Source organism: Heptranchias perlo, chromosome 8 (assembly GCF_035084215.1).
Source record: "Heptranchias perlo isolate sHepPer1 chromosome 8, sHepPer1.hap1, whole genome shotgun sequence".
Classification (NCBI taxonomy): Eukaryota; Metazoa; Chordata; class Chondrichthyes; order Hexanchiformes; family Hexanchidae; genus Heptranchias; species Heptranchias perlo.
In genome coordinates this window covers 85,468,943-85,613,121 of record NC_090332.1, presented here as the reverse complement: position 1 = coordinate 85,613,121, position 144,179 = coordinate 85,468,943, and the positions used below count along the sequence as shown (strand labels likewise).

Genomic DNA, 144,179 nt, shown 5'->3' with positions numbered 1-144,179 from the left:
AGCATCTGAAGGGATTCGCAAAATTTCACATGTTCCCCCCCACCCCGAAGATTTATTGGAGTTATTAAAGAAACCCTGGTGTGACTGTTTTAAAAAAATCCAAGGTCTCTCAAAATGGCTGCAGTCAGACACATGGCCGAGGACCGGCAGATTTGAAATTGCATTCTCAACAACTCGGCAGGCTTCGTGTTTCAGACAGGTTTCTTTAAACAATGCAGCTGCATTCTAGTCCTGAGGCAAGCTATCAACATGGCCGGCCAACACATCAAAATTCGAGCAGGAAGTGATCGCAGGACAAAAGGTGAACCATCAAGGTACATTCGGAACAATGGTAAAGCAGTTAGCGAACAGATCGATACAGTAACCGTCCATTAATGTAAATGGGCCAGAAATTAGGTCCTTTGTCTTAAAGCAGTTATGGAACTCAGAAATACAGGAATTGGCCATTAATGTAAATGGGCCAGAGATGGGGTCCTTTGTCTTACGTTTCGTGCTTAAATCAAACAATGAAGCAAGCTGATGAGGTTTGAAAAAAACCTGTTACCAAGAGGGTATAACTGGGGCTGCCCAGTATCTCTCTCTCTCTTCTCTCTTCGCCTGGTGGCCGGGGTCCTGCTGCTCACTAGCTCAGACTTGAGAAGGAAGGCCATCCAGAAAAACCCCGCAAACGCAGCAGGAGGCCAGGCCTTTTCATCTGTTTTCACCGGTGAGCATTAATTTTCTGGCCGCCACAAGACAGCTTAGCATAAGTGTAAGGGTGGGGGTTAAAGGGGATATTGCTAAACTTGTGATTTTAGAATTTTCCCTCTGTGTCCGTTTCTTCCAACCCGTTAAGCGTAAGACTGTATTGTATCTATAGCGATTTCTTTTATCTTCTGTATTATACTGTTTACCTTGTAGTTTTAGTTTTCTTATTAATAAACATTGGTTTTCCTTGTACCAATCCACTGGTCTGTTTGTCTGTCTTTGTTACCACTCGATAAGTCCTCAGCTCAGAATCAGGAAGGGGTAAGCGATTCGCAACCGCACTGCGGGCAGGGCAGCTCAGGAAAACATAACTGGCTGACCTATTATAAGCCCGAGAAACAACAATAAAAAAAGAAACCCCTTACACATCAGCTACCGTTTGCAGAAGAGCGTTCCTAACTTCTCCTACCCTTTGCATGTAGAAGCATTTCCTAACTTCAACCTTGCACGTCCTGGCTCTAAATGTTAGGTTATGTCCTCACGTCCTAGTATTCAATATAGGAGACCTCAAAAAACAGTTACAAATGTCTTGGCAGCCAGAAGTAATGATAGGACCAAAGGAGCTTTCAGCAAAGAAAGAGGCCCTTTGGCCCATCGTGCCAGGGTCGACTCTTTGCTGGAGCAATCCAGAACGAATCCCACCGATATAGTATGAGCATTTATTAGATGTTCCTTTATTTCAGTGTCAAATGTTTCACATCAGTAACCTATGTGGAGAGAAAAAGTGTTGGTAACTTAGAAATATCTGGGCCGACTTTTGCCCCTGTTTTTAGGCAGACATGGGGTGGTAGCACTGTGAAAATCAAAGTGCGGAACGTACGGTCTGGTGCCCACTGCTGATCTACCCACCCGCTTTCCCATTGGGACCCAGACATAGACGCCCACAGTGGCTGCCCGAAACAGGCGGGAGCTTCATTAAAGTATGTGAATTGCCATTTTCATGAATTTTAGTGCGTTGAGTGCTCAGTGCTGGATCTGCCCAGTGCAGGTCAGAATCGGACATTTCTGGTGGGTATTTAAAGGGGCACTCACCTACAAATAGATTATTGATATCTACCTAGGATATAAAGGCACTGGAGAAGGTTGAAAAAAAGATTTACAAGGATGATACCAGAACTGAGAGGTTATACCTATCAGGAAAGATTGAGCAGGCTGGGGCTTTTTTCTCTAGAAAAGAGAAGACTGAGGGGGGAACTGATAGAGGTCTTTAAGATTATGAAAGGGTTTGATAGGGTAGATGTAGAGAAGATGTACCCCTTGCTGGAGAGACCAGAACTAGGGGCCATAAATATAAAACAGTTACTAATAAATCCAATAGGGAATTCGGGAGAAACTTCTTTGCCCAGAGAGTGGCTGGAATGTGGAACTCGCTAACACAAGGAGTAGTTGAGGCGAATAGTGTAGATGCATTTAAGGGGAAGCTAGATAAACACATGAGGGAGAAAGGAATAGAAGGATATGCTGATCGGGTTAGATGAAGTAAGGAGGGAGGAGGCTTGTGTGGAGCATAAACACCGGCATGGACCCGTTGGGCCGAATGGCCTGTTTCTGTGCTGTACATTCTTTGTAATGCTATGTAATTTGTAGAGTTGAAGGAGGTTTTAGTGCGAGTGATTCCTGGCTGAAATGGTGCTCTTTTGTCTTGTTGCATTTTTTGCCATTTCAGCCAGTCTCTTATCACTGAGGGGTGCTGGCACTACTGGAGAACTGGCCATCCCTTACTGGCTGCAGGAACAGGAGGAACAGGAGCAGCAGCAACAGGTGCGGGGGCTTCAGGGAGTCCCGGATGGAGGAAGGCTGCTCACAGGTGGCCCCACCCTCCTTATAAGGTCCTCAGGGCCCAGACTGAGCTACCTGCACCTCAGTGAGCAGCAGTGTAGAAGGAAATCACGTTGCTCACTAATCGTAGAAAGCTGCAGAATGCTAAAGCAGGAGCTGCGGCCCGCTACCACAGCAGGCACTGCATTGCCTGGGGCAGTTAATGTCACTGCAGCGCTGCATTTCCATGCATTGGGGTCACTTCAGGCCACAGCTGGAGACATCTGTAACATCAGTTACAGATGTTTGCACTTTACTGAAGATATGAGGTTTACCACTCCAATACATGGTTGCCTACTCCAATGTAATGGTCCTAACCCCATACAGCCAGCATGTTTCTGTGCTGAAATATATGCCAGTGATCCTTGAAGCTATATATGAGGTTCCTGGCTGTGCACACTCAGATTTGCGGCTGCCACCGCCTGTAATGGTGATGCAGGAATGTACGTGCTTTCCTCTTGCACGGCAAGGAGCAAACATTTGGATGAGATGTCCCATAATAGCTGTTGAAGCTGGGGGATCAATTGAAAATTTCAAAACTGGGATTGATAGACTTTTGTAAGGCAAGGGTATTAAGGGATATGGAACCAAGGCGGGTAGATGGAGTTAAGATACAGATCAGCCATGATCTAATTGAATGGCGGAACAAGCTCGAGGGGCTGAATGGCCTCCTCCTGTTCCTATGTTCCTATCTTCCTAGTTCAAGGTTTTATTCAGAAAACTGCAGTAGCTGATGCGCACCTCAGTCTCAGACAGACGAGGGCATATTTCATACTTGATTTACCCAATTACAATATTCACAGTAAATTCCTTCCAGATCTATTCATTATTCATACGCTTTTGTTATTATGTAACTAGCTCCTTTACTAAATCGGAGAACCATTTGGCCAATTAGCATATTGATTCTGCCTTATTTTCCTCTCTGGCTTGTTATTACTGATTTGATGAAACTATTATTTAATCTTTTAGAGAAAATAGTACCTAATATATTTTTGACCTTCAGGAGAATTCCTCAGCGTTGCCAATGCCCGTTACAGTATAATGGGCTTCTCATACTATTTTCTTTCTTGCAAAAGGCAAAAGGATAAAAGAAACTTTGCTATAAGCTAAAGGGTTTCCCCCTCCTTTCCACAAAATGGCTCATCCCTCATTGAGGTTCAAGTCGCTGAGCCCTCAACAATTGCTGGACTACATGGATTGGTGGGAACCAAGCCTACAGTTAGGACCTGTGATCGTAAATGTACCATTGTCAAATTCACCGAGCTAAACCTTTACAAATCAATTAATCGTATCTTCAAGAAACATCCCATAGATTCAATAAAGCTAAGTTTGGTCCACCACAGCAACTGCCCACACGAAATGAAAATAACACTGGAAGCATTCCATACTCAAAAGCAATAGACTTAACTGAATCCACAGTTAGTTAATTATTTGTTTATCCATTGATCGAGGGGCCAATGATAGTTGGTGCTGTACCCCCAATGTTTCCTCCACTGAAAATGATGCTAATAGACAGTGGGGTAGATTTTCCAATCTACACTCATCAGGCATTAGTTGAGCGATACATTATTAGCACCCGCCCGGCTGTTAGTATGCTAACTCCTCCCAGCTTTTCAGGGTCATCTTCATTTATGTAGTGGGGACAAGCTTCTTCTTGGGCCTGGCGTTGGACGTTTGACCTTAAAGGACTGCTTACAAGGTATGAAAGGAAAATTTAAAGGGTACATGACTACTTAAAAGTAAGTGCTGCATAAGGAGATAAAAATATTGGTCGTCTTTTCAAGAGCTGCTAATTATTTTGATGTTTATATTTCAGCCTTTCCAAAGGTTGCCTGGGTAACAAAAATGACTGTCAAAACCCAGTGGTTAGCATGTTAACTGTGGAGGCAGGAGGCTGAGTCTGTGGCCAGTGATGGAGTAGTGCAGGACACCCTAACCCTCTGTTTGATGGCTGGCAAAGTGGAGGTGGTGCAGAATGCAGTTGTAGTGAGGAGGTTGGCCTACTTGCTACTCCAGGAAGAGTTTCCTATAGGACAGCAGGGCAGCATACCTGGAAGAAGATGGAAGAAGACAATTTGGGTGGCACAACAGCAGACTTGTGCCACTGGCAATGCCAAACCTCTGGTGTACGGTGGCCTTTTTTTTCACACTGGCTTCACACCCATTCATCGGGCGTGACTGATTGGAAAATCAACCCTCGGAAGCAAAATACAGCCTTTTGGTAATTGATAAATTGAGCATGGTTGATGATGCTATATACATGTAAGGAAGTACAGGTTAGCCAACATAAAAAGTGCATTCCTGAAGGAAGATGCTCCATAACATTGTTCAAATTATCATATTACATTCAATTTTGGCATGAAACTTATATTAAATTGTAAATGTTATATAATGATGTATTAGGATTAAAACAGAATTTACATGGAACTAGACTTGCATATAACAGGAATGGCTCTACATTTACAGTCATTGGCTAAAACAAATTTAGTCATGGTAAAGATTTGCTTATAGCAGGGATTGTCAGGTTGTGATTCGCTGAAAGCTGAGGCGTATCTGTCAATATTGAGAACTTGAAGTGATTCAAAACGTTTATAATTTGGGTTTTTAGAATGATTTCTACTGTTCTTTGTGGTGGCACCGTGTGTGAAATAATCTCTCAACATTCACTTTAAACTGAAAAGTCCTTTCACGTACAACTGGAGCAGGTCAATTCATTTTCCTTGAAGTGATTGAGATGGCTTCGGAGTCTTAGTCGCTAATGAATGGATGCTGGAGAGCTCTTGCTTTCCTTTAATATTGCATGAGGTAAATTTACATTATTGATGGTCGGTTCAGTTGGTTTCAGCTGTGTTTGGTGTAATTAAAGCAATATAACTAGGAGCTGGTGAGTCAGGAGGAGATCTGATGCATGTAACTATTATGCTGCATGATTTTATTGTATGGGTTTAGCACATATATTTTGGAGGCTAACAATAAGACCACATTTGCCCTGTGAGTTCGATATTGTTCAATTGTGGAATTCTTTGTGCACTGTAGTTTTTTGGTGACAATGGAAGAATGATAAATAATTTATCAATTATTTAAGTATAATATTTGAGACTAGAGTTCACATTTTGATTCTTTTTTTCAGATGGCAAGTGTGAAAATGTACTATTTTTAAAGGAATGATGTTATCCTGTGTTATTATGCTTTCAAAGTGAAATTTGACAGGGTAGACACCATGTGGCATTAGGTTGTAAGTTCTTTTGAATTTTGGTTTGGTCAGGTGAGTACTGTAGGAAATCAGTATCATATACCTGTGAATATGTCCAAATGTTGTTCCTCAGCAATCGACAAAGCAATAGGGTTGCCAGTACTGGTTGGACATATTCCTGGAGGTTTCATCACATGACCTCCCACCCCCAAGCTCCCACCATTTGTCGCTCAACATCGTCCATCCTCACAGTGCACCACCTTCCCACACCAATTGGAAAGGGAATAGTCTCTTCGTTACCCGAGTGGATGATTCTTGACTGTCATACAAAACAGCCTTCCCCCCCCATCCTCCAATATTTTTATAACTAATAAACAATTAGTTTAAAGAAAATGAAAAAAAAACACACTTTTTTTTTAAGTGTCCTATGATTTTTCTCCCGGGTGTTGCTCGCAGTAGTGTCTTGGAGATTAACCTTCAATTCCTGGAGACTCCAGGACAATCCTGGAGGGTTGGCAATTGGAATACTGAACTCTATAACCAAAACAGTACAGTGCAAGTTGGAGGAAGTTGTGCTTTGGTCAAACCACATCTTGAGTAGTGTGGACAGCTCTGGTTACCAATACACAAAGAAGACATCCAGGCCCTGGAAAGGGTACAGTGACGAGCCATGAGACCGGTTCTTAAAGACAGGGGACTGAGATAGAAGGGAACTCAAGAAGAACTTCAGTTCTTCATCCTCGAAAGGAGGCATCTAAAAGGGGACTTTGTGGAAGTTTATGAGAGTTAACGTATAAAATTCTTAGAGGGCTTGACAGAGTAGATGCTCAGAGGCTGTTTCCTGTTGCAGGAGAGTCTAGAACTAGGGGTTTTAGTCTCAAGATAAGGGATCGGCCATTTAGGACCGAGATGAGGAAAAAATTCTTCACTCAGAGGGTGGTGAATCTTTGGAATTCTCTGCCCCAGAGGGCTGTGGATGCGCAGTCGTTGAGTATATTCAAGACTGAGATTGATAGATTTTTGGACACTAAGGGAATCAAGGGATATGGGGATCGGGCAGGAAAGTGGAGTTGAGGTAGAAGATCAGCCATGATCTTATCGAATGGCGGAGCAGGCTCGAGGGGCCGTATGGCCTACTCCTGCTCCTAGTTCATATGTTCGTAACGAGTAAACAACATCAAGAAAGTAAATCCACAACACTATTTCAAATTAAACCGTGACAGTAGGAAAAAGGGGTAAACCAGCAAAAGGCAAATTTAGGAATGATGTCAGTTCTTCACACAAAGAGCGATCAATACGTGGAACAGAAATCTGCTCAGGTAAAGGAAGTAAATGGGGGAGAGGCTAGAGACTCTGGATGGATAAAATACGACGATCAAATGGCTTTCATCATCCTTTATGGCTCTTGTGATTCTATTAGAAAATTGGAAAACTTCTGATTGACTAAAATAATTTCAGTTGTGGGAAATTGGTGGTTACTGTTTATATTTTTTAAAGAGATAAAAATTAAAAGATTGTAGAAACGGTGCTAATTGGTTTAAGTGATCAGAAAACAACAGGTTATGTATCAGTTTTCCTTTTGTTTGTTCGAACGCCATGCGAGGCTTGAATTTAATTGCTAAATGTCTGTAGCTACTTTTCTGCACTCATCAGCAGTACCCCTACAGAGAATTCCTCAGCTAGGACATGAGATATCACAGATGTGTAGGCTACAGAACATCTGTCTGGTCAAATGGCTCACCGGTTAATATGCTGTGCAGTGGATTATGGATAATGCTTCGTCCGGGATACGGCCCTATCACTCGCACAATCTGTCAAAAAAGCAGAGGACGGTTTCACCCTTCCGTTGTCTGTGCAGAAAACATGCGCAGACTGTTACTTATCTGGCATGAGAAAGAGTTCTTTAGCGTGTGATTGATTTACATGGCTATGTATTAACCTCGGGTGAAGCTAATTAACAGAAAATTCGATTGCAGCCCCTTTTCTCTGTCAGAAATCAATGCCAGAAAACACTTAATGCCTCAAAACTGTTGTACAATTGAAGGCAAAAAACTTTGCAAATTCACCACAAGGCTTGTAAGTCACTGGGAGCCTGATGATTGCTATTTTCTTTTTATTATAATCCCATTTATCCGTCTATTCCAATATAGTTAACGTTACAGAGTGCATCTTTTTTTGTTGTTGATGCTGGCTCGACTTGCAGCCTTGTAAAGGTCCCTGACTGTGAGGCAATACTCTTGCACAGATGCTTAAGGAATTGCTTTTTTTCTCCCCCGCCATGTAGAAGAATCGTAAGGGACTAAAGGCCAGATTTTAAAAATTGTCTTCCAAAAATTCAGCTCACACTTGAATATGGTGAAAAAAGGCCAAATGTGCTATTTGCAGCAATGTAAAGTACCTGCATTCCCCATTTAAATGAGATACAACAGTGCCAATGTTGTAAATATACATTTGTAAGGAATCTTACAACACCAGGTTATAGTCAAACTGCAAAACAGTTGGACTATAACCTGGTGTTGTAAGATTCCTTACATTTGTCAACCCCAGTCCATCACCGGCATCTCCACATCGTAAATATACGTTGTATGTGCTGTTCCCAGCTCCACCATAGGCAAGAAGAAACAGTTGACAAGTGAACTATGGAACTGTGACCAATACATACATTCCCAAAAATGGGCATCTCTAACTGCAGCACGCTGACTTTGAGGAATCCCATTACCTTGATCATTCTCCGTTCCCCAGCCCTCTCTTCTCGTCCAACCAGAAACAGACGACACCTGGGACAGACCACTGGGGAAGTAAAAGCGCATGTTTGGGGAAAAAAAAATATTTTTAAGAGAATTAGATAAAAGTGCAGTCTTGAAATATCTCTTTACATCAGAATGAAGCTATGGTAAGGAAATTCCAACTGATCTCAAAGCTGTGGAGCCGCAGTGGGAGGTTGAAAATGATGAGCTTTTCCTCACTTGGTCTTTGGCTGGTGTAAAATTCTCAGCTCTCGTGCAGCCTTGAAGCTTCCAGTGTTGAAACCAGCTCAGAATAACAAGGACCACGAAAGGGCTCGTTTACTGAACAAATATATTCTACAAATGGCCTTGTGGGAGATCTGCAGCGATATCTATGTTGGAAAAGTGGCATATATATTACAAACTATGCTAAAAACCTTACATTATGTCTGTTGTGAGATTACATGTGTATGTAAAAACATGTAAGAAATGCACCACAGAATGATACAACTTGACTTTGCCCCAATTTTCTACATGGTGAGTTTCCACTCTTAGGGTGAAACACTGAATGTAGCCAAAAATAATCAATCAGTAAAAACACCTAGCCTATTCTACTATTGAGATGCTATCTGTCCTCAGACCCACATCTATTCTAATAATATGACTTTAATTCAACTGTTTGTTATTCTTGGAGTGGCTAATCTTACTGCTTTTTGTGTTTAGCATCTTCTGAATCAAAAATATATCAAGCTTTTTTTGTTCTCTACCAGCTGACCACATTGGTGAAACATTAATAATTTGCCCGGTCATCCACTTGTGCAAGGATTTGGGTGTGCGACATAATCCAATGGTTGTGGTCTCGGGAGCAATGTGACTTCTCTAATGCTACATGTTCTGTGTGAAACTAGGGGGTTCTGAATAAAATTCTAGAAACATTGCTAACTACAAGCATATAAACTTTAATCTATTCAATCGACGAGTTATCTAATGCTGTTAACTTGTCAGCCCTCTAAGGAGTCTAATCATATATTAATTTCACCAATTTAAATCAATCTCAGACTCTGATTTCAACTATAAATTTATAATCAGCAAGCAGTTAATACTGAATTACAGTGACATAACTGAACTGCCTTTGTAACCTTTGTTATGTATTTCATCAATTGAACCTATCCACTAATAATTTGCATGTTCAATATTTAGATTTATGTGCTACTAGCTATGATTCTAAGGTTAATAAACTATTAGTTCATTACTTTGTTGTCTGACTGCTTTTTTTTAATAATTGGCAGAAAAGGGTTAATTCATTACTTAGTAGTTTGTGTGGATCCTGATGGGAGGTTGCTTGTGTAAATGCTAATATAATCCAAACTGGTTGAGATGAGACAGTTTGGTGAGCAAAACTTTAAGCATCATTAATTCCTAGGCGCGAACAAGGTGGTAAACGGCAGATGGTTCTTTGATGAGGAGTTAAGGTGAAAGGTTAAGGATTCATCTGGTGCTCTTGATGAATATTCTTGACAGGGTATCAATCCCAGTGTTCTTATGTTTGGGAAAAAAAGCAAACAAACTCACAAATCCTTACATGGTGTGGGGACATTAAGTGATGCTGATGCACAGATTGCAGGCTGGGAGATTCTTCAAACTGCACAAACGCAGAATGCATAGATGTGGTTGTAAGCTCTGTCCAAATGGTATGAAGTAAAAATATCCAGTTAAAACACTTAGGCTTTTGGTGATGGGAAAGTGTTTCCATGTTAAATAGTGACCTGCCATTATAAATGTTTAGCTATAGATTTTCAATGTCAAATGTTGAAATGGGACACAGGAAGTAAGGTTGAAGATAGGAATTGCAAGAAATACTCAAGATTTATATGTATATGTACAATGATGAAAATATCAAAAGTAGGTTGACCCCATCTATAGTGTGTTTCTCGCAGTTAGAAAGTTTTCATTTATGGTAATCTAGTGTTCCTGTTTTCGGTTATCTTTCTAGGTGACTCCTTACCTTAGCCATTAATTTCTGATATGGAATCTTGTCAGAGGATCTCTGTTAATCCAAGTGTGTAATGTTAACTGCATTTCCCTTCACCATATCAGTAAAGTCTCTGAAAAGCACTGTCCAAGTCTCACCTCCCTTTTCTGAATCCATGCAGTCTGTCCTTTAATGAGTTCCACTTTTCCATGAGTTGACTAAGTTGATTCACTAAAATCATTTCAAAGATTTTCCCCCAACATCTAATGTTAAAGTTACTGGTGCATGATTTCCAGGTCGTGCCTCTGACTTTGTTGCTGGGAGTCCGAACACAGATGGCGGCCGTTCACTTGCTGCATGGGAAGACAGGAAGAGGAGGAGGCCGTTCAGCCCCTTGAGCCTGTTCTGCCATTCATTGAGATCCCGGCTGATCCGATCACCCACCATGAGGGTGAGAGCCTATTGCAAGAATGATGCGCAGTGGTGACCTGCATCTTACCGCTGTATGGCTTGCTGCTAATGCACTGCACTATTGGGCTGCTAGCGGGATTTGTTTCCAGACATAATCAAATGAAAAATCGAGCAACAGCTGGTCTTTCTTTATTTTGATAATAACAACCTAGCAAGCTAATGTTCTGTGTTATGGATAACAGAAAGAGAGGCAGATGTTTATCTAATGTGTGTATAATTAGAGTGAACAACTTGTTAAAATGTGAAGTGTCACTTTGACTCGTAGGAAGCGTTTCTTCCTTTTATGTCTAGATTTCAGATTACACGAACAAATTAAGCAGTATGAAAAAACACCTCAGTTAGGCTTCAGAAAATTAAAACAGAGTGGATTGCATGGGACTAGCCTTCTGTTTGTGCTCTGCCCGTAGAATTTACCATAGCGGTTGTACTGACAATAGCAAACTTCATTGTTCAAAATGGAATGCTGCTCTTTTATAGCACGTAGGCCATTCAGCCCCTCGAGCCTATAATGCAATACTGTCACAGCAATGGAAATTTGTGAATACTCATTCAATTTGATTTTATTTTATTACAGGAAACCGGAGTGTGTTTAAATTTAATATACTGTAATTTAAAGTTGATCTTTTCCTTTCCAATTTTCTCATTTCCTGAAGGATTAACACTTTGTCGGGATACATTTCCCAGTGCACCAGTTTTAGTGACCATTTTTCATGTGTAAACCTTGACAGTGATAGTTGACGGGGAAGATATCACACCCAAGTGTGATTTGTCCATATTGAAATCCACACATCCAGGGGGAGCGGGGATCACCTCATAGCACACGTGTAAGAAGCTTGGTTGATTTTCCACTCTCTAACCCAGTGGCATGGGGGTGAATAGTTTTGTCCCTACCACGACTCTAGCTGGGGTCAGTTAAATCAATGCACACTGTGAATCAGGCCTGGGACCTTCCCGGTTCGTATGGCTCAGCTACTTATTGTGTAAACCTACTGATTTTAATAACTAACTTACTTTCTTTATGTGCCTTTGATAAAATACATTAAAATTAAAGTACTTCAACAGTAATCTACAACAACTTGCATTTATACAGCGCCTTTCACATAGTAAAACGACCCAAGGCGCTTCACAGGAGCCGTTTATCAAACAAAATTTGACACCGAGCCACGTAAGGAGATATTAGGACAGGTGACTAAAAGCTTGGTCAAAGAGGTAGGTTTTAAGGAGCATCTTAAAGGAGGAGAGAGAGGTTTCCGGAGGGAATTCCAGAGCTTAAGGCCTAGGCAGCTGAAGGCACGGCTGCCAATGGCGGTGCGATGTAAATCGTGGACGCGAAAGAGGCCAGAATTGGAGGAACGCAGAGATCTCGGAGGGTTGTAAGGCCGGAAGAGGTTACAGAGATGCACATCTACACAAAAACAGTTCAATCCTTGAAACAAAGCTAATAAAATAGCTTGTTGAATGATGATCATTCGTAATAATGTGATGCAATTACATATGTAAACAATTGTCTTGTGTCTTAAGCACACCCAATGATATGGAACTTGGATTTGAGATGTCTTTATTTGCCCGGGTAAATGTACTCATTGCCCAGTTATAAATGTGAAACAGTTCTTTGAGGTAACAAACTGTCCATGGTCTTGAGAAACAAATGTTTTACTATTTGTCTGTGCTTAATCCATGTTAATCTACATTAATGAAGTGAAAGATTTAGAAATAAAGGACACAGACTTCGAAGATGATATATTAATGGATTTAAAAGGGGTGAAATTGTTCTTGGTCAGTAGCGGAAAACGGGCTCTCAGGATACGGGGTAGGACCGAGATGAGGAGAAATTTCTTCACTCAGAGGGTGGTAAACCTATGGAATTCTCTACCACGGAAGGCTGTGGAGGCTAAGTCACTGAATATATTTAAGAAGGAGCTAGATAGACAAAAGGCATCAAGGGGTATGGGGAGAGAGCGGGAATATGGTATTGAGATAGAGGATCAGCCATGATCATATTGAATGGCGGAGCAGGCTCGAAGGGCCGAATGGCCTACTCCTGCTCCTATTTTCTATGTTTCATAGAGAATCAGAATCCCATTATACACTGCGTCTGGACGGGGTATAAAACAAGTTGCTGATTCACTATTGCCCGTTTTTCTCTTATCGCCCAAAGACCAATTTCACCCCAAGATGCCTTATGCAGCAAATAGCAAATAACCCTACATCGTTAACAGGTTCAGCTGTAAAGTGTCTGATTGAAAATGGTTTGAATATTTCAAAATGATCTCTGTGGAGTGGTAATGTAGCAGAACATTATCATTCCACGGTGGCCTGGCTCCGTCAATGGGCTAATTTATAGCAGGGGGGCCTATTCCAATGTATGACTACAGCAGGAAAAAAAAAGTATATTGATCAAAGGCAGTAAAAGAATGACCCTAATATTTGTTGTGCTGATTTTAAAAAAAGATTTGAAACCTAACTGAAAGACCAATGCCCCTTTTTGCAGGACCAAAGTTGTAAAGAGTTATAAACAGGATGAGATATATCAAGGAGTTGTGATTAGGTTATTTAAACACCTCAACAGTTTAGGAGTAGGGAAACTGAGGGATAAAAGGAGTTCCACAGTTTTGAGAACTTGGGAAAAGGACGAGTCATTTAATTTAAAGGATAGTCGTGTGTGATTTCATTCTGTTCAATTTCTTCAATAATCTGCTCTTGTATAAAGTCCATCACACAAGAATATGAATTATACATTTTGGTTTGTACAAAATTCAGCAAAGAAAGATATCTCATATCTTTATGTCTCTCAGTGATATAGATTTCCTTGTAATGGTCTGACCTTAGCACAGTTCTCCCATCCCACTGTAAACAAGCCCTTGGGCTGAGCCAAGTTGTCTTGGGGTGATGTGTTTTTGCTCAATTACTACCCCTGTGGAAGCAATTTTATAATAAATATATGTTCTAAATATATTTCTGCCTTTTTTTTAAATATGTTTTCCAACCTATTTTCAATCAAGAGATCTGCAGCCAAATCTTGAACAACTGAAAGTTTGTTGTCGGCTAGCAATTGATTAACACATAAAACTGGAAAACAAGTGCAGAGTCATGTGCTTTGATCAGTTGTCACAGCACTGCACTCGGATAAATCATACAATTTTTGAGAACTTAATGATTAACAGTTCCCAGAATGTAGCTGACGTTGGTTGAAATATTTAGCATCAATGAATGTTCTGTTAGAATTCCATCGAGCATGCCTTCCTTCAGGACTGATCATTCTCTTGTACAATTTACTAGATTCATCTATAAATATCAATAAAAAGAAATTCCAGATACAAATGACTATTAAGTCCTATACAAATACAACGTACTCTTAATAATTTGAAGTTTTTTATTGCATGAAAATATAATTTTGTAATTTGAATTAACCAACGTAATTAAAATGACAATTGTTAAAAAAATTGGATCCCACAAAAGTGAATTCTCCCAATAATTTGAATTAACCGACTTTAAATTAAGAGTAGGCTGTAAATCATTTTTCCTATTCGTTCCTCTTTTCTCGTCTCTGTATGGTTCCATGCCTGAATACTTTTACCCAAATGGCCCATTGGAGGAGATGTTTGTAGTACTTTTATCATTGAGTCACATTTACTGAACGCAGTAGTCGTAGAATCTTGTACATGAAGTAAAAACATTCATTCAACAAAATGGGGCACAGCTGATAAGCTAAAATTGCTATTTCCCATTTGTTTAAACCCTGGACACCATTTGAAGTCAGTACGGCCGATTTTAACTCGGTTTGCCGGGTGGGGGCAGGGAGGGTAGTTGCCCTAAAATCAGAGTGCTGCACTTCCTGCCCCGTTCCCACTCACCGCTATTTTTCCCAGGGCCTTTACAAAGATGGCCCAGGCACCCACCTGAATCGGGCAGTAGCCTCATTAAATTGTGCAAATCGGCGTCCCATGACATACAAGGGATCCCGATTGCAATTTCGAGGTACAAATTGGATTGTACCAGGTGGAGAGCAGCCGAGCCAGTTGGTGGTCCTTAAAGGGACCGCTGGAGGCTGTTCATAAAGCGGGCCGGGAAATATTTAATCGTCTTTTTCAGTGGGGCCAGGAGGAGGGGAGTGCTCCTCCTGGGCCTGCAAAGAAAATCTGGGTTGCTGCCTCCCCCCCAGGTTCAATCAAAACAATTCCCATTGCCTTTGCCTCAGTGCCCTACATTAATTGGTGCAAATGCTGATGATGTACAGCAGGATCTGAACCTTTGGATAGGAAGGAAAGTGAAGACCAGAATCCTCGCCATGCAGTATAAACAATATAGATAATCTATTCTGGATTTGTACGCAGCACTCTTAAGGGTACTGGCTTACCCAGGGAGGTAATAATTGCAACATCTTTGCTTTAGACTTATGCAGGAAATTATTTCTACACCGCAAAGATTGCTGGCATTCCCTGATTGTTGAAAATGGTTGGCCATACCCACATAAGGTACTGGCACCATCAATCAATCTAACAACTTACATCAACAGAAGGGGTCTTTCATTCCTTCAACATACAGGAGCATGGGTGGTATGCAATGGCCAAAAATATTCTTGGTCAGTCTGTTGCACTTTGGCATTTGAAAGGAACAACCAAGTGCAGGATTGGCTTTTGCGGGATAATGGGCAATGGGCTATAACATTGGCTTATGACCCCTATCTATCACTCCCAAACAGCAGCTGAACACCAGACACACAAAGGCATGCAATCTATTACAGGGCACACCGTCAAATTGCTCAAGCGGAGGTTCCAATGACGAGTTACTATGGAGATGGTATGCAGTGTACAGGGTTCAAAGTGTGTCAGATCATTTTGGCACCACGTCTAAAGGGACTTCCAGCTTGATATCTCAAAAGAATGGCTGGAGGACCTGGCTGGGGAGAAGAAGGAGCTACACAGCTTGCACAAGCAGAAGGTGCACTCTCAATGGTCATAACTATTTATGCCAATTTAAATTGAATCCAATTTCAATTAATAGAAAAACTCTGCCACATCAGGTCACGGAATCTGCTTGCTAGCAAAATGAATCATTTATGATCACACACCAAATCCTGTGGTAAATCTGATTGGAAACAACTTCCAGAATAATATTATTTGAGGCAGTCAAGATGACTTTTGACTAATTGCTTTGAAACTGTAATCATTTACACATAGGCCGAAGTTATTAAGAAATAGTTTTTTGTTAGACATGCTTGACACACATTATGTCAAAAATATACACTATAATGGAAACTAAACATTTGAAAATAATTGTTATAATAAAAATTATTTGATAAACGAACTTGTGCATGATGTTGTCCAACTGTCATATTTTGTGGCCTCACCTCATGAGATGCCTGTACTGTACTGCTAATAGTTTTATTTATGTATCCCTTCCGTATTCCAGTCCAAATCCATTTGGACAGATTGTATGTTGATGTTTCTGCCTCAGGAAACTCAAGGCCCTCGGCCATCTCAGTGGAGGGCAGAATGGCTTCCATTGTCAGTTCAAAGGATGTGTTGGATGCACTTGGCAACACCATAACCAATATGCCAACTGGAGAGTCTTCTTCTGGCCTATGATGTTGCAACCTTAAATCAAATATGGCCTGCGGCCTCCAGATGGCCTTCTGCCTGGCTGAGGCCAATCTGAATAAGATCATGAATTTCTGATAAATCCCATTTGGATCACAAACTGCACGTTATTTCTAATGTCAGTTGTAGCTACGCACAAAGCTGCTTGTATTAAAAGCTCCATGTCACTCAGAGCACATTGTTTAGCAAGGATTTCCCTATGTGGGCTAAACCCACTGTCAATCCACATTGTAATCTGACTCTTTCATCAGTAGTACTAGGCGAGTGCAGTGGATTGAATTCCTACCTAGTGGGAGTACATTGTGCTAGATGGAGTTGTTTTTTGTTTGCTGAGTGCATTTACCATACCTGTGTGCATTGCGCTGGTTCCAAAGCATGATGTAGACGTCTCATAGTTTCACAGAGGGTAAATGCAGCTGGTGACGTGTTATCTGTAAAGGCCAGGCAGGTTCCATGTTTGATTGCAGGCTTATACTGAGTTCGCTCGGTGTTTGCTGAAGTTGGCCTCAGTGGTCCCAGGGTTAGGGACGGGCAATATCATCAATGGTTCCCACCCCACTTGTTGTGTAGTACATGGCAAGGTTGGGTGAGGACGAAAATTGGAACCTCAAGGTTGAATAGCCTGTTTGAGCTCTGAATTTCACCTAATACGCCCGGTGAGAACGGGATGGGTTCAGGTCGGACTCCCGTTTTACACCCCGTCCAATTTTACTCTCCACTGACTTCAATGGAGAGTAACTTCGAGCGGAGTGTAAAACGGGAGTCCGGCCTAAACCCGCCCCGTGGGTGAGGTTAAAATCGGGGCTTCATTGTCCAGGAGACCACATTGGCCGATTCCACTATCCCTGCTAGCCACCTACCTTTCCAGCACTCGAAATGCCCTCCACTCGCAGGAGCTGGTCCAGCTTCTGTTTGAACTCTTGCAGCAAATCCACACTCACCGCACGTACTGGTAACATATTCCAGACGATGATGACTCTCTATCACTTTCAGCATAATTAACACACTCAAAAACAGTCCCCTGTGCGACTCGCTTCCTTCTGCAGCCAGTTAGAAAAAAGACTTTCATGAAATTTATTGAATTTACTTGTTGCTGTTCATTCATTTGGTTTAACATCCATAACCAAAACTTCAAAACTCAATTCCCTGAATATATCCTCAGGGATGCTCAAAATGATACCAATATATTTTTCATTAATTGCATAAGGTAAGAAAAGAGAATCTCCATTGGCTTCACTTGCTCAAATGCATTATTTTCTCTCCCATGGGCAATGCCTAGCTACCTACTTAATCAAAGTCACACAAGCAGCACGGACACAATTAAACATTTAATGCATTGCCCTGTAAGATGTGGGGTTGTTGGAGATGTTGGCATATGTGCAATGCTATGAACTAAATTGATCACTTGCACAACGTTGGGTGGTTACATCGAGTCTACAGCACAGAAACAGGCCATTCGGCCCAACTGGTCTACGCCGGCGTTTATGCTCCTCCCTACTTTATCTAACCCTATCAGCACACCCTTCTATTCCTTTCTCCCTCGAGTGTTTATCTAGCAAAAAAGAATACAGACGATTTTTAAAACTTGAAAACCAACATGTTCCAGACCGCAAAGTCAGTTTTTTTTACAGAACCTCCTGCTGGAAATTATTACGGTAAAAAGTTTTAAAAAAGAAACAGATGTCCCGACAAGGATATTTCCCAATGTTCTAAAAGGCCTTAAGTTTGACAATCATATCGATTTCAGTATGGGTTTGGTGTTGAGGTTATTATAGTTGCACCATTTCATCAATGTAATAAATTAAATAAATCTTTGGACCTATCGTTGCTTTATGAACATTCACAAAAAGAAAATACAATAAATATATCATTAAAATAGTAAACACTGAGATACACTAGCTTCCAAGTTGAAGGCACTGAAGAAGCCTATTTGATCTTCCAATAATAACCTAGATTTTAGGCTAAAACACAGAATCTTAATTAACCCCTTATAGCAGGGAAGGTTAGGGGGAGATTTGATACAGGTTTTGATAGAGTAGATAAGGAGAAACTGTTTCCACTGGTCGGTAACCAGAGGACACAGGTTTAAGGTAATTGGCAAAAGAACCAGAGGGGGAGATGAGGAGACATTTTTTTACGCAGCGAGTTGTTATGATCTGGAATACACTGCCTGAAAGGGCGGTGGAAGCAGATTCGATAGTAACATTCAAAATGGAATTGGACAAATACTTGAAGGGGAAACATTTGCAGGGCTATGGGGAAAGAGCAGGGGAGCGGGACTAATTGGATAGCTCTTTCAAAGAGCCGGCACAGGCACGATGGGCCGAACGGCCTCCTACTGTGCTGAATCATTCTATGATTCTGCGACCTACAACTCGTGTCTTTTTCTTAGAGTTGAAGAGCAGCTGTGACACTACCCCAGTGACTACAATTATTCTACAAATCTCCTCATCAGGAAACAATATGGAGTTTCACAGTACAGTTGTGGTCTCTAGAGTTGTGTTGCAAGAATATTCCAAGGGACTACTTTCAAACCAACTGAAAATAACACTTCGCCAAAAAAAACAATATAATGAGGAAAACGTGTGTTTCTTAGGTGAATATTTTCTCAATGAATGAGTTAAAAAAGAAAAAAATCTCAAAAATCTTGGAGAACTCAGACTGAATGAATGTTACAGCAACAGTTTGCGCCCCCTTGGCTATCAGTCCATGCCTCCAATGTCCAAGAGCCTACACCCTCTTCTCTGGCATTAATCAGACCACCCTGAGGTAGGGGGATAGCAACCACACTGACCCTCGAAGCCCCAAACCTTTCTTCCATACACCATTGACATGACACAATAGAAACGTGCCAAACACAGGAGGGAGAAAGGAATAGAAGGTTATGCTGCTAGGGTAAGATGAAGTAGGGTGGGAGGAGGTTTGTGTGGAGCATAAACACTGGCATAGACTAAATGGGCCAAATGGCCTGTTTCTGTGCAGTACATTCTATGTAATTCTATGTAAAATCTCTCCTTGCACAACTTCTATGACCACAAATAGAACTGAATGAGCTCCAAACGATTCACCCATCACCCACTGAGCTCGCTGACCTACATTGGCTCCTGGTCCGGCAACATCTCGATTTTAAATCTCTCACCCTTGTTTTCAAATCCCTCCATGGCCTCGCCCCCCTCCCTATCTCTGTAACCTCCTCCAGCCCTACAACCCTCCGAGAATTCTGCGCTCCTCCAATTCTGACATCTTGCGCATCCCCGTTTTTAATCGCTCCACCATTGGCGGCCGTGCCTTCAGCTGCCTAGCACCTAAGCTCTGGAATTCCCTCCCTAAACCTCTCCGTCTCTCTACCTCTCTCTCCTCCTTTAAGACGCTCCATAAAACCTACCTCTTTGACCAAGCTTTTGGTCACCTGTCCTAATATCTCCTTTTGTGGCTCGGTGTCGAATTTTGTTTGATAATCGCTCCTGTGAAGCGCCTTGGGAAGTTTTACTACGTTAAAGGCGCTATATAAATGCAAATTGTTGTTGTTGAACCATGATGGTATTGTATCAAGCCTCCATATCTGTATACTCAATATTTTAAATAAAAAGTTACACAGTTCTGCTTTATCCCCAATGCAAAAACATGGCAGCAATTGAGAAAAAATCAAATGAGGAATACATTCAAATTAGCTACCTAGAATTCCCACAACACTCCATCATTGAAGGATGCTTAAATCCTTTACAAATCAATGATACGACAAAGGAATCAAAGCACAGACAGGCAACTGCATTGCAACAATAGAACTGCCCTCCAGAGCCACATTCCATGGTCTACAAATTCACACTTCCCAGTGATTTAGTTCACTTGTTGCAGCTCTGGTCCTCATGCCTGACTCAGTTGATCTACGCCAAATAAAATCATTTTACACTAATTTTGTGAAAATGTCATAAAAAATTCACATTTGAAGCAGAGAAAAGTTAAAACCACATAATAAAACATACAGGAGCGGCAGGCCGGCTGCGGCCTGTAACCAGGCAGCAACACATTTCTGGATTCAGAACATCATCTGAACTCTGAGACTTTGAGGTATACTCCAAGTTATGTTAAGATGCAGAATGCACAAGTTGTTTGGACACTGTGTTCATGTTTTTATGCATGCTTTTAGGGCTTTGTTCAATAATTAAACATATTATAAGCCACACTTGCTAAGCCTCCTTATGAATAAGATAGTACAACAGCAAAAGTATGACCCAGAAAAAAAACAGTTCATTAGTTTTATGAAATTCATAAATTCAACTGAAGCAGTTCTCTTATCAGCTGGCTAATTTCCCCAGCCAATGGAAAGACATCACCCCTGATGAAAGCAATTGATGTTCCTCTTCCTGTGTTTCAAGGCATACATAGATTCTTTGTGAAGTTCCAATTGCCATAGTCTTTGTACTATGAGGCCATGCAGCATTGAGCAAGCTGCAAAAATTTGAGACAGCTCTATGTATTACATTGTACAATAAGGCACTGCCAGAATAATCAAGACATCTCCATCCTCATGAGCATTCTCAAGTATTTTCATAGTCTCATAGTAGGTATAGCACAGGAGGAAGCTGTTCAGCCCATCGTGATTGTGCCGACCCTTTGAAAAAGTCAAGTGATCTTGTGAGTTTTATGTTCATGGATAGAATTTTCCGTGGCAGTTCTCCCAGTTGTCCACCGTAAGTTCAGCAGAGGATCTGTGGAAACCCCGGAGAGACGCCAACGTCGCAGTTTCTCCAGCGTTTCCGCGGACCTTCTGCTGACATTACAGCGGACGATCGCGGGAGCCCCCAAGGAAAATTCAGACCCAATTCAAGATTCATTTTGTGGGTCCGTACAGATATCATAAGCCATTATTTTTAATTCTCTTGGTGAACCTTTGCAGTTAGTTATGCTCAAATAATGGTGTAGTGAATTGTTTAGACAGAAAGAATCATAAAAGGGATGAACAGCAATATTAATCCGAGTATCACAGATTACTGCACTTCAAGGGAGTGGATGCTTTTAAATTGATGTCACCACTGTATTTTCAGAATGGCTGATTTCTCAATAAATGGCACAATTGAGAACATGAAGTCAATGGAAAGACAGATCAAGTGGGGTGCATAATGGACGGCCAATCGCCTACCGTCCATTTTACATCCCGCCAGAGTTGAAAGTTCAACTTCTAGTCTTTCTACTGAGCAAAATTCTTCATCAGTCTTGCAGTGCATGTATAGATCTATGGTGTATACATGGCCAATGTATAACGGGCAAGACTTTGCTGTGAGCGGTGAACGAACGCTGCCAGCTGATCATGAGACTTGCTCTTGCCCATAGACTTTCTCTGGGGTTTTGCACAGCAAAATTCGAGATCCAGCCAGCACCGTGCCCCCTACAGGGCATCTGGGACCTGTGTGAACAGGGCAAGCAGCTGCGTATCTCCTTAACCAATCAGACTGAAGCATCGTTAATGAGCAGCGCAGAGTTTGAACCAGGAAGTGTAAGTTAGAATAGTGAATTCAATGTCAAATCAGGTACAGAAAGAGAAATAAAGAGAGGGAAAGAAAGATTGGATTAAGAGAGAGAGAAAAAAGACTCAGACAGAAAAAGTTTCTAAAAATGTATTTAAATTTTTTTAAAAATCTCCAACAATAATTAAAAGCTGAAGGGATGAGACTCCACACTTGTAAAAGTTAATTTTCAGTGCCAGAAAGGTTGTTTGGCAGTAATTAAGACTTATCACACTGCTAAAAGGATAGTTAGACTGAAATGGACACGCCCTAACTGTTCGTGGCGAGTTTAATCCGTATCTACGATGTCAGTACAGGAACTTCACGTCATTCAATGTATTTGAACGGTGAGTCAGACAGCGAGATGCCATTTTCGTGGAGCTTACGGAGGGGCTGCCTATCTCGGACAGCAACTTTCAGATTTCCGCCTTTAACTGCGAATGTGAGCTCGCTGGAAGTTACTGTCCGATTTGTGCATAAATAACAGTGAGGGCTGTTAGCCTCAGCATTATTTTCACTGCAAAATCCAGCCCAACATCCTATACAGCTGCTCATTAACACATTTGGCAGGAGATTCCTTCGGAGCATTGGTGCCTTTGGGCTTGAAGGTTTCTAGCAACAGCAAAGTACTAATTGCCTAGCAACCATTATTTTCCACTTTTCATTAACCATAATCCATGTACCACTTAAGTTTTTACCATCATCCCTGTTTGGGATTTCTGTGACAAAAATTATTTCTCGATAAAATTTAGCTTGGTATTGTTTTTAAAAAAAATCCTATCACTGCATATAATGGATCTAAAACCAACTTCACATGACTTAAGTTTATTTTGATGCGAATGTGATAGATTTTTATTGTTTTGCCTCAAACAGGTATCTGAGGGAGGGGCTGAGGCACTCAATTCAAATGTTGTGGGATTTGTTCAACTATACCGAATGGCTTCCTTCTGTCATGTATGATTTTTTAAAATATTCGTTCATGGGATGTGGGCGTCGCTGGCGATGCCGGCATTTATTGCCCATCACTAATTGCCCTTGAGAAGGTGGTGGTGAGCCGCCTTCTTGAACCACTGCAGTCCGTGTGGTGAAGGTTCTCCCACAGTGCTGTTAGGTAGGGAGTTCCAGGATTTTGACCCAGTGACGATGAAGGAACGGTGATATATTTCCAAGTCGGGGTGGTCTGTGACTTGGAGGGGAACGTGCAGGTGGTGTTGTTCCCATGTGCCTGCTGCTCTTGTCCTTCTAGGTGGTAGAGGTCGCAGGTTTGGGAGGTGCTGTCAAAGAAGCCTTGGCGAGTTGCTGCAGTGCATCCTGTGGATGGTACACACTGCAGCCACAGTGCGCCGGTGGTGAAGGGAGTGAATGTTTAGGGTGGTGGATGGGGTGCCAATCAAACGGGCTGCTTGGTCCTGGATGGTGTCGAGCTTCTTGAGTGTTGTTGGAGCTGCACTCATCCAGGCAAGTGGAGAGTATTCCATCACACTCCTGACTTGTGCCTTGTGCCTCAGGAACATAGATTCTATGAATCTATATTCCTGAGTGGCAACCTTTAAAAAGCAATTATTTAAATTTGTTTGTTCCCAGTTGTTTTTGGGAAAGTATTTCTTAGGCTAGATGGTTAAAATTGGAGACTCTGTCTGAAGCCTTGGAAAGTGAGGGGCAGGTAGCTTATGTTGACATAGAGAGAAGCAAAAGAACAGTAATGTAAAAATACATAGTTTAGCACGGCAGGTGTTTTCTACTTTACTCAAGGAGATAATTAAGTTTAATAACTACTGTAACATCTATGCTGTGACATTGCTATTGTTCATTTATTCTTTTACTGTTCAATAGATTTGTTTGACAGTGAAAACCTGCGTCACAGCTTAGCGTCGTGTTATTCTACTGTCCCCAAAGTCGAGGGAGATCAGGGAGGTGATTTTAAACCCCAAGGACGGATGGGTTGGGGGCGGGTGGGAATTGAAAACAGTTGTTCTTTGGGTCGCGACCTCAACCCGGCTTTATTTCTGGGTTTAACATCGACGCGTAAAAGTACAGGCTTCCCACTGGCAAAATCGAAAATTTTGCAGTTGCGACCCAAAAAAGCAACCAATTTAAACTCCCACCCGTTCCCAACCCACCCGTTCTTGGGGTTTAAAATCACCCCCAATGTGAGGGGACATGATGAAACCAATAAGCCGAAACAAAATGAAGAGGGTTCGCAAACCCTAAAAATATTTTCATTGTTTACGATTTCATCTTCTCAAAATTTTATTTCTTTTTTATACATTTTTTTCCCAAAGTTTTATACTGGTCTGTATATTTGTGCAGTTGTATGATAATCCCGAGGAAAGGAAACTGTAGTGCTGAGGAGAGGCATCAGTTTCTGGGACTATTTTCACCCGAGCTGAGAAAGCTGAGAGAAGATTTAATAGAGACTTTTCGAATAATGAAGAGTTTTGATAGGGTGAATAGGAAGACACTACTTCCTCCAACTGGGGAGTCAGTGATCAGGAGTCACCGAGTTAAATTTGTCACCAAGAGAGTAAGCAGAGATGTTAGGAGAAATTTCTTTATGCAGACAGTTGATAGAGCATGGAATGCTTTACCCAAAGGCTGTAGTTGTGGCAGAGACTATTTCATCTTTTAAGAGAAGACTATCTAACCATTTGAAGCAGAGTGAGATACAGGGCTTTTGGTAGAGAGAGGGGCGGTGGGATTCATTTTGATTGCTTTAGCAAAGAGCTAGCACAGGTCTGATGGGCCAAACGTCTTCCTTCTGTGCAAGAGCATAAATTGATACAGTGTTGACGTAGCTGAATACGGTACAGTAATGTTACAGTCCCTGAGGATGAGGTGGTTTATTGGCAAAGGCCAAGGAGAGGGCTTGGAGTAGTTGGGTGGGATATTAAAGGGCAACTTATCTTGACAGGGTGGAATTGGGTTATTGTCCTTGTGGTGGGGTGGGAACAGGGGGATATAGTGAGAAGATACAGTCCAGGATAAATGGAGGGAGAGCAAAGACATCTCTCTTATGTCAGCCTACTCCTTCCTCGGTGGACTGAGTTTTAGCTCAATGATTTAAATTCTTAGCTCCTCTCATATTTCCATTGAGTCGTGATTACTTTGCCACAGTTTGCAACTAGAACACAATTATCTCTCTTTCTTTCCCCCCTTTCATTTAATTGAATATTGCCTGCAGTGCCCATTTAGTTTTTTCGATATATTTTAAACCACACTCCCAATTAATGCCATGCACTCTAACCTTATCACCTTGGGAACTGGATCTTTGGAATGATTGAACCTGTATTGCATCTCAATTGAACCTGTCAAATGAACACCTATGCGGCCCTGCATTTAATAGGCTAGCTGTCAGAAATAAGAGGATTTTGTTCTATTTGGCTTAAAAGAGTTTTGTACTGAAAGGGGAACAATGTGTTCTAAACCAGTTTCTTGATCGATGTGGCATGAGGCAGTTTTGCTCTGAAATTCTGAATATAATTCTATTAATTAGACTAAGTGGGTTTTTAATCCTCTGCAGGGCTTCCCTGACATTTCTTAAAATGTAATTGTCTGCTCAGTTCTTTTGCAATTCACATGTAATCATCTTGTTTTGACACCCCAGCTAGCATTGGTTATGTGCTGCACAGGCGTTTAATCAGTTCGAAAACCCTACTTGCCTACTTCATGGAACTACGACTACTTCAGGGAGAACCCCAAGAGTCCAATTTCTGCCAAACACGTTATCAGCCAGTGAGACGAACCTAGCAACAAGGACATCAACAGCATGGTTGCCTGATATACTCAAAGGGAGAAAAGTATCCCAGGGACTGTGACGAAAAATTGAGAGATTCATTAATTACCTCACCAGAGTATTAGCGAGAGATGTGGGTCCTACATTCTGAGAGTTCATGGAATGCATTCTGCTTTCTATTTTTGGACCCATCACAGCAAACCAATTAAAGTAAATGACTATTCATTTCATTATCTGTGTCTCTGGGTTTTTAATGGTCAAATGGGCTGATACATTGAACGGAGATTGAAAGGAAAATTAATTTGTGGCATTTCATCTCAAATGCCTTGGATACTAAAATAAAACAATAATAAATGTAAATGCAGATGGTAATAGTCAAAAAGCGCCGAGAACAAGATGTTATATTTATAAGCTATGTCAGTGTTATGGCCAATATTTAGTGCCACACAGCCAAACACCTGTTTTATTCACTCTGCAAACTGGATCTAATACTGACATCTAATTAGGTAAATTCAAATTTCAGTTTTCCTTTGACATATTATAGGGTTGCTGGCCTATCAGAGATGGTGGAATGGTTACACGTGTGTGGGAAGAGTCAAAATGCCCGTTCCCTCGGATGTGATGAACAGGACACAATAACATAAGAATGTAAGAAATTGTGGAATGAGAAAAGGCCATTTGTTTCGTTGAGCCTGTCCTTACAGAAATGGTGTACAATCCTTCCATAATGAACTGCACCCCATCCAGTTAACCCTTGAAGGAAAGTTCAGGGTAAAACATAAATACTCCCTGATACCCAGAGGTAATCAAGCAAACATCTGGAATTCTCCGTCACACTCCCACTCATGTCTCTCTGTCCTCGGCCTCTTACACTGTTCCATTGAAGCTTAACGGAAGCTCGAGGAACAGCACCTCATCTTTCGTTTAGGCACTTTACAATCTTCTGGACTCAACATTAATTTCAATAACTTCAGATCATAACCACTGCTCCCATTTTTTCAGACAGCAGGTGCTGGTTATGGTTCTGCTCTTGCCATTTACAGCTCCTCTAGACCCATCTTTTGTTTCTTTACTTGTCCCATTACCGCCCCCTTTTGCCTCGCACCATCATCCCTTTTGTCATTTAATCACTCCTGCCCTCCACCCTATCACAGACCTTCCCTTTGTTCTTTCCTCCCTCCTCTTTCCCTGGCTCTGTACTTGCTTAAAAACTGTTAAAGCTTTAACTTCTTCCAATTCTGACGAAAGGACATCGACCTGAAACGTTAACTCTGATCCTCTCTCCACAGATGCTGCCTGACCTGCTGAGTACTTTCCAGCATTTTCTGTTTTTATTTCAGATTTCCAACATCCGCAGTATCGTGCTTTTGTTGATCTGGAATGTTCATCTATCCGAACATCTCTTGCCCGCCACAGACAAGATTCCCTCCCAACCACCACACCATCTCCTCCTCCTGGTCATCTACTCCTGGACAGCACAGGGGCAAATCATGTCTCCTGGTATGTTTGGCCAACTTACTGTCTGCATACATGTCCCTTCAGGGAAATACATCTGTAATTTTTTCAATGTAGTAAAAGAGAAAAAGAACTGCCACATCACGTTGACTATTTTTCCATCGAAAGTATTTGGAAAAAGTGATCCTTTAAATGTGCTTTAAAGCATAGTGCATTCATGCAAGTTTAAAAACACGGGCCTGGGACAATAGGTAATTAAGTTAATAATGAGTTGGCTTTGATGTTTCCAAATATATTGTAAATAAACAATTCATTAGCCTGTTCGGATCATTGAAATACACCTCACACCCATTGCATTGAAAAGTCTTTGATCTTGTTTTCCAGCTGTGAACAGCAAAAGCTAAGGCACAGAGACAGATACGGGTAAGGAGGCTTTTTGAAACAGAGAGGCTGCAAAGGCAGTCAGGTTTTGTTCGATAAAAAGGTGTGAGGGCTTTCACTGAGGTGAAGAGGTTGGAAATATTGGAAGATAGGTAGACCCCATCTTGTTTAAGTCAAATAAGATGGCCCACTGATGTGGGATAGGGTGGCGTGTTCTTTATTTTGTAATTTTATGTGAAGATAAGTTGTATGGATTGAATTAAGTGAGTTTGATCGTTACAACTATACTTAATGATTCATGTCTAGCTTCATCCCATGAGGTGTTTATTCAGTTCACCTTTGGAAAGATTGAAGAAGGATTTGTGTAAAACGTGAATATGCAATCCAGATTACAAGAGGATGCTGTTGTTACGTACCTGGGTTATATTATCATACAAGTAGATGTGGGGCAGTGTGAGTCAACTCCCATAAAGGTAAGATGCTCAAACTACTTATGGGAGTGACTGATGCCACTGAACCTGAGAAGGAATTTACGGCAGACCCGAATTTATAAGGCTGCTATATGGGGAGATCAAAATATACGCTTTTATTTGTGTGTCAGTAAACAATGCTAGCTAGCTGTACACATCGTGGCACTAAAGTTATTTAGAAATAGCACAATTGTAATAAAATATTACTCTAAGTACTTAGAAATTACTAAGTACTTTAACGTGGAGATGCACCGCGGTGATGGACTGGGGTGGACAAATGTAAGGAATCTTACAACACCAGGTTATAGTCCAACAGTTTTATTTTAAAACTGTTGGACTATAACCTGGTGTTGTGCAAGTCCTTACATAAGTACTTTAAGTACTAAGTATTTAAAATTAGAAGCAATAACAGAAAAAACATTTTTTTTAAAGATTGTGAGGGAAAATACTTGCTGTTCCAAAATGTAGGCTCATTTTTTATAAGGATCACACCTACAATACTAACCTAATTTTCTCTTTGGATACTGATTGACCTGTTGTGTATTTCTAGCATTTTCTGTCATTGTTTCAGAATTTTAATTTTCCTGGCATATTAAAATCTGTGCTGAATATCTTGAACCCAGTTGTCAAATGCTGGCTCTGTCAGTGAAATTTCTTCGTGCCATCCTGGTGAATGTTTGTTTATTTTTCTTCAGAAACCTGTGCCGATTTGTGAAGCCACCCGACCGCTTGCCTGCTTTATATATAAATCACGGCACAGTGCAAAGTCTGCGTCCTTGCCATTATGACTCAAGGGGGTGGAAATTCGTCTGGGCCAAATTCCAGGCCCAGAATCGGCGCTGCGCTGGCCAGCGCATGCCCCAAACGGGAGGCCCAAGGCCAGCCCGAAATTAGGTCTCGGGCCTCATTGAAAGTGTTTGTGCGAGCTGCTGGCGCCTGTCCCCTTCCACAATACCGCCATATAGATCAGAACAAAACATGCGCAGATAATATCAATATTTACCAAACAATATTAATATGAATAAACACTGATGCTTAGACATGACATAAGCTTGGAATGGAATAGGCACTACCTGGGTTCAAATCCAGCTCAGAGTGATGGGATAAATGTCTCCTCGGTTTGCTGGCTGTAAGGTTCGCTATGTCCATTGAGTTTGGACAGTCTGAATCCATCCTCCCCGCAGCAAAGACACATGGCAATAATTGGCCATGTCACTGTCGACAGGCCAAAGGATGGTTTGTGTGGGAGGGAGTGAAAAATGCGCCACACTGGAGCAGTAGGGAGTGCTTTAATCACCAACTAGCCGTGCTATACCCGATCTGGGAGCACTTGATGCTGACGGTGAGGGAGGGGTTCTGATCGAGAGCGGGCTTGATGCGGCTGGGACGGGGGGGTGGGGTGGGTGGTCGAGATGGACGGGAGGCCGTGCCGCCCTCTCGCAGCACGATTGCTTCCTGGCGGAATCTGGTGGGCAGGTGGAGACGGGCTTTCAGGCGGCGGGAGGACGCCGCTGGGGGGCCCAAAGGAATAATCTTCAACACTAAGGTAAGTGTTGGTTGTGGGGGGGGGGGGGAGGGGGGGTTGGACTTTCGGAGCGGGAGGAAAGCCCGGGGCAGGGGGAGGTCCACGGTTTCCTTGTGGGGCCCAGATGAATATTCCTATTCCTCGATGACATCACCAGAGCTAATCTACATATTTAAAGGACCCCACCGTTTTCCAAATATGCGAAAATGCCGGGCAAGCTGGTCCATCAAGCCTGCCCCACAAACATGGCCGGGGCATCATGACTAAACACTTCTTCCCTTCCTCCCCCCACCCCCCCGGCAGTCATGTAATCTCCTGGGAGATGCAAAAAAAAACCCAGGGCAAATAAGGGGGGAAAATACTCTCTGGAAAATTCCTCTCCGATCCCTTCAGGCGATCGAAACCAGTCGAGGAGATCACACTGGCCAGGCATACGTCAACTGTGAATTGAGAAAAGAAAATAAGTAACAGCAGAAAGGATAGAAAGAAATGAAAATAGAATGAAAGAAACAGGCATACAAAAATGGATATATTGGGAAGGTTCAGTACAGGATGTATGGAGAGAGAACAAAGACAAATAAGTCCAAGACAGCAGGAAACAAAGTGAAGGACACGTAAGGGAGTAGGAAATCAAATTAAAAACTAAAGGAAAGTAGGAACATAGGAACAGGAGTAGGCCATTCAGCCCCTCGTCCCTGCTCCACCATTTGATAAGATCATGGCTGATCTGTGATCTAACTCCATATACCCGCCTTTGGCCCATATCCCTTCATACCTTTGGTTGCCAAAAAGCTATCTATCTCAGATTTAAATTGAGCAATTGAGCTAGGATCAATTGCCGTTTGCGGAAGAGAGTTCCAAACTTCTACCACCCTTTGTGTGTAGAAATGTTTTCTAATCTCGCTCCTGAAAGGCCTGGCTCTAATTTTTAGACTGTGCCCCCTACTCCTAGAATCCCCAACCAGCGGAAATAGTTTCTCTCTATCCACCCTATCCGTTCCCCTTAATATCTTATAAACTTCGATCAGATCACCCCTTAACCTTCGAAACTCCAGAGAACACGACCCCAGTAATAAATGAAAAAGAAAGGATAACAAACAAGCAAATAAACCAAAATGTGAGTAACACGTTTTCGCAACAGAAAAACAAAAGCGAGAGGGAATTGAAGAGAAACTGAAAGGTCAATTAAAAGGTTAAACAGCACGGGTGTCCTCCATCGCCTGCTTAAAAAAAGCAGGTCAACATCGGAAACTGTGGAAAGGTGACGGCACCGGAGATGGTGGGGGGGGTGGGGGGTTGGGGGGTGGGGGTAAGTCATCCATTAGGCGAGGGAGGGGGAGATGAGGGGGTGTAGAGATTAAAACTCCCCCCCCCACACTCCGAGTTCCTGAAATGAAAAGCGTTTATTCCTCAGCACTAACATTTTACATCGTGAGGAGCATAAATATTTTTTTTTAAAAATCTTGCATTACTTAATATTCTAAATAACCCAACATTTGCATGCAGTGAATCAGCACCGGGGGAGTCGTACTGAGTTGTACCAGCTTTGGTTGTAGATAGGTCGAATGAGCAGGTACGACTGGCTGGCTTGCAGCTGACTGGGCAAATACTGCAAGTGAAGGCACTGAGTGAGCCAAGGGTCCGAGTGCCACACAGAATTGGATGCAAATCGGGCAGCGCACGTGAAGATTGGGATTTCGCTGTCCGGTTTGTGTTTTTTTTCTCTTGGAAAAAATTGATAGCCTGCCTTTTAAACGAAGCCCCCCCCCCAAAAAAAAACCCCAAATTTGCGGCAATCCTACTGGCAGCTCGCTGCATCATCTGAGAGAGAGTCAATACTACCTATAGCTTATGTCGGAGGCCAGAAGCAGCCCTGCAGTTGTGTCCAGCTCGCCCAGCTACAGATTCCACCTCTTTTTCAATGTGATTTCGTAGAATCACAGAGTGATACAGCACAGAAGGAGGCCATTTGGCCCATCGTGCCTGTGCCGGCTCTTTGAAAGAGCTATCCAATTAGTCCTACTCCTTCCCCCATTCTTTCCCCATAGCCCTGCAAAGTTTTCCCCTTCAAGTATTTATCCGATTCCCTTTTGAAATACTGAATCTGTTTCCTCCACCTTTTCAGGCAGTGCTTTGCAGATCACAACCACTCGCTGTGTAAAAAAATGTTTCCTCGTCTCCTGTCTGATTCTTTTGCCAATTACCTTAAATCTGTATCCTCTGGTTACCGACCCTCCCGCCACTGGAAACAGTTTCTCCTTATTTACTTAATGAAAACCCTTCATGATTTTGAACACCTCTATTAAATCTCCCCTTAACCTTCTCTGCTCTAAGGAGAACAACCCCAGCTTCTCCAGTCTCTCTACGTGACTGTATTATATCTGTTGTGTGGGGCACAATCATGTCCCTTCATTCACCTGCTTCTCTTGATGGCCGTATCTTGCAAGACCTTGTATTATGGCAACTTTATCCCTTTAAGAATTTTCGTGACCAGTTGCAGTTGCCTGGTAGCTGCATCAATAAAGTGCTGGATTCTGAACTAGGAACTTGAATCATACTGATGATTTCCCTAAAGGACATGCAGCCTCACCTGACCCCTTTCTAGATGAAACAGATGGAACAGATCAGAAGATTTTCCTCTCTTTCATGTAAGCAACTGTATTCATATGTTTAAACTAGATTGATCTAACGGGGGTTCCATAAATTACTCTCGCAGTATTAAACACACTCGATTTTGAAGAATGTGCAGTTTTAGTGAAGAACTAATCTTATCCCCTTCTGGCCTCCGACATAAGCTATAGGTAGTATTGACTCTCTCTCAGATGATGCAGCAGAAATTTGTCCTTTAGGGAAATCTGAAGCATGAATGTCAGTCATGAGCGTACGATTTACGTTCCCAGTTAAGAATCCAGCTTTGGACAGGAAGTACACTCAGTAATGGAATGCTTGTTAATATGCCATAACAGGATTGTAATCCCATCTACAATGAGGAGTGTGATTCTTGACAGAATCCACGAGGGACATCAAGGGATTGACCAGATGCTGGGACCGGGTCATCCATAGTTACGAGGTGGCCAGACAAGTGTCTTCATGAGAGTTTTTCCAGGTTGGTAAACCAACTTAGAGGAAAGAACCTTTGATGGCAACAGCACTCCAGGTGACACTGCTACACCAATACAAACAAGGCTTGAAGTGAGAACATCCAGTGATGGGATTGTGTGAAAACCATTTTGCTTTGGTTTATTTGTTAACAGCAAACTACTGCAGACGCCCCTTGTTTGTTGTCAAACCTCAAGTGACCTGCCCTGAGACCCAGTTGGGAAATATTAGTTTCATTAGCTACAAAGAAGGAAGGCATGATTGCAAGTACAAATACTGGCATTTCCACTTTAAGAGAATGAACTAAGAGGGGAATGACTAAGACGGGAATGTTTGTTGCTCGATATATCTGGAGTGTGTTGTAAGAAGCAAAGTCAAAAGGATGTTAATTTCTTCTTGCAAATAAACCTGGTTTTATGACGAATGCTAACCTATTGATCTGAAACACAGGCCTGGATATTAATTCAGAGCCGGGAAAAGAGTCGGGGGGAAGGGGAGGATTTGCGGACGGGAAACCCGGGTTTCCTGCATGTCATGACGATTTTGACGTTAAGTCGTCTTCAAAATTTTTTCAATAGGATTCGCGCCCAGCAGCCAGCCAGATTGATAGGCGGGAAAGCAGCGGGGGAGAGATCAAAGTCATCGGGATTTGTACGAGGGGCGTGATCGCGGGGGGAGGGGGAGTAGTCGGGCATCATGGGGGCGTGGATGAAGTCGGACATCGTTGGGGGGGTGGGGGAAGTCAGACATCGTGGTGGGGTGGGGGGGGTCGGACGATCGCGGGGTCTTTAAAAGGTAAGTTTGGTGAGCCGCAGGGAAGCACTCCTGCTATTCCTGGCCCACAAACAGTGCAATAAAGGCACTTACCTCATGGAACCGACCTTTCTCGCCCCCGTTTTCACTGGTGAGATTCACGAGCCCCAGGAAACCCGCGCTGGAGGCGTTAAATGCAAAGGTCTCTTAAATTCAATTTAACGTTTCATAATGAGGTAAGTTGCTCCCAAAAATACCTGTCCGCCTGCACTAATTATGGAGTTGCGTCTGGCATCCAAAGGCACCTCCATTAACCCTACTGCGGTCAGGCTGGAAAAATCTATTATTTTAATTTCCCACCGGCCCACAACCCACCCATTCTTGGGGGTTAAAACTCCTCCGAGGGTCTACACAAGATGTACATACCGGCACTCCAACAAACTGCTGTGGACTGGTTAAATGTTAAGTGCCTTAAAATTAAAGAGGGGCGAGAGATCGTCTTAATTCTGACATTTACTTAAATAGCAGGTCAGGTCTGTTGAAAGCTGCTGACAAGGAGAAAATGCTTCGTTGTAAAAGCAGAATGTGAGCCAAGAGTTCTTTAGCCTTTAGATTTTAACGGCTCCCTGAACCAGGCAGCTCAGGTTGTGATTTGGAAAGAGAAAGGCGTCTAACAACATGAATTGCCGATTATTTTAGTGAATCCTGCCAACTGTGATAACTTGCCTAGGAGTGCCAATCACATCGAAATGACAAAGGGGAGTTTGTCATGAACTAAAATATAGCAGACTTCCTTTTCTTCAGCTCCAATTCTTTACATTACCATTTGTAAAAAATCTGATCATGTCAACTCTATTGCCATTTCTCAACGCATGCACTTTTATCCTCTTTCAGTGCTGCTGTCCAATTATGTTTTTGCACAGTTGATATATTTCTGTGCTCATCAAGGTGATGGTCGTCAGTGCTGGGCAATGAATTACTTCCTTACTATATGAACCTAGTGACATGCGCTCCCAGGATAAGTACAGCGTAGCTCGATCGGGAGTAAAACTCTCTCTTCTCTGCCCCAACAACGTGATTTAAGTGCCCCTTACTCCAATCAGGTGAACTCCAGAGCTACCACAATTTGGGGCAAATATATTTATCAAGGGTGCTGGATTGTTTGGAGTGAGCCAATGTTGGTATGGGGAAAGTACTTGCTCTCTTCCCATGATTGCATCAAGAAACAATCCAAATGTTCAAACTCCCAATTTTCCATGCCCTTGGTTCTCATCTTCAGTTGCGCATTGAGACTCAGTCTCTGTGTGTGGTCGTCACTACAGTACAGTGAAGAATAGAGTCAGTGAGAGACAAAGGCTCAGGTGAATGTTGAGTTTATCTTATCGTCCTGGATGTACCAGAGTCAGAGCTCTATGGTTTCTATATTGCTGGCCTTTGAACATTCCCCGGCCAATGGGGAAAGTCCACTCCCAGAAAATGGACATCAGGATTTACACAAGCAGTTGTTCATCTATTAGGAAGGAACATAGGATCAGGAGTAGGCCATTCAGCCCCTTGAACCTGTTCCGCCATTCAATTGGATCATGGCTGATCTGTATCTTAACTCCTTTTGCCCACAGGTTCGGTAACCCTTAATACACTGGCCTAACAAAAATCTATCAATCTCAGTTTTGAAATTTTCAATTGACCCCCAGCCTCAACAGCTTTTTGGGGGAGAGAGTTCCAGATTTCCACCACCCTTTGTGTGAAGAAGTGCTTTCTGACGCCACCCCTGAATGGCCTAGCTCTAATTTTAAGGCTGTGCCCCCTTGTTCTGGACTCTCCCCACCAGAGGAAATAGTTTCTCTCTATCTACCCTATCAAGTCCATTAATCACCTATCGCTGCCAGTGATATACAATTTGCCCCACGAAGTAAATGGGACAGATTTTGAAAACTGGTTAACAAGAGAAATAAGACAGCTTGTATTTGAAATGTAGACTGCACATTGAGGATTCATGTACCAGCCCACGACACAGACTAGAACTGAGAAGTTGTTAAAACAAAATAAAATGAAGAAACAGAACATAAAATGCACCATTTTGGAGTAAAATTAATGAAATAAAAAAGGAAAAACAACAGGAATTGAGAAAAGAAAATAAGTAACAGAAAAAAGGACAGAAAGTCATAGAATGAAATGAAGAAGAATGAAAGGTACAGAAATGGATATATTGAGAAGATACTGTACAGAATAAATAAATCCCAAACAGCAGGAAATAAAGTGAGGCACATGTTATGGTCAGAGGGCAGGAGGGCAAACCAAAGACTAAAGGGAAGCAATAAATAAAAAGAAAGGATAACAAAAAAAGCAAATAAATCAAATGTCAGTAAGACATTGATACAGAAAAATAATGAAAGAGACAGAAAGCAGGAGGGAATTGAAGTGAAACTAAAAGGTTAATTAAAAGGTTAAATGGAAACAGTAAAATTGTAGAAGGGTCCATCCCTTGATTTTTATGCTAGACTGTTTTTTGATCATACTGGCTGCACTCATTGGAGCTAAAGGTGTTACATTTGTTGGTGGTTTAATGAGGGTTTTACACAGGGCTCTGTACAGTTGAGACTGACACTATAAACCTCCGGATAAATTCTTTAATATCCTTAATTTTGTTTATTTGCCCTGATTATTATGGTCTATGTCTTTAGTGCAAAGGCCGAAAGGGTCTGCGAACAAATTTAAAAAGAAAACTGCACTTGGCTTTTACTCACCATCTGAGATGTGATTACGTGGGAACACAGCCAACGGCAAATTATAATTTTAAAACTCAACGCAGGCTGGAACATGGTTGGAGCTTTCTCCTGGATTATTTCAACAGGCAGAAAAACCTTAAATCAACCTAACATAAAATTCTCCCCGTTACCACCGATTATTCCCTCCATTAACAGCAGTTGTACGGCCCCCGTCAGTAATGCTGGCCTCAGGAGAATTCAAGTTGTCGCGTGTTTCTGATGTTAGGCCTCAGAGGATGCAGAACAATACCGTGAGAGTGAACAAGTCTGCTGCAGTCTCCGTCCATGTGGGTTGGTACCTTGGTTCAGCTTTTGGCCCTTTGTCAATACATCGTAAGACAATTTAGTCCTTTGAAGCACAGTTGAACTTATGATGTGAAGCATTTAATGAGGAAACAAACAAGTTGTGTCGCATTGTAACCTTCACCTGTTGGAGAACTAGCTTTATCTCATTTATTCATTTTCCATTTGAATTCAAGTCAGTAAGCAGCCAGAAATTAGTACTTTTGACTAAAGTTGTATGGTATTACAGGCTATTTATTCAGATTGGAGATATTTGGCATTTTGTTATAGGTCAGATTTCGGTTGGCGGGGAAATCTCCATTGAGGCCGAATGTCATGTTGGGGGCCAGATTTCCATAAAGCTAGACACTCTTTTAACCCATCAGAAGCAATTTGAAAGCAAAAATTCCTTGGTAACATTGCTTAAGGGCACATTATGACATCAATTTAAAGACATCAGCACCGGGGCCTTTGAAAAATTGATGCAGCAGATAGCACGTAAGAGTTTTTCATTGGCACTTTCAGTTAACAGGCTTATTGGAACAAACTGTGGTCTGGTTGAATGTGACCTCCTGAGGGATGTTTGAATTTAGACAGGGTGGGTAAAACAGGAGGACGGAAAAGGAATGCGATTTGCAAACCGTAGGAACCATTAGACAGAACAACTAACAGTCTGCACTGTACTGACTTTCTTTCCAGTTTACACCTTACGCAGGTAGTTTATTTCCAGAAGATTCCTGCTGGGATCTCCAAAGAAGTGCTTCCTGCAGCTTTCCTAATGGCCTTGCAATCATCACACTCTCCTTGCCGATAGATCCCGACAAAAGAAAGATTTGACTTCTGTTACATGAACCAAGCTGTGCGGAAGAAACTAGAAATTGCTGTGCCTGCTGTTGCAATCGGTGCGGGGGCCTCACATAAGTGCGGTCAATTTGTCAAATCATAGCGACGACCATGGCTGTCTGACGTGACATTGAAAGAGTGTCGATGACCTTTCAATTTTTAATGGTGTATAAGTGGGTTTGTGGAATTAGTTAGACAGGAGGTTCGTTAAATGATTCCGAGTCTCTTCAGTTAGTAGGAAAGGCTCATCTCATGTGTTAGAATCATCATGAAAGATAGGAGGTGATAAATAAGCTGCTGTGTGTGGAGCTGTGGAAGACAGAATTTATTCTTTGATTGAGTGTGTCTGATAATGGGTGGAATAAATGGCAGCAGTGCAACTCTCAGCTGCAGTTTACTCTCCCTGTTTATATCCAAGTATGTACCATGAATGAAATCAGCTGCACACCCAATGACCAGCAGAATGGCAGTATCGTGTGTTTTATTTATTGGGATAAAGGGGCAAACAGTATTTTTGTAAATAAAATCTGGTCAAGGAAGGGCTGCGATCAGAGGGTATAGTTTCAACTGGACGGCTTTAAGCACGTAAGACTTGGAACCTCTGCTGTTCACAATGTTTAGAAATAATTTGATGACGTTTTTAAAAGAATATAAGCATCCGATTCCAAGAAATGAGGGAAAGAGGGAAAAGAGATGCATGTAGGTGCATTTTGTAAAGTTTATAAGAAATCCTCCCAGAGACAATTTCATTGGTTCCTGTAAAATTAGTAATTAATGTTTTTCTTATCCGCTGTACAGAAATAAATGTATTCTCCTCACATACCACACTTACATAAATAAATAAGTCTTTGCATAAAATGCGGGGAAGCAGGGTTTTATCATTCCTGTTCATCTGCTTAGACTATGGTTTTTTATAGCAAAGACCCAAGCATAAGACCCAACTTAAGAAAAGATTACATTAATTTGCATATTTCCTTCATAAGAAATATTTCGGCAATGGTATTTAGCATTGCAAATGATTCTGTTTAAATATACATGTTTACCGCTTAGGGTTATTACTTGGAACCTCCCTCTAAACTTGAATAATCGTTCAGTTCTTCAAGAAATTGCCATTGTTCATGTGACTCATTGTTTCTCAGCTCGGAACTCAAGAGGCAATGCAGCTGGTGTAAGCATTTCGGATACATTACTAAATATAAAGGCCCACTTTGAGTCATCCTTCACCTGTCCTCCCTTATTTGTTGCTTTTCTGCTGGGCTGTATTTGTGTTTGGTTCTCATACTGTACTTGCCAACTGTAGCTGTGGGAAATCAGTTATTATATCGTATACATAGTTTTTGCTTACAAAGTCACCTCAGAAATAGGCGAAGAGTTCATAATTTAACTTATTCTGATGTCCTACACAAAAAAAAGTTATTTTTACTGCTCCTAATAATGATTGATATGGGTTTCCTCATCTCCAAAATTTTACATGGATAAACCAATCAGAATGGAGTACTCTGTTAATAGCCAGTCTTGCTGTCAATCATGGGAATGCAATTCTGGGAACCTTGCTCACAAATACATGCTAAGTGTTGCATTTACCTCTTTGTTGAGTGCATTCAGCTAAGAATGATATCTCTGGGAACTCTCTTGAGGTCAAGATTCAGGCTTCTCATATAGCCATGGACCTCTGGAGGAAAATATTGTTGGAGGCATTTTGAGCTCAGGTAAGTATTACCATTTTCTTGTCAGTCATTTTTTTTTATGTTACAAACTCTATTGGTGAGTCCTTAATCTAGTGGAGAAATAAAGATGTTGGCTGGAAATATTTTCAAAAAATATTTAGAATGATTTTATTGGTTCATATTGATAGACTTTGCTGACTGCTAATTCTTCATTTGTTGTTTTCATATGCCTTAGTAGTAATTTGGCAGATTGCTAATCGGTACTGTTGTAATTTGTTGCTATTTTATGTATATAAAATTTGAGTCAATCAAGTACAAGCCTGACATATCTGCATATATACAGATGTGATGCCTTAAGAGCAACATTCAAATTGTAATGGAACATAGGAGCATAGGAATGGGAGTTGGCCATTCAGCCCCTCGAGCCTGTTCCGCTATTCAATTAGATCATGGCTGATCTGTATCTTAACTCCATCTACCCGCCTTGGTTCCGTAACCCTTAATATCCTTACCTAACAAAAATCTATCAATCTCAGTTTTGAAATTTTCAATTGACCCCCAGTCTCAACAGCTTTTTGGGAGAGAGAGTTCCAGATTTCCACTCCCCTTTGTGTGAAGAAGTGCTTCCTGACATCACCCCTGAATGGTCTAACTCTAATTTTAAGGTTATGACCCCTTGTTCTGGACTCCCCCACCAGAGGAAATAGTTTCTCCCTATCTACCCTATCAAATCCTTTAATCATCTTAAGCACAAGGACAAAATGCTTACTAGATGCAACATTTTATGTTCGTGGTTGTCCCATGGTGAATATACTGCTTTATAACATCAGGGGAGTTAGACATTGTAACGCATGATGTATTATTACAATCAGAGCCATTGATCTACGATGACTGAATCAGTTAAAATGCATTTTTACTGCTTGATGTTCTTAGTATAAACAAAAGAATAAGTTGCTCGATAGATCCCCATCAGCCTCTTTCCTTCTGTCTGTCTTGCTTAGTCAGTCTCTATCTCCGAAGATTTAAGAAAAAAAGCATTTGAAAATAGTTAAATAGTCCTGTTAAAGGAAGGTTCTAAAGTTCATGCTCCAGTTTATTTTGACATCATTTGGAAAAAACAACTACACGATCCAAATATCACCAGAGGAAACACATGGGGCCTGATTTCAGCAGGGCTGCGGGTTCTCGGCGGATGGGCTAGCGGGCGCGTGGGTAACGTGCCCGGTGAAATTAGTGGGTTTCCCGCACGATCGTAGCAGGCAATCCAGTAATTGGATCCACTTACCTGCTCCTCCGGGTTCCCCGCTGCTGATCTGCGCGTCGGGCGGGCTGCGCATGCGCAGTAAGATCTGTCAGCTCGAGGCGCTCTATTTAAAGGGGCAGTCCTCCACTGACAGATGCTGCAACCAATAGCAAAGATGACTGCATGGAGCAGCCCAGGGGGAAGGCTGCTCCCAGTTTAATGATGCCTCACCACAGGTATCAATACATGGGGTGAGGAGGAGGGGGAGGACAGAGATCTTCCACCCGGCGGGCGGGAGGAAGCGGCCTGCCTCTGCCACCAGGAAGGCCTGGCTCGAGGTGGCAGAGGGGGTCACCTGCGCCACCAACATATCGCCCACCTGCATACAGTGCAGGAGGCGGTCCAATGACCTCAGTAGGTCAGCCACAGTGAGTACACGTAGTCTTTGCCCTACACTCCGTCTGCCACATCACCGCCCCCACCCCACATCTCCTTCGGCAGTGCCAACACTACTCTGTCACATCACCCCTCATACCCACTCAAACCCCATCCTCATCTTACCTGCACCTACTCACCTCGCCAGTACTCACCCCGCCACTACCACTCAACCCAATCCTCATACAATCCCATGGCTCTATCTCATACTCACTCTCTCGTGCATCTCTCTCACGGCCAGCCTCACTCAACCTGCCACCACCTGTGCTGCAGCCACAGGGCATGCATCACATATGTGCAGTAGACAGCGTAAGGCAAACGTCTAGTCAGCATGAAGGGGGTGCACAAGGGTGTCTGAGGGTTCGTCATGGTTGTTACTTATATTGAATTTCAGAACAACTCACATCACACATTATATTGGCACCACTACTGCCATGTCTTTGCGAATCCTGTCCGGTTTGTGCAATAATGCCCGCTCCTGGGTATCACTATGAGGACCCACCACTGATGCCACCCATTGTGTCACTGCAGAGTGGGTGTAGGTGTATTTGCAGGGCTCTTCTGCGCTGACGACTGAGAGACATCGGCGATGTCCCCGGTTGCACCCTGGAAGGCTGCGGAGGAGAAGTTCGGGAAGGCAGTGGTGACTTTGACAGCGACAGGTAGGAAGATGGTGCATGGGCCAGCCAGGAGCAGCTCGGCATGAAAGAGGCTGCAGATGTCCACGGCTACATGTAGAGTGACTCTGAGCCTCCGCGTGCACTGCTGCTCAGAGAGGTCCGGGAGGCTGAGCCTCGGTCTGTGGACCCTGTGGCGAGGGTAGTGCCCTCTGCGACGCATCTCTCTCTGCGGTAGCCCTCCCTCCTGCTGTACAGGTGGATGTAGCACAGCACTCTGTTGTGGAGCTCCACGTGTCAGAGGTGGACGGCGTGGATGGCGAGGCTGGTGAGGCTGTTCGCCCTCCGAGGGGGTCATGACTGCAGCTACGGCGGCCCCCATCCGGAAGATGTACATCTGAGGGGGTCCGCAACGTGGGTAAATGTCTCCGGACCCCGGGGTAAGTGTGCAGGTTGGTGACTTTGACCGTCAGGAGGAGGGTGGTGGAGGCCAAACTTTGTCCCAAGTGACAGAGTGGCCTCCTGCAATGGGTGAGGGTCTCCCCCCAACACCTGTCAAATGGACCTTTGCAGCTGCCACAGGCTGACAGCTGCAACACGTCCATTCGAGCTGGGAGTGTTTTCCCCCAGTGTGGGAAACAGTCCCATGTTGTTCAAAAATCCCACATAGTCCCTTAATCAGGTCAAATAATGACCTGAAATACCTAACTAAATATTGTCAAGTGGAACCCCGCTGGCTTTAATTGCCTGCGGGATTCCTACCAGCGGGGGCTGCGCGCGCACGCCGGCGCGTCAGCGGGGAACCCGGAAGTGGGCGGTATCGAGGCGGGATCCGGTCCTGCTCCTGGATTTCCCGATTTTCGGGGCCCCCCCGCCGAGAACGCACCCGATAGCGGGTGCTAAAATCGAGCCCATGCTTACAGTGCTTCACTGAGTGAACCATACTGGTACATAGTGCACACAATGTCCCTAACAGTACACAAGCTAAGACTGTGACATCCTGAGAATTGTGGGTGCGGATGTAGTTTTTAATGTTCTTCAGCTGACAGGATGATAGATCCAGGCAGAATAATAACTTAACCCCTGGGTTTCTAAGAGAACTTGAGCAAGAGCCTAGTTGAAGGTCCTCATGGATACAAAAAAAAACCCTTTATTGTTGTGAAATATGTAATTTTCACGTCTTTGTAGGATATGGATAGCTCTTTTTCAGCCGGCACGGACACGATGGGCCGAATAGCCTCCTTCTGTGCTATAACTTTCTATGATTCAATGATTATTGTCTTATCAATCTTATTTTCAACATTTTATTTGCCCATAATAAAATGGCAGATGAAAGGAATTTTGAATTTTTCTTTTGAAGTAATTTAATTCCAGTCAATGGAAAAGGAATTGGATGCAGTGTAAAACAGACTGCCCTTTCGCACCACTGGTGTCGACCGATTTCACCCCCACTATATTCAAATGACCCTAGACTGGAAACGGGGGAATGCCCAGGGAATGTCTGGGCAGAATACACTTCTGGTATGGTCTGCTTGCTGTGCATTTGGGTGCAAGTCCGAGAGGGAAATTGGCCATCCGTACTCAATTTTTTTTTGTCTCTTATACCTTTTGGAAACCTGGGATACACTGTAAGACAGTAGGCAAGGTGTTCCAGGCTGGAGGTAGGTAACTCCAGCATTCAGCAATACTGGGGTATGGTGGTTCATGGATTTCCTGGTTTCGGGTGTCCTGGGGGTGATCAAAGGGTTTGGCAGCACTCCGGTCGAGGTCCTACGGCTTAACAGCACAGAATGGGGATCCCGAGGTTCGGCAGCACTGACGGGATGGTTTTGGGGTTTGACAAAAATGGGTTGGCAGCCCTGGATTTTGGTAGAAATAGGGTGGGCGTCCTGGATTTTGGTAGCACTGCATTGGAGGGTCTTGAGCTTTTTGCAGCACTGGTAGCTGGGAGTCCTGGGGCTTAGCAGATTGACAGGAGAGCTGTCCATCTGAGGTTTGGCAGTATTGAGTGGGTGGTCCTGGAAATTGGCTACCCAGTGATGGCGGTCCTGGGTTTGGCAGCTTTGGGAAAGGTGTTCTTGGGATTTAGAATCACTCTGAGGTCTTGCAGTTTGGCAGGACCGTGGAGGGAAAATTGGGGTTTGACAGAACTGGGTGAATGTGGGGATCTGGCAGCAGTCTGAGACGAAAGAATTTGGAAAAATGTTTGTGAGAGATCGGAGACAGTGAAGTAAATCTTTTTTGATTGTTTCTTAGAAATAAATTAATGTTTTCAGACAGCGAATAAAGACATGACAGCTTTAATAAACATAATTTGCATTCAAAGGTTTATGGGTTGATTATCCTGCCAGCTCTGCTCCAGTGTGTGGTGGGCAGTGTATTGCTTTATTGCATCTGACTAGGGTGAAGCTGAACCAGGATGAATTTTCAAGTTCAGAGCTTTCCCTCGGGCACACAAAACCACCACCCCCCCCCACCGCGAGTGGCCGTGTGTCCCAGATTGCACCTAAGAAGCCTGCAACTGCACTACTGGGTGCCAGCTTTGAGGCCTTTTGGCTGTGGTCCAAAATCTGAATGCCCTTGCTGGCCCTTCAAAACAAACTATTCACCTGTTTGGAGGTTGCTGGGAGCCCCTTCTCAGCTCCAATCTGAAGGGGGCTGGCTGCAACTTCTAAGGCCCATTTTCAGTAGGCACAGTACCATCTGGGCCTCCCCTGGAAGTTTTGTGATCAGGTTAAAAGGGTGGCTGAACAGTTGTCGTCATGGGGGATTTTAACAATCCAATCATTAAGTGGTCTGTTAGTGGGCAATCAAGCTCCCTAGAGGGAGGGGAGTTTATTTTATTTGTCATCTTAATGGATTTATCACTTAGCCGTGATCCTTAGACCAAATCTGATCTCCATTTGGGGAAACATCTGGGCTAGAGTGATCATCGTATCATTTGATTTCAGTTGGTGAGGTAAATTAACCCTGCTGATAATTTAATGGTAGCATTCTATTTCAGAAGGGATAAATTTCCACTTACGGGGAAAGATGTGGCGATGGTACATTTGGGTATACAGTTGGGTAAAAATAACTGCAAACAGAAGAAAAATGGAGTTTATTTAATTCTATGCTGATGAAGAAGAAAATCTGGTATGTCCCTCAGATAAAATGAAAGGTCCAGGTAGCCCAGGTGGCTAAACATTCATTAGATTATAAAAGGAGCAATTGTCAAGAGAGTATAAAAACAGCTGAAGATAATAAAAGCCCGTATTAGAAATTCTAAAAAGGCATTCGAAGAAAGGATAATCGACATTTGTAGTTGGGAGGGTAAGACTCATCAGTTATGTTTAAAGTCAGAAAACAATTAAAAACAGCACTGATCCTTTGAGGGATTTAACAGGGCAGGTTAGGTCTGAAGATCACATATGGATAATGAGCTAAATAGATATTTTGCAGAGGTTTTCACTTCTGAGGATGATGTCCAGGTCCCAGTCGTACAGGGATGTGCAGCTAAAATTGCATCAATGGAAGTAACTGCAGAAATGGTCTCAGCTAAGATTAAGGCACTTAATTCTGATTGCTGGAGGAACTGATTCTATTTACCCTAAAGTGCTTAAGGAAATGAGGGATGTCATATGTGTAACCACTGGCTCATATATCCAGTAATTCATTGAGATTTGGGCTCATTCCAATGGATTGGCGGGAGGCTCATGTGATTTCATTATTTAAGAAGAGGAAGTATAGGCTCATAAGTTTGATGTCAGTTGTAGGAAAGCAATACAACCTAAAACCCTATTTGCCTTTTCTAAATCCACCTCACACTGCTTGTGCATCTTTAATGAGTTATCAACCTTTCCCCCCTGGTCTCTTTCTTAATCTGTGATTTATAATCATTTGAAGTTGTTTGGAATTCTCCCCATGCCTTCAAGAAACTTAGGTCCTGCCTCATTAACCCGATTTTGAATTATTTGAGTCGGTGACCAGAATAATGGACGGTTGCAGTCTTGTTGAGGTTTATATACCTTGATTTCCAAAATGCCTTCAAGAAAGTGCCTTATACAAAGCGATTGAGAAACATTAAATCATATTGGATTATAGGACTGATATGAGGCTGGGTAGATAATTGATTAAAATCTCGTAAGCAGAGGATTGTCATTGGTGGGAGTGGATCTAAGTGGGCTTGTTCATGAGTTGAGTCCCACAAGGCTCCGTCTTAAGAACATGGCTGTTCACTATCTTCATTGATAATTTGGATGAGAGCTTTAATAGATCTATTTGTAAATTCACAGAAGGCACAAAAATTTCGCTAGTGTGAATAATTCATACCAAATCAATAGGTTTCCGGCTGATTTAGATAAGTTAGATGAATGGGTCAGTATGTGCCAGGTGTCCTTCAATGTGGACATGTGAAGTCTATTACAATGGGAGTTGGGAAACTCCAGACGTGTCTATACCACGCAGAGGTACCCGTAACGGGTAACACAGCAAGAGAGACCTGAGCGGTGTAATAGTCGCTAAGTCATTAAAAGTGCACAAAGCAGTGTGAGGTGGCGGTAGGGAAGGCAAATAGGCCTAGAAATTAGTCATAGTTTTCAGGCCCAGACTTGACGTTGCGTGGCCCGTGGGCACCCGAACCGAGAGGCCCGAGTATCGATGGAGATCAGTCCTCAGGCCTCATCAACATACTCACTGTGAGTTGCTGGTGGCGATCGCACCTCCAGAGGCAGCTCGCGCCCGAGCGAAGACATTAATGCTGGGCCACCTGCTTCACCGGCAGCGACCCCTCAGATAAGTCCCGGGAGGGGGATTGGAGTGGGCTACTTGGAGGGTGGTTCATTGTGACCCCTGTGCAGGTCAGGGAGCACTCCTGCTCCTCCTGGTTCCACAGGTTTCTGTTAAAACATTTTTTTTCAAACTTACCTGGAATTGGCCTGACACCAACCCCACTCATCACTGACTCATTCCTTGATGGGGGCCTTCAACAGGCTTTAGGCCCCTAATTTACATATTTAAGGGGCCTAATACCTGTTTTAAGCATCCGCCCAGGTGCCTATTGGCCAGATTATATGCAGGCCGGCCCTAGAGTTTCCAACCCTCCAGGATTGTCCTGGAGTCTCCAGCAATTGAAGATTAATCTCCAGGATACTGCGGTAAGTAACCCAGGAGAGAAATCAGAGGGGTATTTTCATTGAACTCTTCCATTTGTCGACCATAAAAATATTGGCAACGGGAAAAATGGCTGTTTGACTGACCATCAAGATTCATCCAATCGACTAATGAAGAGTTTGTTCACTTCCCAATTGGCGCGGGAAGGTGGTGCGTCGTGAGGATGGACATGTTGGGTGACCAATGACAGGAGTGCGCTGGGGGGGGGGGAGGGGCGATTGGAGGTCGAAGGCCAAGTGATGAAACCTCCAGTAATACGTCCAACCAGAGTTGGCAACCCCAGCCGCCCCACTGCTAAGTTGGTATGCTTTGTGCTGGTGTAAAACAGGTGCAGTACATACCAATTTCTAGCCCATAGGGTTTTAAGTTGTATTGCTAGGACCATGGAGTAGAAAATGAAGAACACCATAATTGGGGTATATAATGCTTTGGTATGTATGTACTTGGGGTATTGTGTCTGGTTTTGGTTCCCATTCATGCTGAACAATAGTGAGGCTCTGATGAAAGGCAACCGTAATGATACTTAGTCTTAAGAGTCAGGATAAGCTTCAAAAGCTTTACAGGACATAGGCTTAGAGGGGACATGATTGAGGTTTTAAACTGAAGGGATTAAATACAGTCTGGTTAAATAGGCTATTTGAGAAGGATCATGATGGTGCAATTAGAGACCGTGCATATAAAATCCTTAGGCAAAGAGTTAGGTTAGACGCTAGGAAGTATTTCTTTTCACTTCCGCTGTCTGGAACATGTGATGGGTATGGACTCTCTGCAGTCCTTTAAAAGAGAACTCAACAAGTTCCTGAGATGAGGACATTCCCAGTTATAGAAGGTAAATTGCCAGTTGGCTGGGATTACGAGGAGTTTATGCGCTCCTCCAACTCTGACCACTTGCGCATCCTCGATTTTCATTGCTGTACCATTGGCGGTCGTGCCTTCAGCTGCCTGGGCCCTAAGCTCTGGAATTCCCTCCCTAAACCTCTCTACCTCTCTCTCCTCCTTTTAAGACACCCCTTAAAAGCTACCTCTTTGACCAAACTTTTAGTCACCTGTCCTAATATCTCGTTACGTGGTTCGGTGTCAAATTTTGTTTGATAACGCTCCTGTGAAACGCCTTTGGACGTTTTACTACATTAAAGGCGCTGTATAAATGCAAGTTGTTGTTGCACTACCTTCTCCTGGAGACTTGTTTGATTGCCTTAAGGAGTCAAAGAGGAATTTCTCCAGAATCTTTCTTGAACTGGCCACAGGTATTTGCTTTTCCTCCCCCTCTCCCAGGAGGTTTCATGGTTAGGGGGCATGTCGCTAGTGTGTGTGGTTCACTGTACATGGACGGGGCGCGATCTTTATGTATGTATGATTGGTTTCTGGCAAATGAATAACAAAAAAAAAATTCTTACCCACTGCAACTGCATAGAAAAAAATTCTTTCATATAAACAATGGAGTGAAAAGCAACAAAAAGAGCAAGTTTTTTCATTTGTAAATAACAGGAGAAATAAGAACCAAGTAAAAAAAACATTAAAAATTCATAGTTAGGCAACAAAGAACCAGCTCTCTTTATTTCATTTCAAGTTTTAATATACCATACACATTCATTTGTCTAATATCATTCAAACTGCTTCATCAAAGCATCTGAAGGTACAATGACTTCAAGCATGAAGTACTCAATCTCTTTCACAAAAAAAATTCAGTTACCAAGCACAATTTATGAAACTATATATCAGTGCCAAATATGTACTTTTGGAAACAGTATTAGTTATAGATATGTATAGATTTCACTGAAACATACAGTGCCAGACTGATGCACAACTAAGTTTGTTACTTCACGATTTTCACAGGAGCAATTTACAACGCAGTAACAAATGACTACAACATTCCTCTTTATCAACGGGTTTTTAAAAAAAAAAAATCTCAGTCCATTTCAGCTGGTAGGTTTGCAGACACTGCAATCCCTTCCCTTGGATGAAACAGCAATGGTCTAGCCAGATGGTCATTCAAGTAATAAATAACTCCGTTATGGTTTGCAAATCAAACAAAAATGTAGAGCTGCAATAAGCAGCAAATTTGTGATAAAGTAATAAAAACACTCCCACAAGCAGCCTGTATCATTTACAGCAAAGCTTCAAAGCATCTATTACAAGGGGCTGTTGTATAAAGTTGGCAGCTTATCTGAGTAACTTGTAGTAAGTCCATTTCAGATTTGCTCTTCGGAATTAAAACTTGTAGAAACATTGAGCCATTTAGATAAGGTATTAAATTTTAAAATATAAATTGGGAGAACAATTAACCAAGCCAAAAAATAAAAAGGCATGATGGCGTATTATCATCATTCCTGGGAACGGCTTTTGTTTCTATTTAAATGGTTGCATTAAGTGACACCACTGTTCCTGGCCAGAATGGAGATGATTGGATAATTCCCCCGTCAATCACGTCTGGAGGCCGCACTGCTATAAGTGACTAGAATTGATTTTACCCACATAATTTGTATTATATAACTATCCTCCACTCACTGCATTTTGCTGGAGAAATATTCAATTTGTATTATGTAATTATCCTCCACTCACTGCATTTTACTGGAGAAATCACCCTGCTTTTATTGGGAGAAGTTGCTGTAGTTTCGGTCATGAGCTCTGTTTGCTGCAGTTCGTAGAAACTCTGTTGACTGTTTGCTTTAACGTGCTGTTTAAATAGACTCTGTAGACTGTTTGCTGTAGTGTGCTGTTTAAATGAACTCTGTTTGCTGAGTAAATAGACTTTGCTGTAAAATAGACTGTTTGCCATAAGTCCCACCCCACCTCCAACTCACTGGCTGACACAGTGGTGCCAATAGACACTCCACATTTAAACCGATCATTTCTTTCATTGCTCCGGCAGTTTAATGGAGGCAACATGGAAGTCAAATGGTTAATTTTCCATTAAGTGGTTACAGAGGTCAAAGTCTTTTTCCGATGACTGCCCTTCCCTGTTTCGAGCCAGGTTCTTACTCAAAATGAAAAAATGTTCTAGCAGCTGCAAAGAAACTGTACAAAAAGTACCCATTATCCCACTTAACAAACCAATAAGCCAGCAGTTGCACACACCCCTGAGTGCTGTGTGTCCAGTAAGGTGGCACTGATAGCAGCCGCTTTAAAATGCACGGGTATTATTCAGTGCTTTGTTCAGGAGGAGTTTAATGATGGATGCTGGACGTGTTGAGATTTCGGCTAGGTTACAGGATTCACATGATACTTTTGGATGCGAGGACTCTTAATGGCCCATCTGACCTCAACCTCTCCAACCTTTTACGCAGCGAGTTATGACGACCAGGAACGCACTGGCTGAAAGGGCGGTGGAAGCAGATTCAATAGTAACTTTCAAAGGGGAATTGGATAAATACTTGAAGGGGAAAAATTAGCAGGGCTATGGGGAAAGAGCGGAGGGAGTGGGACTAATTGGATAGCTCTTTCAAAGAGCTGGCACAGGCACAATGGGCCGAACGGCCTCCTCCTGGGGGGTATCATTCTATGATTTGAATACTGACTCCACCTGCTTCCCATTAGGGCAGGTTTAGAATGTTTTCTTTTTCTAGCCTAAGAAGTTCACAATTATCTCTTCAAGTTTTAAGTATAATCGGACTGCGGAGCTTTTCAGTATAAAACGGGCAGTGTGCAGTTTTTGAGACGAGTTCATCATGATCCTTCCAAATAACTTCAGGAGTGTCCGTCCCAATCTCATAAATTCTGGCAGCTGAGCACATAATGTCCATTAGACTTTTAAGCGGTTATTTATAACTGCTCCAAATGAGCTGGTTCAGTCGTCATTGTCTGTTCTCATTAATTACTGCTAACGTTTTAGTTTACTTCCTGGCTCTAAAAGGGCCATTGGTACTGAAATTGCACCCAACATTCTGCTGAAATTCCCACCAGAAGCTGATAAGTTCCAAATATTCCCATTTCATTTTAATTAAAAAAAAATAAACTTGTTTTCAGAATTTGGAGGAGAAATTCTTCTACAGGCAATCCTGGTGGAGCAGCTTGCTGTTTGGAACATGGGAACAGGAGTAGGCCATTCAGCCCCTCGAGCCTGTTCCGCCATTCAATTAGATCATGGCTGATCTGTATCTTAACTCCGCCCACCCACCTTGGTTCCGGGACCCTTAATACCCTTGCCCAACAAAAATCTATCAATCTCAGTTTTGACATTTTCAATTGACCCCCAGCCTCAACAGCTTTTCAGGGAAGAAAGTTCCAGATTTCCACCATCCTTTTTTGTGAAGAAGTCCTTCCCGACATCACCTCTGAACGGCCTAGCTCTAATTTTATCGTTATGTCCTCTTGTTCTGGACATAGTTTCTCCCTATCTATCCTATCGAATCCTTTAATCATCTTCAACACCTCAATTAGATCATCCCTTAACTTAGCAAGATTCCTCCATTATCCGGACTGGGCACCACATGCTACGCCCTTGCCAAATTGCTACTTAGAAACATAGAAAATAGGAGCAAGAGTAGGCCTTCGGGCCTGCTCCGCCATTCAAAATGATCATGGCTGACCGTCTAACTCAGTACCCTGTTCCTGCTTTTTCCCCATATCCCTTGATCCCTTTAGCATTAAGAAATATATCTATCTCCTTCCTGAATACATCTAATGACTTGGCCTCCACTGCCTTCTGTGGTAGAGAATTCCACAGGTTCACCACCCTCTGAGTGAAGAGATCTCTCCTCATCTCTGTTCTAAATGGCCTACCCCGTACTCCCTTCGCTGCCAATGTAGAGTCTAAAAGCAGCCACTAGCAAGCAGGTGAAAGTGCCCTGAGTTAACTCGCTGTCTTCAGTTGCCTTCTCTCTGAGAGAACCAGTTGAACCGATCGGCCTCTTACGATGATTTCCCTTTCTCCGGTACGTTGCTATGTGAACAACTATGTATTGCAAGTGGGGCAGCCAACAACAACAACCACAAAAAATCAAAAACCTTGAAAACTCTTAATTATCAAACTGTAAAAGCTGTGGCCAAACGCAGTTTCTATTTACAAGGTTCATTTGCTTTGTATGAAGGACTCTTTTCGAAGATGATTACAGTCGTCTCCAGTTCATCAGCCCTCCATTGATTTCTGCTGTCTTTTCATCCTCCCACACAATTTAATAACCCTACGACTGGCAAATTCTGATTAGCTGAACTGTTCTGGTGAGGAGATGCAGTTTACTGCAATTCAAAACATTTTCTCTCAAAATTGATTTCCAGTTTTTCTTAAAAAAATAATAAAAGCCAGGGGGTCATCTGTGCTGTACGTTCTATTTGGGGTGAACTGTAGCCTGACCAAAGTAAACTACCAGCCCAGAGGGAGATAGTTTTGTATCTGTAGTCTTTTTTTAAATTTTGGCAAGGGTGCAGGGTTGGGCCAGAAAGAGTGCAGAGAAAGACAACATTTCCCGCTCCCCAACACCATGACGTCAAAACATGTAGAGCTTTGCACAAAATTACAGGCAAAATTGAGAGGCCCCTCACGGGAGTTCAGTGCTCCCAGCAACAGGGGACTGTGTTAAAATCTAGCAAGTCTGATCTGGCCGCTCCTGCAATCACACAGAAGAGAATCGGAATTTTTAGGAGGGAGCAAAAAGACTTGCATTTATATAGCGCCTTTCACAATCTCAGGACGTTCCAAAGCGCTTTACAGCCAATTAAGTACTTCTGAAGAAGCCAATTTTGTGCACAGCAAGCTCCCACAAACAGCAATGTGATAATGAGCAGATAATCTGTTTTTCTAAGTGGTGTTGGTTGAGGGATAAATATTGGCCAGGACTCCAGGGGCGAGCTCCCCTGCTCTTCTTCGAAGTAGCACCATGGGATCTTTTACATCCACCTGAGAGGGCAGACATGGTCTCTGGTTTAACCTCTCATCTTGAAAGTCGGCACCTCTGACAGTGCAGCGGTACTGCACTGGGAGTGTCAGCCTGAATAGTGTGGTCAAGTCTCTGGAGTGGGACTTGAACTCACAACCTTCATAACTCAGAAGGCAAGAGTGCTACCCAATGAGCCACGGCTGAACAGGGAGAAAGCAAATAGTATAATTACCCCTCCTCCTCCTTCCTGTTTCCTAGAGATACTTGTGCTCATTTACACTCACTCATTCAGCTAGTGGGCTTCCTTCCCAATGTGTGTATACATAGATTTAAGAACTCTGTTTAACTGCTTCTATCAATATTACACGACACCACCGTCATATCTGTGCTGGCAGAGGATGAGTTGAATTTATTTGCTAGGATATTTCTGCAGGCGGCCATTTCAGTTGCGAGGCCGTGTTGGAAGCCATTTTAGATTCAACTTAACCAGGCATGTGCAAATAGAGAGATGCAGAGGAATTAGCAGCGGTAGTGTCTGTGCTGGTTTACTGGTGTTGATGAAGGCGAAGCAAAAGCAAGCTAGACCATACTTAGAGGGAGAGTGAGCAAACAAAGTCATTCTGATACCATTACCCCGACAGCTAGGGCAATTCATTACTAACTGAATATCCCCCAGCGGCATCAAAGAGTTTAATTTCTTTTGGTGGTGAATTGGTTAATGGATTCAGGTTAATGACCGCATTAAAACAGTGTGCAAAGGAATTTTACATGGTTGTGCTAACCAGAGGAAATTAAACCCCCGTTTGAAAAAAAGAGAAACCACTCGACTCAGTTTTGGAATTGAATTTGGCCGCAGATCCATAAAAATAAAACTGTAGATTGTGAGAATAGTAGCTTCTAATATAGGGCTAGATTGTGTTGCTCTTTGAAATGTGTGCAGACCACTCTGGACAGAATGAAGGACAGATTGAGGAGGTGGGGTGGGATTTCCAAAGCATTAATGTCTTTCAGGCGTAGAATATTAGCTCTGGAAGTTGTCCTCCTTGCACTCCTGTGCCATTGGTGCTGTCTGAAGAGCACTGGAATTGGAAGGTGACTTTTCCACACTGCACTTCGGTCATGCCTTCCTGCCCAAAGTAGCTCAGTTCATTGCCGTCCAGCACCGCACTGGCGGTGTAGAAAGTGTCCGGCTCGATCTGCACTGGGTGCTCGAACCACACCGGGAAAGTGTTGCTGGAGCCGTCCGAGAAGAACTTGCTGAAGTTCTGTCCCAGGAGGACGCCTTGTCGCTTCAGCTCGATCGTCGCGCTGTATTCAGCGGAGCCGCAGCTGGACCCATACAGGCCAAAGCCGGCGATGAACACCCGCTTGTCCACGGCGAACTGGATGCTGTCGCACCGGCCTCGGTACCGCCACTGGTTGCTGCGGTAGGCACACGACTGGAAGCGGTGGCACCGCTGGGGGGCCAAGCCTTTCCGGGGCTTGCACACAAACTCCAAGTCCGGTTTCTTGGCCGCCGTGTACCACAGGAAGATGTCGTTGGTCTCGTTGAGCGTCAGCACCCCTGACTGAGCTGCGCCATTGGCAAAATCATCCAGGGTCATCGCCGGGACGCGGATCAGGTACAGCGCTTTCCCCAGAACCTTGCGCTTGTTCTCGATGTTGGCGGAAAGGTCCTGCCTCTGGCATTCCACCTCTGCCCAGCTCAGCACTGCCTCAAACAGAATTATTTCCTTTGCATTGAGGGTCTCCCTGTTCAGGATGCTTTGCAGGGTCTGGTAATCGATGTCGCAGAAGCCCTCCGACTTTAAAGCCAGCTCGGCCTGGGCGTCAATCACCTCCCAGCAGCGTTGGGTCAAGTCTGGCTCTTCGAAGAGGCAGCTCTGCGACAGCAGCACGCAGGCATTCTTAGCGCTCAGACTGGTCTCTAGGAAGTTGACGCAGGCTCGGGCCAGGTGAGGGACGATGTATTTCTTGGCAGCGTAGAGGGTGGCTAAAACCGTGTCCGCGGCCAGGTCAATTTCGTCACAGTAGATGTACCTGCAAAAAAAAAACATGGTGTCAACAACAAGGAGCTGAATGGCCATTCACTATAGCAGGCAGTCGGCATCCATCAGAATCACAGAGTGCCCCTCAGCTCTCCTTGCCAGTGCTATCCTGGAATGAACAACTGTTATGAATTTGTTTACCTCAGAATAATGGGCCTGGTTCTGGGAATATAGTTGGCTATAAAAGAAACCGTTTCCAGCCTGTCCAACTGTGGTTTGTTCTTTCTAGAAGAAATCTCTTCCAGTAGAGGAGGGGTTAATGTTTGCTGCGATGTTCTTAGCAGCTCTTCTGTTAATTGATATCCACACTGAGATTGTGAGCGCAATTTAAATATCTTTTAAAGGGGAGGGGTAAATGGAAGTCAATGGAGATAAAAAAAACTATCGAGATAGGTGCAACACAGGCCGCCGACTCACCCGTTTTACGCTACGTACAAAGTCAAGATCTACCCCTCTGTTTTTCAACGTCACAGAATATAAGCTGATAACTTAGAAAGGTAGCCGTTGAAGAGGGTCAGAAGTTTCTCCGTTCATTCACTTCTAATCAAGTCCCGTTCCCGTACGAATTGACACAAGGCCACGCAGACAACTGATTCTTTATGGACTTTCGAGAGGACACGTCAAGTTATTTCTTATCCCCCCTCGCTCCAAGCAATTCTAAAACCATAAACTTCAACAGATAAAAAAACTCTACAAGGCTTAACTATACCTGGGTATTCAGAAAGAAGAAATTAGACCGTGCGTGTGCAGTTGTTTATCTGTTGTTGCAGATACGCAGTAATCTGCCTTGCAATGCAAGGGGGACAAATTCCACAGCACAGAAGCCAAGGAGGATGGCCACCTTTTGCACAGCCTAAAATGAAACTAGATGATCAGGATCTATGTCAGCTTGGCTCAGCGGTGGCACTCTTATCTCTGAGTCAGAAGTTGTGGGTTCAAGTTTTTTTTTAAGGACATTTTTTAAATTGATCCCGCCTCCGTGAAGCACATTGGGAGGTTTTTCTACTTCAAAGGTGCTGTATAAATGCAAGTTGTTGTTGTTGTTGTTGTTGTTGTGCACATAATGATGATTTTTAAATAAAATTCATTCTCGGTATGTGGGCCATCGGCTGACAAGGCCGACATTTATTGCCCATCTTTAGTTGCCCTGAGAAGATGGCGGTGGACATTCTTCTGTAGATGCTTGATTCAGCGGAGTGGTTCGCTAGGCCACTTCAGAGGGGCAGTTAAGTGTGAACCACATTGGTGTGCGACAGAAGTCACATGTAGGCCCAGACCGGGTAAGGACGGCAGGTTTTTTTTTTGCCCTAAAGGACACTGTTTTTTTTTAACGACAATCCGACAGCTTTTACCGATGGCAACTTTTTATTTCCAGATTTGGATAGAGTCTGAGCATTTGTCAGAAAGTTTTGCTGTAATGTATATGATTAGATTATATATATATATTGTGCACGTACCGAGAGTTCGTCAAAAAAAAATAGCAGTAAAAAGTTGGTCCTTTTCTTTCCAGTGTTTAATTATCAAAATTGCTGTGCGGTAACCCTCAAAACCAGACTGGTTCAAAAAATCGGCAGCCATGCCAAACAGAGTCATTCCTACTTGGTTTTGCACAAGATAAAAGGTGGAATAATTTACATGGGGAAAAGTCTAACCAAATATTGTAGTCTTTATGGGGTGCAGTTTATGAGAAGCTATGATCTCTAATCAGTCTCTTTCCAGACTGCAGGTTGGGACTTTATTTCAGTCCCACTCACTTTCATAAAACCTAACTAGTGCCTGGTGAATTCAGATAGGATCACTGAGACTAAACAGTCAGTCACACTGCTCTCAATTAAATAGCAACTCTATTGCTAGCAATCAAATGGGTCTCTGAATCACACCCGTTTCGAAATCGCACTCACAATTAAAGGAGTGTGCAGTCTTGATATGATTAGGTTGTACGCTTGATTGCTCTGCAATTCACAGGCTTGGCGGTGACTGTAGGTTTAAAACAGATTTTTGTTTTCGGAGCTGGAAAAAAGGTTTAAATTCTTATAGTCCACAGAATTCTCACATAGCCCTAAACGTTAGTGAAAGTCACCCCATTATTCCTGTTTTATGCTTTAAAGCTGCTCGTTGCACAGGACCTGAGAGAGATCATGTGGAACCCCACCCCTCCCCCCGATGTGACATCATGAAGATTTGCAACATTACGAATGGGGGAGTGCTGCCCACATCCACCAATCACACTCACTGCAAGTGAACTTTACAAAATGTTCGAGTTGCCAATGTTTCTTTGTTGCACTAACCTTCCCAGAATAAAACAAAGGTAGTGTTTTTACCAGAGTTGAAACCATGCCATACAATAGAACATCATCAAGGTGAGCGAGGCTGTACTTTTAACACATTCAAAGCTGAATTGATGTGCAAAAGGAAGAAGCCAGTTAAGACTGTTGCTGTCAAAGTGAATAGTGTCTGAAAAAAATAATCAAGTATCTGCGCGTGCACACACACACACACACATATACACACACATATACACACACACACGCACACATACACACACATACACACACACATACACACATATACACATACACGCACACACACATACACACACACACGCACACATACACACACACACGCACACATACACACACACACACAAACACAATTGTTCTCAAATGTGTTAGTTATAGAGCCCTTTAAAGCAAATAGTTGCTCCTGGTGATATTTTTGCTGCATGTACACAGCTCCATTTTGCACACAGTAAATGCTTGTCTAAAGTTAGATCCATTTTAGAATTATCTCATCACATAAAAAGGGGCATTCCAGCAATGCTGCCTTGCCATTCACTGTGTGAATAAAAAACTGGACTATATTGGGTTTGGGAGCTGAATGCAGGTTGCTTAAGACAGAGAGAAACTAGATACTTCCTTGACCTACCTTCAAGTTCCAAAACATTGGAAGTCATTATCAGAATATTCCATGTTTAGATGCTGTATGCCATTTTGTTTGAAATTAATGTACAGCTTTGTAAGGATCTGTTGTTTTGTTTAGGATGTGTGGGGATAGTGGAAGGACAGTAAGTTTTTGCCTTCAATACAAACTATGGAAGCTCAGTTGTGTAAGAGAAAGTCATTTTGCTCTCAGTAAGATTGGTAGCGCTGCTCCCCACCCCTACCCCCATGTCTGCAATGTTTTGCCTTGGTAAGATGCCTTCAGTTGCCTCGGCCCTAAATTCTGGAATTCTCTTCCTAAACCTCTCCACCCCTCTATCTCTCTCTCTTCCTTTAAGATGCTCCTTAAAACCTATCTCTTTGACCAAGCTTTTGGTCACCTGTCCTAATATCTCCTTATGTGGCTCGGTGTCAAATTTTGTTTGATAATCGCTCCTGCGAAGCACCTTGGGACGTTTTGCTACGTTAAAAGAGCGATATAAATGCAAGTTTTTGTTGATGTGTCCAGACAATATATGCAATATGAATTCTTAGTCAGTAGTTTGTGGTGCGAAAGATTGGGACTGAACTACCACTTTCACCAGCGACATAAACAAGGTCTCCTGAGAGTTCAAAGCCAAATTACTAATTCTTCTAGTGTTTTGTCAGACACAACAAAATGAAACAAGTTTATGCCAAAACAAGTATTCACAGAATAACCCATCGCCAAACTTTCTTGGACATTTTAACAGAGTATAACTGGTTAGGTCTAACACAACAGAAGTCACTCTTTAATCATCACTACCAACGCATATATACATGATTTTTTTTTGAAAAACCTTCCTTACTTGAAGGGGCTTGAGGATAGTTAATGAAAGAGGGAACAATACTTACTTCAGCATTGCGAGAAAGGCAGCAGGCTCAACATCGGGGATTCGAATTTCCTCCTTATCTTCAGCAAGTTCCCCATAAAACATTGCATGAAATACCGAGCTCCCGACAGCTAAAACATACTTTAGGGATGGAGGAAAGAAGACCAGATACAATCTGATCAGATTTAAAAAGAAAACACCAGCAACAACTTTCACTACGACACAAAGACTCACTCACAAATCTGCAAAAGACACTGCCCGCATATCCTAAACAAAAAAAAAACTCCTTCCGGTGCTCCAAGCTTGAGCAGGGAAAGTCATTGCAGATGGGAGTGAGGTTTCATAGAGCACTATGTCATTTTCCTGAAAATGTACTGAAATTCTACCATTAACCATGATCCCACAGAACGGACCATTTTGATGATGACCCCGATTCTGCTGTAAAAGGACTCCCTTAATTCAGCATTGGCTACGGAGGTGCCATACAGATCACATTATTATGAGAGGCAGACCAGTGGGTGGAACACTGAATAAGGCACTTACATGCTATTAAAATGATTTAACAGCTAACCCTCCTCCACCAGCAAATGAAAAAAAAAATCCATTTTTGCCCAAATTAAAACACACCTTTGGCATAAACAAAACACTTAATGGGATGGAGGAAATGTCGGCATTTCCACTTGAAGAAAATGGACTCATTTATTTTTTTAAATGCTACCGTTAAATAGGAAAGACTTTATGTGTGGGGTAAGACCAGTGCTTTATGTAACAATGCATTAAAACATAAGTGTATTTGTGGGATACTGTGCTCTTGTATCTGACTGAAGTTATGACAGGTACAGAGATTTTAGTCTTTATTTAAATGTCAGTGGTTAAGGTAGAAGCAAGCCCATGATGGAGAATGGGACATCGGGACACTTACTGCACTAAAGGTCAGCATCAAGTAATCCCAGGCCAGGTTTAGAATAAACGCTGACCTTTATACTAAGTGTATATTTGACCCCTCACTTCAATCATTAGTGCTGTAATGTTTAACACCGTCACGTCACCTTAAGGACATAGTTTGTGCAAAATTTTAAAACTGCTTCCGCTCAAATACCAGATTTAGCCGCTGAAAACAGAGAGACTTGGGTGTCCTCGTACAAGAAACACAAAAGGTTAGCATGCAGGTACAGCAAACAATTAGGAAAGCAAATGGCATGTTGCCTTTATTGCAAGGGGGTTGGAGTACAAGAGTAAGGAAGTCTTACTACAATTGTACAGGGCTTTGGTGAGACCTCATCTGGAGTACTGCGTACAGTTTTGGTCTCCTTATCTAAGGAAGGATATACTTGCCTTAGAGGGGATGCAGCAAAGGTTCACTAGATTAATTACTGGGATGAGAGGGTTGTCCTATGAAGAGAGATTGAGTAGAATGGACCTATACTCTCTGGAATTTAGAAGAATGGGAGGTAATCTCATTGAAACATATAAGATTAGGAGGGGGCTTGACAGGATAGATGCTGAGAGGTTGCTTCCTATGGCTGGAGAATCTAGAACTAGGGGTCATAGTCTCAGGATAAGGGGTCGGCCATTTAGGACTGAGATGAGGAGGAATTTCTTCACTTAGAGTGTTGTGAATCTTTGGAATTCTCTACCCCAGAGGGCTGTGGATGCTGAGTTGTTGAATATATTCAAGGCTGTGATCGACAGATTTCTGGACTCTAGGGGAATCAAGGGATATGGGGATCGGGCAGGAAAGTGGAGTTGAGGTCGAAGATCAGCCATGATCAGATTGAATGGCGGAGCAGACTCCGCCATAGGGGTCATGTGGCCTACTCCTGCTCCTATTTCTTATGTTCTTAAAAAGAATTAGCTTTACAACTAATTATCATATCACTTGGTTTCAATATACTATTCCAAACACTTTTGAATAACATTTGCAGCACTTTATACTACAAAGTTTTACAAAAGGATTGATTTTAAAAGCACATCTGTAGTTTAATGGATAACTGATCGATAGTTTGCTAAAACATGAAATGGCCCCTTTGAGAGTGTAGGTTGTTGATGCACTTTATCATTTGTTGAATAATCATTTAACTTCCATTACCACTGCTGCTTACTTTGTGTCCCGGCAACCGCTGTGTCCCCCCTTGTGGGCCGACCACAAAATGAACATCTGCCATCAAATCGTTGTTAAACATCACTGCATTTCTAGGGGAGGAGAAAAATCACACAAACATTCAGTCAGAAAATGTTATATGAATAAATGCAACGTTCCTCCCACTAAATGCACTATCCAGGCCAGCAATTAATCTAATTCAATCTAAAATGTCTTATGAAGTCTCCCCCCACCTCTCCTTTACTCACAACTTCAAATCCTCTCTCCAAAAGGTTTGTTCAACAGAAACTCCCTCCCCTGACTTTGATAATGTTGCTTTGTTTATTTTGCCTAGCCTTATGTTTGGACTGTTGCCCCCATCACACGGTTTTAATTATTGCTGTGATGACTTTATTCGATTTAAAAGCACAGCACTTTTTTTTTGACACAGAACCAGACCAGTTTTGAAAATACATTTTTGCACATTCTCTGTTATTTCTGTTTTCGGAGTTCAGTTGCTCTCTCTAGTGCTGCGTGAGTAGCTTTATGCCAATTAAAGAAATTTCATACTTTAAAAAAAAACAGAAATAACGTCCAGTTTTTTTTTCTCGCAATTTGCTTTAAATAAAAGCTTCCTCCCTGGGCTTCCATGACAACTACTGCTAATTATATCGCTCTAAAAAGGTCTCCTTTTTAACACAAAAACCCCATTTCAGACTGAATACTTTATCAAATAGAAGCGATCATTGTACTTTGTTATCGATTTCCAAGTGTCAATTACTTAGGTTTTAGACATGTTCCAAAACCCGCTACTGTTAATGAAACTGAGCAGTTTTTTTTAAAAAAAACATTACCACCAAATAAATGGAGAAAATTAACAAGACTGACTGACCAGATAAGTTTACAAATTGTCCCCCATTTAAACCATCCATAAAATTCGATCCAACCCGGAATGTTATTAAAAACAAAAGTTGGACGCTACGATTAGTTTGCATTCTATAGTTGGGAGCTGCAGTTTGATGGGGAGGCAAGGCAGGTTAAGCACTCTGGTACCCCCTTACCTCTCTCGGATGGTGGGGTACAGCCCCTGCCAGTTGACACCCTGGATGATGGTGTTGTTGTTGAGGTTTTGCTGGTAGCTCTGGACACTCGAGCTGGGGCTGGGGACTTTCGTGCTGCTGTAGATCTCCGCAGCCATCTTCTTCTTTAAGGTGAGAATTTCGTAGCACACGGGCAGCCGGTTCGCCTTCGACGCCTTCTTGGATTTCTTCACCGCCTCTGGAAGCATCAAGAGGAAAGTCAGACACTTCATGTTCCTGCTCTTGGCATCGACCATGGGTGCATCTGATCGGCAGCCGCGGAGCGGGCAAACAGAGGGGTTAATATTTATGGGGTTAAATTCTTCCCCCCCCCTCCTCCTCCTCCTCCTTCCCCCCCCCCCCCTTGAGGTTTTCTACGGGTAAAACCTTCCCACTTTTGCCCCCTTTTCAAGTGTGATCCGAGGTCAGGAACTGCGCTCTTAACTCCATCATCATCATCATCCACTTTCCAGATGTTGTCCTTTATTGTCCTTCCAGCTGTGGAGAGAGATGGGAATCTTTCCGATTGATGATTTTTTAAATTATTATTATTATTATTGTGAATTGGCTTCTGCCGCAGATCGGGTTAAAAATAAACAAGATCCCTTCTCTCTCTCTCTCTCTTGCTTTTTGTTGCATGCACAGAAAACACTTGGCGGAGTTTGCAGTTCCTGCTCCCAAAGCGGCTGTTGAAATGATGGAAGTTGCTGAAGGGATTTTTAAACAGCGACCAAAGTCCTCCTCCTCCTCCCTCCCTCCCTCCTCCTCCTCCTCCTCCTGTCAGCGAACACTTCGAGCCCCGGCTGCAAAGACACTACACTGACACCTACAGTAAATTCCCAGAGTCAGTGCACAGCGCCAGCACTTAAAGGGACTTCGCCCGCACGCCCAGCCACAATTAAAAGAGGCATCACTCACTCACCACCAGTCTCAGTACCAACTCCAAACACAGCACAGGAGGCCATTCGCCCCATCGTGTCTGTGCTGGCCTCTTTGAGAGAGCACAGATGTTCTCATGGCATCCCCCCCTCACAAATTTGGCTTTTAACCCTTTCATTTTTTCAGTCCCTCTCCTCCTGCTCCACTTCCCTAGAGAAAGACTTGATACTGGGCACCGGTGTGAATCACTCGCAACGATTTCAAGAAATATCAACTCGCAAGTTTATCACTGGGAGTTTCAAAGGCCCCAATAGCTCATGGGCTGGAGAATCCGTGTCAGCTTGGCTCGGTTGGTAGCACTCGCTCTTGCCTCTGGCTTAGGGTTTTTACGGTGGAGACAGGCGAGGAGCAGCTTACTCGACACAACAGCAAGTATTAAAACGTTTCATGATTTTAAACACTGCTGTTAAAGTTAAATTAAAATTAAAATGGGGAGAGGCGAGTGGGTAAAATCAGTGAACCCTTTGTGTGTACTTCAACCTACTTAAAATACTTTGCCTTGCCCATAATAATCATTTTCTAAAGACTCCTTTGTGGAGCATTCATTGAGCCAGATGGGAAGATGAGTACACCCACTAACTACAAAGGTTAGCCTATTCTCTTTTATACCAGTATTAATAAGTTTTACTTATGTTTTCAATCATCCAACAAAAATCAATTAGCAGAGGCTGGGGTTTAAGAACAATGGCGAGCAGTGGAATCACTTTAAGATGATCTGACAGACAGAAGAAACTATTTACTTCAAAAGATTATCCTGGCACATTCAAAGCATTTCAGTTAAGTCCCTTGTAAAATAACACGTTGCTAGGTTCACTTGCTGTGCATGGGTACGTCTGAGACTTGATCGTGCTGATAAGTCCAAAAGATAACAGTGGCCATAAAGGGGAACTGAACTTTATATATGTTAGTGCAATAAATGTCATTCGTGTTTTCCACACTGAAAGCAGCTGCCTTCTCCCCACTGAAAGATTCCTAATATACAGATTTTTTTTGGTTAGCGTGCTTCAGAGTCGAGAAAACTGCAAAGGCAGTGAAGAGAGAGCAGGCAAGCCACTCCATTAGTGAGCCTCCTGACTGACACTTCCTTTGGGCAGTTCAGCTTCCTGCTCGTAGTAAACACCGTATAAGATCCAGAACTGGAGCTTGCCAAGTTGGTTGAAGTCTAAGGCTGAAGTGGGGCACGTAACTAGTCTTTTATACAGCTGCTCGCTCCTTTAAAATATATATAAAAAATAAATCCTACCTATTATAGAAAGAGAATATTGGGGACAGCACAATACCCAAGTTATTGCATTTGCGATTATGACTTTCAGAATTCGTTCTTGCCTTCTCTAATAAAACAGGTGTGTCCTGCTGATCAGTATCCTATACATGCTCCTCCTAGGAAAGTTCACCAGGAGATCCATTGTATTTTACAACAACACAGACACAACCTATAAAATCTGCTTTTATTGGTGAAGCAGCATTAAAGCTCCAGGAACAGATTTGTTTTTTAAACAAGCGCATTATTAAAAAAAAAAGTAGCAATCACAGCAGAAAATGTCACTATCTGTTAGAGTCCTAGTTTCACCAGAAGCTGCAGTACGAGTTTCAATGATTTATATGTATTGTACACCCAAGGCGTTCGGTAATCTCAGCTCTAATTGGATGTTCTATAGGTTTTCAGCGGCGCACAAATTGGCTGCCTAATTCCCCCCACTGTCCCAACTGTGCAAACGCTGGAGATTGTTCTGGGTCAGACTCATTTCTAATATCAATGTGGGATTCCACAGTAGGTTTCCGCATGCAAGTTTTTTTTTTGGTAAATTGTGTTTTTTTTCTAACGGGTACAGCTGACAGCAGCTAAGGGAACTCGTGCCAGGTTTGATATTAGCACCAGGTTAGTGCTAGCAGTGCCGGCCCAAAAGAAAAAGGCTCTAAAACAATACATTTAGATGTTATCAGATTCATATTTGCCAAAACAAACATCAGGACTGTTGATATTTAAATGTACACTGTGTATGTCCACTGCAGCCTACATGCTGACATGAGATATGACTTTCCTGTCACACAAAGAAACCTATGACATCAATTAGTGCAGGAGGAGATTTTGACTTTTACAAGTCTGTTCTACCCAGCATAATTACTGTAATTGGAATATAACGTGAAAAGGGTTACAAGGAACACTCTTGAGCTGATGCAACAGGTATAAACAGATCTTTTTTTTGGGGGGCGGGGGGAGAGAGGAAAGCAGAAAGGAGTGTGGTGTTGCTCCGTTTTACATAGAATAAGGGAGAGACAGGGAGGATATTTCTGTTTGTAATAATTATGCTGGCAGTTAATCTACTCCCAATTAGAGGAGAAGAAGCAGAGTAAAATGGACATCTACAGCACAGGAAAATAAAAAAAGAACAGGCTTACTTTATCGGAAGATTAAATGAGGGGGTGGCAAAGCACGAAATTACTGTTGTACAAACACAGGTTAGAAAACAAATAATGGGATTAATGACTCAACAGAGAGCTAAAACATTGGTGCATCTCAGATACTGTGCACATTCAGAAAGGACAGCTTATAATGGAGGAAATGCAGACACTTTCAAGTTGATAAGCGGGGAATTTTTTTTGCAACATCTATAGTTCCAAGAAGGTTGAGAGGTTGTAATCTTAATAGAGATAAACCTACCAATAACATCCATGATAAACAGTGACCCACAAGGTTTGACAATGGCTAGAATCATGCCAGCTAAGGAGGCCCACTAAACTTAAAAAGTCCCACTTTCCCAGCTGCATTCACTATTTCTGCAACGTCTTCCAAATCAGACCTGAAAGGTTGCTCATGGATGGGGCTCTAAGAGGCAGTCAGGTGTACGTACATCTGTAGACGCCCAATAATATCAGGACCCAATGGATGCAAGCTGTGATAAAGGGGCAAAAGGAAATTCCAAGGCCTCTTTGTAGCTATGTTACCATAGTGGTTACGGTACTGAACTAGCAACCTAGAGTTCATGAGTTCAAATCCCGCCATGGCAAGTTGTGAAATTGAATTAAATAAATCTGGCAACAGAAAAATGATCACAAAAGCTGCAAGATTGTCGTAAGAACCCAATTGGTTCACTAATGTCCTCCAGGGAAGGGAGCCAGCTACCCTTACCCAATCTGGCCTACACGGGACTTCAGTCTCACACTGCATGATTGACTCTTAATGCCCTCTGAAAAAGCCTAGCAAACCACCCAGTTGTAAACAATTGATACATAAGAACATAAGAACATAAGAAATTGGAGCAGGAGTAGGCCAATCGGCCCCTCGAGCCTGCTCCGCCATTCAATAAGATCATGGCTGATCTGATCCCAACCACAAATCTAAAGAACACAAGAAGTCGGAGCAGGACCCGGCCACATAGCCCCTGGGCCCTCTCCGCCACCCACAGGGCATTGACCGATCCGAACTCAGCTTCATGTCCAATTTCCTGCCCGCTCCCCATAACCCCTAATTCCCTTTACTTCTAGGAAACTGTCTATTTCTGTTTTAAATTTATCTAATGATGTAGCTTCCACAGCTTCCTGGGGCAGCAAATTCCACAGACCTACCACCCTCTGAGTGAAGAAGTTTCTCCTCATCTCAGTTTTGAAAGAGCAGCCCCTTATTCTAAGATTATGCCCCCTAGTTCTAGTTTCACCCATCTTTGGGAACATCCTTACTGCATCCACCCGATCAAGACCCTTCACAATCTTATATGTTTCAATAAGATCGCCTCTCATTCTTCTGAACTCCAATGAGTAGAGTCCCAATCTACTCAACCTCTCCTCATATGTCCGCCCCCTCATCCCCGGGATTAACTGAGTGAACCTTCTTTGTACTGCCTCGAGAGCAAGTATGTCTTTTCTTAAGTATGGAGACCAAAACTGTATGCAAAGTTCAATAAGGAAAAAAAATCAGATAGACTTATTGGCACTGAGCCAAGCATCATATCAGGGCAAAATTTAGGCATCTCATCCCAGTTGACCCTGCAAAGTCCTTCTCACTAACATTTGGGGATTGGTGCCCAAACTGGGAGAGCTGTCCCACAGTGGACTTGGTCAAGCAACAGGCCGACACAACAACAACTTGCATTTATATGTTGTGACACGGTGGTAGTCACAGGGTCATGCCTATCAGCCAACATCATAGACTCCTCCATCAACATCCCTGGGTATGGCCTGTCCCACCAGGAATGGTAGCCCCGCCACAGATGGAGGAACAGTGGTAGACAGTTGGGTGGGAATGGTCTTGGAAGTTCTTAACATTGACTCTGGACCCCCATGAAGGCTCATGGGTTCAGGTCAAACAGAGTCATGGAAACCTCCTGCTGATACTGGCCATTTCCCTCAACTGATGAATGAGTACTCCTCCATGTTGAACCTCACTTCGAAAGAAGTAAAGGCACAGAATTTTACTCTGAGTGGGGGATTTCAATGTCCAACACTAAAAGTGGCTTGATTGTACCACCACCGACTGAGTTCTGAAGGACACGACTGCCAGACCCCATCATATTAGGTGGTGAGGGAACCAACATGAGGGAGTAACAAGCTTAACCAAGTCCTCACCAACCTACCTATCATAGATACACCTGTCCATGATAGTAGTAGTAGGAGTGACCACCAACTGGTCTTTGTGAAGACAATGGCCTAGAAATTCGGTGACACTGTGTCAGTTTCACAGGCATAAAATGGACGCCTAAGCGTCCAATATGGTGGGCATCGTGCGCACACACATTCTGTGCCAGAAATGCGTCGCCCGTATTAGTAAGGGCTGAGGTACAGGCGTCCAGGGCCCGCGCTGTAGAAAAGGCATTAAGCCCTTTGCATATGCAAACAAGCAGCTAACGCCTGTTTGAGGACCACTTCCCAGGATTGAGCCGCCCTGAACGCAGCCAGCGCTGGACCTGCTACGATCAGGATAACCAAACCTACATGCGGCCTACGCAGCAGTCCTTAAAGGGACCACTGGAGGCCACCACCAAAAAGATAAGTTTAAAAAAATACTTACCTGAATGTGTAGCGACCCCAGTGGTTTCAGAAGTTAGCCCACCACATGTGACGACGAAAGTTCTTTTAGCTGCTGTAAAAAGGGGGTGGACGAGTTCATTGGCAAACTGCTTTTTTTAAAAGAGTATTTTAGGTATTTATTATGTCACACATTTTATTTGCAGAGGTGTATACAAGTGCAAGTGAGGAACTAAGATGAATAGACTTGGTAAAGATTTTGTGAGAAATATTCTCCAAGAGTGAAATAAACATTTCAATGTTTTGAGTGGTTCCTGGAAATTTGAGCCGACCGCATTACTTTGCATCCTTCTGATGCAAAAACATTTCCCTACATATATCTTTTGCTGTATGGGCACCTTGCATAAATGTAATCTAGCAGATCTTCTCTGGCATTGCTCATGCTAAGCCAGGCGATAGGTTATTTTCTAAGGATCACATTATACCACCTAATGCAGGATGTACTATTCCGCTGCTAAGGTGAAGCTGTGTCCCTTTCAGGCCACAAAGTCCAACTGCAGTATGGGGTGGGAGAAGTTCAATCATACTTGGAGTGCATTCTGCCGACACATTCTGCATTTATATAGCGCCTTTCACAACCTCAGGACATCCCAAAGCCCTTTACAGCCAATGATGTACTTTTGAAGTGTAGTCACTGTTGTAATGTAGGAAATGCAGCAGCCAGTTTGTGCACAGCAAGGTCCCACAAACAGCAGTGTGATAATGACCAGATAATCTGTCTTTTAGTGATGTTGGTTGAGGGATAAACATTGGCCAGGACACCGGGACGAACTCCGCTGCTCTTCTTCAAGATAGTGACATGGGATCTTTTATATCGGCAGACGGGGCCTCAGTTTTACGTCTCATCCAAAAGGCAGCACCTCTGTCAGTGCAGCATTAGAGCATCAGCCTAGATTTTGTGCTCAAGTCTTATGGAGTGGGGCTTGAACCCACAACTTTCTGACTCACAAGCAAGAACGCTACCCACTGCGCCACAAGCAAGCACACACACTAGCCCCCATTGCTTGAAATGTTGACACTTGCAAGTAGGCTCACATATGGCGAATGGCCATTTGGGAGAGGTATTGCAGGCAGCTATCACCTGTAGAACTGTATCCCGATGCCTTGAGGGGAGGAGGAGAAGGAAACTGGAGGTAATTTTTTTTAATATGCTAAAAAGGTCCTGCTGCTACTTGACGTCTAAAGTGCATGTGTTTCTGTCAGAATATAAAAATCAGAAGGACCAGATCATGTCATTCCTATCTTTAGAGCCTATTTCTACTTTTCCTTTCAGATGAGGAAAATAAAGCATAAAAATCTGGACATCATTACCCCAGATTTTTGTAATATTCTACAAACTATTTGAGACCATCTATCAATCAAGGTTAATGACGGAATATCCTTAGTCTATCTGGGCACTGGTTGAATTAATAATGCATGTCTTGCCAAAAAAAATTGGGTGCTAAATTGGACCGTGTAGCGCCCGTTGTTTCGGCGCTACGCGGCCTCTCCAACATCCAAGATGGCGTCTTGGCTTCGCACACACGTTTCCAGCGTGACGTGCGCCGGAGGCCATCTTGGTATAGGAGTTAGCGCATGTGCAAATACCAAATGCCGGAAGCATGTAAAGTAAGGAGAAAATGGATACAATCAGTGTGCTTCTCTGATTTAAAGTGAAAGACACAATTTTGGGACTTAACGCTCAACTCAATGCACAGTTTTAACCCTGACCATCTGAAAATGTCTTACAGTGCCTGGAGGACCCCACCAGCGCTATTTAAAGGGACCATGCAGGATTTACAGGTTAGTGGCTGGATTATAGCTTCTGGCTGCCGAGACATTTTTACCTATACTTGACTACTTGGACTAGGGGAAATAACCTAACACTTAGAGCCAGGACATGCAGGGGTGAAGTTAGGAAATGCTTCTACATGCAAAGGGTGGGAGAAGTTTGGAATACCCTTCTGCAAACGGCAGCTGATGCTAGCTCAATTGTGAATTCTAAATCTGAGTTTGATAGATTTCTGTGAACCAAGGGTATTAAGGGATATGGGGCTAAGACAGGTATATGGAGTTAGCTCACAGGTCCACCATGATCTCATTGAATGGCGGAACAGGCTCGAGGGGCTAAATGCCACTGCCACCTGCTGCCTCCTGATATGCGCCACCTTCTCCTGCAAGAAAGCAGGATGTGTGTCTGGTTAATGTGTCATGGTTGAATAGCTGCCAGTGTGTGTGGCCTGTGAGTTGTGGGTGGGTGGCTTGCAACAATGGTAATGTGTGAGGGTGAGAGGAAGCATCTGATTGGAAGAGTTGAGTACTGATGGAAAGAGTTTGTTGGTATGTGGGTGATGGGGGGGTGTAGTGTGTGGAGCAGTGGATGCAGGTAGTGGTGCAGTTGGTAGGAGATGCCACTTGACAGTTGACCTCACTCACCTTGACCACTCATGTCAAAGCATTGAACTTCTTCCTGCACTGCACCCATGTTCATGATGCTGTGCGCCTGGCATTGACTTCGTCCCCCGCTGCCTCCCATTGCCGTTTGGGTATATGTCTGGAGGGCCTCTTGCACCCCCCCCCCTCTGCGGATATGGGATGTCCCTGCTTCTGTCCACCTCTTGCAACAAGGCCACTAGTGCATCAGCAGAGAACCTTTGTGCATGCACGCTCGCAGGCCTGGTACAAACTCAGATCAGCAGATTGGTGAGGTCTGGCATGCAGATTGGAGGATGGGGGATTTAGTAGTGTGAAACCTTTATTCAATGTTTTACCATAACTCATCAGTGTGTAAACATAGGGATGGGAGCCGCATCTGTGTTTTACATGTGCGATGTCTGATCTCCATTCAGACTCCGTGCAGACAGCAGACTGTTACTTCTAGCAAATAACAGGTACCGGTTACCTTTAAGAGATTTTTAAGAGACAGCCTGCCTTTAAGAGACTGGAGCTCCCCCAGCTGGTGGAAAGTGCGAATTGCACTGATTCCTCGTTCAACGCTGATTCAGAACGCTGATTGCAGGTAAGTCCTCAGGCCTGTCGAAAGTCTCCTCCTGCCTACGCCGGGGCCAATGGCCATGGGGTAATAGTGGATCGTGCTACCCCCGCCCAATAATAGGCACGATCCAATTTTTTTTCCCCCCCATTTTGTTTTGTTAGCACTCCCAACTTGGACACATAGACTGGCTCTTTTCAAAATTATACAACGTGAGGTGCAGCTCAAATCTGAAGAAAGAAAATGTTGCCAGGACTGGAGAATAGACACAGACATCAAGTTTTTACAGAGCTGCAAGAAAGCAGACAAGATCCCGAAAGGACTACAGATCACGAACCCACTCAAGTCCACATACAACTCGGATTACGCTGAGAGCCACATCATCTGTTTTTTTAGTTCTGGCCGTTTGTATATTCGGTGGGCCTGTAGGTAACACCTATCTGTCTGAACACTTTGGTTGCCTTGGCAACGGGCAGTTGAAAAGACTCTCTGTAATCACCAGGCATTGTTCTGTGATTTATAAATGCGATAGGTTCGGGGATTTCAGTTCCACATTCACCTGAGGAAGAAGGAAGCCTCCGAAAGCTTGTGGATTTTAAAATAAAATTGTTGGACTATAACTTGGTGTTGTAAAATTGTTTACAATTGGAGAATTCTAGCTATTATGGGAGATTGGATAGGCTGGGGTTGCTTTCCTTGGAACAGAGGAGGCTGAGGGGCGATTTGATTAAGGTGTACAAAATTATGAGGGGCCTGGATAAAGTGGATAGGAAGGACCTATTTCCCTTAGCGGAGGGGTCAATAACCAGGGGGCATAGATTTAAAGTAATCGGTAGAAGGATTAGAGCGGAAATTAGGAAAACATTTTTCACCCAGAGGGTGGTGGGGGTCTGGAAGTCACTGCCTGAGAGGGCAGTAGAGGCAGAAACCCTCAACTCATTTAAAAAGTACCTGGATGTGCACCTGAAGAGCAGCGACCTGCAGGGCTACGAACCAAATGCGGGAAAGTGGGATTAGGCCGGGTGGCTCGTTTCTCAGCCGGCGCGGACACGATGGGCCGAACGGCCTCCTTCTGTGCCTGTAAATTTTCTATGATTCTAAAATAAATAATAGTGATCGGCTGAGTAATCTCATTCCAAAATTATACCACGAGACATTTCAAGAGCACTTGGCCACTTAACATCTGAAGACTCTTCGGGCTGTAGGTTATTGAGTGACATTTTGCAGGGTACCAATAGACCGTAAAGTGATGAGGTGCAGCACTCCATAATCCCTTAGTACCGTGACTACAATAATTCTTGAAATAATATCCATATATTTGGAGAGGAGGAGAAAGCAGATATAAGGCAACATTTAATGTACGCTAAGGGGCGATCAGAAGGAAACTAGGGGCTTTTATTAAAACAACTTTGATTTTAGAATTTTCAATCAAGATATAAAATTCAAAAAGAGACATTGAAAGCAAATTATGATTTCTTCCCTCAATTCAATGCGTAAATAATTTAAAATTTAAAATCAGCCAATGCAGCCAACTCAATGCTGGTGCGGAAATCTCCCACAGTTAACTAAGTTGTGTTGCAAGGAGGTACCCAAATGTCAATGAAATTCCCCCTCCCCCCTTCACTAGGGAAACAGTGGGAATGATTTTAATCTTCTTGTATAGTTTAGTGATAAATGTCTCATCACAAATAGAAATGACCGCTGGAATAGGTTAAAAAGTAACTCCAATTGTTTGCCTTATGGTTTTAATAAGGGTTAGCCCTGGTCATTGCTCAGCATTTAAGATGGGAATAAAAAGAAATGAATATTTAGAGAGGAAAGGGCACTGTCGGCACCCTAATGAGGCTTTACTGAGAATGTGCTGACTTTCTTGGTCCTGGAAGAAGACTATTAATTGCAGCTTCGCAGTTGTGACAATCCCTTGAGACCTTAGAGCAGCACATTTAGGGCGACCAATCAAGGGTGTTGACGAGTTCCGAAATTAAAAATAAAAGTGGCTTAAGATGTTTGATTGGTAGAAAGGTTAATGTTGCATATCTGGAAATGTCATGATAAACCGCCATTAATTAGCCTCGGTAGACAAACTTGACCAGATGCTTTGGAAAAGAAAACTTTATTCCCCTCAATTTTTTTTTCCAATACAGAGATGGTAGGCACTCCCTTTATGAATTACACTGTTTTCTAAGATCTTCTAAGATTATGATCCAAAAATGTGTGTGCTGCTGGCTTCTCAAGGGGTATTCTTGGATTTCCATTTGTTTTATACCCCTTTAACTATGAAATATATAAATCTGACTGCCTATGTATTCAGGAAAGAACCTGGCATGTGTCAGATACATATCTTAAAGATGCATTTTCATAAGAACGTAAGAAATAGGAGCAGGAGTAGGCCATATGGCCCCTCGAGCCTGCTCCGCCATTCAATAAGATCATGGCTGATCTTTGACCTCAACTCCTCAACTATTAGAGTTGGGCAATAAATGCTGGCCTCGCTAGCGACGCCCACATCGAATAAAAAAAAACTCCACTTTCCAGCCCGATCCCCTTATCCCTTCATTCCCTTAGAGTCCAAAAATCTATCTATCTCAGTCTTGAATATACTCAATGCCTTAGCATCCACAGCCCTCTGGGGTAGAGAATTCCAAAGATTCACAACCCTCTGAGTGAAGAAATTTCTCCTCATCTCAGTCCTAAATGGCTGACCCTTTATCCTGAGACTATGCCCCCTAGTTCTAGACTCTCCAGCCAGAGGAAACAGCTTCTCGGCATCTACCCTGTCAAACCCTCTCAGGATCTTATATGTTTCAACGAGATCGTCTCTCATTCTAAACTCCAGAGAGTATAAGCCCATTCTATTCAATCTCTCCTCAAAGGACAATCCTCTAATCCCAGGAATTAATCCAGTGAACCTTCGCTGCACTGCCTCTAAGGCAAGTATATCCTTCCTTAGATAAGGAGACCAGAACTGTACACAGTACTCAAGTGAGGTCTCACCAAAGCCCTGTACAATTGCAGCAAGACTTCCTTACTCTTGTACTCCAACCCCCTTGCAATAAAGGCCAACATTCCATTTGCCTTCCTAATTGCTTGCTGTACCTACGTGTTAACTTTCTGGGGGTTTCGTGTACAAGGACACCCAAATCCCTCTGAACACCAACATTTAATAGTTTCTCACCATTTAAAAAATATTCTGTTTTTCTATTCTTCCTACCAAAGTGAATAACCTCACATTTTCCCACATTATACTCCATCTGCCACCATCTTGCCCACTCACTTAACCTGTCTATATCCCTTTGCAGACTCTTTGTGTCCTCCACACAGCTTACTTTCTTACCTAGCTTTGTATCGTCAACAAACTTGGATACATTACACTCGGTCCCTTCATCTAAGTCATTAATATAGATTGTAAATAGCTGAGGCCCAATCACTGATCCTTGAGGAACCCCACTAGTTACAGCCTGCCACCCTGAAAATGACCCTTTTATCCCTACTCTCTGTTTTCTGTCCGTTAACCAATCCCCTATCCATGCTAATAAATCACCCACAACCCCATGAGCCCTTATCTTGTGTAACAACCTTTGATCTGGCACCTTATCGAATATCTTTTGAAAATCCAAATATACTACATCCACTGGTCCCTCTTTATCTACCCTGCTAGTTACATCCTCAAAAAACTCTAATAGATTTGTCAAACACGATTTCCCTTTCATTAAAACAATATTATGATTTTCTAAGTGCCCTGTTACCACGTCCTTAATAATGGATTCCGGCATTTTCACGGAGACTGATGTCAGACTAATTGGCCTGTAGTTCCCTGCTTTCTCCCTCTTTTCTTGAATAGCATTGTTACATTTGCTACCTTCCAAACCACTGGGACCGTTCTAGAATCTAGGGAATTTTGGAAGATCACAACCAATGCATCCACTATCTCTGCAGCCACCTTTTTTAGAACCCTGAGATGTAAGCCATCAGGTCCAGGGGATTTGTCGGCTTTTAATCCCATTAATTTCTCCAGTACTTTTTCTTTACTAATATTAATTACCTTAAGTTCCTTACTCTCATTAGACCCTTGGTTCCCTGCTATTTCTGGTATGTTTTTTGTGTCTTCTACTGTGAAGACAGATACAAAATATTTGTTTAACGTCTCTGCCATTTCCTTATTCCCCATTCTAATTTCTCCTGTCTCAGCCCCTAAGGGACCCATGTTTACTTTTGCTACTCTCTTCCTTTTTACATACTTGTATTTCTCTATGTCAAATTAAACGACTACTCCAGGATAAGGCTCACAATGGATGAAGAAATTATCCAGGATAGGGCCTAAAAGGGATTTACCCTTTAATGTTTTGTAAGATACGGTCCCATCTAAAAATAAAACTGAAACATTTTTGAACCTCACCATGAGACGGCTGGTATCCTGATTTGATTTCACAAAAGGGCCCTACAACAAGTGTAGGTACGGCTGCATTTTCTGAGTCGAGGTGTGGAAACATGAGCCTAGTAATTTGATGGCGCAAAATGGGCGCCTAAGGGTCCCACATGGCGGGCGACGCTCAGTCCAGGCCGGAAGTGCGCCGCCCCCCATATTGGATTAGGCTCCTCGGTGGGCGTCTAGGTTGCGCGCTGCAAGCATTTAAAACGCTCATAATGGTATTTAAATACCGCCGTACCTACACTTGTTGTAGGGCCCTTTTGTGAAATTGGTCCGCCCCAGCGCCTGACGTTTGGTGCAAATTGGCAGCAAGGACCCTGCAGCTGTGCTATTTGACGGGCTCATCCACTCCATCCGGGTTAGTCGCTGGTTTGTCCTAAGCTGCGGGTTAACTTCTAGGCTTTTTTTTTTTGGCTGCTTTCTGCATTGCACAACTGATTTCTGACAACTTTTCGCTGATGCTGGACTGCCTTTTGTCCGCCTTCAAAACAGTCTTATTCCAGTCATGGGTGGCCTGGTAGGTCCGCCTTTGGGGCTGGTGGAGGAGGGGGAGCAGCGATGAAGACAGGAGAGAGCAGGAGGAGGAGGGGGGCACTGCGTAGGATACCATACCCACAGCGGATCTTCAGGGAGTACTTTTAAATGTGTGAGGCGTCTGCACTTCACCAAGGAGGCTGTCACTGAGCTATGTCACCTGCTCCAGCTACAGCTGGAGCCCCAAACCAGGGCAGCACTGACTGTCAAGGTCACCATGGCTCTTAAATTTTATGCTTCAGGCTCCTTCCAGGCTGCAGCAGGTGACATCAGCGACATCTCCTAGCTTGCCTTCCACCGTTGTATCAGGGAGGCGACTCAGGCTCCCTACACTGGGAGGAACAGCTACATCTTTTTCCCAATGGACAGAGCAAAGCAGGGCGAGAGAGCACTAGGCTTCCTCCATATCGCAGGCTTTCCCAGGGTCCAAGGTGCCATTGACTGCACCCACGTTGCCTTGCGTGCTCCCCATCACCTCCTGGCATCTTTCTCAATGGAAAGGGTTTCCACTCTCTGAATGTCCAGCTTGATGGCGACCACAGGCAGCATATTGTACAGGTCTCTGCCCGGTTCCCTGGCAGCAGTCGTGATTCATTCATCCTACGCCAGGCCTCTGTGCCACCTTTATTCCCAGCCAGGCCGTCGGGTCACAGGCTTGCTACAAAGCGACAAGGGGCATCCCCTTCAGACATGGCTCGTGACTCCTGTCAGGAACCCGGACATGGCTGTACAGCAGGCCCACAGTGAGAGCCACACTGCCACCAGAAACATCAACGAGCAGACAGTCGGCGTGTTCAAGCAACGCTTCCGCTGCCTGGACCATTCCGGAGGAGCTTTGCAGTACAGTCCTCCAGATTTGTGGTCGTGCGCTGCGTAACTTTACCATACTGAGGGACCAGCTCTTACCACCACCTGGGCAGCAAGAAGTGCTGGAGGAGGATGAGGAGGAGCGGCACAAAGAGGAGGAAGAGCAGGAGCAGCATCGACCACCAGTGCCCCTCGCTGCCGGAGCTTTTAGAGAGCAACTCATCCAAGAGCGTTTCAAGTGAACCATCTCTCCCATCCCCAATACGCCATCAATCCCGCAATCCTTATCACCACCGTCCTTACTACCACCATCCGATTACCTTCCTTCAGTCCAGCCTTGTGGGTCTTGTAATAAATTGGATAGCCAGGTGGTGAAGAATAGAATACTAGAGCCTGGTCTTCAGTTGCTTCCAAGCCTTTATTCAGAGAGATTAACATTACACCCACCCCACCCCCTAGATGAGTAAATTGATACAAGAGAGTCCCCACCACCTGAATACAATTAACACTAATTGATATAAATCCTATGGATACAATTAACAGGTCTTGCCCTCACTTCACTACAAATAGTAACGCCAACACCAAATCCAGAAAAAATAATTATTCCAACAACTCTATTCCATCTGTCTATACTAGTTAACAGGAATAATTAAGAATCACCAATGTGCAACCCTCAGTGCCTGCCTTGTGTGCTCATTTCCCTATCCTGGTGCTCCGATGAGGTGCATTCCCAGTGGCTACAGCTCGGGAAGTGGGAGGCTGCTGAGCTACCATTGAGGACACTTCAAGTGGCTGCGGTTGCCTTGAGGGCTCGGCTACAGCCTGTAGTCTCTCGGCCTGGAGCCGGGGCAGTCTGGCCCAGCTGGCTGTGTGGCACTAAGAAGGGCACTGGCAGAGTGGGTGCTGGGGGAGCAGGCATGCTTTCATCCCGAGAGAGGACAGCAGATGCCCCTCCCATGGAGTCTAGGTCACTTTCCTGGGACAGCACTCTTAATGGCTCTACGTGAGAGCAGAGTGCAGGGGTGATGTGATGCTCTGGAAACCCCGTCAACGCTGACCCTCAGAGCCAAGATGGCAGCCATCTGAGCTTCCATGGCAGCAGTATGAAATTCCATGGAAGCTGTGAGAGCTGTCAACAGAGGCTCCATCGAGGTGGGTGCCACTGCATTGCTCATGAAGCTGACCACTTGCTCTGAGTGGGACAGAATGGTCTCCAGGCTCTGCGCTGAGGCCCGACACAAGGTGGAGCTGGACTCCTCCATGCTCCGATCCATTGTGCAGAAGCTCGCCAGCAGGCTGCCCAGTGCACCTCGCATTTCCTGGTGTACGCTCACCAGCCTTCTTTGGTAAACTGTGCCCTCGAAGTCGGCGGCTGAGTCCTCTGCACCGGAGCTGGTACATGACCTCACCCTCTGGCGGGCTGGCACCTGTGGTGCCCTATCCCTCTGCCCTAGTGTCTGCACACTCGTGGCTGGTGATTCACCACGTGAAGACTCCTTCTCTAACCTAGTCACTAAAGTATGGGTGGTGCTTGCCAGCACCAGCTCAGATACTTGGCACCACCCATACTTTAGTGACTCAATCAGATCGAGTGACGTTGCATCTTCAGGTAGGCTGCCCTCCTCTTCCTGAAGTGGCCCAGGGGCCTCGATATTTTCAGAGGGACAAGGGTTAGCTTTTAGTGTGAAGGGAGAGCAGAGAGAGAGAGGGAGATGGGAGGCTGGTGAAAGCAGCTGCAGTTTGTCATGGAGGGAGTAGGGAGAGATGGAGGTAAGAAGGGAAAAAGAGGATAAGATGTGATGTTCTCGGTGGTGTTATCACGTTTCACGGCCATGACTCATCCCCCCGCCCCCCCCACCCCACCTGTGATGGCCAGCACGTCTACCTCCAGAGGGGAAAGGGTGTGTAGGAGGGCCCGGCCTCCTCTGCTCGCCATCTGCTGCCTCAACAACAACATACAAGCATTTATATAGCGCCTTTAACGTAGTAAAAGGTCCCAAGGCACTTCACAGGAGCGATTATCAAACAAAATTTGACACCGAGCCGCATAAGGAGATATTAGAACAGGTGACCAAAAGCTTGGTCAAAGAGGTAGGTTTTAAGGAGCGTCTTAAAGGAGGAGAGAGAGGTAGAGAGGTTTAGTGAGGGAATTCCGGAGCTTAGGGTCTAGGCAGTGGAAAGCACGGCTGCCAATGGTGGAACGATTAAATCGGGGATATGCAAGAGGCAAGAATTGGAGGAGTGCAGAGATCTCAGAGGGTTGTAGGGCTGGAGAGGTTATAGAGCAAGGATGAGAATTTTAAAATCGAGGCGTTGCTGGACCGGGAGCCAATGTAGGTCAGTGAGCACAGGGGGTGATGGGAGAACAGGACTTGGTGCGAGTTAGGATACAGGCAGCAGAGTTTTGGAAGAGCTCAAGTTTATGGAAGGTGGAAGATGGGAGGCCGGCCAGGAGAGCATTGGAAGTTGTGGGCGACCTTCTCCTGCAAGAAAGAAGGGAATGTGTTTGTTAGTGACAGTCTTGTGAGGTGTTTTGAGAAAGTGCCTGCCATGGTGCAATAGTTGCAATGGAGATGTGAGGGTTGCAATAGTGGTGAGAGTGGCAAGTGCAGAGCGTGTGAGTAGGAGGTGCAGTGAAGTGTGGTGCAGTGATTGTAAGAGAGTGAAGGGAAGTGGAGGAGGGGAGTATTGTCAGTAGTGAGGCTGCAGGTGGTGGAGGTGTGAGGAGAGAGTAGTTGAGGTGAGAGGTACGATTCTTACCTTGACAACTCTGGCGAGGTCACTGAACTTTTTTCTACATTGCAGCCATATCCTGGGAGCTAAACTTCTGGGAGTAACCTCCTCAATGACCTCTTCCCGCTGGCGGCAGAGGCGTTGCTTGGGGACTTACTGCGGACAGGATATCCCTCCTGGACCAGGGCCTCCAACACTGCATCAGAGAACCTGGGTGCCCTCTCTCCGTACCTCTTGCAGCCATTTCTCCACTCGTGAAGTTTCCCTGCGGTCTGCAGCCAGAGTGCACCAGCCACTTTACGAGGGGCTGGCTGCCTTTAAGCAGTACAGTCTGATTTCCCGCCCCCAAACAGGCTAACGGCCAACATGCAGCATGGGTAGCACTGGCTGCACGCCCGATTCATTATAACGAGCTGCCTGCACGAACTTCATGTTGCCCTCGCGAGCAGGCCCGTGCCGCGCGCACCCCGCGCGACCGCCTTTCAGCCGCGATCGAACTTTTCGGCTGTTCTGTGGCGTTTCATCAGCTCGCCTCAAGATCTCGCTTTGGAAAGGACGGAGACCACAGCAATGCAGATTAAGTCGTCTCACAGCAAAAGTTGAACGCAGACAAGGCTCTATTTAAATTCAAATATTAAATTCAAGGGCCACAGCCATGAAAGGATGGTATCCTGGAATATGCTTTTCAAAAACTTGATAGTTCATGCGACATATGGTGCGGGTGAGAATGCAATCAGATTAGATGCTATCGCAGGCAGGTAGTTTTAGCCTCTACAGATGGACTCGTGTCCCTGTAGTTTACTTAGCTCGCGTATCAGGTCAGGACTCTTTTTTAAAAATGTAAAATTTATAACCGACAACATGTTTACATTGCAGACAATGTATCACAAAGCCCTACGCCCAGACAGTCCACAGTACCTGAGCACACAATGCAATTCACATTGACCCTTTATATTTCCATTGTAAAATTCTATTACAATCCACACTGAAAAGGACTTGGATTCAGCAGCAAAAGAAAAAAAAAATCTGGAGAATTGGCTGCCACCCATTTTACTGCAAGCTACCAGCCGGGCAAACAGCCCAAAATACTTGTTGTCTCATCAAAGGTAAGATTTTTTTTTTTGCAGCCTCGCACAATCCGAGAACTTAGAACAAATGTCTTACGTTTTTCACAGATAAATTACAAAGAGCCAATGTGACAAAAATTACCCATGATTTCTCAAAGTTTCCGTTTAGTTTTTAAATGGCGGTCTAAAACAGTAGTTCTAAACAATGAAACAAAAAGCAAAATGCTGCGGGTGCTGGAGATCTGAAATAAGAGCAGAAAATGCAGGAAAATACTAAGCGGGTCAGGCAGCATCTGCGGAGAGAGAAACAGGGTCGACGTTTCAGGTCGATGACCTTTCTGTCAGAACAAGAAGGCTAATGGAATGCTGGCCTTTATATCTAGAGGACTAGAGTACAAGGGGGCAGAAGTTATGCTGCAGCTATACAAAACCCTGGTTAGACCGCACCTGGAGTACTGTGAGCAGTTCTGGGCACCGCACCTTCGGAAGGACATATTGGCCTTGGAGGGAGTGCAGCATAGGTTTACTAGAATGATACCCAGACTTCAAGGGTTAAGTTACGAGGAGAGATTACACAAATTGGGGTTGTATTCTCTAGAGTTTAGAAGGTTAAAGGGTGATTTGATCGAAGTTTATAAGATATTAAGGGGAACAGATAGGGTGGATAGAGAGAAACTATTTCCGCTGGTTGGGGATTTTAGGAGTAGGGGGCACAGTCTAAAAATTAGAGCCAGACCTTTCAGGAGTGAGATTAGAAAACATTTCTACACACAAAGGGTGGTAGAAGTTTGGAACTCTCTTCCGCAAACGGCAATTGATACTAGCTCAATTGCTAAATTTAAATGTGAGATAGATAGCTTTTTGGCAACCAAAGGTATTAAGGGATATGGGCCAAAGGCAGGTATTTGGAGTTAGATCACAGATCAGCCATGATCTTATCAAATGGCGGAGCAGGCACGAGGGGCTGAATGGCCTACTCCTGTTCCTATGTTCCTAACTGGAAGAAGTTAGAGATTTGATGGTTTAGAAGCAAGTATAGAGCCGGGGAAAGGGAGTGTAGGGGGAAGGAAAGAACAAAAGGGGAAGGTCTGTGATAGGATGGAGGGCAGGAGTGATTAAATGACAAAAGGGATGATGGTGCAAGGCAAGGAGGGGTCCAAAGGAGGGGAAACCCAGAGCAGGTCAGGGTCAGAGGCTGACAAAGAAACCTGTTACTCTGTACTTTTGCTTGCCATCAGTAAAATAAAACAGCTTAATGATTTATATCTGGCCTTGACTCACTGAAGTGTTACACAAAGATTGAGGAAGCGCACATGAGATCACAGGTGAAAGACACAGGGATAGAAGTCTTATCTTGGACAGTAGCGAAAACGGGCGATAGCAAATCGCCAACTCGTTTTACACTCTGCCCAATTTTGTTCTCCACTGAAATCGGGCGGTGTAAAATGGGCCCCCGATTCACTGTCGCTCGATTTGCACTACGGCCCAGAATATGTAGTTCAGATCACAAAGTTGGGGGGGGGGGATCCTAATTTTAACCCTCATGCAATCTTATAATTCGATATTGGGCAGTACTGGCATTCGCAACCTCTCAGATAATGAAGCAGTCCGAGCCCGCATGCAGCAAGACCTGGACAACATCCAGGCTTGGGCTCATAAGTGGCAAGTAACATTCGCGCCAGACAAGTGCCAGGCAATGACCATCTCCAACAAGAGAGAGTCTAACCACCTCCCCTTGACATTCAACGGCATTACCATCGCCGAATCCCCCACCATCAACATCCTAGGGTTCACCATTGACCAGAAACTTAACTGGACCAGCCATATAAATAGTGTGGCTACAAGAACAGGTCAGAGGCTGGGTATTCTGCGGCGAGTGACTCACCTCCTGACTCCCCAAAGCCTTTCCACCATCTACAAGGCACAAATCAGGAGTGTGATGGAATACTCTCCACTTGCCTGGATGAGTGCAGCTCCAACAACACTCAAGAAGCTCGACACCATCCAGGACAAAGCAGCCCGCTTGATTGGCACCCCATCCACCACCCGAAACATTCACTCCCTTCACCACCGGCGCACTGTGGCTGCAGTGTGTTCCATCCACAGGATGCACTGCAGCAACTCGCCAAGGCTTCTTCGACAGCACCTCCCAAACCCGCAACCTCTACCACCTAGAAGGACAAGAGCAGCAGGCACATGGGAACAACACCACCTGCACGTTCCCCTCCAAGTCACACACCACCCCGAATTGGAAATATATCGCCGTTCCTTCTTCGTCGCTGGGCCAAAATCCTGGAACTCCCTTCCTAACAGCACTGTGGGAGAAACTTCACCACACAGACTGCAGCGGTTCAAGAAGGCGGCTCACCACCACCTTCTCAAGGGCAATTAGGGATGGGCAATAAATGCCGGCCTCGCCAGCGACGCCCACATCCCATGAACGAATAAAAAAAAATGATGCTCGGACTGCTTATGGGAATGGCCAACGCTGCTGTACCTGACAAGATAGCTGAGGCTGATCTGAAATTTGTCACAGAAAGGCCAACATTTAAATATTTAAAGTCTTTTTTAAAGGACAACAATGTTTCTGTTCCCGTTATATTTTCCAAGATGCTTTAAAACTGCTGTCGTGATTTGCTGCCCCCCTCCCTCCCAGTGTCAGGCCCCACATGGGCTCGAGACTCACTGCATTATTCAGGTGGGACTGACCCCACAGGGCTCTGGCAGGATAAGCACTTCCCCAAAGCAGGAGCAACCCCATGATGTCTGCCTTCTACGCTCAGCCCGGAAAATCAAACCCCGGTGCATTGCCATGGTGTGTCTTTGAAGGACACAAAGTATTTGGGCACGTTAATATTTTGATTACACGTATGTTAAGAGATAATATAAAAGCATGATAAAAAAAAAATGCCTGAATTCCCGTCAAGACAAGTTGCGTCAAATTGTTGAAGGTGTTTTGATTCAGGTGTGAATGGATCATGCGGTCGCCATTGACGACGACCACAACAGCATCAACGAGCATTTCTCTAGCATCTTTAACATAGCTAAAAAGTCTGAAGGGATTTTACAGTTGGATATCATACCTGAGTAGACATTGGGGACAGGTGGGGGAATGAGACTGAAAGTGCAGTCATACAGAGGCTTTTGAAGGTGAGGAGAGACGCAGCAAGCTGCAAGGGTTTAGAGAGAATTGAGAAAGAAAAAGAAAGAGAAAATAAAATGATGTTGAGGGATAAATACTGGGGAGAACTCCCCTGCTCTTCTTCAAATTAGTGCCATGGGATCTTTTACATCCCCGAGAGGGCGGATAGGGCCTCGGTTTATGCTGAAAGATAGCACCTCCAACAGTGCAGCACTCCCTCAGCAGTGCATTGGGAACGTCAGCCTAGTATTTTGTGCTCACGTCTCTGGGGCGGGACTTGAACCTACGAAATCTGACTGAGAGGTGAGAGTGCGGCCCACTGAGCCACGGTTAACACCGTGTGGGACAAGATGGCGGATGGCTGTGCCACCAGTCATAGACTGTAGGGGGAGGGGAGTGAGGATGAAATCAGTAGCAAGTTTACAATAAAAGGCAGGATTGGTTTTCCCCTGTGGCGTGCAGTATCCTACATACTAAATGCATACGGTTAAGTTTCAGATTGTGGGTAATGTGGGCTTGCCTATAAAAGTTCCCTTTGTGGCGAGAACGAATAAAAGTATTGGGATCAGTCCCGAATCAACACAATTAGGGGCAGCTAAACTGGATTAAAATTACTCGCAGACTGAACAGGCTGAAAATAAATTAAGCAAAAGCAAACAGCAGTTTTTAAAAAAGAGCACCGGGGCTCAGGGCACCTGGATCATGAACTTAGATGTCAGCAGAAAAAAAGGATAAAGATCACACGTACCAGTTAGACGTGTTTAAACTAAAGGCTGTGTGTCATGAGAGCACTAAACAGGATGCAATAGTTGGGGAAGAATTAAAGTATGAAGGTGACACAGCTTGGGAAGTTAGCTGGGGTCAGGCCTGACCGAGGCAATGCTAATACCAACACCAGAGGTAGGTGCTGTCTGCAGTGTGCCAGAGCATCCCATTGCACAGCCTAAACCTGAATGGTGGTGGCAAAGTTGTACAGTGAAGTGATTTCTGCTGCTGCAGTGAAGCTGAACCATAGGGAAGCATTCGAGTGTTGGCCAGGGGCTGCAGGAACTACTGAGTTTATTCCAAAACTGCTGACACACAGGCAAAAGCAACTTTTGAACTGAAGTAACCTGAGTTCAGTCGCTGGCCTGAGCTGGCTGGAACCGGTTTGAATTAGCTAAGTTTTGTGAAAGACAAAAGGAGATGTGATAAGACACAAGCCCTTATTTGGAAAAGGAGTAATGAGGTAATGCTACCTAAGTCCTTGGGACAGAGCCAATGAGGAGAAGACACAGACTAGGCGAGCAAGCCTAAACCAACAGGAGAGAGAGGCAGCACAGCTTGAAGAGATAAGATTCGGAATAAGAATGAAGAATCTGGGGCGTGGAGCCAGAGCGAAGACTCCGGAGCCCAACCATCGCGGAAGTGGAAGAACCTACGTCAGGGACGTAGAGACGATGTCGAGAGAGAGAGAGAGAGAACGGAACGCCTGGCCAGCGTCAGCTCTCCTTTTCGGGTATTATCCTTTATATTCTATGACCACTCAGGGAGTGTCAGAGAAACCTAGTGGGTGTGCGTTTAGATCCTAGTTTGGGTATAAAACTGTATAACCTGGTACAAACTGCATGTCCATATCTAACCAGACGTATAGCGTTTAGATCCTAGTTTGGGTATAAAACTGTATAACCTGGTACAAACTGCATGTCCATATCTAACCAGACGTATAGCGTTTAGATCCTAGTTTGGGTATAAAACTGTATAACCTGGTACAAACTGCATGTCTATATCTAACCAGACGTATAAGCTATATGTATATGATCTAACGGCGTGAATAAAGCGAATTGAGAGTTAAGAGAGAATTGACTCTTCTCCTCTTTGTACTAAGCCAGTAACCGTAACCGGAAGGAAGCGGGGGTTTCCCCACATGATTCCTTACAGAATACAAGTCGACCGGGGGGAGCCTGGGTAGGTGGAACTGAGCTGGCTCTGGTTCAATGGACTGACCCCATAATATCGATGGCTGCGGACATTGTGGCTGACGGACTGTTCGAAATATTTACGCGGATCTGGCTCTTGGGGCCTGGTTTTATGTTCCAGATAGTTACATACTTAGGGCAACAATAGAGAAAAATCTTTGATCCACTCAATCTCATCCTGAGATGAATGGGCTCCATCGAGAGGATTAATTGCTCATTGACTCGTACGCTGCACTCATATCCAGAACAGAACCCTAAGGACTGGGATAAAAATTGCCTAGTCAATTATTTGTTTATATGGAGGTATCTTAAGAATCAAGCTTGTTGAATTTTGAATAATAGATGACAGCTGCACAGTCCATTCGTGCTAATCAAAAAGGGAAGACCCCGAACGAGGAGAGAAATGTATTGGAGTGTGCGCTAACTTGCTTAGCTGAGTACGTGCAGGAGAATCTTAAGCTTGCACAGGAGTGCCAGCTAAGCTGGTATTATTCCAATACCAAGTATCAGATAGGCCAGATTCTATTTTAAGTGAAACAAATTATAGTCCCAAGGTAGGAGGTCGCAGTGGTGCAGAGCATAATGAAAGAAAGACTTGCGTTTATATAGCGCCTTTCATGACCGCAGGACGTCCCAAAGCGCTTTACAGCCAACTAACTACTTTTTTGAAGTGTAGCCACTGTTGTAATGTAGGAATGTGAAATGAAGTGAATTATATTGTCGGGACACCTAATCAACCATGTAAATGTGTTCTGAGCAAAAGCTGCCTAACATTGATCTGTTAGCTTGGCTCAGCGGGCAGCGCTCTCGCCCCTGAGTCAAAAGGTTGAGGGTTCATAGCCCCACTCCAGAGACTTGAGCATGAAATCTAGACTGACACTGCACCGAGGACAGTGCTGCACTGCCGGAGGTGCCGTCTTTCAGATGAGATGTTAAACCAAGGCCCTAACTGCCTTCGCAGGTAGAAGTTAAACAATCCCATGGCACTATTGTGAAAAAGAGCAGGGGAGTTCTCCCCAGTACACTGGCCAATGTTTATCATTCAACCAACATCTGGTCATTATCACATAGCTGTTTATGGGAGCTTGCTGTGAACAAATTGGCTTCTGCATTTCCTACATTACAACAGTGACTACACTTCATTGGCTGAAAAGTGCTTTGGGATGTGCTGAGGTGCTGGAAAGTGCTTTATAAATGCAAGTCTTTGTTTAAAAAGTGTTAGCTCCTTGGGACAGCCCCATGTTGAGTTGTGGTTCTGTAGGCAGACGAATAGTAATTAACATGCGAGATGAGAAGTGGTTTCTTTCAGAGAGTGAACCATTGGAAATTTATTAGCAATGTCTGGTCGTTCAGGAAGATACTCAGCATGTTGGTATTGACTGAGGAGGTCACTGTAATCAAACCATCCGGCGGGAAGCAGATGAGATCGTTTAGGCCGCCTGATTTTACTTTCCGTTTAACTCAATGGATGGGGTGTAAAACGGACGGCTGATCCGATCCTGTCTGCTTCCTGCCGGGCGGGTTAGGTTGAAATTCCCTGATCTCTGTGGGTCAGGGAAAGAGGCTTTTAAAAATCAGGGCAGGCACCAGAAAGGTGGGCAGCAGCAGACTGCAAGGAAAGAAGCTCTGCTTTGGTCAGGGAAAGTTTGCGCCTTTGTGAAGTAAAGGGCCCATTGAAGATGGTTCGCAGACGTGCGCTCGTTATTTATTTTTGTACTAGTATACAAACTGAAGGATTCTCATCCTTGTTTTCAAATCCCTCCATGGCCTCGCCCCTCCTTATCTCTGTAACCTCCTCTGGCCCCACAACCCTCCGAGATCTCCGCGCTCCTCCAATTCTGGCCTCTTGCGCATCCCCGATTTTCATCACTCCAATATTGACGGCCGTGCCTTCAGCTGTCCAGGCCCTACGCTCTGGAATTCCCTCCCTAAATCTCTCTGCCTCTCTACCCTCCTTTAAGGCACTCCTTAAAACCTACCTCTTTGATCAATATTTTGGTCATCTGTCCTAATATCTCCTTATGTGGCTCGGTGTCAAATTTTGTTTGCATTTATACAGCGCCTTGGGACGTTTTACTACATTAAAGGCGCTGTATAAATGCAAGTTGTTGTTATACCGATAGCACCAAGTGCCTCTGGTCAGACTCAGTGTTGTGTCTGTTTTATCTATATTAGAATGAATTGAACCGAACGCTGTCCCACCTAGTGTTAACTCAGCCTGCTCTCAGAGAGACTGAAGGCGTATGTAAGTGTCAGGCACAGTGATCCAGTCCAGCACTCAAGGGAGTTTCACTGTTCCAATCCTGGGTCCCTCGACAACACTAGAGGATATAGGGCAGTGGGAATCAACTTCCGTAACAGGTAGGATCTCAGAGCATTTAAGAGAGCGACTGACATCACTGCACCTGCAGGTAGGTGTTACTATAGCACCACTAAACATAGACAAATAGCCCATTAGCGCATTCATAAATGGTGCACCATTGTTCACATATGTCCACTGTTTTGTTAAAATTAGCCAGGAGAAGAAAGCATGGCAGATGATGTCTGATGCTTTGGATTTATCGTAATCTTAAATATGAAAAAAAGTCAGAAAATCTGCAATTTGTTTTGGTCCTTCTAATGTGGGAGGGAAAAGGGTTGTTTAGAAATGGATGCCTATAGAATTCAGTAATTGTAACGATGTACAATTGCTATTTTTAATCCTTTGTCTTCACAGTGCTCTACACAGCTTTTCAAAATTGGTACATCTATTCTCCTAGATATTAAAATAATAATGAACTCCATTGGCATATTATCGAATGGATGGTGCAGAACTGTGCACAGTCCCCAGTGTGTGGGGCTTGTATGTGTTTGATGCACAGATGCATGAAAAGGCACAAACGCAACAGGACATGTTTGCACCTCAGTATTTTGTCCCCAGCCATCTGTTATTTCACATATTATAGAAAGCCGGCAGAAATCAATTTCTTTAAAGAGTAGTGCTGTCACGTCACAGTGGTGTAGATGGGTTTGTAATTAATACAAGATTTAGAGCTTATTAAATGAAGTGCAATTTTCTGAAATGTCAAACTGACTTTTCACATTTTAACAGATATTTTATGCACAATACACTCACATCTTTATAAAATATACTGTTGTACAAAAGTGAATTTGTAAAAAAAAAAGGTCGTTTTATAAAATAAAACAGTTTAGGGTTGATTCAGGAGCTAAAGCTCCATCCTATGTGATTAACACAACAATAAGTGCCGAGTGGATGATTCATCTCGGCCTCCTCCCGATATCCCCACCATCACAGAAGCCAGTCTTCAGCCAATTCGATTCACTCCACGTGATATCAAGAAACGGCTGAGTGCACTGGATACAGCAAAGGCTATGGGCCCCGACAACACCCCGGCTGTAGTGCTGAAGACTTGTGCTCCAGAACTAGCCGCGCCTCTAGCCAAGCTGTTCCAGTACAGCTACAACACTGGCATCTATCCGACAATGTGGAAAATTGCCCAGGTATGTCCTGTCCATAAAAAGCAGGACAAATCCAATCCGGCCAATTACCGCCCCATCAGTCTACTCTCAATCATCAGCAAAGTGATGGAAGGTGTCGTCGACAGTGCTATCAAGCGGCACTTACTCACCAATAACCTGCTCACCGATGCTCAGCTTGGGTTCTGCCAGGACCACTCGGCTCCGGACCTCATTACAGCCTTGGTCCAAACATGGACAAAAGAGCTGAATTCCAGAGGTGAGGTGAGAGTGACTGCCCTTGACATCAAAGGCAGCATTTGACCGAGTGTGGCAACAAAGAGCCCTAGTAAAATTGAAGTCAATGCGAATCAGGGGGAAAACTCACCAGTGGCTGGAGTCATACCTAGCACAAAGGAAGATGGTAGTGGTTGTTGGAGGCCAATCATCTCAGCCCCAGGACATTGCTGCAGGAGTTCCTCAGGGCAGTGTCCTAGGCCCAACCATCTTCAGCTGCTTCATCAATGACTTTCCCTCCATCATAAGGTCAGAAATGGGGATGTTTGCTGATGATTGCACAGTGTTCAGTTCCATTCGCAACCCCTCAAATAATGAAGCAGTCCGAGCCTGCATGCACCAAGACCTGGACAACATCCAGGCTTGGGCTCATAAGTGGCAAGTAACATTTGTGCCAGACAAGTGCCAGGCAATGACCATCTCCAACAAGAGAGAGTCTAACCACCTCCCCTTGACATTCAATGGCATTACCATCGCCAAATCCCCCACCATCAACATCCTGAGGGTCACCATAGACCAGAAACTTAACTGGACCAGCCATATAAATACTATGGCTACAAGAGCAGGTCAGAGGCTGGGTATTCTGCGGCGAGTGACTCACCTCCTGACTCCCCAAAGCTTTTCCACCATCTACAAGGCACAAGTCAGGAGTGTGATGGAATACTCTCCACTTGCCTGGATGAGTGCAGCTCTAACAACACTCAAGAAGCTCGACACCATCCAGGACAAAGCAGCCCACTTGATTGGCACCCCATCCACCACCCTAAACATTCACTCCCTTCACCAGCGGCGCACAGTGGCTGCAGTGTGTTCCATCCACAGTATGCAGTGCAGCAACTCGCCAAGGCTTCTTCGACAGCACCTCCCAAACTCGCGACCTCTACCACCTAGAAGGACAAGGGCATCAGGTACATGGGAACAACACCACCTGCTGTTCCCCTCCAAGTCACACACCATCCCAACTTGGAAATATATTGCCTTTCCTTCATCGTTGCTGGGTCAAAATCCTGGAGCTCCCTTCCTAACAGCATTGTGGGAGAACCTTCACCAGACGGACTGCAGCGGTTCAAGAAGGCGGCTCACCACCACCTTCTCAAGGGCAATTAGGGATGGGCAATAAATGCCGGCCTCGCCAGCGACGCCCACATCCCAAGAATGAATAAAAAAAACATAACCATCTTGAATGGAAAAGTTTTATAAAAATATCCCTTTGTCCTTATTGATGGAGTAAATCATGGAATAAGGGAAATTATGGGTGTTTTTGGTATAAAAGGACATACTATGAAGGAGTAAATTGTAGAAGCTGAATTAAATCAGTGGTATGGGACCACATATCATATCAGTTCACAACACTTTGAAATACAAAATTAAGTTCTAAACTGTTGTTCTATAATGTTGGTGCCCTGGTCATAGAATTACAGAAAGGTTACAGCACGGAAGGTGGTCATTCGGCCCACTGAGTCCGCGTCAGCTCTATGCAAGAGCAATCCAGCTAGACCGACTCCCCTGCCCTATCCTCTCAAAAGAAAGCACGAGCAACGGGCATTTTAAGAGTCAATCTGAATATTTCCTCGTGGAATCCCGACCTCCTCTCAGACAATTACAAGCCCGTACGGACACCACTATTCCCGACCTGCATGGAGATGATTGGGTAATTCCCTCGTCAATCACGTCTGGAGACCACACTGCTGTAAGTGACTGGGATTGATTTTACCCACATAATTTGTATTATGTAACTATCCTCCACTCACTGCATTTTGCTGGAGAAATCACCCTGCTTTTATCGGGAGAAGTTGCTGCAGTTTCGGTCATGAGTTCTGTTTGCTGTAGTTGGTAGAGACTCTTTTTAAATGGACTCTGTAAATAGACTTTGTTAGTTTTGCAGTTTGCTGAGTAAATAAACTTTGCTGTAAGATAGACTGTTTGCTGTGAGTCCTGTCGTGAGCCCCGCCCCACCTCCAACTCATTGGCTGACACAGTGGTGTCAATAGACACTCCCACAATTGTAAGGACTGGTCTGGGTTTGTTTGCACAGCCAGCCTTTGGGAGCCACGCCTCCTGCTTCATCACAAGGGCACGCAGACATGGGAAAGGGCATCAGTACCACTGGGCAGGCATCAAGCATTATAACACAGCCACTCTGCAAATACAACAGTAAATTATTTACTACCAGTGCAACAGACTTGTGTGTGAATAGAATCAACAGTTTCAAAAGTGGGATTGGGTGTTTGGTAGATAGAACACTGGAACTTCGATTCAGGTCTAATACAGACTGACGGAATTTCAATTCCTCTACTTCAGTTGTTCTGTGGAATGAGTTTGAGTTACCATGAACAAAGTACAAAAGCGCCAATATTTTGATACTAAAGTTTTAGTCTGAAATGATGGCTGTAATGCTCCACAGGGAGAGGTTGGAGTTAGAGCACACTGTTGGGACAGAGTAACTTTTACACTGGAACTGGATAAATACTTGAATTGGAAAAATTTGCAGGGCTATGGGGAAAGGGTAAGGGGGGAATAGAACTGGTTGGAAAGCTCTTTCAAAGAGCCGGCACAGGCAAGATGGGCCGAATGGCCTCCTTCTGTGCTGTACCACTCTATGATTCTATTCTATGATCCAACTCTATCTGTATTTAACCAGCGACAGGCACTGGATGTAAAAAGATGGAAAACATCCCTTCTCTCCATTATCTTTTACTTCGATAAATACTAAAAGAGTCAAAGTGAACCATTTTAACAGAGTAAGACTGTCACTCAGTAAACCCAATCCATGTGCACAGTCTTTCAGCATTACTGATAATGCCTAATTTCTTAAAGCTTGAAATCAGCCTCCATCTCCAATTTGCATGAATCATAAGTACGTACAGAAAACTCTAGTAAATCCTGATAAACAAGACAATGGTATTAGTGCTTAGATAGGAGTCAACCAAGGTAATCCTCCTGATCATTATAGATGAAGAAAAGCATTTATTTGTAAGGCTGAACACCTTTAGTAGATGCAGTGATAATGCAGCACATTTCACCAGATGTGCTGTGGTAATTGAGGTAAGCAAAAGACCTAGTCATGGGACATAATTAATGTTACACACTAAAATGACCACATTGCTGCTTTGCTTCTGTACAAGTATCTACCCCACCCCACCCCCAAACATCCCCTCTCCCCAACCGCCCCCTCCATGTGTGTATACAGGTAACCTGACATCACTGTTTACTATTTCGCTCAACTCTCCATTTGCTCTCAATTAACTGCAGTCGCTATCTAAAAAGGTTGGAGAATTTAAGAGTCATACGACCTTCAAGATGGGATTTCGATCATGAAACTCAGCGTTGTTTAAAAAGAAAACCTGTGCATGATTGTACGGAAGGCATTTCCGTTCTCCACCAAATGCAGTTGAAGTCTGATGCCTTGCCAAGGCTACTACAGGTTTGGCAAGAAATAATCTCCAGCTAATTACAGGGAAATGCTATGTCCTGCATACATAATTACGTGGCTGATGTATGTACTTTTAGCAACATTGTGTGTGGACCGAGATATTTCTGCCCCCTAAAGAAAATAATGAAAACCTGCAAGAGAATTAATTACAAGGCAGTAATCCAATCAGAGGGTTCAGATGACATCAAAGCCATGTGATTGGATGACCTTAAAATTCACTAGGGTATTGGTTATCACTTGTATAGTGCATCAGACAATAGGCTAATGCAGCATTATTTAGTTTATTCATACAAAAGTGCTCTTTGATGCTCTGCCTTACTCTTGTAATTATAAGCTTGTCCGTAAGAGATTTCTAATTGGATAGCACAATGCTTTTAGCTATTTTTTCACCAGGTACCCACAATCCAATCCTCTTCAAAATCTCCAAAGAGCCCGAGAGAATAAATACTTCGGACAATTTCTGTGCAGTTCCCAATGTACATAAAAATTAAATTATGCGCAATCTGCCACTAATTGGCCAAACTCAAGATCGTTAGGATACCTTGGTGGTAGTCATTGAGTTCTCACACTTGTAATACAGGGTACTGTTTAGAACTCAATGCTGAAGCTACAGGTCTCGATTTTAACCACCCTCCCCCATCCAATGGGTGGGAGAGGTTAAAATACCAGGAGCGGGCAATCTGATCCCATTCCCGCCCCTTTAAGTTTTAACGTGCAGAAATCAGGCCATTGACGAGGCTCCCGCAAAAGGCAGACCGGGGGGCCTAACTAACATTCTAAAGTTGCAGCCTGATGACATCGTCGGTGACGCAACTTAAATTTCGCCGTAAGCGAGAGGGAGGCCCGAGCTGTGGGATTCCTGGCAGCTGATCCGTGGCGGGAGTTGCTGGCTTCCCAAGGCAAGTGGCTCTTTATTACTCCCTGTGGGCCAGGAGGAACAGGAGAGCTCTCCCCTCAGGCCTCTCAAGGAAGCCTTCGGCCTCCCTCCGGCCCTTCCCGAGCGCGGCCCGGAGCTGATGGTCCCTTCCCAGTTCCGGGGACCGCCCTCAGGGGTCCCCTGCTGTGGCCCTCCCGCCATTAGTCCTCCCGCCCGCTGGCCAGACTGTCAATTTGCCCAGCTGCGGGGCAGGAGGCGGCCCTACAATATGCTAATATTTCCGTTAAGAACGGCACAGCCTCCCCGTCCCCAGCCTTGCCAGATATCCCCCGCGCTACCGCACTCCCCCGCACCCTCCCCGTAAGTATCGGGACCATAGTGTTGGGGCAGTTTAGAGGGGCCTCGGAGTTAGGTCTAACTCATGCTATAACGACATGGGGTTATTTATTGCGATCAATAGGTAGCAATGGGAAATTAGAGGTAATTCTTCACAAAACCAAGTAAAGGGTTAGAGTGCAATGTGTAACAAAAAAGCCAAAAGATTGTTGTAAGAAAACACAGGTCTGTAAAAGTGATCAATTTTTAAAAACATAGGACTTCATAAGAGGTCAGAATCAGTTTGCTTTCTTTGGTGACTGCATCTTAATGCTACACTTTCACCTTGTGCTGGTGCTGCCTTTGGGGTTTTTAAATCATTTTGCAAATTTACTCTTGTACAAAGTAGATTTTGCACCATGCTCATTAAAAATTCCACTGTTTGATAAGAGGAATTCACTTTCTAAATTTTGTTACAATCTAACCGAATCTTTTCAGTTGTTGATGCCACAGCTCTGCTTATGGACATGTAAGTATATTTGAATGCAGATTCTCCTCTGTCTAACACTAGAACAAAAGAAGACAGTCTGAAAAGCGAAAGTCCCAGGGGATTTATATGGATAATCCTAAATAAGGAATTTAAAAATACTATATATAGCTTGATTTTTACATATGGGTAAAATCCATAGACACTCCCTTATTATCTTATTAGTGACCTCTTCAAAAGATTCAACTGGATTAGCCAGACATGACTTGCCCTTAACAAAGCCATGCTGGCTCTCTCTGGTCAGCTCATATTTGTTCAAGTGCTCAGTCATTAATGACAGATTCCAGTAGCTTCCCCACAACTGATGTTAAACTGATAGGCCTGTAGTTACCTGATTTCCCTCTCCCGCCCTTCTTAAATAATGGAGTGACATTAGCAAATTTCCAATCTAATTTCTAGTGGTACTTGTAACTCCAGTACCACTAGAAAATGTGGTTCTACTCTAGGAAAACACTGTACAAGTTAGATACAACTCATTATACAAGCTCAAAATATCATAAACTCTCTTCCCCACCCCTCAATCAATGGGTCTCAAAGATGCCAACAGCAAGATAGCAGCAAACCTTACACCACTAGGATCTTTAGTTTGTTTCACAGACCCTGTAACTTGTAATTCAGGCCTGTATTTACATAAAACAGTAAACCACACTGCAGTCCCAACATTTGGCTAACAAAAGGTTGGAGTATGGAGGCACTGATTACTTCATGCTTCCAACTGCCCCTTGATCCTTTGCGTGACGAAGTGGTGCTTACTGACAACAGCACTAATAACAGGAAGTCCTTAAAATAGCAGGAAAGCACATTTCCACCCACCTTAAAGGGACCCACAATTTGGATGAAGTAGTTTGGAATCTGTTCATAAAAAGGTTTGTCTGCTGCACAGTGAATTCATCAGAACAACTCGCACGTACTTTGTATTAACGATATCAAATCCGTGCAGCCATCAGCCAAACTGGGGAAGGTCTGGATTGCGTGAAATATGTCTGCTGCAACTTGAAGAGTTCCCATTTGAGGTTACGGTGACTTTTGTGGTACAGGTGGTTTCTGGCTGTTTCAAGTATTGAGACTACTTTACCAAACTCAACCAGACAACAAGGATCATTACAGGAAGAACTTCTTTGTCATGGTTTTATTTCCCTTGGAGTACACTCCTTTTAGGTTTCTCACCACCACCACCCCGCCCCCCCCTCAATTTTTTCCTCTCCTCCCCTGAAGGTATAGTTCCAGATGCATTGGCTGCCCTCTAGCACCTCGTCCAAATGGCCATTCTTCATCTATAAGCTTAGACGGAGGAGATTGGTAGACTATCTGACTACTAGATCATGGCAGCCAAGCTTGATCCTGCCCTCTGCTAACATCAACCTTCCAGAAGGAGTAACTGGATAGCCAAAGGACCCTGACTGATATTTCCCATCTCTAGTCCTTGAGACCAATTCTAGTCCCCCTTCTGAGATTTTTAAACTTTGTTCTCAGAATGCGGTACGGTCACATTTATTGCTCATCTCTTGTTGCCCCGAGGTGGTTGTGGGCCTTCATTTTGATAGTGATTGTTTTTACAGTTGAATGGCTTGTTAGACCAGTTCAGAGGGCATTAAGAGTCAACCACATCATCGGAACTACAGTCACATTTAGGCCAGACCGGGTAAGGGTTGACAGGGGTCACGCCACTGAAGGACATAGGTGAACCAGTTGGGATTTTACGACAATCCAACTGGAGCTTTACATGGTTATTTTTTCTGATACCAGCCCACAAATGACCAGATTTATTGAACTTGCCAGGGTGGAATTTAAAATGAACCGTTGGGCTGCAAGTCTTGTACCATATCAACAACAGCTTGCATTTACATGGCACCTTTAACGTAGCAAATTGTCCCAAGGCGCTTTGTTATCAGACAAAAACTGACACCGAGCCGCATAAGGAGATATTAGGACAGGTGACCAAAAGCTTGGTCAAAGAGGTAGGTTTTAAGGAGCGACTTAAGGTTAGGGTTAGTGATGGGTGGGCGGGACTAGGTGCAAGTTAGGATACGGGCAGCAGAATTCTGGATGAGCTCAAGGTAGGTGTATGTGTCTTTTCAAGAGTTTTCCAGAAGGTGCTGAGTGAGCTACTTGCTGTTTTAAAAGTCATCACAGTATAACGTACATATATGATATATAATATCTGATCATGTGTATCTTGCTGATGTGTTTGTTTCTGTGAATCATTTTACTTGTAAATAAATCTGGACAGTGGCTTAGCCTTAATAAAGTGGTCTTACAGTGTAAGTATTTAGTCTTCCAAATTGACAAAAGTTCTTCAGTAAACAATTTAACATAACAGGGGTTGATTGTTGGACCTGGGCTACACCAGCTTAGTGCACCAGAGAATAAAAGACTCAGGTTTCAGTTTAAAGGAGACACAGTCTGCTAATGGAAACTTACGTCAAGCCATTTGCACAAGTAAAGCTACTGCAGAAAGTCTGAACTGTAACAGCACATGTAGCAAAAAAATGTCACACTTTTCTAAGCCAATCAGAAAATCACTTCGACCATCAATTTTGCTGATTCTCACCATATCCTCTGTGTACCATGTCCTCCGACTCACTGGAAATAAGACCGTAGGAGATCCACATGTTACAGATGAACGTCACGTGCTTTAATTTTGGAAAAAAATCCTTGCTGCAGCTCAAGCTCTTGCAAAGCATTGCGGAGTGACCAGAGACACAGAACAGGAATACCTAAAAGAGCTCTCAATTCATAAATTTCTCTCTGTGCTCCCACCAAACATTAAGTTCAAATTTTGAGACCTCTGTCTCTTAGGTAGAGACAGAAACTGTGAATACTGAAAGTCTGAAATACAACCAGAAAATGCTGGGCATACACAGCAGGTCCTTCAGGATCTGAAAAGGAGAAAGGTTGATCCAAACCTAGACAATGGGGCACTCTCCTGGGGAGCTGCAGAACTTCCACCCATTCCATAATTGCACCCTGACCCCGTCTGAAATCCCAGGATCAGGGTCTTGGGCATATTCTGGGCAGGCACCTGCACCACTTCCAGCACAACTGAGGTGTTTGCCTTAGCGCGGCAACTGATTGCCACGGAGAAACCAGCCTATATAAAAAAAAAAGACCCACTTGCGTCAGAATCGGGTCCTGGCAAGCTTTTCACTTGCTTCGTGAGTGCATTGCTTTGGGACAAAGGAGGGGGGACTGGTGGGATTTCTGGTAGATATTGTCATCGGGCCAGCCCTGCCTCTTTCTGTGATATCTGCATGGAAGGAGGTGGACATGAAAAAGTGGACCTGCCCCACTTCTGTCGGAATTCTGAATGGGCCCCAAAAAATGGCCGTAGACCCTTGCATCGCCATAACTGGGCCTTGCCTCGAACTCCCCCTCTGCCCACCCAGTTAATATTGTCAAGTCCAAGGAATTTCAGGGCTGCTTTGCCAGAACTCAAAGGAAAATGGGACAACATATTTATGTTGTTTTATCAGTTCTGATGAAAAGGCTCAACCAGAAACATTAATTTCTCTCAGAATGTGATGGACCTACTTTGTATTTCCAGCATTCTCTCTTTTTATATATATATATACACACACAACGGTTGTCTCTGGTCGCATGTTATTTTGTGTACATACATACATATGAATTAAGAGCAGGAGTAGGCCATTTGGCCCCTCGAGCCTGCTCTGCCATTTGATAAGATCATGGCTGATCTGATTGTGACCTCAGCCCTACTTTCTCGTCTACCTACTATAACCTTTGACTCCCCTGTTAATCAGGAATCTATCTAACTCAGCCTTAAAAATATTCAATGACCATGCCTCCACCGCTCTCTGGGGAAGGGAGTTCCACAGACTCACCACCCTCTGAGAGAAAAAAATTCTCCTCATCTCCGTCTTAAATGGGAGACCCCTTATTTTTAAACTGCGGCCCCTAGTTCTAGTCTCTCCCACAAGGGTCTCAGCATCTACCCCTTCAAGTCCCCTCAGGATCTTTTATGTTTCAATAAAAGATCACATGCCTACAACATTAACTGATATGCAAACAAAAACCTAGCACTCCCGTGTGCTGCATCAAGCTATGAAGCCCCCATGTTAATTCGACAAAAACAAATCTGCAAAGATCTAAGCGAACTTATAGTTGAACACCATTTTACAGTTGGGAGTTGTAAACTACTTAAATAATGATAAAACCTGAAGTTACATTGAGATGTTGCAATTTCTCAAATCGGTCGGATCACTTTCCTGACTTGCAAAACACTAACTTTAAACTAAACTCTGGTGAGACCCAACTTTCTTCCAGTCTAACTTTTCCTAAGTACACGAATTGATGATTCTCCCAGCTGTTTGTCCCTGCATTAAACCAAACCCCTGTTGATATCAGGTCCGGCATCACCCAGAAAGAGTGGAGGCTGACTTATTACAAGATGCCATTGTGTCCCCACTGGAGGGCTGGGATTATATACAGCGAGCAGCCCTTTCCTGTGGTTTCAGCCAGACGCCACAGAGAGGGAGAGAGAGAGAGAGAGAGCCAGAGATGGAACTGCGGGCAGTACCATAAACTGAACATAACGGGGTGTTTCAGCACCAAACTCTGCTCAAACTGTTGGGAGAGATCCCGTTGCCGGGACAGGGCAAAACAAACAAGGGGAGGAAAAACAATCACAAAACTTTCTTTTCCCCTAAATTAAACTCTTACGGGACAATTACAGACCCCAATAAAATGGGAACACAGCACCTCGCACTCCTCCTCAAGAACTGAACTCTGGATCTTTGCCCATTTACTAAATGTATTTAAAATCCGTCTTTAAGATGATTCCACACACACACACACACAAAGAATTAAAAAATGCAATTAAGGGCGGAATCGCTTCCAGGAATTTCCCCTCCAGAGTCTCTGGATTCCCACTCTCCGGTCTAAGTGCTGCCGCTCCCCATGGGTGGGATGCGGAGACTCCGCTCCGCTGGATCACTGACCTGCTCACCGTTGCGGGGAAGCCGGGGGTGGGGGTGAACTCCAGTCAGGGAGCGCTCCGTCCAGTCCGAGCCATCATCCTTAAAAGCTCTTGTTGAAAGCAATGAGGGGCGGAAGGGGTGGAAGAGCCGGGTTGAAGGGAGGGGAGGGGTGGGAGGGAGGAGGGAGAGACACCTCCCATGGGTTGGGGGAGAGAGAGAGACACACCTCCCATGGGTTGGGGGAGAGAGAGAAACACACCTCCCATGGGTTGGGGGAGAGAGAGACACACACCTCCCATGGGTTGGGGGAGAGAGAGAAACACCTCCCATGGGTTGGGGGAGAGAGAGACACACACCTCCCATGGGTTGGGGGAGAGAGAGAGACACACCTCCCATGGGTTGGGGGAGAGAGAGAGACACACACCTCCCATGGGTTGGGGGAGAGAGAGAGACACACACCTCCCATGGGTTGGGGGAGAGAGAGACACACACCTCCCATGGGTTGGGGGAGAGAGAGACACACACCTCCCATGGGTTGGGGGAGAGAGAGAGACACACACCTCCCATGGGTTGGGGGAGAGAGAGAGACACACACCTCCCATGGGTTGGGGGAGAGAGAGACACACACCTCCCATGGGTTGGGGGAGAGAGAGACACACACCTCCCATGGGTTGGGGGAGAGAGAGAGACACACCTCCCATGGGTTGGGGGAGAGAGAGAGACACACCTGGTCAAGCAGCTGGTTGCGAACTGACAACGGTGGATGTGGTGGCTTCTATTTGTGTGTGTTGACTGGGCATCTGCTTTCCCCATCACTGGCCCCATGGCTTTTGTTTTGTTGACTTGGTAGCTAGGGGGCAAAGGATTGGATCGCATCGGAATGTTTCTCCTCAAATCATCATTAAAATATGTAAAAAATTGCAAATGCCTCGGCATTGCAACACTACAGGCACCTCTTCCAAAATATCCACTGGTGTCATCGACCAGAAACCTAACGGAAGTGCCCCCCAAAAGAGGGGGCACAACTAATAAGGAAGTAAACCATAATACAGAGGAAACTTATAAAATTAAATAATATTATTACTTCTGGCGTCCACTCCAGTCCCCGCGGTGCCCACCCCACGCGGAAGGCCTCGAGCGTAACAGCTGACACCGCGTGTTCCTTCTCCAGGGCCACCCGGGCGCGGACAAGACCGCAGAAGAGAGGCAGGCAGACAGAACGAACCCCCCCACACCCCCCCCCTCAACTCCATGGACAGCGTCCGACCTGGACTTGTAGTACTTCAGATGCAATTTAATTGAGGCAGGGGGGGGAGAGAAAAGTTTAATTGGTTGGTTGGATGGTCACATTCCTTGCGATTTTTGACGCACGGCACCCAATGACCAATTGTTTTTAAATTCCGAAGAATATTCAGATCAGAGGTTTCCCGCTGTTGAGATAAAATGGGGGCAATAACGTCAATGTTGCCACACATGAGTTTTATTGTGCTGATAAAAGATAAATCCCTGCAAATTCTGGAAATCTGAAATAGAAAAGGAAAAGAACAACAACTTGCATTTATATAGCACCTTTAACATAGTAAAACGACCCAAGGTGCTTCACAGGAGCGATTATCGAACAGAATTTGACACCGAGCCACATAAGGAGATATTAGGTCAAAGAGATAGGTTTTAAGGAGCATCTTAAAGGAGGAGAGAGAGGTGGAGAGGTTTAGGGAGGGAATTCCAGAGCTTAGGACCTAGGCAGCTGAAGGTTCGGCCGCCAATGGTGGATCAATTAAAATCGGGGATATGCAAGAGGCCAGAATTGGAGGGCTGTAGGGCTGGAGGAGGTTACAGAGATAGGGAGGGGCGAGGCCATGGAGGGATTTGAAAACCAGGATGAGAATTTTAAAATTAAGGTGTTGCTGGACCGGGGGCCATCGTAGGTCAGCGGGCACAGGGGGTGATGGGTGAACGGGGCTTGGTGCGAGTTAGGATACGGGCAGCAGAGTTTTGGATGAGCTCAAATTTATGGAGGGTGGAAGATGGGAGGTAACAAAGGCATGGATGAGGGTTTCAGCAACAGATGAGCTGAGGCGGGGGCGGAGACGGGCGATGTTACGGAGGTGGAAGTAGGCGGACTTGGTGATGGAGCAGATATGGGGCCAGAAGTTCATCTCAGGGTCAAATAGGACGCCAAGGTTGCGAACAGTCTGGTTCAGCCTCAGACAGTGGCCACGGAGAGGGATGGAGTCAGTGGCTAGGGGCAGAAATCTCTTGTTTCAAAGCCAAGTATTCCCACAAACGTTGCTGGTGGATGGTTAATTACAGAGAAATTCTGCTTTTCTCAGGAAATGAAATTTTGGGCTATCAGAGTGAGAGTTGTTCAAAAAATAATAAATAAATAGCGATTACATTTGTTCCTCTGGAACGTATTCCATTGTTTGATGGAAACGGATATCAATTTCAACACAGCATTGTAATATCAACCGTGGTAGCAAAGCAGTGGTTTTCTGTGCCTCCTTACCACAATGCTGCCAACACCAGAACCGATACTGGGGGCAACACTGTAAAGTAAAGGGCCCATTAGTACATCAACTGATTTGTCACCACAAAAAAATGCCAAAAGTCATGGGGAAGTTGGGAAATTCCCCCTTTGTGGAAATGGGTGTAATGGGGGTTTCTGGAAAGTGCGGAAGATGATTGGGCATTTACCCCGTGCAGAGTTCGGATAAAGCCCTGAAATTAGTGTAATTGCAGGGTTGTGGTTCCTGTTCCCATTGAGGCTGCTTTGGTCATTGATCACCGTGTACCTCTGAGCACCGAGAATGTTTCAGCACAGAAGGCAGCCGCCCGGCCCATCTTGCCTGTGTCAGTGTTAGCTCTTCGACGCTAATCCCATTTCCCCACTGCTTCCCCATATCCATTTATGTAAGGAGCTTTGAAAAGCTCCGAAAGCTTGTGATTTCAAATAAAGCTGTTGGACTATAACCTGGTGTTGTGTGACTCCTTACATTTGTCCACCCGAGTCCATCACCGGCATCCCCACATCATATCCATTTATAGTCTTCCTTTTCAAATACTTAGCCAATTGTGTTTAAATCATCTCAGGGTTAATTCTGTGATCCCATGCTCTGAGTAGGAAGCGTGGGTCGGAGAATTGGGGCTACAACGTTGTCACTCCCTTCCAAACGGGGTTTACCTACTGGTAATGTACGATCATGGAATTAACCCTATAGTCTCTGCCTCAGTAGCCATGTTCTAATACCCTTCTATGTGAAAAAGATTCTTTGAAGTTCCCCCTTTGTCATCCCTTTTGTTACTGACTTGCCAACTAGTGGAGACAATTTTCACTGTTTACAACATTTTAAAAACCTCTAGCACACACAGTTCTGGTCTCCATATTATAAAAAGGATATAGAGGCGTTGGAGAGGGTGCAAAAAAGATTCACAAGGATGATACCAGAACTGAGAGGATATATTTATCAGGAAAGGCTGTACAAGCTAGGGCTCTTTTCTCTAGAAAAGAGAATTGTAAACAATTTTACAACACCAAGTTATAGTCCAGCAATTTTATTTTAAATTCACAAGCTTTCGGAGATTTTCTCCTTCCTCAGGCAAATGAAAAGAGAAGGCTGAGAAGTGACCTGATAGAGGTGTTTAAGATAATGAAAGGGTTTGATAGGGTAGACGTAGAGAAAATGTTTCCAGTTGTGGGGGAGACCAAAACTAGAAGTCATAAATATAAGCTAGTCACTAATAAATCCAATAGGGAATTCAGAAGAAACTTCTTTACCCAGAGAGTGGTGAGAATGTGGAACTCACTACCACAAGGAGTAGTTGAGGTGAATAGCATAGATGCGTTTAAGGGGAAGCTAGATAAATACATGAGGGAGAAAGGAATAGAAGGATATGCTGATAGGGTTAGACGAAGAGGGGTGGGAGGAAGCTGCGGTGGAGCATAAACACTAGCATAGATCAGTTGGGCCGAATGGCCTGTTTCTGTGCTGTAGACTCGATGTAACTGTATTGAATCCCCCATAATCTCTGTTCCAGTGAAAAAGCAATTTTTGGAGCCTTTTTTCATAACTAATCTCTCATTGCTGGTATCGTTCTAGTGAAGCTTCACTACACCCTATCCATGGCTCTAATATCTTTCCTATAATGGAGTTCCCAGCACTGCATGAAATATTCCAACTGATACATGATGTAAGCACAATGTTCCTGCTTAACCGGGCCCTCGCGATCCTTGTGCCTGAACAATAATATATTAGTGTGGCAGGTTAGCTGTAGGGGCTGAAGGTTGAGATTCGCCACAGTCACTTTTCATTGGCCAGGTGCGTGCCTCACAGGAGCGGATTGAACACGAGTGGTGCGTTTACATCATGTGTCAGCCTGTGACAGAGCGTCCCTTTGAGGGAACAGGGAGTCACGAACCTGCATTTTCACTGAGTTTTAGATTTTTTTTGTCAGAAAAATCACTCTCCTTGGGGAGAAAAACAAACTTACATGAGTTAAGTGCTGACAGATTGTCAAGAAATGGCACGTTGTGACAAATTACTTGCCCTAACCATTAGTTTATCCTGAATTCCCACCATTATCTTTTATAGCCTTGTGAGAAGGCTTTGTGCATGTTCGCATAGCTAAAAGGGAGAAAGTGTGGCTCTGAGGGTTTAGAGATAAGTGGAGACCAAGGAGCAGCTTGTGAAACCCAAGGAAATCAAGGGGCTCCAGACGTTGGCTCCTTTATATTAACGGGTGCTGTCAATGCCAGTGCCCATGTCTGATGTCGCTCCCTCAGTATAAATGCGCCTTATGGCTTCTTCGACAGCACCTCCCAAACCCGCGACCTCTACCACCTAGAAGGACAAGGGCAGCAGGCACATGGGAACAACACCCACCTGCACGTTCCCCTCCAAGTCACACACCATCCCGACTTGGAAATATATCGCCGTTCCTTCATCGTCGTTGGGTCAAAATCCTGGAACTCCCTACCTAACAGCACAGTGGGAGAACCTTCACCACACGGACTGCAGCGGTTGAAGAAGGCGGCTCACCACCACCTTCTCAAGAGCAATTAGGGATGGGCAATAAATGCCGGCCTCGCCAGCGACGCCCACATCCCACGAACGAATTAAAAAAAAAATGTGTTCTGCAATCTTCTTCAGCCGTACATACCCACATGCAGCCTCTGCTGCCCCGACACTAGTCTTTCTGGAACTGCCTCCAGCTGTGCTACCTCCCTTCCTGCTTTCAAAACCTATCTCGAAGCCTCTCCTTTCTGCATTAATGCCCCCAACTTTCTGTTTCCTCTTTTTCCTTCTTGCATGATACTTGTTTCCTCTGTCCTTTAAAGCTCTCTGAAGCATATTTGCTTTCACGTGAGGAGTGGTATTGTTGTTAACCCCGTGACAGAACAGACTGAAAGACGGGTAAGAAACGATCATTCGGCCCATCTGACCCACCCCATCCAGCCAATGGTGCAATCTTGCACACTGTTCACTAACACCCCTAAATGTTCTACCTCTGAGAAAGGCAAAAGCCAGAGAAAGAAAAAGGTATGTTTAATTCAGGAATTCCTGGAAGTTTCTCTCCAACACCTTAAAGCAATTAAGCAACGCTCCAGGAGACTGTGGTAGCCCATAACCCCTCAGAATTGTAGCTAACTAGTAGCTTAACCTCTATGCCAGCTTTGCTTAGTGGTGGACTTCTTGCCTCTGAGTCAGAAAGTTGTGGGTTCATGCACCAATCCTGGATTTGGGAACATAACCTGTGCTGACACTTTAGTGCAGTGTTGAGAGAGTGCTGCATTGCCAGAGGTGCTGTCTTTCAGTTGAGAACTTAAATTGAGGCCATATTTGCCTGTTAAGGTGGACATAAAAGATTACCGATGATCAAAACTCAAGGACTGGATATCATAGTTGGATTACAGAATGCCACTTCAGATCTTTGACCTGAAACTGAATCTAACCCACACTGAGGAATCAAACCTTTTGAAGTGAGATCGGGCTGTAAATCACTAGCAATTAGCAATCTTGGTCACAAGTTACAAAGTTGCCTGCTGTAGAAAAAGTTATATTATTTGGAGGGGTGGTGGGCGGTGTATACTCTGATGATGTTGGTGTTTAAGTAATGCTGCGGCAATGAAGAAGGAGCTTTAGCAGGGGAGCAGGTTGTCCTGGACAACATTTGTCCCTCAACCAACACCAACAAAACAAAATAACTAGTCATTTATCTCATTTCTGTTTGTGGGACCTTGCTGTGTACAAATTGGCTGTTGCTTTTGCCTACATACCAACAGTGATGACACTTCAAAATTAGTTGGCTGGGAAATGCTTTGGAATGTCCTGAGGATGTGAGACGCACTATATGAATGAAGAATTATTAGAAGGATACGCTGATAGGGTTAGATGAAGAGGGTGGGAGGAGGCTCGTGTGGAGCATAAACACCGGCATGGACCAGTTGGGCCGAATGGCCTGTTTCAGTGCTGTACATTCTATGTAATTCTATGTAAGTGGAAGTTCTTTTTTCTTTCTTTATAATCTCGCAACAAATTATTGAGTTCTCTTTTAAAGGACTGTAAGGAAACCCCATACTCACCAGAACTCTTGGCAGTTCTCTTCCAGAGGATTATGGCTCTCTGCTGTTGAGGCTAGGGGCCAATTGAAAATTGCAAAACTGAGATTGATGGATATGGAACCAAGGCGGGTAAATGGAGTTAAGATACAGATCAGCCATGATCTAATTGAGACAGGCTCGAGGGGCTGAATGGCCTACTCCTGTTCCTATGTTTCTAACATTTATACCTGAATTTTGCATCAAGGTCCCACAGCAAAAGCAATGCGGGCCTGTTTCACGTGGGCAGGCTGCTCTCCCATATACAGGCCAGTCTGAATATGGCTTCAGGCCGGCCTTGGGCGTCAATGGGGCAGCGAAGGTGCCCCTTTGATTTTCAACACCTGGTTGCCCGAATTTCAGGTGCAATACGGATGGCCCTTGAGTTGAATTTATCCCCCCATAACTTTTCCTAAGGATAATGGCCATCAGCAAGAGTGGGCTCTTCATTCTTTCCAAAAGGATGGCTTCCTAAAAGTGCACGGCCTTATTGACGAAACCATGTGGCCTTCGCCACTCCTTGCACCAGGGCGACGGCATTTCAATGAACACGAAGGGATTCAGATGTAGGTTGTATGTGACCATCAGAACTACGTCATACAGGTGGCTGCCAGGTATCCTGAAAGCTGCGATAATGGCCCAAAGTTTCCTTGGAGCTGCTCCCATCCGGCCGCCGTAACTTCGCCGTAAGTGCGGCCGCAACCCTATTTACGTGCATGAGAAACAACGCCCTTCAAAGGACCAGTAACACCGTGAGATGGGAAGAACGTTGGCAAACCACTCTCATGCGATGTCACTCGAGCCTCTTGACCCTGTGGCTGCCTAATGTTATTCTGTATGTAATACAGGTGGGACGTAGCCACTTAGGTCAAAAGCATCATGCGCTAAAATATTTTGTAAAGTGCAGCATTATATTTTGATCCTGATAGAATTCGTGATAATCTTTTATCCAACATGTGATACCGAGGAAGTAATTAAAATGTACATTGCCCTTTGCACTGATTCTATTATTTCAGCTCATCAAAGGATGTGCAAATCATTTTGGTAAATTTACGTCGGATCAACTATCTGCATAATTATGCACAAGCTTTCGGAGATTTTCTCCTTCCTCAGGTAAACATTTACCTGAGGAAGGAGAAAATCTCCGAAAGCTTGTGAATTTAAAATAAAATTGCTGGACTATAACTTGGTGTTGTAAAATTGTTTACAATTGTCAACCCCAGTCCATCACCGGCATCTCCACATCATAATTATGCAAGCAACCAAAACATTTTTGTTTCACATGGGAAGAAGGCTGGGTTAGCAACATGGACATTCTTGCCTGATCCAACAGTGAAAAAAAAGGCTTTGTGTGTAACATTTTTTTGATATATCTCCAAGTAAAATTGATTACTCTTGGCTCCCAATTAATTTGAACAATTGATGAACGCTTCATGAAGAGGGTACCCATCTGAGATGGAGGCAATAGTTCTAACTGATCTAATCGTAGGGACCATTTCTCTTGTCGACCTATTTCAGTTAGCAGTAGTCAGCATGCACAGCATAACATTTTAAGGTTTGTTTTGCCTCTACATGCCATTTTACACTCTTGGACCACTTAGAAGCATCGTAGTGTCTTTTTTTTCCCCAAACTCCACATGACTAATTTGAAGCGACCTAATATGGCAATGGTCATGACTTCACTGTGATTCCCAGAACGTCGATGGCCGAAGCTACTTAAAAGTGCCCACTGCACCCAGAAAGCTCCACGTCTCCACATACTCCACATCTGGCTACCGTTTACCAAGAATGCTTGATGCTGATGTTGGGTGCCTGAAATTAAATGGAAAATGTTCCATTTCCCCAGCACTAATGTAATCTCATTTTGATGACCACAAAAATAAACATAATGGGCCAGAATTTGTTGGGAAAATAACGGCTAGTTTAATGCGCACGCCTTTATTAGTGTGTAAATCGTCCAGCGACTTGTGGCGAGGAAGTGAGTTGTGAATCACCGTGAATTGCTGGACAATTTGCGCTGCTCTGCCGTTAGCCTCGCAAAAATGTGAGCTCGCCCTCAACCTCCCCGTGAGTTTCAAGAAATTGCTGCATTTGCGCTGTTAAAACGAATTAAACTCGCTGCAGAAAGTTAGGGCTGGTACTTAACGATGCAAGGACCCTACTAATGACAAGATTTATGTTCCTGCACTCAACCTCTCCAGCCCAGAAAGGGAACAATTGAAACTGTGGAATCTCATTCCTGCAGGTGGTAAACTGTTCTTGGAGGTTTTTAAAACTTAAAATGTAAAATTTTTACATTTTTTTCTTACTTTTTCCTTCTGTCTCTTTTTTTCTCCCTCTCTTAATCCAATATTTCATTCCTCCTCTTTATTTCTCTTTCTATACCTAATTTGACTCTAATTCACCCTAATTCCTTCTCCATCGTTCCTCTGTTTCTCTATCCTTAAATCTCATTGATTAAGGAGATAGCCTGTTGGTCCTGTCGTTCACCGAGGTCCCAGATGTCCCCATTACCCCATTATATTATCTGCTCGCACTTCCAGCAATTCGAGGCGCTAAATCTTTTCAAGCTGAAGGGTGAGGAAAAAAAATCTAACAAACGGGACGTGCCGCGAGATGTCCCACTCCAACAAATCCTGGGCCATTGCATATGGCCCCCTCATAAAGCATCCTTTTAATACCTTTCATTTTTAGCCGTTTTATGCGGCTCCCAAGGATAATATTATAGGTTGGACCCTACTCTACAAACACACAAGATTGCATACTACTAAAGTGGCCGTGTGGAGTTACATTGAAAGAATGTGGAGGACGTTCTTGTTCTTTTTTCCATTATAAATCGCTAACTATTGATTTGAATTTGCTTAGCTGTCTCCGAGAGCTCATTTCTCGGAGCTCCTTGTCAAAGCATTTCAATCATGTTTGGGATCAAACAGTCGCCCAGTCAATTAGATTTGTGCTTTCTTTTGTAAACCTGAACTCACTCTCTGGGCTTAATGACGAATGGAGAAATGCTCGAAAGATCCCCATCTACATCCCTGAAAAGACTGCTCACAATGTGCTGTCACAGGGCTAGATTCTGTAGGACTTCTAGTTTTTCTCTCCTTCATTATAAGATGCCACCAATTTCCCCAAGTGTCTTCCAACATATTGTCTTTCCAAAGTTACACTGATTAATTTAATAAAGCTGACTTTAGTTGTCTAAAAATCCTTTTACTTCCCTGGTTTGCTTTCATTTCTCTTTTTGGTCAGTATAGTTCATTTATAGCAACACCTGGTAGCCTCCTGTAGCCACATCATGAATCACCCTTGGAAACAGGGCCATATCCCAAGTTCCTATTACTAGGAGAAGCCTTGTTATTTGAAAGCTCTGGTGCACATCTTATTATTCTCTAGTATATTTTGTTTTGTGCTCTTAGAATTTTTTTTTTACAGTTAAGACACTGCTTTCAACAGGTTTCCAAAGTGATTCTTTTCTTCCACTGTCATGATCTACTGGATCAGAACCAATCAATGTTTGAATAGTGGAGAAATTAGCTTGAGCCAATGTACGGTGACATATATTCTAGCCAATGCTGTGAGCACGTTGTCCTAATTCTCCATTGCTGGGCCTGTTCTGCCAACTAGGGCTGGGGTGGGAGGGTGAGTGGGGGAGCATGTTTTGCTGTTTATAGTGAAGTTGCAAGGCATGCTTTTTATACACATATTCGCTCCTGCGAAGGGTCTTGGGACATTTTACTTTGTTAAAGGCGCTATATAAATGCAAATTGTTGCTGTTGCTGTTTTCAGCTGCATCTCCTGTGTTGTGTTGCAAATGGCTAATGAGCGTGCAAAGCTCCAGACGACTTTCCATTCACTGTTACTGCTTCTCATGGTTTCCCTTAGAGTCTCTGGCAAGTTTGATTTCGATTCTCTCATTAAGTTTACTGACTTTAAAAAAAAATTCTTCAGTAAAATCGCAATGTTGTTAAACGTATTTACCATTTTTCCGTCTTAAGTAAGGTACCAATTTCACAACCCTACCAAGGTCACTATTGTAAACCTGGACGAGGTGAGCCGACTGCAACTGTTTGTTTCTGCTCACCTGCAACCTGATTCGATTTTACAACTAGCCCTTGGCATCGTGACGCTGTACGTCTTGATACTTGGGGAAGCTGATATCAGCTAAGTTCATACTTCAATAGACCAACCATAAGGTGATAAGATCACAAGAAATAGGAGCAGGAGTAGGCCATACGGCCCCTCGAGCCTGCTCCGCCATTCAATAAGATGATGATGTGGCGATGCCGGTGATGGACTGGGGTTGACAAATGTAAACAATCTTACAACACCAAGTTATAGTCCAGCAATTTTATTTGAAAATCACAAGCTTTCGGAGGCTTCCTCCTTCCTCAGGTGAATTCACCTGACGAAGGAGGAAGCCTCCGAAAGCTTGTGATTTTCAAATAAAATTGTTGGACTATAACTTGGTGTTGTAAGATTGTTTACAATAAGATGATGGCTGACCTTGACCTCAACTCCACTTTCCCGCCCGATCCCCATATCCCTTAATTCCCCTAGAGTCCATGGAGAGAAACAAATCAAAACATTAAAAATGATCCCTTCTAGGGAAGGACGGTTTTTAGCATTTGAGTAATAAAAATACAGTAGTGTATAAGGAGGTAGGTTTTATATTTGTGTACACACTAAGGAACTGAAAAAATAATTTGCAGTGTGAAAACAGTCTTTTCAGTTTCCTGAAGAATCCGTTCCTAATGAGATGTGTTTCATTGGAACTTGTTCAAGGGCAAGCAGCAAACAAAAATTCAAATACAGTCTATTAATATGGAAACATTTTCAGTTTCATCCACCCAGTAGGAAGCAATGTAGCTGCAGCACTGAGACGAATTGCTTTGATGAGCACTGTTGCTTCATCGATTAACTGCCAACATCAAAACAGTGAGGTTTCACGAATAACTTAATTAGCGAAGGTGATCGGACTTTTTTTTTGAAGTCTTAAAAATACAGAATTACTGACATGGTTCAACAGGTTTTCCACGCAGCATGTACAATTGGAAGCATTCCACGTCAGTTCTTAAGTTCAGATTATATTTTTAAAATCTTGGCGGTTCTCCCATTAGTGCAATAGAAGAATGAACTCTAGGGCCTAGAAATTCGATGGTGCCACGCACTCTTTTCAGGTGCAAAATGGGCACCTACGTATCCAATATGGCGGGTAGGATGGGCGCCAAAAGTGCGTCGCCCACCATATTGGTAAAGGTAGAAAAAGAGATGTGCAGGGCCCGCACCTGAAACAGGTGTTGGGCATTTTAAATTTGCAAATTACTAGAATGGTTCCAGGGATGAGGGACTTCAGTTACTTGGAGAGACTGGAGAAGCTGGGGTTGTTCTCCTTAGAGCAGAGAAGGTGAAGAGGAGATTTGATAGAGGTGTTCAAAATCATGAAGGGGTTAGATAAAGTAAATAAAGAGAAATTGTTCCCATTGGTGGAGGGGCCGAGAACCAGAGGACACACATTTGAGGTGATGGGCAAAAGAACCAAAGACGACGTGAGGATAAACTTTTTTACGAAGCGGGTAGTTATGATCTGGAATGGGGTGTCTGAAAGGGTGGTGGAAGCAGATGCAATCATGGCTTTCAAAAAGGAACTGGATGAATACTTGAAGGGAAAAAATGTGCAGGGCTACGGGGAAAGAGCGGAGGAGTGGGACTAACTGGATAGCCTCCTTCTATGCTGTGACCATTCTAAATAGGAGTCTAATGTCTGATTGAAGTCCCCTTTGCAAAATTAGGCTTCCCAGTAAGGAAAACGTGGTCTCCGTGCGGTCTAACCAATGGTCGTCAAAGGGTCCACAGCAGGGCCCCACCAAAAAGGTAAGTTTGCTGAAAATTACTTACCTGAATATGGAGCCAGGTGGTACCGAAGACCAGAGCCGGCCCCCACTCGGCCCCCTCCCAATCGCCCCCTTTCCTGAACCAACTCCCATCCCCCCCAACCTCCCGATCGCTTCCCCTCCCCTCCCAGGATGCAGGCAGCGGCCCGAAATTGAAATCCTCTTCGCCGGCGAGATGCCTGGGGAAGCCCAGCGAGCACCTGCAGCTATCCGATCTTATATAAATGAGGCCTGAGGGCCAATATCGGGTGTTCCTCAGGCCCATCCGCTCCAGTGCAGCGATGGTTCCCAGCGCCCAGTTCACGCCGGCAGGCCTGGGAATGACCGGAGTAGCGTGAATGAATTTCCAGTGGTATCTTCCACTAAAGTTGGAGGATTGTAATATTCCAATTTGGTTCCAGATTGGGGTTGGTGACTTTTTTCAAATCCCTTAAAAATTTCATATTTGTAATGAGGATAAGGAAAAAAATAATTTCACGCGCTATATTTTTTTTTAAAGGGGAGAGCATCTAATGTGGAACAAAATTCTATTTTTCTGGACAAAATCACATTTGGGAAATGCATTTTGGGTTTATGCTATTAAAATGGAGATATAAAAGGCCAACAATTACGAACTACTCATTACATACAGGTTGAAGCAAACACTTGGCAATGGCTCAGATGTTATTAAAATGTCATAAAGGGCGGTTCAGCCAGAATGGAATAATTGAATATTATTTGGTCGTTTGCGCTGACCACCTGAGGTATGAGCAAGAATAGGTTTACCCTTTTTGCTCAGGCAAAAGCTACTGTAATACCCCAGTGTGGTTCAGTTGCTGTAGAGATTGTTCCCGCGGAGACTTGGACTGCTGAGAACACATTTCAGCACATGATGTATTCTGGGGTTTGTTACCACCCCTCTAGCATACTGCAAAAACTTGGAGTATAAATGAAAATAGAGCCAATCCGTCACAAACACAGCATTCTCCAGTCAATACTTATGCTTGGTCTTTACACATCAAACCCCTACCCTTAAGAAGTCTGGAAGTATAATGTTGGATGAACTATATTTTCCATAAATCAACAGATACATTATTTTGGTGGTTTGATAGCATCCCAGTAGAGAACTGCATTAGAAACATTCCTTGCTGGACTGAGATTGAGTGCGCCCAAGGTTGGAATGCCATTTAGCGGTGAGCCTGTATTTACTACAGCGCAAGATAATAGAGAGATACTGTTCTGAGCCAACACAGGACATTAGAGAGATACTGCTGTGCACCAACAAAAGAGGTTGTTCCATTCACCTGATTGTTGTTAAGGCTTTCAAACTCAAAGTGAGATAAAAACTGAGCTAAATTGAATCTCCCTTGATTTCTGCTTATCCTGTAGCGTCCATTTGTGCTGATGAAGGAAAGGCAATGCCATATAGAAGCACTTTGCTTTCAACTGATGGGGCATCTGAAGTGGTGATCTGAACTGGTCTATTTAGTTATTTTAGATAGTCTATCCCTTTAAATAAGACTGTAGCATACAAGCACAGAAGGACAAGAGTCTTCACATATGGACAATGGCATTTTCTGCATCCCAATTAAAGTATCCCATTAACGGTTTCTTTGCTATGGCTGGATGTTCGAGCCATAGCAACAAAGACTGGATTTTTAAAGTAAACTGTGGGGATGTTAAATCTACTTTACTAGGATGATTCCAGAACTGAGAGGTTATACCCATCAGGAAAGATTGAGCAGCCTGGGGCTCTTTTCTCTAGAAAAGGGAAGACTCAGGGGTGACTTGATAGAGGTCTTTTTAAAAATTTATTCATGGGATGTGGGTGTCGCTTGGAAGGCCAGCATTTATTGCCCATCCCTAATTGCCCTTGACAAGGTGGTGGTGAGCCGCCTTCTTGAACCGCTGCAGTCCATGTGGTGAAGGTCTTTAAGATTATGAGAGGGTTTGATAGGGTAGGCGTAGAGAAGATGTTTCCACTTGTGGGGGAGACCAGAACTAGGGGCCATAAATACAAGACAGTCACTAATAAATCCAATAGGGAATTCAGGAGAAGCATCTTTATCCAGAGAGTGGTTAGAATGTGGAACTCGATACCACAAGGAGTAGTTGAGGTGAATAGAATGGATGTATTTAAGGGGAAACTAGATAAGCACATGAGGGAGAAAGGAATAGAAGGGTATGCTGATGGGGTTAGATGAAGTAGGGAGGGAGGAGGCGCGTGTGGAGCATAAACACAGGAATGGACCTGTTGGGCTGAATGGCCTGTTTCTGTACTGTACACTCTATGTAATTCTACCTAATACTCTTGGCAATCTAGGAAGTCTGTCTATGCAGTAGGGAGCAGCACGGAGAAAGGATGTAAAGCCCGATGAGAACCGGTGAAATGGTCTTTCTGCATCGGTGCACATTAAACTTTCTCCGTTTTTCTAAACTGCAAGCACATATTTCCAACTGAATATTCCTCAGCATTTCGGCCACGTGCTCTGGAGATGATGAACAGCTCAGTCGTTGTAAAAATCAGCAGAAATGAAGCTTTCTGAAATCATGAAAACTTGTGTTCCCTCCATTACATCACCGTGTGTACAGTGTTAAAGGCATTCTGAAAGTTTAGCGGTGGGTCTGCATCAGGGTGAACTGAGGGTGAGGGTGTGGAGGGGGTGAAGAGACTGGGGGATGGAAGCAGTTGTGTTACATTTCCCCTGACAATCTTAAAGGCTGTTAAAGGTTAAAGCTTAGATTTTTAAAAATCCATGTTATTCACCCTCCAAATCTGACATTATCTCTAGTTCATGCCCACACATAGGTTTGAGTCTGTGATGAGTTTGTCCTTCAGGGGGTGAACTTACTCTTAGTGCATGGACATTGTTTTAAATGGGAACTATATACCCAAGCTCTTTATGCAATTATTTTATTAAGTAAAGCAATAAATGTGATGCACCATAAAATATGCCTTGTATCATCTGTGCACCCATAACTGGCAAAGTATTCATTGCCCTTTTCTACTTGCTACAGACATAGAAACATAGGAACAGGAGGAGGCCATTCAGCCCCTCGAGATAGTTCTGCCATTCAATTAGATCACGGCTGATCTGTATCTTAACTCCATCTACCGCCTTGGTTCAGTAACCCTTAGTACCCTTGTCTAACGAAAATCTATCAATCTCAGTTTAGACATTTTCAATTGACCCCCAGCCTCAACAGCTTTTTGGGAGAGAGAGTTCCAGATTTCCACCACCCTTTGTGTGAAGAAGTGCTTCCTGACATCACCCCTGAACGGTCTAGCTCTAATTTTAAGGTTATGCCCCCTTGTTCTGCACTCCCCCCACCAGAAGAAATATGCCAGTCCCTAAGAACAGCAAGCTGGACCCTCTCAGCAATGAGTTATTGTCAATTTAATCAGATGCCAGCTCAGAGTCACACACTCCAGAGGGTTTCACAGATTTAGAAGCAGAAGCACAGGGTTATTTCTGATGGTTGTGAAAGGCAAATGTTGGGACCACAGAAGGACTGGCTGCTGCTGAGTGAAAACCTAGCATGGCCATGCTCCCTGTGATTCAGATTTCATAAGGCTATGAAATAGGGGGTACTTCAGGAGAGCAAAAGGGTGTAGCAATCACATGGCGTCTTGTAGATGCAAACAGTTGGATGATGCACATTTGGATGATGTTGTGTAGTAAAGTTTCTCATCTTTGCAGACTGCCAGTGTGCAACATACTGCATCAGTGATAACAGCAGGGAGACCTAGGCACCAAGGTGGCAATCACAGTTACAGGATTTTGAACAAATTATCTTACTGATGCCATTGAGGTGTTACAGTCCAAAATGCAAGACACAACAATAGCCAGCTTGCGAGCACTTGAAGACATACTGAGTGAGGGGTTCAGAGAACTCATGGCAGTGCATAGGTCTGTGCTTGAGTAGATCAGTAGTAGATATGAAGAATTGGTCTCCAGAAGGGGCATCCGGGCAGATGCACAGTAATTGATGGGTGGCTCTCAAGTCATCACCCGTACCATGCCCGCACTTGCTTCTGGACGAGTGACAGGTCGCCCACACCAAGCAAGTCACTGCAGCTGAAATAGGACAGGCTATTTGTGGTACATAGCCAGGATCGCAAAGGTCTGCAATATGTAGAGATAGGCAGCCAGCTGAATCATATCCAGGCACTCAGCAGTCCTCTCAGACAGCCTCAATGCCTAATCAGACATCTGACATGCTAAAACAATGGTTCTGATGTTTGAAGCACACCGCAGGTACTTTATGATAAGCCCATTTCACAAAGAAGTGGTAAACATACTGTGGTCCACTAGTAGATATATCACAAGAGAGAAGCACAGTGGCATATCACATTAAACACACTACACCTTTATTATTATTTCCCATAAGCAGACAGCACACAGTAATCCCTATAACCATTGTTTTCTTTCAAAATGTATGTTTTCCAGATAAAAAACAGTAACAATAAAAGGTTGGTCAAAAAAACCCCCAGAAAAGTTACATCTAATGAAACATTAAGCTATGTCTGAAGGGAACAATTCCTCAGTCATAATCTAGCAAATCGTGTTTAACTAACTTGATAGAGTTTTTCTGATGAGTTAACAGAGAAGGTCGATGAGGGCAATGCAGTTGATGTGATGTATCTGGACTTTCAAAAGGCGTTTGATAAAGTGCCACATAATAGACTTGTCACCAAGATTGAAGCCCATGGAATAAAGGGGGCAGTAGCAGCATGGATACAAAAAAGAAACAGGAAGCAGGAAGTAGTGGTGAACGGTTGTTTTTCGAACTGGAGGGAGGTGTACAGTGGTGTTCCCCAGGGGTCAGTACTGGGACCACTGCTTTTCTTGATATATATCAATGGGATAAAGGGCACAATTTCAAAATTTGCAGATGACACAAAACTTGTGTCGTGAACAGTGCGGAGAATAGTGATAGACTTCAAGAGGATATAGATAGGCTGGTGGAATGGGCGGACACGTGGCAGATGACATTTAATGCAGAAAAATGCAAAATGATGCATTTTGGCAGGAAGAACGAGGAGAGGCAATATAAACTAGATGGCACAATTCTAAAAGGGGGTTCAGGAGCAGAGAGATCTGGGGGTATATGTGCACGTTGAAGGTGGCAGGGCAGGTTGAGAAAGCGGTTAAAAAAATTATGGGATCCTGGGCTTTATAAATAGAGGCATAGAGTACAAAAGCAAGGAAGTTATGATGAACCTTTATAAAACACTGGTTCGACCACAACTGGAGTATTGTGTCCAGTTCTGGGCACCGCGTTTTATGAAAGATGTGAAAGCCTTAGAGAGGGTGCAGAAAAGATTTACTAGAATGATTCCAGGGATGAGGGACTTTAGTTACGTGGATAGACTGGAGAAGCTGGGGTTGTTCTCCTTGGAATAGAGAAGGTTGCGAGGAGATTTGATAGAGGTATTTAAAATCATGAAGGGTCTAGACAGAGTAGATAGAGAGAAACTGTTCTTGGCAGAAGGGTCAAGAACCAGAGGACGTAGATTTAAGGTGATTGGCAAAAGAACCAAAGGTGACATGAGGAAAAACTTTTTTACACAGCGAGTGGTTAGGATCTGGAATGCACTGCCCGAGGGGGTGTGGAGGCAGATTCAATCGTGGCTTTCAAATGGGAACTGGATAAGTGCTTGAAAGGATAAAATTTGCAGGGCTACAGGGATGCAGCGGGGAGTCGGACGAGCTGGATTGCTTTTGCATAGAGCTGGCACGGACTCTATGGGCCAAATGGCCTCCTTCCATGCTGTAACCTTTCTATGATTCTATGATTCTAGCGCTCCAGTGTGTTTCACACTATGGCTGTCCTGATTCTACGAGTGACTTGTCATCCTCTTCCTCCTCCTTCTTGCTTCCTAATTTGTTACACTTGTTTTTAGTCCTGATCCATAAACAGGCGTATATCTCTTTCCAAGTTTATGTTGTGTAGCGTGCGGCACACCAGTGCCATCCTGCCAATGTTTGCTGGGGCTTATCGTAATATGCTAAGGTTTGCATGTAAAATGTTCGATTAATGGGGTGCCTGTCTCTTGCAGATGCTCTGTTGCAGCCACTTTGCTGAGATGTATGTGGGTTGTAGAGCTATATTTTAAGTGGGTAACCCATATATCCAAGTAGAAAAACTATTCCGCCTATTACCACCCTGTAATAAGTCGGGAACCCATGATTCTTTTAAGACACTAGCATCATCTCTAGAAACTACGCAGCGACATGCAAAATCCTTTGGTGCTGTCTGCAGGATATTGTTGGAGTGGTATTCTTTTCTGTTAGTGACACCATGGGATGCTGCACAAGTGCAGAGGTGGACACATGCGTGCAGTCAATGGTATCCTGTGTTTTGAGATTGACACATCCTGTATGCCTCTCCTGCTCCTGCTGCAACTCAGTACTGAATTTAATGCCGTCAAAACAGTGGGTTCAGTTATGGAGTGTGGTGAACCGCAAACTGGGTGATCTTTCCCAGATCGACTGGTGTTGCCTGGAAGAAGCCTACGCAAAAAATGTGATTGCCACCGCCACTTTTACTACAATTGTCAGCATGATGCTGATAATGTTCTCCCGGTCAGCCTCCTTCCTTCCACCCTCCATAAACTTGAACTCATTCAAAACTCTGCTGCCCGTATCCTAACTCGCACCAAGTCCTGTTCACCCATCACTCCTGTGCTTGCTGACCTACATTGGCTCCCGGTCCGGCAATGCCTCCATTTTAAAATTCTCATCCTTGTTTTCAAATCCCTCCCTGGCCCTGTCCTTCCCTATCTCTGTAACCTCCTCCAGCCCTACAACCCTCCGAGATCTCTGCGCTCCTCCAATTCTGGCCTCTTGCATATCCCCGATTTTAATCGCTCCACCATTGGCGGCTGTGCCTTCAGCTGCCTGGGCCCTAAGCTCTGGAATTCCCTCCCAGAACCTCTCCGCCTCTCTACTTCTCTTTCCTCCTTTAAGACGCTCTTTAAAACCTACCTCTTTGATCAAACATTTGGTCACCTGTCCTAATATCTCCTTATGCGGTTCAGTGTCAAATTTTGTTTGATAATCGCTCCTGTGAAGTGCCTTGGGACGTTTCGTTACATTAAAGGCTCTATATAAATGCAAGTTGTTGTTGTGATCACCGATTTAGTTACATTACTGCCTCATAGACCGCAATCACCTCTGCATTTAAGCAGAGTACACATGTCTTGTGAGAGACTGAAGACTGATGCCGGCATTCTTTCAAACAATGGAAGGGAAAGATTAAACCCCGAGTTACATGGTTTAATTCATGGGAGTGCAGCTCCAACAACACTCAAGAAGCTCGACGCCATCCAGAACAAAGCAGCCCGCTTGATTGGCATCCCATCCACCACCCTAAACATTCACTCCCTTCACCACCGGCGCACTGTGGCTGCAGTGTGTACCATCCACAGGATGCACTGCAGCAACTCGCCAAGGCTTCTTCGACAGCACCTCCCAAACCCACGACCTCTACCACCTAGAAGGACAAGAGCAGCAGGCACATGGGAACAACACCACCTGCACGTTCCCCTCCAAGTCACACACCATCCCGACTTGGAAATATATCGCCGTTCCTTCATCGTCGCTGGGTCAAAATCCTGGAACTCCCTTCCTAACAGCACTGTGGGAGAACCGTCACCACACGGACTGCAGCGGTTCAAGAAGGCGGCTCACCACCACCTTCTCAAGGGCAATTAGGGATGGACAATAAATGCTGGCCTTGCCAGCGACGCCCACATCCCATGAACGAATAAAAAAAAAGTTAAGAAATACGGCTAGGCTTTATGAGACCAGGAGCAATGAATAATCATAGAATGGTAAATGTGTCACAGTGCTCAAGGGAGAGAACGTGACAAAAATTGTGCTGAAGCAAGAAATCCGAGTGTTATTAGCACATTAACACTCAGACATAATTAGCATTAGTTCTTAACCTTTTAGCTTTGACTTGCATCGCTGCAGGAAAATTGGCCCCAGTGAGTATTATCATAGCCTCACAGTATGGTACAGCACAGGAGGAGGCCATTCGACCCATCGTGCCTGTGCCGGCTCTTTGAAAGAGCTATCCAATTAGTCCAGTGAGTAGTTGAGCCATGCCACTGAGCAAGGCCTCAGGTTTGATGCCCGAGCAGTGCTGAGTGTGCAGATCTCTGCAATTGGTCTCTACCTCCCTGCTTTCAAAGATCACCCAGGGGTCCCCCTCCTGTTCGCTCGTAAACAATCAAATCGTTCAGCTGTAATTTAAAAGAAAATGTCTGTCAGCACAGTCACCATCTACAAAAGGTCTGATGAAGAATTCATTCCAAAATGTTGACCTAACTTTCCCTTTCAGATGCAGTGCATTTCAGTTACTTTCTGTTTTTATTCCAGATTTCCAGCATTCACATCTTTTTTTCTTAACCATCAAGCTGCGTTAATATCAAAGGCTTTTCTTCCTAGATGCAACCTCCAGTTTTATATTTGCAGGCTGCCATTGCTCAATGTTTCATCTGATGCAAGCCTTGCATCACCTGTACAATGCATGATGCCATTTTTATCCAGACAGCGGTGATTCTACAGTATGTGTATGTGCCGGTGTGTCTGGTAATCGGTGTGTATGATTGCTCATCTAACCCTTCCCCATTTAATGTTCTGCTGTAGTGGTAGGCTCCAGGAGCTGTAAAATAAAAGTTTAGAAACAAAGTAAGAGATTGCCTGCCTAATCCCACTCTCTCCCCTACGGGTCATCAGTTGACAGCAAACTTTATTCTATAGGCCTAATTTTATTTCTTTTTGTGCCACTTCAAACAATAGTTAGAGCCAGAAACAATGTTAACGGGAAATTGCACCGTGCACAATAATAGTACTTCATATTTAATGTTGTGGTGAGAAATACTGACTACAGTACTGGCACATTCAAGGTTCTATTTGGGTGAGTGTGCTGTCGTAATCTTCCAGTCACAATTAGAGTCATAGAATTATGGAATCATACAGTACAGAAGGAGGCCATTCAGCCCATCATGCCAGTGCTGGCTCTTTGAAAGAGCTATCCAATTAGTCCCATTCCCCCGCACATTTTTCCTTTTCAATTATTTATCCAATTCCCTTAAATCTGTCTCCTCCGGTTACCGGCCCTCCTGCCACTGCAAACAGTTTCGGTCTATTTACTCGATCAAAACCCTTCAAAATTTTGAACACCTCCCAGCTTCTCTAATCTCTCCATATAACAGAAGCCCCTCATCCCAGTAAGTGGTGCCATCCTAGTAAATCTCCTCTGCACTCCCTCCAAGGCCTTGACATCCTTCCTAAAGTGCGGTGCCCAGAATTGAACACAATACTCCAGCTGAGGCCTAACCAGTGATTTATAAAGGATTAACATAACTTCCTTGTTTTTGTATTCTATGCCTCTATTTTAATGCTTCTTAAATATTCAGAGTACATTTGGGAAAATCAAATTTTATGTCTTATTAGCAATTCAAATTGCTTTGTCCACAGGGGAAGTAAAACAATAGGACGGGCATTGTCAAATTTTGCTGTATTTAGCTCCCCTCTCTGATGCATCACAGCTTCAGCCTTTTAAGTACCAGGAGACTCTTTCAGCTTTCAAGAATCGCACATTTTTTTCTTCCACACAAAAGACACTCAGGTTACTGAAGATGCTTTGGCCTGCTTCTCCCACTGTCTTTTCACTGCCCCATTCTGCTTGTCTCCAAGACTCATCTTCACTCCACCATTGGCGGCCGTGCCTTCAGCTGCCAAGGCCCTAAGCTCTGGAATTCCCTCCCTAAACCTCTCCGCCTCTCTCTCCTCCTTGTTGTTGTGGTTGCAGGGCTCTTTCTAGGAAATGGCACCGTTCAAGCAATGGCTTCTTTAGTGAGATATACCTTCCTTACACATTGCTGCTTGGTGAGGCTGAGGGAGCTACGTCTTGTGCAATGGACCTGCTGCCTTGGATACTAGTGGGTCCTTGTGGTCTACCTGTCATGGCCACAGGGCTCCATGGCCATTCTCTGCCGCTACACTTCTTCACCCAACACGCCCAATATATTGTTGATTGAAATAGTCCAGCTTCTCCTTTCCACACCTGCTGCTCAACAGAACCCAGCCACCCCTCTCCACTACTTTAATGCCATTGTTATAGGAGGTGTCATCAGTATGATGTGGTCAGGAAGACAAGTATCGGCAAATCCCCATATTTGACTTTACTTGCTATTTAATAAGCCCTTCATAAGCCCAAAAAAACGTTAACAATCGGGAATGTGTGAGAAACCAGATTACTCCCCAGGGTAATGTTGAAAGTATGGCCATAAATCCGTTAATGCTGGTACATGAGTACATTATGCAAATCTAGTGTAAGCATTAACTCTAACACGTACTGGAATATCATCCCATAGAGTATTGAAAAGGTTCCTTCCAATGTACTCTTTATTGAATTTGTAACCCGCATGCTATTTAAGGGATGACCCATTTGTAATATACATCACATAATTAATCATATTCTTGGCTGTTTGTAGGAAATCAGACTCGGGTGCACAATTGAAATATTCCTGTCAGGCTCCTAAAAGCCTGAGGCTATATTATCACTTTAATCTTTAATGAATTATGTGTATTTTATCCTAAGTAAGAGAAATACTTTAGAATTAAATGATCTTTGAATGCATTTCTCTAAATGATTTCAGAACAGTATAAAACTAATGGGCTGGATTTTTTTTTATGCCACAGTATTTGTTTGGATCCCAGCAGTAACTGTTGACAGCTTAATTAACAGGCCATGCACGTTGATCGTGTTCTATTGGTCCCAGGTAATGTGCTGCTGCAAATTGCTTAACCACATATGCTATTGCAATATGTGTTTCTGATGGCCTGCTATGTGTCTCCATTACAGTGCAATTCTTGGTCCTACAAATCGCTGCACATTTTGCACAGTTATTACACTTAAATGAGAGCTGGGATCCCACACAGGACATTGCTGACTTCAGTGCATTAGGTTATCTGTTCACTGGCAGATGTTTGACTCCTGCAAAGAGAGCTAAACTGAAGAGTTTGTTGCAGCAGTGTTCCGTCTTTACCTCAAAATGCAGGGAACCAACTGAGGGAACAATAGGCCCACTGGGAAAATAAGATAGCCTTTCAGTCAGTGAAGGCGGGAAAAGACTTTTATTTAATTATTTCCATTACAGGTTAACCAGAAATATTCTGCAAACATAAAAACCAAGAAGCTTCTTGCATTGTTCAGCTTGAAACAGATATTAATATACACAGCAATGGAACTAAATACCTTAAGTACCTCAGTGACATACATGAGGGGCTATGCTGCCCTGATGGTCCAGTTGGTAATCGCGTTGAAACAGAGGCATACAGAGTGGAGAGGTGCCTGGTTTGACCCTGCGCAGACTGAACTGATCTCGGCTATAGCGGCGGTCGTAGGGTCTGTTACAATTTCCCTGAACACCACTGAAGTGGAGAGGGGGTAAAACCAGCCTCGGGTTTCCTGCTGGAACATGCACATATTTGGACAATCAAGTAGAACAAAGCCGGACTCAGCTGCGCTGACCCCCACCCACTGCGGGATTGTGCACTGGCTGGAGTTTCCGTCACAGTCCACCTGATTTTTTTTTTTTGGGGGGTTGGTAATTGGCTCGCCGGCCTGCCTTGCTCCGTGCCAAACCGACCCGCCTGAGTGCGACTTTGTGTGGAAGCAGTGTCGCACCTTCACCTGTGAACCTGCGAGTTCTGGGCCATCCCGCGGAGCTCACAGATCCGACAGGCATTCTTGAGGGAAACAAATTTCAATTCTACTTCCAAAACGATGCTGCAGGCCTTTAAATTCCGCAGCAGTACGTGAGTTCTTGCAGAAATATAATTGTGACGGGTCTGTCTTGGCTTCATGGTTGCCGTTCGGCACTAATATTGTGCAGCCTTTTTTTTGCTGTCAGATTGTGTGGCAGACACAGCGGAATCACTAACTTTGTGGTCGCACATTAAGTGCTAATTTCCATAGCTTACCTTTTATTGTCTCAACGACTTCCCATTGAAGCACAAGCAGCTGTTGTACTAAACGGCGTCACAACGATGTATAATTCTTCTTTCCACATCAAATGCACGAACAGTACATTCTCCTTTCCCAAGGTACAGAACCTTCTGCCTGAAACATTAACTGCGCTTCCCGACCTTGGCCTGAAAATTCAATCGGGCCCGAAAGTGTGCGTTGCACGTGTCTGTGCACTTCGGCCCAGGCAACATGTTAAATTCATGCTGGGATCTCATCAAAATGACCCAGGCGTGCAGCCAGTGTAACCCGTGATATTCGTTGGTTTGCACGCCCGTTTCGGGGGAGGGGTGTGTGTCTGGAAATCAGGCATCTCTGGTGCCACTTAAAGGCCAATCACCACTTGTTAAAGGGGAGGTGCACTCCAGCTGCAGGCAGGACGAAACATTGCCAAAGGGCTAAAATGGCTGCAAGAAGTCCATACATGCCATGGGGGCCCTGGTTTAGGCGGTAGACAGGAGGAGGTGATCCTGTACCCCCCACCCCCCACACACCCAGGGGGCAGAAAGGCCTCCAGGCAATACTTTCGCTGCCAGTGGGAAGAGGCCACCGAGGAGGTTAATGCCAGGAGCTCAGCTCCCAGGACATGGCTACAATGCCGGAAAAAGTTCAATGACCTCACCAGAGTTGTCAAAGTAAGAACACTGCTCTCTTACTCTCTGCTCACACCTCCAGCACTTACATCCTCACTACTCACAATACTCCCCTCCTCCACTTCCCTTCACTATCCCACAATCACTGTACCACTGATACTCACACTCACCACTAGTGCAACCCCCACATCTCACATCTTACACACTGCATACCGACTATTGGACCATATCAGGCTCTAAAAACCTCACCAGGCTGTCACTAACACACTCCCTTCTTTCCTTCTTGCAGAAGAAGGTCACCCACAACTCCAGATAGCACTCTGCCAGCGGAGGAGGCCGAGCCCACCTGCACACCCTCTCCCCCCCCCCACCTCAAAGAAACCACGCTGGCCATCATGGGCAGAGGCTGGGTCACAGCCGTGGAGAGTGGTAACGCTGGAGGAGACGTCGAGCAGGGTTTCTTCACAACTTATCCTCTTTCTCCCCTGTCACACCTTACACACTCTTCATGACAAACTGCAGCTGCCATGGAAGCTCGGGTGGCTGCCAGCTTGGTTATTGGGGGCCAGTGCTGACAGGCTGCTTCCAGAGCGTCACGTCGCCCCTGCACTCTGTTCTCGCGCAGAGCTGTAGGAGTGCTGAGGCGCAGCACCAGGAGAGAGGCCTTGGCTCCATGGGAGAGGCACTTGCTGCCCTCTCTCGGGATTGGCAGCATGCCTGCTCCCCACCCCACCCCACCCCACCACCCACTCCGCCAGTGCCCTTCTTAGTGCCACACAGCCAATTGGGCCAAACCGACCCAGGTGGTGATGAAGGCCGGTCCCTCACGATGGGAGAGGTGCGGACCTCAAATCTGGATACCCACTCAGGGCTTCGCTGCAAAGCTCCTCCCGAGCTGTAGGGCAGCCCCGGCAGCTTTGCCCGGGTTCCTGGCAGGATTCATGCGCCAAGTCTGAAGGGGATAGCCCGTGTTGTCTACAGCATGGCCACCTGGTGGGAACAAAGGCAGCACGGAGGATTGGAGCAGGATAAATGAATGATGACTGCTGCCAGAAAAATTAACACAGTCATGCATGATGAGCTGCCTGTGGTCGCACACCAATTTTACTAATACAAACACTAGCACAGGACCCTTATTTCAATATTTAAATAGCGACTTAAATGCACCTGGCACGCGCCCTGAACGCCTAAGGAGCAGCCCAATGCAATACGGCGGGTGGCGCACTCCTGGACGTAATGAACGCGTGTGCCCTGCCCACCCGCCATATTGAATGCTCAGGCGCCCGTTTTTTGAGCCTGAGAAACGGGAGCAGAGCCATCGAATTTCTAGGCCTGTATGTTTACGGCAGCCCGGAAGAGCTGGTGAAAAGCTGTGTGGATTAAAGCATTAGCAATTAATTGTTGTAGTGTCTCTCCAATCGTTTTTGGAACAGTAATTTACCTGCTCCATTTAACGCGAATCAGTTGGAAACGTTTGGCTAATAGCTATTGTGGAGACGAACAATTGATATTAAAGCTTAGGTTATTTTGTCAGCGGGCGTAGGGATAAAACACTGGAGACATTTTTCTTTTTTGTCCTAGGATTTTCTTCTGTAGGCGTTGACTGCAAGGAATTTATGCTAATCCTTTATAAATCACTGGTTAGGTCTCAGCCGGAGTATTGTGTTCAATTCTGGGCACCGCGTTTTAGGAAGGATGTCAAGGCCTTTGGAGAGGGTGCAGAAGAGATTTACTGGGATGGTACCAGGGATGAGGAACTTCAGTCATGTGGAGAGACTGGAGAAGCTGGGATTGATCTCCTTAGAGCAGAGAAGGTTAAGGGGAGATTTAATAGAGGCGTTCAAAATGACGCGGAGTTTTGGTGGAGTAAATAGGGAGAAACCTGTTACCACTGGTGGGCAGGTCGGTAACCAGAGGATACAGAATTAAGACAATTGGCAAAAGAACCAGGGAGGGAATGAGGAGACATGTTTTTTATGCAGCGGGTTGTTATGATCTGGAACGCACTGCCTGAAAAGGTGGTGGAAGAAGATTCAATAATAACTTTCAAAAGGGAATTGGAGAAATGCGTGAGAAGGAAAATTTTGCAGGGCTATGGGAGAAGAGTGGGGGAGTGGGACTGATTGGATAGCTCTTTCGCACAGCCGGCACAGGCGCGATGGGCCGAATGACCTCCTTCTGTGCTGTATGACTCTATGACTGGGGTTACTGTTTCAGAGGCACTAGTTGCACACCAGCACCAAGTGTTCATTGTTCATGCCTAGACAGTGAATGCCAACAGGTTATTTGACTGTGGTTGAGTCCAATCCTGCCCTCACCTGCCACCAACTTCTAGCGGAAACCACAATATATCAATCAGGAGCAGGAACCCTGGTTAATTTTAACCCTCCTCAGTCCAGGCCCACGTAGGCCAATAGTAGTGGGTGACAACCACTTCTGTAAATATCAGCTAACTGATAACCATGCCGGCTTTTTGTAAGAGTAATCCAGTTAGTCCCGTTCCCCCGCTCTTTCCCCGTAGCCCTGCAATTTTTTTCCCTTCAAGTATTTATCCAATTCCCTTTTGAAAGCCACGATTGAATCTGCTTCCACCGCCCTTTCAGGCAGCGCATTCCAGATCATAACCACTCTCTGCGTAAAAAAGTTTTTCCTCAAGTCGCCTCTGGTTCTTTTGCCAAACATCTTAAACCTGTGTCCTCTGGTTCTCGACACTTCCACCAATGGGAACAGTTTCTCTTTATTTACTTTATCTAAACCCTTATTTACTTTATCTAAAGGGTCTGTAACACAGCACAATGTTCTATTTGAAAGAAACATTTTAAGAAATGAATTTTGTAAAGTTAAACTTAATTTGTACAGACAGGAATACCTAAGCACCTTTAGAAAATACAGTCAACAGTGCTGACTTTAATGGGTTTCAAAGCCCTAAATTATATGTGTGGTTTGGTTACCAGGTAGACTGTGCTTGCAGTTGGTTGAATTATTGGTTGTGGAAATCCAGAGGTTTTGATATTAAAAAGTGAAATTTGTGAAATCTGACCCCAACATGTGCCTGCCGCTATTTTTACGGCAGTGAGTATTGGGACGTCCAAGTATCCTGCCGCGGAGAGGTGGGACGCTTATTAACGTATTTAAATCGGGCTCCTACAGTGCAACTGGGAGCCGGATTCTAAAATAACTCGTGCTGGAGGGGTTTCCCAGGGGTCGGGAAACTTGGCTGTGTAATAGGAGTGTTCCCCCACCGCGCCTCAAACAAGCCTTCCGCCTCCCCCGGCCCTGATCTCCAGCCTTACCGCCTCCATCCCCCCCACCTCCAAGTCCTCCCAATCGCAGACCTGACACCACCCCCCCCAACTGATTGCAAACCGGAGTTTCATCCCCCCACTCAATTACCGACCTCCCACCCACCTTCTGACTGCCGACTGCAGCTTCCTCTCCCCCCGATTACCAACCTCCCCCCACCCCGATTGCCGACCGGACCTCCCCCCCCACCCCGATTGCCGATCTCCCCCCCCCCCCCCCGATTGCCGACCACCCACCCCTGATTGCCAAACAACAAAACTGTTCAAACAGTGGCTAGCTCAACAATAAGGGCCACCATCTTTGTACGCCATCTGAATTTAGGTCTTTAATCTCTCGTGCCTTCATCTAACTTTGGGTCCCAGGTGACTTCCGACAGCAGGGAGGGGATGCTTGGTGCCAGGGGTGGCTAAAGATATATCTTAGTTTCAAAGTGACAGCTAGGATCAGTAGGGAGCCATCTCCTTATTAGTACTTTTTTTCAAATAGCTTCCAAACAATTTTTTTTTGAATGAAACCATGCATGAAGTTTTCTCGAAATGAATTCTGAAGGATAAGATCTTTTTATCGGCATTCTTTCACTGGTCATGGTTCCATTATTTTTGCTGCTAATGAATACATTACCACACAGACTGCAGCGGTACAAGAAGGCGGCTCACCGCCACCTTCTCGAGGGCAATTAGGGATGGGCAATAAATGCCGGCCTCGCCAGCAACGCCCACATCCCATGAACTAATAAAAAAAACTTGGAATTTTCTATCATTAGCTTTTAAAGAGCAAGATAACCTATTAGTAAAATAGCCATTATAATATGCACTCAAATATAACTCAAACATGTAACAACTTCATTTGGCAATTTAATCAACCATCACTTTGTGTCAGCCGTGGCTCAGTGGGTCATGCTTGTGCCTCATAAGTCAAAAGGTTATGGGTTCAAGTCCTACTCCAGGAACTTCAGCACAAAATCTAAGCTGAGATTTCTAGCACAGTACTGAGGAGAGTGCTGCACTGTCTTTCAGATGAGATATTAAACCATCTGCACTCTCAGGTGGACAGTGTGCTATTTTGAAGAAGAGCAGGAGAGTTCTTCCTGGTATCCTGGTCAATATTTATCCCTCAACCAACACCAAAAAAAACAGATTATCTCATTGCTGTTTGTGGGATCTTGCAGTGCGCAAACACATCGGCTGCCGCGTTGCCTACATTACAACAGTGACTACACTTCAAAAGTACTTCATTGGCTGTAAAGCGTTTTGGGACATCCTGAGGTTGTGAAAGGTGCTATATAAATGCAAGTTTTTCTTTCTTTGTACATGACTACAGTTAACTATTAAATATACACCTTTCATTGGGATTTCCATAGTTAATTATAAGCAAATTGTTCTTATATTTTCTAATCAATTTTTCTAATCTTTATTAGTTTTACATGAATCAATCAATTGATTACATTCCTTTGTAAATGATCAATTCTCTGATGCTTTGCATCATCTACTGTCTCTGTTATCTGTTATTCCTCATTGTCTCTATTGCAAATATTGTTCACTGTGACTTTATCCTTGATTATTTGACTATTTTTAGTAGTTCCCCCTTTTGCCTTTTCAGGTTTTCTAATTATCTTCATTTTCTATACAATATTTTTCTTCCTCTTTACTCCGTGCCTCTCTTTCTCTTTACACTTTTTTCTGTATCCCCCCCAATCCCTGCATTGCAACTGATGCTGTTTACCTCCTCCATATCTTGTCCCCTATATTTTATTCCACTCCTTTTCAAATGCTAGAATTGCATTTGCATTGGCTGCTTTCCAAAGAACAGCTATTTATGTCAGCAGCTGTTGATTCCTGTTTTTCCATGCATATTAATATTTGAATTCCACGATTTCTCCTGCCTCCGCCCATCCTTTCAAATATTTCAAAATTATTTTTATCTCTCAATGATCCACGTCAGTATTACATATTTACTGGGGTTGATTTTTCAGAGAGAAGACACTCTTCCCGTCAATCTGTGCTGGATTCAATCCTAAAATTCAAAAATGAAGAAAGCTCTCGCCCAGTGGCCCACACAGTATAAATATTAATTTAAAGTATGCTTCTGTATGACAGGGATGAACTCAATTCATATTGCATCTGTAGTCCAAACTAGGCCGCATTTCCCATTTTGTCACGAATGTTCGAACGGAATGCGGTACATAGTTTGATTAAGACAAAGGCAATCCACTGAGACACAAGAAAAGTCAATATAGTTTAGTACAATCAGACCACATGCCTTACTGCAAACAGTCTCAGGAACACACATAATGGCCCCGATATTTCTGGGGAGGCAGGGGGAGCACAGGGGAGCGTAGTAGCGTGCCTAAAACCCGGAAAGCACGGAGACACGGAGGTCCTGCCAATATTAACGGCAGGACCTCATTGACATTTTCTTCTTCCATTTCTCGTCTGGCAGCCGGCCAGATTGGCCTGCTCCCGGGCGGGAAAATCAGCGGCAGGAGGCCGCAGCCAGGGACCCGAGGGCAATCGGGAGAGATTGGGGCTTGGGGGGTTGGTCAGAACCCAGGAATCGGGAGGGAGGGAGGGAGAGATTGGGGCCTGGAGGTAGGGGGGGTGGCGCCGATTGCAGCAATGAGGAGAGGCCACGATCAGCAGAAGGGAGGCCGAAGGCTTCCTGGCGGGGCCGAGAGAAACATTCCTGCTCCTCTTGGCCCACAAGGAGAGCTCTAAAAAGCACTAACTTGCTGGAGCCGGAGGATCCTGCCTCCCTTTCGCTGTCAGGTTTTCCGAGCCTTGGGAAACCTGGCCGGCAGTTGTTAAATATAAATCAAGCTCCCAATTGCACTGCGCTCCCCGACTTTTAATTTTTAACACACCCCCCCATCGCTCCCCCCTCCCCTTGACCTTCATTGCAGGCTCCATATTGCATACAGGGGATTTGAATCCAATAAATATTCCTAATTCATCCATTGGGAGGCATATTGCTCTGTTACAGAAGCTGTACGATACTGAACAAAGCATCAATATCTATCCTCTGGAGAAAGAAAGCAAAGCAACTCAATCACTCAGAGCAGAAGATAATGGAGTTTTTGAAATAAACTTAGCCCAGTTTTACTCTATTTTCCGAGAGGGTTGTGAGAGTGTGTGAGAGCGGGAGTCAGAGACAGGGAGAAAGTGGGTTGATTTACATGTCAGCCCAGTCTCCCAGGAGACAATAGATAAACTCCAATTTCATTTTACACATATGAAAGGTAAAAACCCACCTTGAAAAAGATCATGCTACACGACCAATGGTTACAGTGGAAACTCTGCAGCAGGCTTTCAGAACAAGCTGTTTCAGAGGGTTTGGCCTAATTTAAAAACTTCCTACTGCAGTAACATCGGCCTGTTAAATCCATAGGCCAATTTCCTTTGATTGAATTAACGTTTCAAAAAAAGGAATATTTGTTGGTAAAAATATAGACAGCTGTCCTAATAAGCATAACACAAATGTCACAAAACATCGTACAAATGTTCTAATTAAATTCCTGCTCTCCTCCTGCACCTTTCCAAATGACTCAGTAAACACAGAATGAAATAAGCAGATGCCCTACTCTTCCGTGGGCGAAGTTCCTGGACGTTCCCCGAGTCTGGGATGGGTGGGGCTCGGGGGTTGGCTTGGAATTCAAACAAATATGCAACAGAAAGCCTCCTGCTCCAGCCTTGCTCTTCAAGGGCCTACTCACTCGTTGCCCACATTCTAGACTGCCAGCCTCTCCAGAATTCATATTATTGAGAACCCCTCCAAGGGGGTCATTTTGACTCTGTGTGATAGTGTAAACACAGGTGGTAGCAAATCGCAGTTTTACACTTCTCTCGATTGACTTCAAAGTTAAAATTCCCCAACCCCCCCCCCCCCGCCAGACAGTAAGGGATAAATTTTTGTCTTTAGCACTCCAGAGCAGAGCTTTACATGCTGGGAGCTCATATCAGGAATTTGGACAGGCCCCACTATTACGTGGGCCTGCGAATCAGGCACACACCGGAATTTTCAGTATGTGCTCCCGGAACATAGAAAAATAGCAGCAGGAGTAGGCCAATCGGCCCTTCGAGCCTGCTCCGCCATTCAATATGATCATGGCTGATCCTCTATCTCAAAACCATATTCCCGCTCTCTCCCCCTACCCCTTGATGCCTTTTGTGTCCAGAAATCTATCTAGCTCCTTCTTAAATATATTCAGTGACTTGGCCTCCACAGCCTTCGGTGGTAGAGAATTCCACAGGTTCACCACCCTCTGAGTGAATATATTTCCCCTCATCTCAGTCCCAATGTCCTACCCCGTATCCTGAGACTGTGACCCCTCGTTCTGGACCCCCCCAGCTAGGGGAAACATCCTCCCTGCATCCAGTCTGTCAAGCCCTGTCAGAATTTTATACGTTTCAATGAGATCCCCTCTCATTCTTCTAAACTCGAGTGAATACAGGCCGAGTCCACCCAATCTCTCCTCATACAACAGTCCTGCCGTCCCAGGAATCAGTCTGGTGAACTTCGGTGAACATGAAACACCACTTTGGGAGTGCTAAAGACAAAATTTTACCCAGTAGCCTCTTCTACTCTCACATTCACCACAGGGAATCAGGGGGAAAACTCTCCAGTGGCTGGAGTCATACCGAGCACAAAGGAAGATGGTAGTGGTTGTTGGTGGCCAATCATCTCAGCCCCAGGACATTGCTGCAGGAGTTCCTCGAGGCAGTGTCCTTGGCCCAACCATCTTCAGCTGCTTCATCAATGACCTTCCCTCCATCATAAGGTCAGAAATGGGGATGTTCGCTGATGATTGCACAGTGTTCACTTCCATCAGCAACCCCTCAGATAATGAAGCAGTCCGAGCCCGCATGCAGCAAGACCTGGACAACATCCAGGCTTGGGCTCATAAGTGGCAAGTAACATTCGTGCCAGACAAGTGCCAGGCAATGACCATCTCCAACAAGAGAGAGTCTAACCACCTCCCCTTGACATTCAACGGCATTACCATTGCCGAATCCCCCACCATCAACATCCTGGGGGACACCATTGACCAGAAACTTAACTGGACCAGCCATATAAATACTGTGGCTACAAGAGCAGGTCAGAGGCTGGGTATTTTGCGACGAGTGACTCACCTCCTGACTCCCCAAAGTCTTTCCACCATCTACAAGGCACAGGTCAGGAGTGTGATGGAATACTCTCCACTTGCTTGGATGAGTGCAGCTCCAACAACACTCAAGAAGCTTGACACCATCCAGGACAAAGCAGCCCGCTTGATTGGCACCCCATCCACCACCCTAAACATTCACTCCCTTCACCACCGGCGTACAGTGGCTGCAGTGTGTACCATCCACAGGATGCACTGCAGCAACTCGTCAAGGTTTCTTCAACAGCATCTTCCAAACCCGCGACCTCTACCACCTAGAAAGACAAGAGCAGCAGGCACATGGGAACAACACCACCTGCACGTTCCCCTCCAAGTCACACACCATCCCGACTTGGAAATATATCGCCGTTCCTTCATCGTCGCTGGGTCAAATTCCTGGAACTCCCTTCCTAAACAGCACTGTGGGAGAACCGTCACCACACGGACTGCAGAGGTTCAAGAAGGCGGCTCACCACCACCTTCTCAAGGGCAATTAGGGATGGGCAATAAATGCCGGCCTCGCCAGCGACGCCCACGTCCCATGAACGAATGAAAAAAAAACATCATTTCCATTGTGAATGTTTGTATTTTTGTTTAAGTTTGCATTGTTTATCATACTTTGTAATAAATTAGATTAAATTGATTTGATAAATGGTATGGTGAAATTGCTTCTCTCTTATCTTCTGGGCTGACATCCTCTTCAATTCAGTAAGAGGTAAATACAAAAGAGTTTCGAACATGTTGCCTGATTCACCGTCAGACATTGTACAGGGAGACGAGTCATTCAGCTCCTAATGTGAAACAGCCTAAGATGGGGAGAAAGAACCAGTCATAATATTCTCGGGCAGGGAAATCAACTTTCATGTAATTTATCAAACCACCTGTTGTGTAAAAAAGGACAAAATATACACATAAAGAATGCCAATTTTGCTGGCTGTTAAATATGTGGGTCTTTAAATAAAATGGATTACCCGATGTATTCTTAGAACTTTGATTGAATCCAATAGAACATAATTAACAATTGAGATTGGATCAAAATAGTGACGGCTTAGTATTCTGTGTTTAGAATCAGACGGCTTTCATTCAACCAATGGTGATGTTGGCCAGTGACAGTCAGGCAGGTTGTTTATTTAAAAGGGACAGTGAGGTAGAATCCAGAAGGTTCGTCCAATAAAAGAAGCCCTTTGATGTCAGCCCAGAAGATAAGAGTGAAGCAATTTCACCATATCATTTATCAAATCAATTTAATCTAATTCATGATGTGGACTGGGGCTCACCTGACGAAGGAGAAAGCCTCCGAAAGCTTGTGATTTTCAAATAAAACAGTTGGACTATAACCTGGTGTTGTAAGATTCCTTACATTAATCTAATTTATTACAAAGTACGATAAACAATGCAAATGTAAACAAAAACACAAACGTTCTTACAAGGAGTTATTCTATTTAACACTAAACTATTAATCTTACCATTCTCAGAAACAATTCTTGCAGGAGAAAAAAGCAGAGAAAGGCTTTGGGGGCCCTTTTATACTCTTTCACCGATTAATAATCTCTTGCTTTCAAAACGACATCAATCTTAATATTATATCCCCATATTATTGATAAATATTACATTAAATCAGATGTAATATTACCTTGGAGGTTGGTGACTAGACCATTTAATTTTAGCTTTAATAAAGGCATCAAAGAATCAACGGTACTATTTCATTGCTGGGCTAATGCAGATTAAACCTGCATTTTGATTAACAACCAGTAGCACTTCAGAACATCTTGGCAACAGCAGTGCACACCAATTATCTTTAAAGAGGGTTTTCTGGTAAGTGCATATAATTATAACAAAGAAAACCAACTGATATTTAGTTCACCTCCTGCAATGTTGCTCCTGGGAGGAATTGGACTGCAGATCAAAGCTTATTTCTTGCAATCTCCATTGCGAGAAGGAATAGTAATTGGAGCCAAATTTCAGAATGGACTTATTGTTTTTATTGTTAATATTTGACGTGTTAAATTTTAATTTTAGGGATATATAGCAATGGAGTAAGGAATGACAATTTTTTTTTTCTGGAATGCCTATTTACGACCGACTAATAAGGTGACACTGAATTGCCTCAGTCGTTATCAGCAAGATAAAACAAACTTACAAGTGCCTTCTTGTGAAAAGGCACAACTAATACAATAATTGAAACATAAAGTCTAATTTAAACAAAAGGGAGACTTATAAATCTAAATCATAATGGCCCAGAAATTGCTTTCAAAATAACTGTGAGCCCAACAGCGCTCACCGTTATTAGTGGCGAAATCGAAGAGCAAGTTTCAGTGACCGCACATGCGCAGTCAAACGCGGAAATCCGGAACTTGCTCTTCCTGGTTCGCCGGCGATGTGACAGCGAAGGGATATCGCTGGCTGCAATCAATGGAATCAACGGACCGGCGCCAACTTGCTCCCCTGGCCAGCTGGAAACAAACTAATCTCGCCGCAAAACAGGTGCACATAGTTTTTTAAGTCTAAACTAATTTTTAACGGCGTGGTAAATCTTAATGACTGCCAAACAACCCCTCTGGCACTAAAAATTAACTTTTAAAAATGTGGAGTCTCATTACTCCTGATTTTGATAGTTTTTGGACATTTAAAAAATTGAGGAGCAGTCCCCTTAAATAATGGAATAGGGGGTTTGACCCCTCACACTCCATGTGCACATGAAAAACAGTTCAATCCAGGCCGTAAAAGCTGAAAGCAGCCTGGGTATCTGTGAAGTGCCTTAAAAACATAAACATGACGCCACTGCTTCATGCAACACTCCCCATCCCAAATGTCCAATGTCGCAGGGAAGGACTCCCAAATAGAGAGCCTTCCACTGGGGTCCCCCGCCTCCGCCGGATGGCAAGATGGAATGCCAGGGCATGTCCGGACGGAAGAGTCTAGAACTGGGGGGCATAGTCGCAGGATAAGGGGTCGGCCACTTAGAACCGAGATGAGGAGGAATTTCTTCACTCAGAGGGTTGTGAATCTTTGGCATTCTCTACCCCAGAGTGCTGTGGATGCTCAGTCATTGAGTATATTCAAGGCTGAGATAGACAGATTTCTGGACTCTAGGGGAATCAAGGGATATGGGGATCGGGCGGGAAAGTAGAAATGAGGTTGAAGATCAGCCGTGATCTGATTGAATGGCGGAGCAGGTTCGAGGGGCCGTACGGCCTACTCCTGCTTCTCTTTCTTATTTTTAAAAAATTTTTTTTTTATTTGTTCACGGGATGTGGGCGCCACTGGCAAGGCCGGCATTTATTGCCCATCCCTAATTGCCCTCGAGAAGGTGGTGGTGAGCCGCCTTCTTGAACCGCTGCAGTCCGTGTGGTGACGGTTCTCCCACAGTGCTGTTAGGAAGGGAGTGCCAGGATTTTGACCCAGCGACAATGAAGGAACGGCGATATATTTCCAAGTCGGGATTGTGTGTGACTTGGAGGGGAACGTGCAGGTGGTGTTGTTCCCATGCGCCTGCTGCCCTTGTCCTTCTAGGTGGTAGAGGTCGCGGGTTTGGGAGGTGCTGTCGAAGAAGCCTTGGCGAGTTGCTGCAGTGCATCCTGTGGATGGTGCACACTGCAGCCACAGTGCGCCGGTGGTGAAGGGAGTGAATGTTTAGGGTGGTGGATGGGGTGCCAATCAAGCGGGCTGCTTTATCTTGGATGGTGTCGAGCTTCTTGAGTGTTGTTGGAGCTGCACTCATCCAGGCAAGTGGAGAGTATTCCATCACACTCCTGACTTGTTCCTTGTAGATGGTGGAAAGGCTTTGGGGAGTCAGGAGGTGAGTCACTCGCCACAGAATACCCAGCCTCTGACCTGCTCTTGTAGCCACAGTATTTATATGGCTGGTCCAGTTAAGTTTCTGGTCAATGGTGACCCCCAGGATGTTGATGGTGGGGGATTCGGCGATGGTAATGCCGTTGAATGTCAAGGGGAGGTGGTTAGACTCTCTCTTGTTGGAGATGGTCATTGCCTGGCACTTGTCTGGCGCGAATGTTACTTGCCACTTATGAGCCCAAGCCTGGATGTTGTCCAGGTCTTGCTGCATGCAGGCTCGGACTGCTTCATTATCTGAGGGGTTACGAATGGAACTGAACACTGTGCAGTCATCAGCGAACATCCCCATTTCTGACCTTATGATGGAGGGAAGGTCATTGATGAAGCAGCTGAAGATGGTTGGGCCTAGGACACTGCCCTGAGGAACTCCTGCAGCAATGCCTTGGGGCTGAGATGATTGGCCTCAAACAACCACTACCATCTTCCTTTGTGCTAGGTATGACTCCAGCCACTGGAGAGTTTTCCCCCTGATTCCCATTGACTTCAATTTTACTCGGGCTCCTTGGTGCCACACTCGGTCAAATGCTGCCTTGATGTCAAGGGCAGTCACTCTCACCTCACCTCTGGAATTCAGCTCTTTTGTCCATGTTTGGACCAAGGCTGTAATGAGGTCTGGAGCCGAGTGGTCCTGGCGGAACCCAAACTGAGCATCGGTGAGCAGGTTATTGCTGAGTAAGTGCCGCTTGATAGCACTGTCGACGACACCTTCCATCACTTTGCTGATGATTGAGAGTAGACTGATGGGGCGGTAATTGGCCGGATTGGATTTGTCCTGCTTTATGTGGACAGGACATACCTGGGCAATTTTCCACATTGTCGGGTGGATGCCAGTGTTGTAGCTGTACTGGAACAGCTTGGCTGGAGGCGCAGCTAGTTCTGGAGCACAAGTCTTCAGCACTACAGCTGGGATGTTGTCAGGGCCCATAGCCTTTGCTGTATCCAGTGCACTCAGCCGTTTCTTGATATCACGTGGAGTGAATCGAATTGGCCGAAGACTGGCTTCCGTGATGGTGGGGATATCGGGAGGAGGCTGAGATGGATTATCCACTCGGCACTTCTGGCTGAAGATGGTTGCAAACGCTTCAGCCTTGTCTTTTTCACTCACGTGCTGGACTCCGCCATCATTGAGAATGGGGATGTTTGCAGAGCCTCCTCCTCCCGTTAGTTGTTTAATTGTCCACCACCATTCACGACTGGATGTGGCAGGACTGCAGAGCTTTGATCTGATCCGTTGGTTGTGGAATCGCTTAGCTCTGTCTATAGCATGTTGCTTCCGCTGTTTAGCATGCAGGTAGTCCTGAGTTGTAGCTTCACCAGGTTGGCACCTCATTTTTAGGTACGCCTGGTGCTGCTCCTGGCATGCTCTTCTACACTCCTCATTGAACCAGGGTTGATCCCCTGGCTTGTTGGTAATGGTAGAGTGAGGAATATGCCGGGCCATGAGGTTACAGATTGTGCTGGAATACAATTCTGCTGCTGCTGATGGCCCACAGCGCCTCATGGATGCCCAGTTTTGAGCTGCTAGATCTGTTCTGAATCTATCCCATTTAGCACGGTGGTAGTGCCACACAACACGTTGGATGGTGTCCTCAGTGCGAAGACGGGATTTCATCTCCACGAGGACTGTGCGGTGGTCACTCCTACCAATACTGTCATGGACAGATGCATTTGCGACAGGTAGATTGGTGAGGACGAGGTCAAGTAAGTTTTTCCCTCGTGTTGGTTCGCTCACCACCTGCTGCAGGCCCAGTCTAGCAGCTATGTCCTTCAGGACTCGGCCAGCTCGGTCAGTAGTGGTGCTACCGAGCCACTCTTGGTGATGGACATTGAAGTCCCCCACCCAGAGTACATTTTGTGCCCTTGCTACCCTCAGTGCTTCCTCCAAGTGGTGTTCAACATGGAGGAGGACTGATTCATCAGCTGAGGGAGGACGGTAGGTGGTAATCAGCAGGAGGTTTCCTTGCCCATGTTTGACCTGATGCCATGAGATTTCATGGGGTCCAGAGTCAATGTTGAGGACTCCCAGGGCCACTCCCTCCTGACTGTATATCACTGTACCGCCACCTCTGGTGGGTCTGTCCTGCCGGTGGGACAGGACATACCCAGGGATGGTGATGGAAGAGTCTGGGACGTTGGCTGAAAGGTATGATTCTGTGAGTATGGCTATGTCAGGCTGTTGCTTGACTCGTCTGTGGGACAGCTCTCCCAATTTTGGCACAAGTCCCCAGATGTTAGTAAGGAGGACCTTGCAGGGTCGACTGGGCTTGGTGTTTTGCCGTTGTCGTGTCTGGTGCCTAGTGGTCCGATGCAGGGCGAGGCAGTGGAGCAGCCCCTACCGGAAATCCCCCCATGCAGAATGGAATGGCACCAAGGGCATTTCCGAGGGATGGCTCAAGCTGTGGGACGGAGGTTCCTGAGGGAGCCCTGCGCCGATGAGAAACTCTGCCCGAACTGGGGGTAAGACCGGGTGGGATCGCTCCACCCGCGTGAGCCTCCTCAATACATCTACTGGAGTCAGGGCCGAGTGCGACCTTCAACACCTGGATAGCTTTGGCCTCGGGCCAGATGTACCGCCAGGATATCCCGGGGATTTTTTTTTTGCAGGAATGCGATTGAGTCATGTCACGATATGTTAAAGATGTGCATCCGTGGTCCAAAGATGGGATTGATATATAAACACCTTGGGGGAGAATTTCCGCGGGGTTCTCTTGCTGTCACATCGGCCAAAACCCTGTAGAAACGGCATAATTTGGGTTCGGAGTTACGGCAGGAGATCGAGAGAATCCCCACGGAAATTCCAGGTAAATAGGGCGCTAAATTGGGCCGTGTAGCGCCCGTTGTTTTGGCACTCCACGGCCTCTTTGACATCCAAGATGGCGTCTTGGATACGCACGCACGTTTCCAGCGTGACGTGCGCCAGACGCCGTTTTGGTATAGGAGTTAGCGCAGATAACGAACGCTGGAATCATGTAAAGTAGGGAGAAAATGGCTTCAATCAGTGTACAACGCTGATTTAAAGTGATCGACACCATTTTGGGACTTAACGCTCAACTCAACGCACAGTCTTAACCCCGACCATCTGAACGTGTCTTAGAGTGCCTGGAGGACCCCCCACCGGCGCTATTTAAAGGGACCATGCAGGATTTACAGGTTAGTGGCTCGATTATTGCTTCTGGCTGCCGAGGCGTTTGTAACTGGTTTTGAAGGTCTGCTACGTTTGAATACTAGAACGCGGGGACATAGCCGAACATTTAGAGCCTGGACATGCAGGAGTGAAGCTAGGAAATGCTTCTATGTGCAAAGGGTGGGAGAAGTTTGGAACGCTCTTCTGCAAATGGTAGTTAATGCTAGCTCAATTGTTAATTCTAAATCTGAGATTGATAGATTTCTGTGAACCAAGAGTATTAAGGGTTATGGGACTAAGGCGGGTATATGGAGTTAGGTCAGAGGTCCACCCTGATCTGATCGAGTGGTGGAACAGACTCGAGGGGCTAAATGCCACTGCCACTTGTTGACTCCTGATATGTGCCAGCTTCTCCTGCAAGAAAGCGGGATGTGTGTCTGGGTGATGTGCCTATCATGGTTGAATAGCTGCCAGTGTGTGTGGCCTGTGAGTTGTGGGTGGGCGGCTTGCAACGGTGGTAATGTGTAAGGGTGAGAGGGTTGAGTGCTAATGGAAAGAGTTTGTTGGTATGTGGGTGATGTAATGTGTAGAGCAGTGGATGCAGCTAGTGGTGCAGTTGGTAGGAGACGCCACTTGACAGTTGACCTCACTCATCTTGACCACTCATGTCAAAGCATTGAACTTCTTCCTGTTCTGCGTCCACGTTCATGATGCTGTGCGCCTGGCATTGACTTCGTCCCCTACTGCCTCCCACTGCCTTTTGGGTGCATGTCTGGAGGGCCTTTTGCTTCCCCCCCCCCCCACCCCCGCGGATATAGGATGTCCCTCCTTCTGTCCACTTCTTGCACCAAGGCCTCTGGTGCATCAGTAGAGAACCTTGGTGCACGGAGTCTCAGATCGGCAGATTGGTCAGGTCTGGCATGCAGATTGGAGGATGTGGGATTTAGTGGTGCGCAACCTTTATTCGATATTTTAACATAACTCATCAGTATGTAAAAATAGGGATGGGACCTGTATCTGTGCTTTATGTGTGCGATGTCTGATTTCCTTTTGGACTCCGTGCAGACAGCAGGCTGTTATATTCAGCAAATAACAGGTACCAGCTACCTTTAAGAGATTTCTAACAGACAGCCTGCCTTTAAGAGATTGGAGCTTCCCCCTGCTGGTGGAAAGTGCGAATTGCATGGAATCCTCGTCCAACGCTGATTTCCAACACAGATTGCAGGTAAGTCCTCAGGCCTGACAAAAATCTCGTCCTGCCTGCGCAGGGACCATTGGGCGCGGGGTAATAGCGGATGGTGCTACCCACGCCCAAAAACAGGCCCTATCCAATTTTTTCCCCCATGTACACAAGAGGTGTCACCAATGAAGAATGGAAAATACTGACAGATGATTCAACAGTCGCACTATATATGACTGACTCGACATGCGTCACTGCCAAGAAATTTTGTTGCAGAGAGCTATTTTGTCCCTTTGTTTTCAACACATTTTCTCTGCTTCACATTCTCCTGTGCTGTGCCGTCTGGTTGAGAGAACAGGTGACTGAAGATATCTTCCTGGCGTAATTGCTCTGGAGAGAGTGCAGAGAAGATTTACAAGAATGTTGCTATGGCTTGAAAGTTGCAGCTACGAGGAGAGATTGGATAAGCTGGGGTTGTTTTCCTTGGAGCAGAGGAGGCTGAGGGGAGACTTGATTGAGGTGTATAAAATTATGAGGGGCCCAGATAGAGTAGACAGGAAGTACCTGTTTCCCCAAGCGGAGAGTTCAAGAACTAGAGGACATAGATTTAAGCTGATTGGCGGAAGGGTTAGAGGGGACATGAGGAAAAACATTTTTACCCAGAGGGTGGTGGGTGTATGGAATTCGCTGCCCGAATTGGTGGTAGAGGCAAGGACCCTCAACTCTTTTAGTAAGTACTCGGACCTGCACCTAAAGTGCTGTAAGCTGCAGGGCTACGGACCGGGTGCTGGAAGGTGGGATTAGAATGGGCACCTGGTTGTTCTTCGAGCCGGCGCGGACACGATGGGCCGAATGGCCCCCTTCTGTGCTGTATCTTTTCTATGGTTCTATGGTCTGCTGCGTGTCCAGCTGGTACACTTTGCTGGTTTCCCACCTCCCCTGTCATATAGGCAAATCTGCCTATTGATATTTCACTTGTGAGGATAGCCTCATCAATCGAATGAACGAGCCTTTACATCCTTCTTTCTTGAGGTTTTAAGGATCCTCCTGCTCTTACCTGGCCTATTCATTACTTGACTCAGTGGTGCCTATTGCTCCACACCTGATGAGCTTCCACAAAGTTGTGTCAGAGGACTCCAAGTATAAGAGCCAAATGGTCCACTGACTTGATAGTACATTAATTTTTGCATGCCTGAAACTGCATAATGGACTCTTTGGATGGTAATTAACTTGATCCAATCTGCTTTTATGACTGAATTTTGTTCTATTTCTTAGCCTTTTATTGCCTATTATTTTGGAATGATATGAAATTTTGATCATCTCTATTATATTCACGATGGGGTTTTTTTTTTGTTTGATGCCTGAAATTTATAGATAAACATGGAAGGAAACAAAAATAATTAAAGATGAACCAGACCCAAACAGACTAGGACCAGGTTCAATCTCCAGTCTGTGCTGAATTAGCCGATCTTAGCCAGGCTACTAGTAGGAGTATTCCAATTGATTGCAAGGTCACTGCAAGGGATGGGAAAATCGGCCTGGACTTTCGCTCTTGATTATTATCCATTGATCCCTATTGGAGTGGGAGTCTGATCGGCTGCAATGTTATCCTTGCTGCCAATTTACTGTCAAGGTTAATGTATGAAGAATGATCCCTTGAGCAAGATACCTGAAGGCAATAATCGACCAAGCACCAATAGCCCAACATGGAGTCACTCTTACAGCAGAGGAAGGGAGGGAGAGGGGGAGCTGATGGTGAGTAGCTGTTTTGAGACTTGCTCGAGTTGTTTGAATTCTGTTTTGTGCTTGATTTTTGAAATTTGGAAACTTCTACTGGGAAAACTTAAAGAAAAAAAGACAGAGCAGAAAAAGCAAATTTTGCATATAAATAGGGTCTGATGCAGTTATCGAAACCAATCATTTTTACTAAGTTTGCAGCATGAATTTAATCCGAAGATTACATGGTCTAGATTTCCCTCCCCGTTACCACCCGTTTGGGCCAGATGTATTGAAACAATGAAGGAATGACGCCATCTGATGGGTGGTTCGAATGCTGTTGTGTTTTGCCATCCAGCATCGCTAAAGAGATCAGAGGGCGTTAAATTTGAAATAATCTGAAAGCTGAGTGCAATTGAACGGAGGTGATCGACTGCACACAAGTACTTCTCCCTCTTGGCCGCACTTGCTACTTCATCCTCTCATCATGCACCCTATGCTAAGCTGCCGGATAAGGCACAGGCTGACCCATTTCCACTCTTGTAGGAGAAGCTGGCACGGTATAGAAGGGAGAGTATGAAAAGAGGAGGAGGCACTGCGTCTGTACACATGCTGACACTTGTGGAACATCATTGGCAGGGAGAAGGCATGCAGCATTGGAGATGGCCAGGCTGGAGGCCTGACACATCACAGTGTTGGCCATTTTTTTTTACAGCACAGAAACAGGCCATTCTGCCCAACTGGTCTATGCCAGCGTTTATGCTCCACACGAGCATCTTCCCACCCAACTTCATCTAACTCAATCAGCATATCCTTCTATTCCTTTCACCCTCGTACTTATCTAGCTTCCTCTTAAATGCATCGATGCTAGTCGCCTCAACTATTCCTTGCGGTAGCGAGTTCCACATTCTAACCACTCTCTGGGTAAAGAAGTTTCTCCTGAATTCTTTATTGGATTTATTAGTAACTATCATATATTAGATTGCCATTCATCTGATTTCTCTCTGTCCTTTTCCCTTTCTATTTAATTCTCTCATTCACATTCCCACACACTGAGCATGACAACCTGCTGGTGCATTGTGCTGTCTCTTAACTGCTACTGATTACCCTTGCCTTTAGAGAAAGACTTGCGATTATATAGCACCTTTCATGACCTCACGACGTCCCAAAGCTCTTTGCAGCCAATGAAGCACTTTTTGAAGTGTAGTCACTGTTGTAATGTAGGAAACGTGGCAGCCAATTTGTGCACAGCAAGATCCCACAAACAGTAATGTGATAATGACCAGATAATCTGTTTTAATGATGTTGGTTGAGGGGTAAATATTGGCCAGGACACCAGGGAGAACTCCCCTGCTCTTCTTCAAATAGTGCCATTGAATCCTTTATGTCCACCTGAGAAGGCAGACTGGCCCTCGGTTTAACTTCTAATCCGAAAGACGGCACCTCCGACAGGCACTAGGGGCTCACACAAGGGTTATAATTAGTGTTGGACATTTGTATAAGCCAGTAATTGGACAATACTTTTTGAAATCTTTGTGCGCAGAGAGTGTTCTTGTAGTAGCTGGACTCCGCAATGTCAGGTGACTTGGAAATAAATATTAGTCTTTAGCTGGACGCAGTTTACTTGAGGGTGGAAGGACTGGGAGAGATGTTGGCCATGGCCGATAATGAAAAGGACCAGGGATTGTTTGGGTGAAGTGTTCTTTAATGAGCTGCCGCTGAAGAGCTCTGGCTGTGGGCAGTGTTAGAGTCCTCCCACTTCCTCACCATCCTGGATATCAACAGTGTCCTCTCAATCATCATGCTGAAGGCCCTCATCCAATGGTGGCTCCATGTGTTGTCCCCGTTGCAGAGCAAAGTTATGCAGCATACAGCAAACCGCTGTCCTATGAGGCAGTAACGTAGGAAGCCATCAGACTTGTCCAGGCAGCGGAATCGTTTGCTTGAGGCCTCCAGTGGTCTGCTTGATGAAAGCTCTAGTTGACCCATGGACCTTACTGTAGCGCGGTTGAGCTGCCGAGAGTT

General features: G+C 44.4%; 1 protein-coding gene across 4 annotated transcripts; it reads right to left on the bottom strand.

The window, feature by feature from the left end:
• Window positions 1-47,983: 47,983 nt before the first annotated feature.
• On the bottom strand, window positions 47,984-98,831 carry btbd3b (BTB (POZ) domain containing 3b). 4 transcript variants are annotated; one of them, XM_067989455.1, is made up of 5 exons: window positions 98,752-98,831; window positions 61,249-61,465; window positions 60,210-60,300; window positions 58,130-58,248; window positions 47,984-54,309 (listed from the first exon to the last, which is right to left on the bottom strand). In XM_067989455.1, the coding sequence occupies exons 2-5, from the start codon at window positions 61,383-61,385 to the stop codon at window positions 53,277-53,279; spliced, it is 1,380 nt and encodes a 459-aa protein (XP_067845556.1). In that variant the 5' UTR covers window positions 61,386-61,465; window positions 98,752-98,831; the 3' UTR covers window positions 47,984-53,276. The 4 variants fall into 4 exon arrangements, with proteins under 4 accessions (XP_067845556.1, XP_067845554.1, XP_067845555.1 ...); XM_067989453.1 differs by lacking the exon at window positions 98,752-98,831 and adding an exon at window positions 61,662-61,981; XM_067989454.1 differs by lacking the exon at window positions 98,752-98,831 and adding an exon at window positions 61,712-61,981.
• Window positions 98,832-144,179: the final 45,348 nt, after the last annotated feature.

What these genes read in the sequence shown, in the direction of transcription:
- btbd3b (XM_067989452.1), bottom strand. Translation starts at nt 61,523, where the DNA reads ATGGTCGATGCCAAGAGCAGGAACATGAAGTGTCTGACTTTCCTCTTG. An exon ending in TACCCCACCATCCGAGAGAG is followed by an intron (nt 60,301 to 61,248) that starts GTAAGGGGGTAC and finishes CTCCTCCCCTAG; the next exon opens with AAATGCAGTGATGTTTAACA. An exon ending in AGCGGTTGCCGGGACACAAA is followed by an intron (nt 58,249 to 60,209) that starts GTAAGCAGCAGT and finishes CCATCCCTAAAG; the next exon opens with TATGTTTTAGCTGTCGGGAG.